This window comes from Mauremys reevesii, linkage group 7, assembly GCF_016161935.1.
Source record: "Mauremys reevesii isolate NIE-2019 linkage group 7, ASM1616193v1, whole genome shotgun sequence".
In the NCBI taxonomy this organism is placed as follows: domain Eukaryota; kingdom Metazoa; phylum Chordata; order Testudines; family Geoemydidae; genus Mauremys; species Mauremys reevesii.
Genome location: NC_052629.1, coordinates 97,899,385 through 98,043,563, shown reverse-complemented (window position 1 = coordinate 98,043,563; position 144,179 = coordinate 97,899,385). Strand labels below are relative to the sequence as shown.

The 144,179-nt window shown below is 43.4% G+C and overlaps 2 protein-coding genes and 1 long non-coding RNA gene across 12 annotated transcripts; all 3 read left to right on the top strand.

Moving 5' to 3' along the window:
* The first annotated feature begins 4,378 nt into the window (after nucleotides 1–4,378).
* Nucleotides 4,379–22,732, top strand: LOC120369308. The gene is made up of 3 exons (XR_005583055.1): nucleotides 4,379–4,924; nucleotides 5,505–5,681; nucleotides 22,446–22,732. It is a non-coding gene; the product is annotated as an uncharacterized LOC120369308 (long non-coding RNA).
* A 2,158-nt stretch (nucleotides 22,733–24,890) lies between these two features.
* Nucleotides 24,891–77,684, top strand: SUSD3 (sushi domain containing 3). 2 transcript variants are annotated; one of them, XM_039547117.1, is made up of 5 exons: nucleotides 24,891–25,317; nucleotides 51,373–51,561; nucleotides 53,084–53,231; nucleotides 56,670–56,834; nucleotides 60,907–61,328. In XM_039547117.1, the coding sequence occupies exons 1-5, from the start codon at nucleotides 25,230–25,232 to the stop codon at nucleotides 60,962–60,964; spliced, it is 648 nt and encodes a 215-aa protein (XP_039403051.1). In that variant the 5' UTR covers nucleotides 24,891–25,229; the 3' UTR covers nucleotides 60,965–61,328. The 2 variants fall into 2 exon arrangements, with proteins under 2 accessions (XP_039403051.1, XP_039403050.1); XM_039547116.1 differs by lacking the exon at nucleotides 60,907–61,328 and adding an exon at nucleotides 77,060–77,684 and having other exon boundaries at nucleotides 24,901–25,317.
* A 6,252-nt stretch (nucleotides 77,685–83,936) lies between these two features.
* On the top strand, nucleotides 83,937–137,490 carry CARD19 (caspase recruitment domain family member 19). 9 transcript variants are annotated; one of them, XM_039547125.1, is made up of 7 exons: nucleotides 83,937–84,182; nucleotides 85,395–85,658; nucleotides 115,323–115,465; nucleotides 117,416–117,569; nucleotides 124,111–124,170; nucleotides 126,211–126,282; nucleotides 129,843–137,490. In XM_039547125.1, exons 3-7 carry the CDS (start codon nucleotides 115,355–115,357, stop codon nucleotides 129,956–129,958), a joined length of 513 nt encoding a protein of 170 aa, XP_039403059.1. In that variant the 5' UTR covers nucleotides 83,937–84,182; nucleotides 85,395–85,658; nucleotides 115,323–115,354; the 3' UTR covers nucleotides 129,959–137,490. The 9 variants fall into 9 exon arrangements, with proteins under 9 accessions (XP_039403059.1, XP_039403057.1, XP_039403062.1 ...); XM_039547123.1 differs by having other exon boundaries at nucleotides 85,383–85,658; XM_039547128.1 differs by lacking the exons at nucleotides 83,937–84,182; nucleotides 85,395–85,658 and adding exons at nucleotides 89,291–89,414; nucleotides 125,510–125,570 and having other exon boundaries at nucleotides 129,843–129,979.
* The last annotated feature ends 6,689 nt before the right edge of the window (nucleotides 137,491–144,179 follow it).

Below are 144,179 nucleotides of genomic sequence, written 5' to 3'. Positions count from 1 at the left end.
TGCTCTTTTAAGACTTCTGCAAATATGCTCTACACCTCATCTCTCTCAGATTTTGGAAGGCACCTCAGATTCTAAAACCTTGGATCAAGTGCTGTAGCTATCTTTAGAAATCTCACATTGGTATCTTCTTTGTGTTTTGTCAAATCTGCAGTGAAAGTGTTCTTAAAACGAACAACGCATGCTGGGTCATTATTCGAGACTGCTATAACATGAAATATATGGCAGAATGCGGGTAGAACACAGAGCAGGAGACATACAATTCTCCCCCAAGGCGTTCAGTCACAAATTTAATTAACACTTTTTTTTAACAAGCATCATCAGCATGAAAATATGTCCTCTGGACTGGTGGTTGAAGCATGAAGGGGCATACGAGCATTTAGCATATCTGGCATGTAAATACCTGCAATGCCAGCTACAAAAGTGCCATGAAAACACCTGTTCTCACTGTCAGGTGACATTGTAAATAAGAAGCTGGAAGCCTTATCTCCCATAAGTGTAAACAAATTTGTTTGTCTTAGCGATTGGCTGAACAAGAAGTAGGACTGAGTGGACTTGTAGGCTCTAAAGTTTTACATTGTTTTGTTTTTGAGAGCAGTTATGTAACAAAAAAATCTACATCTGTAAGTTGCATTTACACGATAAAGAGATTGCACTACAGTACTTGTATGAGGTGAACTGAAAAATATTTCTTTTGTTTGCCATTTTTACAGTGCAAATATTTGTAATAAAAATAATATAAAGTGAGCACTGTTAACTTTGTATACTGTGTTGTAATTGAAATATATTTTAAAATGTAGAAAAACATCAAAAATATGTAATACATTTCAATTGGTATTCTACTGTTTAACAGTGCGATTAAAACTGATTAATTGCTATTACTTTTTTTGAATTAATCGTGTGAGTTAACTGCAATTAATCGATAGCCCTAGTTCTTATGTGTGTTGCCTCCTAACTGCTTCCATGCATTTGTATGTGGTGTACTGAGACTGTAAATGCCTTGAGGCAGGGTCCATATCCTTTCATGGGTCTGAAAAGCCCCTTGCATGCTCTAGGTACTAAACAAATAATACATAATGATCACCACATTCTCCCTCACCTAATAAGTACCCTTTTAGGAGAGAAGACTGGATACTGCCTGCAACCTGGTACTGAATGCTATAAATTTGAAAGACAATAATTATGAGACTTGACATTTAATTTTATACCTTAAACTAATTTCTAGGTGTATCTCTCTTGGGTGGCATCCAATTTCCATCATATTTTGCTGGCTGCTGTGCCAGAGGGGAAAGGACAGTTTCTGGCACAGAAGATGGTGCAGCTCAGGACTCTTGCGGTGAGTTCAACTTGTCCATGCTCCACTTGTTTGAGAACTTCCTGTTCACCCTAAGCCTCCCTCCTGACATGGCCCACTTCCCCTTGTTTCTTTTTCCTGACCCCTCCCCCATCCCGCCCCCAGAGGCCAGGAACCAATAGGGATGATGCAGGTTGAAACGTGGAGCTAGCCAGAGGGAGAGCAGATAGGTGGGGTCAGTGGGGTAAGGAGAAGGTAGGCGGGGGTACATTTTTGATTGTTACATGGGGAGGTTAGAGGAGTAAGAGAAGACTTGTTGGGGGAAGAAAGGGAAAAGAGCAGAAACTGGGAGGAATTGAGTTGTGAAAGAGGGTGAAAGCATACTCCTCCTTTTCAGTCCCTCCTTGCAGAACACTGACCGCTCATTGCATACTCTCCTCCAGCACTCTAAAGTGGGATGCATGTGGCCAAAGCCCTGTGCTGTGTATTTCAGTCTAACCCTCACACACATTTTTATTCTCATACCAGCCTTGTCTGCCAATTACGTTTTATTGCAGTGATTTGGAAATGAGTCCTTTAATACTACATACTCTTAACCGTGTGATGGTAACCTGATTCCACCTTTTACAGCAAAGTCAAGACAAATGATTGCTGCACTGTAATAAATTGTTCTCGTTAACCTGTGAGGATAGGACAAGAAGCAACGGGCTTAAACTGCAGCAAGGCAGGTTTAGGTTGGACATTAGGAAAAACTTAAGCACTGGAATAAATTGTGTAGGGAGGTTGTGAATCTCCATCATTGGAGGTTTTTAAGAACAGATGAGACAAATACCTGTCAGAGATGGTCTAGATAATACTTAGTCCTGCCTTGAGTGTAGAAGACCTGAGGAAGTCCCTTCCATCCTATGATCTATGAATATTGATGAAAAATGGAACGGATCTAATGCTGACCACACACATAGGAAAACCAGCTATCTCAATGGTTGATAGATCACACTGAGCTCCTGGAGAAGATTTCCTGAGTTTAAATAAATGGATAAATGTTAACATGCAGATATCTATGACCAGGATGAAGCCTGATATACAGTAGTAAGAAAAGGTATTGCTTTTGTCCAATAGGAGAAAATGTCCTCATTTATTCATTCCTCCCACTCAGGGGTGGCTCTACCATTTCGCCGCCTCGAGCACGGTGGCATGCCGTGGGGGGCGCTCTGACGGTCGCCAGTCCCGCGGCTCCAGTGGACCTCCCACAGATGTGCCTGCGGAGGGTCCGCTGGTCCCACGGCTCTGGTGGACCTCCCGCGGGCGTGCCTGCAGATGCTCCACCGGAGCCGTGGGACCAGAGGACCCTCCGCAGGGACGCCTGCGGGAGGTCCACCGGAGCCACCTGCCGCCCTCCCGGCGACTGGCAGAGCGCCCCCCGCGGCGTGCCGCCCCAAGCACACGCTTGGCGTGCTGGGGCCTGGAGCCGCCCCTGCTCCCACTTTAACTTAATCTGCTGCAAATTGAAATTCCAGTCTCGGAACTATAGGAAAGTTTCCAGCTAACTATCTAAATGATAGTAGGGGAATAGAGATGAATTTTAAGGAACTGTTAAAAGGTGATAAAATTCTGAGAAAGAAACCTTGTCATTAGCTTCTTCGTCCCAAGCAGCTGGAATTAGCTAAGCACATCTTGATGCTCTTTGGGGGGATTGTTCTCCTTGGTTAGTTATAAGATGTATGCCTTCACCTTCAGATTTCTCTCTATTCTTCCTCATGAATGTACTCTGGCATGTAAGCACCTCTCGATTGTCTGTGTTTTCAGATTCACTAGCTAAAATAAAAACAAGGATGCCTGGCATTGGAATCTCCTCTGTCTAACTCCTTCCGGTGCAATATTCTTTGAGGGATAGGGATGCACTGATTTGACGGACTGGAATGAGAATCCAGTTGTTTGTGTCACATGTTGTCTCTCTTGGAATGAGAGACGTTGCTGCCAATTTTATACAGCTCAGTTTGTGACATGTCACATGACCAGCCATGACAAATCATGGATTTCCCTCGCCCAGTTCCCCTTAACAGTGAGAGTGGTTGTGGGGAGGAAGGACCTTATTCTTTGCACCCCTCAGAAAAGGGAACAAGGACTTGTGGGGAACTAGAGGCAACTTGTAGGTGTATCAATTACTGTGTGGGAGACAGCCTGGGAGTTCATGAAGTGAACCTGGGAGGAAGTTTGCTATGGAGTGGGAGGGACTCTCGGGGATTGCTACCCAGTTGGAAGAGGGTACCTGGAGTAGCTGGGGAGTAGAGGTTGTTCAGCAGTAGGGAATATCTTGGAGGTGGATGTTGTTGGGGCAGTTATGGGACAGTTGAGGAGATTCCCCTGCTCCTCCTCAATCAGCCAGCCATATTCAGCCCCTATCCCCACTTCGGTTGAGTGCCTGGCCCAATGCTGCCTCCCCGTCACTGTCCCTGTCCCCTGATTCAATCCATCTTATCCTGTCCCCTCACTAGCCCTTCCTGTTCTGTCCTCTTGCTAGCTCCAGCTCCTCCCTTCCTTTCATTAGCCCTTTCTCCCCTGTGCCTTGCCACTCCTTCCTTCCTTCTCATCTGTGCCATTTGAGCTGGGGACCAGCAGTGGGAGTGGAGTGCAGAAGAGGGAAGGCCACCTGCTCAGCAGGCACTGCACGCCAAATGTCCACCAGGCTAACTCCCTCCTGTTTCCTGGAGCCCTGCTGACTGCGACATCCAGGCTGTGCTATGGGAATGGATGAGGGGGGCCTGGAGGTGTGAGTGTCACACGAGACACATGACACTTGGCAGGTCTGTGGTTAGGTTAATTTAGGCCAATGGAGGTGCCATGGCCTTTCTACTTTTGGGGACCATTGCTGAGTGGGACTTAACAGATTTTAATATTGGGTCCCATTTCTCACAACATTTCTGAGTCACAGTCTCTAAGGTAAGTGGGGAAACTGAAAGTATAAACCAGGTATTTTGTACTCTATTTACTATTTATACTTCCATAGTGCCAAGAGGTGGTTCAGCATCATAGGCAATATTTCTATGTAAATAAACATTTGCACCGCCTTTTATTTCTAAGCAAGTGCCAGCCTTCCCCTTTTGCTCATCATTCTGGCCTTATAAATGTCACGGTAAAGGTGGGTTTTAAAGAAAGATTTGGAGGAGAGGGGTCCGTTCAGAAAGGGGGAGCCATGCATAAGGGGGCCATGTGGCTGAATGCATGCAGAGGTTTGTATGAGAGTCTGGCAAACAAATGGATGAGGCTGGCGCCACCGGTGGAGCAGAGGAAATGGAGGAAGTGACATGGACCAGACTGTAGAGAGAGGAAAGGTTGTGATGCCCTTTTGAAGGTGAGGGCAAGAAGTCTGAAGCTGATGGAGTGAAACAGATGGAATAATAATATGCAGATGCCAGGCACTGAAGTATCTATGGGACTAGAACCCACTTCTCTTCTGATGTCCGTTGAGCTACTTTAATCATTAAACGGTTCTCTCATGCATGCAAGCTTAATTATGGTCAAGGCTAAATGCAAGATTTGCTGTTGGACCCAGAGGAGAAATCAGACCGGATATCACGATTCTGAAAAACAGACCGCTGCCTGCAGAGAAATTGTTGCATGGAGATTCTAACAGTGAGTACATGGGATTACTCCAGCACCATCTGAAAAATACAGGATTTTGCAGGAAATATTTTGTGCAGGCTTCCCCCATCCTTTTAGCATACAGCAGTGGTTCTCAAACGGTGGGGTCATGACACCATTTTAATGGGGTCTCCAGGGCAAGCATTAGACTTGCTGGGATTCAAGCTCCACCCCCACCCTGGCAGCAGGAATCAGGTTCAGGCCTCTCTCCCCCGACCTGGGGGCAGTGCTCAGGCTCTGGCCCTCCCCCTGGGGTCATGTAGTAACTTTGTTGTCAGAAGGGGGTCATGGTGCATTGAAGTTTGAGAACCTCTGGCATACAGTGTTCTATGGGAATGCCCCCAAGAAATTCTTTCCCGGAAAACGCTTACTGAAGCAAAATCATATTGAGTAAATTCTGTGTTTTTTACCTAAATGGTGGAAATACAAACATTCTGTGGAACCTGCTTTGGTGCACCACAGTGATCTCTTCAGTTTTGTTGCCTCTGAAAAGATAAACTACAATCTGTTGAGCAAGACTCATTGCTTTGTTTGCTTCTCTGCTGAATCTCTTTCTCCTTGCATGCTCCAGATGTGCCATAGTGGAATGCCCAGTGTGACAGATACTGGGCACGTGAGAGCCTCGCCCCAGAGATTCTAAAGAGAGAAATCTGGTTGTCCGATGACTCTGTGCAGACTTTTGAAGGATGTATGATGGCTTGCTAGCAGAATGTTTATTATCTGAAGAGTTGACGTGAAATTATGAAAGGTAATTGCAGAAATGCCATCCAGGAAATAAACCTGTGGGTTCCCCTAGGATGCTTGTCAAGCACCCTATTGCATCCACTTCTTTAGTGTGGAGATGTGGGAGATGTGACAGATGTGGCTATGTCCTGCAATATCTCTGGGAGATCTTACTCTATTAAGCTTCAGTATCATTGTAGGCTAGGGATTGTATGTAATCCCTGAGGGAGAGTGACCACAGCTTCCAGGAACTATGAACGGAGGGGGGTACTCCAGATTGTAACACCTCCAGAGAAGTACTACCCCTTGGAGATGCTCATATATACTGGTGCAGACTGGATTCTCCCGAGACCAACAGACAAAGAAAGGACTTCTGGATAAATATCCTGAGTGTAAACTGACCCAAGGCCTGCTTTCTGATCCAACAAGTGGACAGGACCTTCTGTCCAAGGGGAACCCGATCCTTCCTGGGAAGGGCTGGAAGGATTTTGGCCTACTGAGGGCCTGTAAGATTGATGGGTGACCTCTAGTAAGCTTATTGGCATATGTGTAGATTCTTTTATTGTTTTAATATATTTCCCCTGGGAGCCTAAAGTGGATGCCCTTGGTGGACCTTGGACGGGGGAATGCAGGTGCATTCGCTCTGAACTTTGACACCTGGAACCAGAATGAAAGTGTGGTGAATATGAAAGACTCCTGCAGAACTTATTTTAGTGCTTTTCTCTTTTGCCTGTTTTATTGTATCATATTAGCCAAAAGCAAGCGTGCTCCTCTGGGGTGAACATTCACTTTCTATTGTATCTGGGTTTAAAATGAAAAATTAATTCCATCTCTTTTTTTTTCTCTGCAGCTTATTGTTTATTATAGATGTAGCACAGCATCTTACAGAACGGGCACATTTGCCATATGTTTTAAAAACCCATTGAGCACAAACTGCTGTAATATCCACATTTGACATTTAATAATCTAGACAAAATATGATTCCATTTTCTCAGTTCCCATATCCCATATTTTAGTGGGGAGTGTGGAGGCTATTGCTATAAGTAATAAATTACAAAAAAGAAACTGTATCTGCTTGGGTTAAGGATCTAAATTCATCCTCCAGTCCTAGTGAGATCACTTGCAGGGCATCCAGGGTCAGCCTTGGCAAGTGAGAAGTTTGATTCCTGGCACTGTGGGGTATGTCTACACTATGGGATTATACCGATTTTACAGAAACTGGTTTTTTAAAACAGATTGTGCAAAGTCGAGTGCACGCGGCCACACTAAGCACATTAATTCAGCGGTGTGCCTCCATGTACCGAGGCTGGTGTCGATTTCCAGAGCGATGCACTGTGGGTAGCTATCCCATAGCTATCCCATAGTTCTCGCAGTCTCCCCCGCCCCTTGGAATTCTGGGTTGAGATCCCAGTGCCTGATGGGGCAAAAAAGAACATGGCGGGTGGTTCTGGGTACAGCCTCACCCCTCCCTCTGTGAACGCAGAAGACAACCGTTTCGTGCCTTTTTTCCTGGGTGAACTGTGCAAACACCATAGCACAGCAAGCACGGACCCTGCTCAAGACAGCAATCATGGACATTGTAAACACCTCGCGCATTATCGTACAGTCTGTGCTAAACTAGGACCTGCAAAACCAGGCGAGGAGGAGGCGGATACGGCAGCACGGCGACGAGAGTGATGAGGACATGGACACAGAATTCTCTCAACCCGCGGCCCCCTGCGCTTTGGAGATTCTGCTGGTAATGGGGCAGGTTCTAGCCATTGAACGCCGATTTTGGGCCCGGGAAACAAGCACAGACTGGTGGGACCGCATAGTTTTGCAGGTTTACTTCCCAGACCAGAAAATAACAGTTGGGGATGTTGAAATGCCTGTCGTTATCCTGGGGGACCCAGCCTACCCCTTGATGCCATGGCTCATGAAGCCATACACAGGCAGCCTGGAATCAATTTGGAGTGGGAAAATCTACTGTGGGGGCTGCTGTGATGCAAGTAGCCAAAGCAATCACTAAGCTGCTGCTACGAAAGGTTGTGACTCTGGGAAATGTGCAGGTCATAGTGGATGGCTTTGCTGCAATGGGATTTCCTAACTGTGGTGGGGAGATAGATGGAACCCATATCCCTATCTTGGCACCAGGGCACCCAGTACATAAACTGCAAGGGGTACTTTTCAATGGTGCTACAAGCACTGGTGGATCACAAGGGACGTTTCACCAACATTCGCGTGGGATGGCCAGGAAGGGTTCATGACGCTCGCGTCTTCAGGAACACTACTCTGTTTAAACGGCTGCAGCAAGGGAATTACTTCCCAGACCAGAAAATAACAGTTGGGAATGTTGAAATGCCTGTAGTTATCCTGGGGGACCCAGCCTACCCCTTGATGCCATGGCTCATGAAGCCATACACAGGCAGCCTGGACAGTAGTCAGGAGCTGTTCAACTACAGGCTGAGCAAGTGCAGGGCGATTAGAAGAGCACACCAGGAAGCGGTGCGCATCAGAGAAGCTTTGAAAACGAGTTTCATCACAGGCCAGGGTACGGTGTGACTTCTGTGTTTGTTTCCCCTTGATGAAACCCTCCCCCCCCTTGATTGACTCATTCCCTGTAAGCAACCCACCCTCCCTCTTCGATTACAGCTTGCTTAAGGAAATAAAGTCACTATCGTTTAAAAATCATGTATTCTTTATTAATTCATTATAAAAAGAGGGAGAGAACTGACAAGGTAGCCCGGGTGTGGTTTGGGAGGTAGATAGGAGGGAAGGAAAAGGCCACTAAAAAAATTTCAAAATAATGACAGCCTTCTGGTTGGGCTGTCCACGGGGGTGGAGTGGGTGGGTGCACGGAGCCTCCCCCCACGTGTTCTTACACGTCTGGGTGAGGAGGATGTGGAACATGGTGAGGGGTGAGGGTGGTTATACAGGGGCTGCAGTGGCACTCTGTGATCCTGCTGCTGTTCCTGAAGCTCCACCAGACGCCGGAGCTTGTCAGTTTGATCATGCAGCAGCCCCAGAGTTGCATCCTGCCACCGCTGATCTTCCTGCCGCCACCTCTCATCTCGAGTGTCCCTCCTGTCCTCAAGTTCACTGGCATCTTTCCTGTAATTTGATACCATGTCCTTCCACTCATTCAGATGAGCTCTTTTATTGCAGGTCACTTCCGTGATTTCCGAGAACATTTCATCTCGCATCTTTTTTTTCTGCCGCCTTATCTGAGATAAGCCTCCCTACTCCATCCCGAAGGCTGAAAAATTTGCAGCTGCATGAGGGAGGGAAAAAAGGGAGAGAAGTATTAAAAAGATACATTTTACAGAACAATGCTTATACTCTTTCACGGTGAACAACACTATTCACCTTACATAGCACATGTGATTTCACTACAAGGTCGCATTTTGTATCTTAATATTGAGTGCCTGCGGATCTGGTGTTAGAGATCTCACAGACTCAGGTCCGGGCAGCAGAATTCGGCTTGCATGAGGCCATGGTAAGCCATTGTCTTTCAGCTTCTGCAGCCTTCATATATCCAGCGCCCTCCTTTACCAAATAGCAAGCAAAGCCCGTTCAGTGCTGCTTCTTTCCTGTTAACGTGCAGCAGCAGAAACCACCCCCCCATCCAATTCTCTGGGATGATCGCTTTACCCCTCCCCCCACCACGTGGCTGGTATCATGGAAGATCACTGCTAAACACCCCCCTCCCTCCCTCCCCCACCGCGTGGCTGGTAGCAGGGAAGATCCCTGCTAGCCAAACGCGAAAAAGCTCAGCGCCAATCACCGCCCCCCACTTCCCCCCGCTTGGCTACCTGCAAGGAAGGATTTCTTTTAAGCAACAGGTAAACAGCCCAGTAGGAATGGTCATCTCTGTCCCCTTAATAAAATTCCTGAATTTCAACCAGGTTACCATGAACGATATCACTCTCCTGAGGATAATACAGCGAGAAAAAGAACGGATGTTGCTTGAATGCCAGCAAACACCGGGACCATATGCAGCTAGGCTTTGTCATGCAATGATACCAGATTACTTGCTACATGCATGGCGTGGTCAAGTGTCTTACCATGGAGGACGGAATAAGGCTGCCCTGCCCAGAAACCTTCTGTAAAGGCTTTTGGAGTACCTCCAGGAGAGCTTCATGGAGATGTCCCTGGAGGATTTCCGCTCCATCCCCAGACATGTTAACAGACTTTTCCAGTAACTGTACTGGCCGTGAATGCATCCCAAGTCCTCAGGGCAAATTAATCATTAAAAAACGCTTGCTTTTAAACCATGTTTTATATTTACAAAAGTACACTCACCAGAGGTCCCTTCCATAGCTTCATTGTGTGGGATAGTGGCTTGGGAGGGCTAGGAGGGTAATTCCATCCGGGTGAGAAAAAGCTCCTGGCTGTTGGGGAGAACGGAGTGCTGTGTGCTCTCTGCAAGCTCGTCCTCCTCTTCCTCCTCCTCATCTTCCCTGTTCGCAGAATCCTCAGTCATGGCTGAGATTACCACCCCCACCTCAGAATCCACGTACAGGGGTGGGGTAGTGGTGGCGGACCCCCCTAGAATTGCATGCAGCTCAGCATAGAAGCGGCATGTTTGCGGCCCTGCCCCGGACCTTCCGTTTGCTTCTTTGGTTTTCTGGTAGGCTTGTCTGAGCTCCTTAACTTTCACACGGCACTGTACTGAGTTCCTGGTGTGGCCTCTCTGCATCACGGCCTTGGAAATTTTTTCAAATGTTTTTTCATTTTGTCTTTTGGAACGGAGTTCTGTTAGCAGAATCCTCTCCCCATACAGTGATCAGATCCAGTACCTCCCGTGCGGTCCGTGCTGGAGCTCTTTTTCGATTCTCAGGAGACTGCATTGTTACCTGTGCTGATGAGCTCTGCGTGGTCACCTGTGCTGATCAGCTCTCCACACTGGCCAAACAGGAAATGAAATTCAAAAGTTCGCGGGGCTTTTCCTGTCTACCTGGCCAGTGCATCCGAGTTCAGATGGCTTTCCAGAGCGGTCACAATGGTGCACTGTGGGATACCGCCCGGAGGCCAATACCGTCGAATTGTGGCCACACTAACCCTAATCCGACATGGCAATACCGATTTCAGCGCTACTCCCCTCGTCGGGGAGGAGTGCAGAAATCGGTTTTAAGAGCCCTTTATATCGATATAAAAAGCTTCGTTGTGTGGACGGGTGCAGGGTTAAATCGGTTTAACTCTGCTAAATTCGGTATAAACACGTATTGTAGACCAGGCCTGGGTGACAGGGTAGTTTAGTGAACAAGGAGGAATCGTATTCTATGTTTCATGCTCTTTACAGGGAGAGCCATAAGGTTTGCCTTTGGAATACCTTTTGCTGCATTTAAATTGCAGGCTAGATGCAGCAGAAATTTCACTGTTTCCCCCCTTTGGTTACCTCCACAATGTTACAGTCAGAGGCCAACAGATAGATAAGCTGCTGGCTGGGTGCATTTCAAACATCTTCTTTTCTGCCTTTAGGCAGCCTGAAAATGTTTCAAGTCAATTTCCCACTTGCACTCGGCACTCAAATGTTTACATAATAGTGGGAGGCTGTGTTATCTTGAAGGTTAAACACCTGGACAGCCAATAAAACACACTCATTACCAGAATATATTTACACCCACTGATTTGTCTTTATAATCCGGTCTGATCAGATCCCTGGGGGGTGGCAATGCGTGATAAATGCATGTGCGCAAGTATATGTAAATTGATGTGTGCATGTGTTTTCTTGGGAATATTGCTGGTCCCTTTATAGCTAATTACAGCTGATGATAAATAAGGCGCATGGGGGGGAAGACTTCTTTGACTTCCTTGTAGTGTTTCAGGGCCCATGCTCCAGCTTGAGCCAGAATGTCTGCACTAGTTCTAGCCCCACCAGCCCAAATCAATTGACTCAGGTTCTGGGACTCGTTGCTGTGGATCTTTTATTGGGCATAGACATACTGCTTGTATTACACTGCACACTCTGACACTTCAATTCCACAGGAATTAAGAACTTCAATACTGATTCAGGCAACAACACAACTGTGAGTTGGGTAAACTGAGATGGCTGAATCTTACCTGGGCAGGAACGGAAAGATCTCTTTCAGATGTCTCATTTTATGGGAAAGCAACAGGAAAGGAAATATTCCCCCAGGGGGATAAACACACAAAAGTTTCTTTGATCACATTTACAATACTGGAGGGAGAGATGCATTTGAATTTATCTCTGGACTTTCCCATTTGGTGCAATGCTGCTTTCCCTGAATTTTCTATCTAGTCCAATGTACCCTCAGTTTTCTAGATTGTTTTACTTTCTGCAGATTCCTGGCTTTTCTTTTGCTAAATCTGAAATCTAATTTAAGAGAATGAAGCACCATTAAATACCATTAGAATTCTAGTACGGTGCTGTCAGATAGGGAGGAAATTATTGTGTTGGGCTCTTTGTTTTCTTTAACTTGAATGGCAGCAGCCAGTACTATGTATTTCTGGCTACTTCCTTTTCAGACTTGGCTTATTATTTATTTTAGGTTTATGTTAATTTAGGGAACTCTGATCTTAATTCATCTCCGGCTGAGAGCATTGCACTAGTAGTGCAGTCAGCAATCCCTTTCATGACTGTTATATCTGGGTAACTCAGGACCTAAGGAGGAACCATGTGCTAGCATTAAATAGCACAGACCAGGGGTCGGCAACCTTTCAGAAGTGCTGTGCCAAGTCTTCATTTATTCACCCTAATTTAAGGTTTCGCGTGCCAGTAATACATTTTAACATTTTTAGACAGTCTCTTTCTATAAGTCTATACAAACAACAGTAGTTTAATTATATATTAAAGTAAATAAGATTTTTAAAATGTTTAAGAAGCTTCATTTAAAATTAAATTAAAATGCAGAGCCACCCTGAACCCAACCAGTGTGAGTGCCACTGAAAATCATCTCGCGTGCCACCTTCGGCACCCATGCCATAGGTTGCCTACCCCTGGCACAGACCATGTTGCTAGACAGTACTACGGGGTCTTGATTGTGTAATGGGTGCTGGACCCAGACCTCTTCATGCATGCAACCATTTTGACAAGGAGGGCTGTTTAGCAGACAACATTAGTACTGAAAAGTGCAGGGTATAACCGAAAGCAGAATTTGACCCTACATAGATAGTAAAATCATAAATGGATCAAATAGTCTTAGGAAGAAGGTAAAAAAGAAGAAATGCTAAAAATGCTTTGGGCTTCTAAGGTTTTGTGACCATGATACCATTGGTCCTATACAGCTGCATGTGCTGGTTTGAGTTCCCATTGCCTGCTAATTTGAAATCAATCAAGTTTGTCTTGGCAAGATTTATTATTGCTTTCTAATTTGCTACTCTAGGAGCTAGATTATCGTAGTTATGCATGCACCTGATTTATGTGTGTGAATCCATGTGTGCACACAACTGGTCTGTTTGCAGGCATGCCTGGCCAGCTAAGGTGCACCCTTGTACTCTTTGGACATAATGGCTGAGGCTGTAAATAGACATGCACACGGAGATGTAGGATTAAAAAAAGCCCTGGCCACATTGAATTCAATGGGAGTTTTGCCACTGGCGTCACTGAGACTTGTGAGCTTCTTTTTCAGCTTTGTCATTCACCCATCCACAGAGGAAACATGATGAATGTGCTGCTTCAACTGTACATGTGTTCAAGTGGAAAGTATATTATTTTGACTGGATGTCCTGTAAAGTGTCCAATGCATAGTATTTTTCAGGATGTTTTCACTGCTTACTCAACTGTGAACATACAATATCCAAAAAGATGTGACCAGAGACACAGCGGTTCTATTGCTTTTTCACTTAGTACTGGATAAATATTAAAACAGAACAGTCAACAAAATAAATAGCCATCTTCTATGTGCCTGTGCAGCCCAGTAGGGACCTGGAAGTGTGGCCACATTTAGAAACACTACTTTGGAAACTTGTGTTTCATACTTAGTGAGACCATTTCGCAATCCATTTTACATGTATGCCCATCATTTGCCCCACAGACCAAAGGTAGTATATGGAGCCATCCCTCCCTCATCCTTGTCTCCCACATTCAATAGTAAGCACTACCGGTGGTCAAACTCTTAGTTAATAATGTCTGTTACAAATATAGTCTCTCTTTCAGTCAATGAAATATTCATGACCTGATCTGGATTGTCTGACATTGTATTTGTTTGTGATATTATCTGAACTGGTTGGAAAAATAATTTTCAACCTACCTTTTTTGGCTTTTTGTTTCAACCTTCAGCTATTTGTGTTGTGTGGTTGGTCAGTCTAGTCACATGGTGTAGATTCTGTTCCATGGCTGGATGACTGAGGCACTTCAATCATGAGAATAACAAGCCGTGAATACTACAAATTCTAGGACATGGTTTTGAATGAATAAATCTTTGTACTACAATGTGTGAATTTTTGGGATTCACAAACAACCATCATGAATCCCAGTGGTGGTGTGAAACCTCATTATTTTCCTGAGCATGATGAGTCTTGACAGATGCCCAGGCTCAGTTAGTGATCACTTCAGTTAAAATATAAATATTTCCTGTCTACTGCAAAAAAAAAAAATAACCCAGCAGGTCTGCCAAAACCCTTTGTTTTGACTAACCTCCTCTTAAGTTGCACCTGATTTTATGAAATATTTTATCCCTCACCCACAGGCATCCACTGAATTTTTCAGTTTGGGAAGTATTTTAAGCTGAAGGCTGGAACAGGTTTCTTGTGTGACTGAAGCTGGGAAGACCAAGCTCAGAGAGTCGACTCTTCAAAATGTTGCATCCCTTCAAAAATCTAAAATTAGAAAATCCTGTCTGGGAAAACATCTGTCTTTCATAAAGCTTCCTGCCATACATAGCCTTTTATCTTTCATTCATGCCCTGAAAGCTTTTTTAAAAGTCGCACCTATGACACACAGACCCATTCCTTATATTGCTCTGGCAGTATCATTTACCAGCTTCATTTCTTGGATACTAGAGTGCAGTTTGGTCAACTGTAAGACCAAGAGGAAATGGACTTCATTGATTAACTCAAGGAGTCTCTGAACTGCTAACATAGGATTGAGGTTTCTTCTAATAGACAGCTCATATCTCATAGAGAAGTGCCTCTGCTGAATTTTCTAGTCTGGCACTAGGACACAAAGTTCTCCTCAACTCATTGAAGGAAAACAACTGTTAGTCAAAGAAGAAGTTAGTCCCATGTTAGGATTTGCAGAGACCCGCTGAGCATACTCACCAGAGGGCCCTAATAATCCAGAAAAAGCTCCATGTTTCAAGCTGAGGGTTGGGGCTGCAGAATGCTTAATGTGGATTCTGTGCCTGCTGCAGAGGGGAACTTGTTTTATTTTTGGCCTTGAAATTGCACCTAATGTCTGACATCTGTGCCTGCCTCAGAAGCTATTTATTTGAGAATAGAGCCCTTGGTGAGCTGTAGTCAGAGTACTGCAATTCCTTTGAATAAGCCCAAAGTAAGCTATTAAGATGATTCAGCTTGTACAATTAAATGTGGTTTATACAATATACAGCTGGCAGATTTGCACCAGGAAGATTGCTCTTTCTCTTGATTTTTATTTAAGGAGGTACAACATTTCACAATTAAATCAAATGGACATGAGACAATCTTTCTTAACAGCCCTTGTTAATAGGATTTAAAACACCAAATAATTCTAACAACATTGCACACTGGTAATAGAGCAGGTTTTCACTTCAGGCCAAATATTTAAGTTTTATAGTTTTTCTGTTCACATTAACATGTTGAAAGCCTGACAAATGGCTATTGCAGAAAGCCGCTTGAATGAAGTGCAACTGTATTTTATACAGAGTAATAAACAGAGAGCAACTAGCTTCAACTGAGTTATTTCAGCCACTAGCAAACGTATAGTTTGCACTTTCAGAAGTTGCTGATGTACCTCCTCACAGCTTGGGTCAGGAATATATTTCTTTCTTTGCCTGCACTCATTAAGAATAAGCTCCTGAGTCTTCAAAGTATCAAGGTGCATAAACTGCACGGATACAAAGAAATCAAAAGATACATGCCATAATTAGTATCTTGGCAGGTTTTGGAGTGCTGCCAAATCACACAATGTGTTTTGAATGTCTCCAACTCCGGTGTTTAGCTCGCAGTGGGGAAATTAGCATAAATATCCTAATAATTACTTTTCTTGTGTATTAGATCACATTGACATGTCCCATAGGGGAAAATAACTCACTTAAAGAGACTTTGGGAAAGTGATCATCATTGTGTTTGTTCTTGCTGTTATGAATTTGAACTTTCAAGGGCATGGTGCATCCTTTTCAGTTATTTATTATATAGTGAGGAAAATCCAGAAGAACATCAGAGTCATTTAATAAAAAGCAAAGTTGGTAAATTCGGGTATATATTTTGTTGTCCTTTGGTTAAAATCCATCTCAATGAAAAATATTCTGAAGGATTAAGATATAGAGGGCCAAATGAACCCTGCCATCTGAAGCAACAACTCCCACTGACAATGGAAGTTTCACCAACATACATGAGGGCCAAATTTGGTTCATCCTTTAGAATATTTTTTAGAAGTGAGTAATTTATTAATATGCATCTCCGAAGCCTCTTTTTCTGTGGCCTTTGTTTTGTTTTTAAAATAGTGGGTTTTTAAAAGGAACAGGTATAGATTGTTATGCAGACAAATACGGGGTTTTGTGCCTTGTATATGGTATAGGACTGGGAAACCCATTCAGACAGACCATGTTTCTTTGAAATTCTTCCATCCTAATCTCTCCACATACGCTCACACTTTTTTTAATTGGTGGGTGCACAGTCTAAGCCCTCCATTACAAGTTCTCTAATGCGGCAAGATTTAAAACAGAGAACCTCAGCTCGCACTGGCTACTGATTAAGAGGTGTGCCCTTGCTCAAAGTCATTCTGATTTCCTCTTGTCTATTTGTGCCCACTCCCTGGGGTGGGGGTGGGGGTGGTCATCCTCTGTGAGAAGCAAATCCTCCTGCCTTTTTTCATGGTGAAATCTGCTAACTTGTTGATAATGCTCCGATTCTGAGAATCCTATGAGAAATTCCATTCATGTTTAAAGGCAACAATTCTTAAATCTTTACAAAAGATCTTGTTTCTAGGAGCTATTGGGTCTTCAGTGATATTGCTCAGCACAGCACTATACTTAGCTGAGAGGAATCTCGCTCTCCCTCCCTCCTATTTCTAGCACCATTCTCCTGTTTGTTCATCTACACAATCATTCTACCCAGTGTTGGAGTCTTCTCCTCTGCTGGACTTGCTCTCTAGAACTGGCTTCAGGTGTTTTTGTGGCCACATTTCATTTCAGTTCTCAGCTGTAAAGCATCTTTTCTCCCTCCACTTCTTTCTCCTAGGTCCTTCCTATTCCTCTTGTTAACTCTTTTCCGGCACAAGCACCCCACATTCACTTCCAACCTAGGCCTCTTAAAACCACCACGTGCTGCTGCTTCTTACTGCCTCTTCATGCTCCTGGGGCAATTCTGCACCAAAAAAATAAAAAATGATGCACACAATGTTTTAAATCTCTGCACATTTTATGTGTCAAAATAACACTAATATAATCACACCAGTTTCAATTATTTTGGTATTTTATTTCACAGTACCTGTCAGCAAGTATGTCTGTAACAATACAGACACACAAAAACTTCCCCCAGGTGTAGAGAGTTAAAGAAACGCCCACGACAACCCAGTTCCTGCTTCTCTGTCCCCTCCCAGAGCCCAGCTGTGGGACCCTCCCACCCCCAGCCCAGACTCTCACAGACCCTACCCTTCTAGAGCCCAGGGAGAAACAGCCTGATGCTGGGTCCAGGGCTTGGAAGGAGTTTCTTGTGTGCTGCCGCTGCCTCCTTACTTCAGGGCATGCGGGGAACTGCAGCTGCTGGAAACCCTCCAGTTCCTCTTCCTTCCCCCTCCCCTTCCCCCCCAGCCTTGTCTTCTGTTTGTGAGCTGGGCTCTGCTGGGTCCAGCAGCCCATAGTGGCAGCCAACATTTCTGCAGCCTATTTCTATGGGGGGAAATGGAAATTCTGTGTGCCCAACATTAGTTTCTGCAAAATTCTGCATTGTGCAGTGGCACAGAATTCCCCCAGGCGTATCCTCAGAAGGCTCTCTCCCCTCCCTAGACATCGGGTGGTACAAATGTAACAACTCAGTCTGTGGGCTTCTGGGTCATGTAGTTGTGCAGTACTTCCAGCTGACTAGTGAGTGCCTATCTCCTGCACGAAGGGCCCATAGATGAAAGGGGGTGGCCCTTGTCTGACAAGCCCTCACCAAACTTCACCGCAGGGGGGGGGGGATAGCTATTTAGTATCCTCCCAAGCCTGATGGAGCAGTAGGGGAGAAGTCTCCAGGCCCTCCACCCCAAAGATATCAGTAGGTGTTCAGGGTCCTGGGTGTAAAAGAGGGTGATGAGAGTGCAGGCTGGATGGCTGGGGATCGTGGGGGTTCAGGGACTAGGTGAGAATGAGAGAGCACCATCTTTGGTGTTAGGTCTATGCAGCAAAGCAGGAAAGAGGGAAACATTGGTTTGGGTGACAGTGAGGAAGGAGTCTGCTGCTCTGGACTGTTTTTGCTGTGTGCTTCTATTGTTAATATAGGCAACCTGAGGCGGGTTCGCAATAGGTTCCTATGTGTTTATCAGTAATGGTGAGGGCTGTCCAACTTCATGATGCTTTGCAGTATGCATGTTTGTAACACTGGGATTTGCATGTTTTTAAAAGTTTTCTTTCCCTCCTATTCCTAGAAATGGAGCAAACAAAAGGGGACGAGAATTATTTGTTTGCTATTAAAATTTTCACAAGTGAACTGTGAAAATTTAGCAAGTGACATAGTCCAGATTATCATGGGCACCGAAACCAAAACCAAACATGACTTGGTAAGGCTCTCTCTGCTGAACGGTAACGGTGATATCTCTCTACAAGGCTCTTGCAGGAAAGACACCTTACAAAATAAAGCTGTATTGTATTGGAGACAGAAATGATTGTTTCCAGAATGTTTGTTTTCTCAAGCAAAAATGCATGTATATTAAGAGCAATTGTCCTCTTACACTGTGGTGTTCATCGCTATTCCATGGGGATGAATTTGATCCCTCCTTAAATGAACGTACCGTTTTCAGATTCTGTTCTGATCAGAGATTCTTGGGCACATATTGCTGTATCTCTAGTACAATAAGTCACCACAAGTGCTTTTTATAGCTTCATTTACAAGAAATTCATTGATCTATGCACACACACTGTACCCAAGCCCTTAATAATATTGGATTTTGCCCTGTAAAGAAAGTGTGGGGGTTTTAGATTATAGGAAAATCCCATTTTTGCTATACAGTTTAGGGGTGTTCCCTCGTTATTGCCTGGGCACAGCACAGAGTTCAAGGTGGTGCTTTACCTATTGTGTGTGGGTAGGAGAGGGGTAATGAGTGGGTAGTAAATCAGATTAAGCCCACCGCATACACTTCCCCACAGACAGAAGTAAATCTCAAGCCCCTTGTGTACCCACAATCTTACCTTGCAGGGGCACTGGAACAATTTCTATAGTGGGGGTGCTGAGAGCCATTGAACCCAACAGTAAACCTTGTATATAATGGAAACCACTTCAAGCCTGGGTGTGTGGCAGTACCCCCAGCACCCCTAGTTCCAGCACCTACATACCCTTGAAAGAAGAGTGGGATGCGAGTATAAAAATGACCGTGCCTGAGGAGATGGGAGGTAAGCATGATTGTGGTCTTTGCTCTTATTCCCACAATTGACAGAAGTAGGTGGGTGGCCATGATCGGAGCTCTCCAGAATGCAGGATCGCAGTCCTCAGAGCAGCCTGTTCATTCCTTTTCCCCATGTGTTTTTACATGCAGCACTGCCCACAAGCACTGGGTAGGATCAGGCCTAAGGTAAGAACTGCAGTACAGTGTCGTCATTTCTCTAAATATATATATTCCTATTTTAGCAGCAAAATGTGTCAACTCTTACTGATGAAGACTTTCAGTAAAGATGTACATGCAATATATTCTCTTTTATTAACTGAGGCCTGTGGTTTGAAAGAAACTATCATTTAAAAATATATTCAAAGAATATTAGAGTAATTTATTTATTTTCACAGTATAGTTTGGTGAAGCATAAGATGAACCGAAGGCTTTAGTGGAAGTAATAAAATTGACTGAGTAACTTCTGACTTGTTCATATTATTGCATTTTGGCACCGGACTGTGGTGGGACTTACGAGGCATGTGGTGTTTAGGTTCCTGATTGTGGTAAAGCTTTTGTTTTTCTGTTCTATCAGTGATTCATCTAATTTTGGCTTCCATTTGTCATGTATTTTCTCTTTCACTCTGATGTAAAATTGTGCAATAGCCAGGAAGGTGGCTAACCAGCTGTGCAAACAACAGAATTTTCAGTTCACTGGCTATTCTGAAAAAAAAATTGTTTTAAGTCCAACCAAAAATGAATTTTTTTCAGAATGTTCAGCAAAACAAAAAGTGGGGGAAATAATTTCAGTTTGAACTAAATGTTTTGTTTGAAATGAAATGTTTCATTTTGATTTTGAGCCTTTTAAAAAATGTTTTTAATAAAACTGAAGGGAATTTCAAAATGAAAAGTGATGAGCTGAAAAATCAAAATGTTTGTTTTGAAAATGTCAAAAGGAAATATTTCTATTTTTTTCCAGTTGTTTTCCCTTTCATCTGAAACAATCAGTGAAACCAACACAAATTTTGCAAAACATCTCAGTCATTTTTTCCCACCAAAAATAGTTTTGGCTGAAAAATTTCACCCAGGTCTAATCCACTTGCCTGTTGTTAATCCTCTTTGACCTGAGTGGCTAATCAAAGTTTGGAGCCCTGGGGATGCTCTATATGGGAGTAAAAATAGATGAAAAATCTGGTGATCTCTTTGATGCAATCTTCTTTCTTTACAAGGAATGTACAAAGTCCTGCTTCTCTGAATGCAGGAGGAACCCAAGGCAAAAGGAATAGGTCATGTCTATGCTACAAGGACTATGGTACCCTAGCTGTCCTGGCATAACCCTGTAGCATGGACACAGCCTACAATGACGGAAGGCGTTTTTCCATTCCTGTAGGAATACCACCTCCCCAAGCGATGGTAATTGGGTCAACAGAAGCATTCTTCTGTCAATAGAGCTGCATCTGCACTAGGGGTTAGGTTGGCATAATTACATTGGTCAGGGTGTAGATTTTTCATGCCCTGAGCACCCTAGCTATATTGATCTAAAATTTAAGCATAGAGCAGCCCTCAGCTTACAAGACCAAGCTTCTTTTCAGCCAGCATCCAGAACTTTTCTCTCTAGGTTTCTTTCAGGGTCAAACGGTGTTGCAAGCATTTGCTTGGATTTCTTCAGTCTGTCTGTCTGTCTCTGGTTTTGTGTTTTTTACACACACACTCTCTCTCTCTCAAAACAATAATCAGCATAAATCCCCTCTGCCCACATAGTCCAAAAACTCTTGAGTGTCTCACATAATCCTTTTTGTTTTAGGTAGGGGATTGTGATTAATTTGCCCACACATTTATGTTAATTGGAGTGTGTGTTCACACCCATCAATCTCAATAAGGTTTTAACTCAATCCATCACAAGGTTTCACCCAGCTCCTAACGTTATTTATTGGTAGCACCAAGAGGACTCCATCAAGACTGGGACTCTGTGCTACATGTTTTACAAATACATATTAAGAAGCAATCACAGCCCTGAAGCTTGACTCAAATGTGTACAGTATTATTAGAGAGACAAGGATGAGGTAATATCTTTTATCGGACCAACTTCTGCTGGTGAAAGGGACTATCTCTCAAGCTCCAGAGAGCTCTTCTTCAGAAGTTGGTCCGATAAAAGATATTACCTCACCCACCTTGTCTCTCTAATATGCTGGACTCAACACAGCTTCAACAATACTGCATACAATACTATTAGTCACTTTCAGGACATGTCACTCACAAGGACCCTCTTACACAACACATGCACATTGCCTCCTCTTACAGGTACCTGCTTGTGGATTTGAAATACATTTCCCCTGGTAGCCGCAACAGTCTTAATTTTGTATAATCTTAGCAAACAACTCGGTACCTCACTAAATCACTCAGACAACTGAACCCAAAGGCAATAACTATCCCTTTAGTTTTTGTGTCCAGAGAGTAGTCTATTCTAGGTGCAGTGGGCTTCTCTATAGGCCTGATTCCAAGAATTTCTGGGCATCTGCAGCTTCCAGAAAAGTCAATGGTTTGCCCAATTAAAAAAAAAATCTGTTTCCGAATCCTGGCTTACCCAGTGACCTCTTTAAAGTTGAGCAAATAATTTAACACCTCTGTGCCCAGTTTTCCCATCTGTACATTTGGTTAATACTGACTACGCCTACCTCTTAGAAGGAGTGTGAGGTTTAATCAAATAATATTTGTGAAGCGCTTTGAGATCCTGGATGGAAGTTGCTATGTAACATAAATGCTAATTATGATGATTACAAATGTTTTTATGTAGTGTAGAATCTTGAAAGGTACCAGCCCTTCGTAGCATGTTTGTACTCTGCTTCTGTTGTGTAGCCAAAGGGAGTGGAAAGGAATTTCAGTGCAGTGCATCACAAGCTGTAGTATTTCCCCAAGGTCTGATCTGTCATTCTAACCCACATGAATCTTTTGTTTTAGACATATTTTAGTTATAGATGTGGAAATACTAGGCAGTATTCTTTGTGGACTCACAGTGAAGAATGTCCATATCCAGTAGCATATCATACCTGTAGCTGAGTAGCCATTTCATTTCACTCCATTATATGCTGCCAAAACAATCTTGGCGGTGGAATTTGTTACACTGTTTGTGTGTTTGGTGTTTTGTAGAATCTCACCTCTCCAGTCCATTGCTATGAACTGTGGTTCTGGAACAAAGCTCTGGCTCAAAAATAACGAGACGGTAAATCACCAGAGTGAGAGTTAATGGCCACAGCAATTAGTCTGGGCCCAGCTCCATACGCTCAGCGATATCGACTGATGCTCCCTTCTATTTCTGCTGTTCCTGCTATTACGTCTGCTTCGCCAAACAACACAACCTGCTGAAGTACATCGTTTCCAGATCAGCTGCTGGTGCCAACGTCAGCAAATCAGAGAGATCACCAATTCCCATGCTCGTCCACTGACAGTAATGTGAGTAAGTAAAGAACCATCTGTGATCTTTTATTTAAAAAAAAAGAGCGAGCGAAAGTTGTAGGTGTTATGTGAAAGCTGTGAATGTTATGAGTTGGTGCCCTATTAAATGTGGTGTGCACAGTGGCAAGTCCCATCCAGCTGTAAAGTAAAGTGATCGTGGCACTGTCTGTCCAATAAGTTTAACTTCGTAGCCTAGTAAAATAATGGAACAAACTTCTGTGACCATATGGTGACACATACGGTGTCAGATCTGGATCCTAGAATATAATGGCATGATGAGCAAGAAGCAGAATTGTTTACAATGAACAAACCATGCCAGACAAATTAGATGGCTCTGCACCACATGAGGATCCCCTTGCAATGGGGAAATTTTCCAGTTGTTGGACTTGCTGAATTTATAAACATGTTGTGCTTGCAGATTGATACAAAGTAGTCTCCGCATGGCTGAGAATCTAGGCCAATATGTCTTAATGGGTGGTACTTTATACTAAGAATAACTTCAAGCATCTTACCCTTCCTTCACTGGAAGCTTCTGTAGGGTGCTAGCTTTAAACCTTACATTAAATATATAAAATGTAGCAAACAAAATCATTGTTCTTGGGCCAAAACTTTTGATTTCAGCTTCTATTTGAGAGTATCTTTAGGGAATGAAGGGTCTGATCTACAATCACTAGGAAAACAGAGCTAGTGGAAACAATGACACAGTCTGTAGCAGCAGCACAATAAGGGGTTATTGCTATCGTGATATGGAACAAATGGGAAATCTTGGTTCCTTCTGAAGAGGTCTTTGAAACAATGAGTCAAGCTGCATCCTTAAAAATCCTCCAATATTCTCCGGCAATGGCCCCAAACCCTGTGGTAACACTGTTGTAAGTAGTATAGAGATGGCTGATGTCCCATTAAGTTAGGAAAGATGATCTTGTGGTTAAGGCACTGGACTGGAACTCAGGAGACTAGGGTCTGCACAGGCTCCTTGAGAAATGTGGGACAAGTTACTTAATCTTTGCAACTCAGTTCCCCATGTGTAAAATGTTAACAGTGCTTCCTTCCTCCCACCCTTTGTCCGCCTTATCTGCTTAGATTGAAGTTCTCCAGCTCAGTGGTATAGGGGGCCTCTTGAAACTCAGCTGCTCTCAGTAATGACCAGTGCTGTCAAGTAGTGCAGTATTAGGTGCCTGGATGGTGCCACTCAAGGGAACATTTGCTGAAGTGAAAGACAGCCGCACCTGGTAATATTGCCTGCAAAGTAAAGCCCCCTGCATAGATACACCTACAACCTTTGTGTTGCTGCTGTTCCTTGATCCTGCATTCTCCTTTTTCTTCACCTTCCCTTAGCCTCCCATTTGTTTTTGAGCATGTGAGAGCACACTCCTGAGTCAAGAAATGCCAGTCGCCATATAGCCACCATCTGCCCTCGCTCTCTGGGACGTCCCTCTCCTCATCACTAAGGTATCCTGGGGAAGCAGGTGGCACTTGCCTGCAGCCTCAGCTCAGTTTAGCTTCCTCCAGCCAGTCAGCCAGGCCAGGCCCCGGCAGCCGCGGAGGGGATTATGTTATCAGCGCCAAGGCCAGGGATTAAGAGTGACATCCAGGAAGGGGGAGGGGGCTCGCTCCACCCTTGCCTGCGGATTGTCTGGAGCCCCCTCCTGCCATCCCAGCACTGGCTGGAAGTTCCGCCAGCCATAAACGGGCAGGGCCGCTTGGGGGGGGGTATGGCGGGGAGGCAAGTGGGGCAATTTGCCCCAGGCCCTGCAGAGGCCCCTACGAGAATATAATATTCTATAGTATTGCAACTTTTTTTTTTTAATGGAAGGGGCCCCTGAAATTGCCTTGCCCCAGGCTCCCTGAATCCTCTGGGCAGCCCTGTCAATGGGCAAAAAGCCAAGTCGTGGCGCAAGCTGGCGTCCAAGCCCCTGCAGAGGTGGGTGCCCAGGGCTCTCTAGCAGGTCGGGCTGCGCTGGGGAGCTGCGTCTCCCCTGCCTTTACCCTCCCTCCCCTCTTCAGTGTCAGGCCGGGGCTCGCAGCCTCTGTACTGCCCGCTGCGGAGGAGCCGCTGTCGCGCCTGGCCCGGCTCGATGAGCAGCCGGGGAGCTGGCTGGCTGCAAATCTGTGCCCGCCAAGCGGTCAGGGGTCCCGGAGCGCAAAGGGGCTGGAAGGAGCCGATTCTCCTCCAGGCTGAGCAAGCGGGTAGCTCTGCAGCTCGGGGGCGGGGGGGTCTCCCCCAGGTGCCAGCCCGCCCCGCCGCTGCTGCCGTTCGCAGGCGGTGAGGGGAAGTGAGAGCAGCGAATCTGGGGAAGGAGAAGTGAGCGCGTCTGCCGGGGGCGGGAGGGGCCGAACCCGGCCCGGCTGCGCGCCCGGGGCAGTCGGGACGGAGCCCGCAGCCGCCGCGTGTCCTGCTGGGCGGCGAATCGCTCCGGGAGCTCGAGGCGCCGAGCCCTGCACCTGCGGGAAGCGCTCAGCCGGGCGCCAGCCCCAGCCATGCCAGCGGCCACCGCCTCCGGGCTGGACGTCTCGAGGGCTGGCGGGCCCCGCGAGGGCGGGCGCAATGCCCCGAAGAACGACACAGGTAAGGGAGCCGGAGCTGCAGCCGCCCCGCCGAACCAAGCGGGTGACTCCAGCAATGAAGAGCCCCCCCGCGGGGGGGGCTGAGTGGTTGTGCCCCGTGCAGGGACCCCGGCGGCCGGGGCCGGGCTGGGGGGATGCTGCTGCTGCTGGAGCAAGGAGGCTGCTTTCCCGCTGCTTGTTGCGCTCCCGGGGAAGCGGGGAGGGTCGGAGCGGTGCACGGGGGTATTCACGTTGCTGGGGATTCACCCCACTTGCAGGAAACAGGGAGCAGCCTCCGAGTTCAGCCTTTGGGGGGGTCACCTTTTCCCCAGCCGGGTCAGACTTCAGCTCCAGTGCGGTTTTGAGAGACATCTCAAACTTGCACTCGAAGCTGCGTGGTGGCTCCAAGCCAGAGGAGGAGAGCAGCTCTCTGAATGTCAAACATTGTCGATGCGTCCGGATGCCTTGAAATGGTCTTAACTGGCACTGACTTCCTGACTCTCTGCTGAAGCCATGGCTCAGTTTGCTGGATTTGGGACTCTTAGCTCCAAGGATGCACCCGCATAACACAGTGTTATAAGCACAGGACAATAATGGACCAAGTCGTAAGGCACTGGGTATCCTGGGAATAACGAATTCCTTTATTCTCAGGCGAGGACCACACCATGATGCAGGCTCCTTGGTCTTTTAAGAAGGGGGTTTGCAGTAATCAGCTTTGCTTCCTGTACTTTTTCAGTCAAAGCGAAAGATGAGTTACTGTTTGGGCCAATCTGAGAGGAGAGGCCTGAGTACTCAATTTGAGGGTGCATCTCTGTTTCTGTTGGCATCACCTCCTACACAGAATTCCTTCTTTCTGTGCAGGTAATTATGCTGAGCTTGCACCATTGAACTCAGTGGGCATTTTGCCACTGACTTCAATGGGCGAAGGATTCATTCCTGTAAGAATTGACCTGTCCCTTGTAACCAGCCACCGCCATCTCGAAGTTTTTCAGATAAGTGAAAGAGTTTTAAATTAAAGACAAAGAGTCCTGTGGCACCTTATAGACTAACAGAATGCGCATGCGTCTGACAAAGTGGGTATTCACCCACGAAAGCTCATGCTCCAATACGTCTGTTAGTCTATAAGGTGCCTTAAGACTCTTTGTCGCTTTTTACAGATCCAGACTAACACGGCGACCCCTCTGATACTTAAATTAAAGAGAGTCTCTGCAAATGACTTGGCCCTAATGCAGCTGCAATTCCATGGTAATCATTTCATAATAGCCTTTTAGTGGTAGTGATGGCTGGAAAGGTTCATGTACGTTAGTGTAATTGTATTGAAAAGCTGTCAAGACTCTATTCAGATTAAAAGCTTTGAAAAAGAGAAGGTGGAATATCGACATAATATAGTTAGAAAGAAAAATGTGAGCTGCTTGCTTGGGACTTGTAAAGCATGTTCACTAGCAAGATGTTTTACAGAGCTGAGATGCCATTGACAATAATCCTAGTAATAAACAATGTTGCCTTTAGAGGACAAATTCTATTCCTAAATCTCTCTGCCTGCTATGATAGTTTGCATTTAATATTTGGTATCAACAACCATTGCCTTGGTTTGCATTAAGTTTAACAGCTTGCATACACTAGATCCTATTTTCTGTTATTGGGACCCAAAGCATATCTGAATGTGTTTAACAAAATGCTGAAGCACTAATTAAGGACCTGATCTTGCAGTCCTTACTCAGGCAAAAGGCTCAGTGAGTTCACTTTACTCACTTTGTGATACACTTTTGGTTATTCAATACTGGTATGTTTGATCTGTGCAAGTATTTCAAAGAAACAAACATAACAGGAATGCACCATATTTTTAAGCCAACGCATGCAGGACAAGCTGGCTGCAATTATTAACTTTATTAAGTAGGCTGCTCTGGAAAGAATGTTACTGAACTTTAAATATAATGGAATGGAATTAAATTATGGTAAAAAGTTTGAAGTCAGCTTATTTGTGTGTGTGTAAATAAATATTAGACAAGGTGGTGGAGGGTGTCTAAGAAATGCTTAGATTAATAGACATGTGAAATGAGAGCATCACTTTAAAGGGGAAAAGGAATACATCTTCATTGTACTATCAGAGTCAAAGCTCTGTTATTAAAATGAAATAATCTCCTGACAACTACAGATTGACCTGGCAGAAAATGAAAACATCTCATTTTTCCTTGCACAATGATTTAGTGGAATAGAATACCTACATGTTGAAAAAAGATTTAAGGCACAAATTAAAGCTCCAATTCTGCAATGTAATCTGGCAGCATGGACCCCAGCACCTGTGCAGAGTCCCTTTCGCTTCAGTGAGGCTTGATGCTAGTGGATCCTGATGCAGGATCTGGCCCTAAAATATTTAGGGCATTTTACTTTTAATGGGAGCAGAGTTAGTCAAGTGCTGAGTGCTCTTGAAAATCCCGTCCTTTCTGTTCAGAATTCAGATTTGTCCTCAAGAATGCCATGCTGCACTGATTTAATTTGCTTGGGTGGTTCTAACAGGCTATATTGGTGATCTGATTTTAGCATACAGGTAGAAATGATCAGACACGTTCAGTCCAGCATATTTTGGTAATGCTTTACATTATGTCCACTACATATGTTTAACCATCCATTTGATTTATTAGAACCATTCATTTTAAAAATAACCAAGTTCTAGGAAACATGTATTGAGAATTAAGAGCTATGTGTAAACACAGATTGTATTGCTCTGCTTTTATGCCAATAGTATTAATCATTGACTTTTGTAAAAGTATGTGGTTCGGCTCCCTTCCCCAGGAGTGTCAGGTCAGTTTTGGGGTTTTGCTTTGGGCCCACAAGTGAAACAGGGCTTGTAGGTGGCTTGTCCCATCATGATCCCGCTCAGACCTTCGGCCCGTATGGCCCATGGATGAAATCCTGAACCCTTTGAAATCAATGGTAAAACTCCCATTGACTTCACTGAGCCAGGATTTCACCCCAGAAGTCTGGTTCCGCCAGGGTGAATCTGGCCTTGAATTAATTAATTGCTTGGTAGCGTATAACATTTACCTGTAGGTTATCAAACTGGCCCATCTTATTGCACTTATGGCAGGCCTCAGTAAATGTTTTAAACAACAATTCATAGTTATTAATGTAGAATAACTGTGTTGACAGTAATGCATTTTGTTGCTGTAATTAATATCTGTTTCAGGCTGGCAAACTCTGTGTGTGTGAGTGTGTGTGAACATGCACTCGAATGTGTGTAAAAGTTGGTAAGGTGAAATCTATCCCTGGGCCAGGGTCTGGGGCTACTGAACAGTTCCGTTCCCTTCTCCGCGTGAATGTCATCTTAGTTAAATACCAATTCATTGTCATAAAAATGTTCATTGAATTAGCTGACTCTGACACAGTCTTTAAATCTGCACTAGTGGTTTGGATAGTGAACCAAAAGTTAATTATCATGGACTAGTTGTCATATAATTTAGAATTATATCTTTATTTGAAACACTTAAATAATGGGGTCTCATTTTAAATTATGCAGGGATATTTGTAGGAGAAATGATATATACAGAGTGCTGGTGACAAACTGAGTTCCCCCAGGCCAACTATTGTACTGTGCAAGATCTTTTTTCCTCTTTCATACTACTGGTGATCATTTTTCATACTGAGCAAGTGGTGTGTCTTCACTGTAAACTTCCAGACCACAAATGAGAAGCTGATGATAATGATCTATGCAGACAAACTCCCTCAGGCATCCCTTTTGCAGTCCATGAGAAAAGTGATGCGACATGTCTGTTTGCATTAATATGTTAATGAGAAAAGACTAAAGAAAAGTTAAAAGATGTTCATCTGCACAGTCTAACTTCTTTAAAAAGATTTTTAACTCAAAGGGAGTTACAGCTCCTCAAAATTCCCAATTGTGAAGTTCAAACATGCTCCACTTTCTATGATGCTACCTCCCCAGATTTCTGAGTGTAGGTTTTTCTGGCACATTATCTCACCTTGACCTAAAATAGACTCCAACAGAGGGTGCTATGTTCTCCTTTGTGATAAAATGTTGGGCAGTGGGCTAAGATCCTCAAAAGGGTGCTTTAAACCTGATTTATGTACGTTAGTCTGTATTATACTATTCAGTCACAAGAAAAAATATGTATTACCAGCAGCGGGCATGGCTAGAGCCACACACCAAAGAGATCAAAGTATTGCAGAAACTGTGCTGGGGAAGGTGCAGAGTACTGCACTACTAGACCTATTGGGATGGAAGAGTTGGCAGTAAAGGGCACAGTGCGTGGAAAGATGAGGCAGACTGTTCCAGGTACCTTTGCCAAAGCTGAGATGACGTCTTTCCCTGACCCCAGCACTTGTGTGATTAAACATCCACAAACAAGTTTACCTCTTCCATATCACTGTGGACTTTTGACAGGAACAAGTTAATGCTAGTCAGAGCAGCATAAATTTATTTTTAGCATTTATACTGGTGGGCAGATATTCACTGTCCACCCCTCCAATGCCTCCCCAGTTCCTTTGCACTGCTCTGAAAAAGCATCTGGAATGCTGATGTAATTAGCTACCTGGGGAGCCTCCTAGTGGAAGGAGTCAATGTAACTGACCTGCCCCCAGTTTGTGGTCCCTAATGTGGGTGGCATGTCAGGGTTGGGAAAGGGAGCATGGTCAGAATGCTCCTCTGTTCTGTTGCCCCCTCAGCTGCTTGAATATCCCGTTAAGGTCTTTTGGAGCCAAACACAGCTCAGAGGCTGCTGTAAGTTACACCTTGGGCTGATTGCATAGGTAACAGGGAGGAGGGAGATGTAATGGTGGTTTCTTACGACCTCTGCTGTGCCATGCACAGCACTGATGCAGCTGAGGATCTGGCCCTTTGTTTTTCCAGTGTGGGGTATGCACAGCTGTACGTTGGCTTTGCCCTGACTCCTTGTGGGTTTCACCAGATCATTCCCAGATTTGGAGTTTGTAGCTCTTTTGTGGATCTTCTGCATGGAACCATTTCATGTTGGAGGTTAGTGTAGCAGCATCCCAAGGAAGAGACTTCGGAGCTTTTTGATAGAGTTGCAGGCAGGTGTTGAAGTATGTTGGTACCCTTATCAGTGAAGAAGCCAAGAGAACATGTACACAGAGGTTTTATGATTACTCTTCCTTTGTCCAGGAAGACCAAAGGTAAGCTTGTTCTTCTTCAAAGCCATGAACAACTCTGCTCTGTACAAAGACTGACAAGAGGCTCTTTGCTATTTTCCTGTGATCCCGTGATGCATTTGATTTTGTAGACTTTGGGAGAAAAAGACTCGAGGTTTCTTCTTAACGTCTATTTCCACTGGGCAAAATATGAGACAACTTGGAATATATGGCTGGTAGTGCCTTCCATTTTTTCCCATTGAGATCAAAGTAAAATCTTTGATTATATAAGATAAAGAAGTAAAGATAACAGTATTTCAGCTGATAGGTATGTGGGTTTATCTCCTATGTGACAGAAAGGTAAAATTATTACAATTTTTGTATATGTCATAAAATCCTAGAACAGCATAAAACAGAGGTGGACAAGATTTATTAGGTCATCCAGCCCCATCCCCGCCAATGCAAGATTGTTCCCTGCCATATATTAGCCAGTGCTTTAGTCTGATTTAGTTTTAAATTAATTATTCAGATTATACAGATGAACTACGTCTCAACTTCTGAGTTTCAGATAAGGATGGAGCCAATTGGTTTGGATTGAAACTTTGAGGTTTTAAAAATCTGAAGTCACATAGCTCTACACTTCCTGGTTTTGGTGTCACCAGGAAGATAAAATACAAAAGAACTATTGGTTTTGTTCCCATCATGTCAGAACTGGGAAAGCCCTGAAATCCCAAGAGAGAGCCTGACATCACAAGATTTCTAGCCGAAGAGCTAAATCAAAGAGAACTGGATGCTTTTGGTCAAGTATCTAGTGTTAATTTCTGCTCTCCTTCCTCAGGCAAGACTCCCATTATTTTCTATATAGACTAAGGAGTACAGGATTCACCTCTTAATATTAAGGATACATTATTTCAGTAGTAGCATTCACTCCCATGCTAATTTCAGCATGGAGACTCTAACGTGTTTTTTCTCAATTGCAGTAGCTGATAAGCAACAGTTATTTTACAGCTCAGTATTGACTTTATCAACAGATAAGAGTAATGCTGAAACGATTTACAGCCTTGCTGGAATACTGTCAGACCTTCCATGCTTCTCTTCTTTTGTTTGCTTGTTTTTGTTAGATGACATAGATATTTTTAAATGCATAAGCTACAAAATGCTGAACCATTCACAAAAAGAAAGCAAGGCACATTCACTATTGGGGCAAATAAGCAAAACTCCCGTTGTGCAGACAAATCTCCGATACAAGTCAGTGGTAGTTTTACCAAAGGCCCAGATTTTTAAAGGTATTTTGGTGTTGCTGAGTTTAGCATTGCAATGCCTAACTGATTTAGGAGCTTAAATGTAATTACTAAAAGGGATTTAGGCACTTACCCCAAATCCCATTGGCTATTGATGGGATTTAGGCTCCTACATCAGTGTTGCAATGCTGAGTGCAGCAGTGCCTGAATATCTTTATAAATCTGGGCCTAAGTGAGTAAGGACTGCAGTGTTTGGCTTGTTATGGTCGTTTCCTGGATATGGATTAATACTTGACTGCCATTTTAAAAACAAATGGTAGACTATCCTATTATATTCTTCTGTTTAAACGCACAGACTCGCAGGCCCTTGTATGCCACTCTTAAAGTCAACAATAAATTAATTAAATCATAAGGGGAAGAGCAGTTGGGAGGGGTGCAGGTCTTCAGTTTCTCAAATACATGTTCTGCAAGAAAGGGCAAGGGACAGCTCTGCTTTGGTACAGTAGCTCAGGACACTAGCAGCTTTGTTACAGCTAATCTATAATGGTTCACTTTGCTTTTCCTTTTCATTACAGTAGTAATCAGCAGTAAGCCGCTTTCAATTCCTGTCATCTTTCACTAATCCTCGTGATCAGGGAAGCCAAAACGTGCATTTATTGGATTGTACTGTGCAGCATTTGTGGCTTTTCTTCTCAGATTTGGAGAGATATCTCTTGGGATCCATTAATTTCTATTACAGCATCCAGTCCTGCAAGATGCTTAGCACTTACAACTCCTGCTAAAATCAAAGCTACTCAGCACCTTACAGAATCAAGTCCATAAGCAGATCTTGTAAATATAAAACATTCATCCTGTACGGCTTTTAGCTCAAGTTGCTGTTCGCTTTTAAACTCTTGCACACGGTTGATTCTGTGCCAGTTAACAGTATTATTTTCCTACTAAAACACAACACACACACACACACACACTCTCTCTCTCACCCCATATCTGTATCTATCTATTTATCTATACACCTACATCCACACGCACACCATGAAAAGGATCTGGAATCCTGAAGTCTGACCTCAGCAGTGAAAAAATTTACATAGTCATAAGACTGCAGAGAAGATTGTTAAATCGGGCTATTTTGTTAGGTTCTCAATACATGAGTGATTTCTATCACCATAATAAATTACATATTATTGCTAGCTAACACTGGTTTCTACAGAAAATCAATTATTCACTGCCATTTTTGCTGACAAGTGCAAATGCTAGGTCACAGTTCTTTAGTACACACCTAGCAGTCTAAAACAGAAAACCAGTTAAAGATCAGCCTTCATTGTTCAGAAGCAAAAGGAACCATGCACAGGCCAGTATCCAGTATGGGAGAGAAGATACAGGCAAAATTCTCACCCCTTGAGCCTGCCTCTTTGCACTACTCAGGTGGCTTAAAGCGGACTCGCCTGACTCTAACTGGACATCTGAGAATTACCCTAGTTTAGGGGAGCTATCAGATGGTATGAAGTTAGAGTGACCAGACAGCAAGTGTGAAAAATCAGGACACGGTGGGTGGTAATAGGAGCCCATATAAAGAAAAGCCCCAAATATCGGGAGTGTCCCTATAAAATCGGGACATCTGGTCACCCTATATGAAGTGGTCTAACCAGCTCATGCATCAGCTGCCCCTCCTTCCAGTATAGTGGATGGGAGGGAGCACGTTGGGGGCAGGGTATAGCCTGACTCTGTTAATTCTCAGCTGAGGCCCGGAGCCTGTTAGTGTGTGTTGGCACAGCCCTCAGGCCGTTTTAACTTATGCTGGGGCCGGGGCAGTTGGAGAATTAGGGAGCTGTAGCCAGTTCCCTGAGGTCTCTTCCCACTCCGCTCCACTAGGCAGTTTTTGACCCAGGAGAGAATGTGGGCTGCAGAATTTTCCTTGTAGGGCCCACTGGGCAGGGAACTGTCTGCTTTGTGAGCAAAAGACCGGCAATCCTGAGGTAAAAGGGGAAGGCCACTGTCAGAGGCAGACTAGACATCTGGTTTGATGTGGTGTGTTAATTCCTGTATATATGTATTTTACACACCTACGCTCTATTTAACATACCACACCAGATTGGCTAGACCTGCCCCTCTCTATAGGGCCAAATCCCCAACTGATGTATACTGGTGTCTCTTCATTGAAATCCAATCCAGCTACACTGGTTTATACCAGCTGAGGGTCTGAGTCATAATACGTCAAGTGCAGATTAAAGCTCTGAAGCCAGGTTCTCTACTGTGCTCAGTTCAGTTGTAAGGAAGGGGGTCATCAACTGGGGACTCCCTTTCCCTGCCCCCAACAGGATCCTGCAATTGAGCCTGTTGGGAGTGAGGTCTCGAAGGCAGCTAAGCTGTCTCTGTGCTAGCTGGGAACTCCATTCCCTTTATAAAGGTAACAGAGCAGGCAAGTGAATCTTTCCCCTGATCTATATTTACTACAAAGAATCCCAGTGATTAATAGTCTGTTCTGGGTTTAGGATCAGGCCCTCTTTTCTTCCTCATGAGAGAGCTTTTGCAGGCAGCATTTGAATCCTACCACTTATATTGCAAATTAAATGAACCATTGAAACCAAGGAAAAATGGCAAACATCCTGATATTGCTATAGTAATATATTTTTTATTCATTTCTCCACCACCTGTGCTCAGATAACTGTTTTCTGTTCTTCCACCTCTTCCCCCAGGGCTACTGCACACCTTAAATCCTCAGTCCCTCATACCTGATCGGCTCATCGCTCCCACTGCTTTATCCCTAAAGGCTTGGCAGGGCACATCAATTATATATATATATATATATATATATATATATATATATATATATATATATATATATATATGTGTCTGTGTCTGTGTAATATACACAAGAGTATTATGGATAATATTGTGCTTGGTTTATAATTAAACCCTTTTCTTCTTTCAACCAGACACTTTCTACAGGCAAGGTCTAGTTTATGGGGCTGCGTTATTGTGTTTTGGGCTAACACAGCATAATGTAGTGCACTATAAGGAAGACTGATGAATATAACAGCTTTTTTGAAAAAGTATTTTCTGATCAGATATCTGCTGGACCAACCCAGCTGTGCATATTTAGCAGCTTATCTCAGTAAGCCATGCTGGGTGTGCAACCCTGGGCAATTTATGAAGGCAATCTCTACCTGAAGCAAAAATAGAAAACTACATCTTTCCGACCTTCTTTGGACATACTGTAATGTTTAACCACTGATAGAAACAAATGATTTGTATTAGTACATTGTTCACAGTTTTTAACCATTAAAAGAAAAGGTGGGTGGGACGACTTCCAGATTTGTTTTCAGAGACAATAAAACTGGTCAAAGATTAATTTACGGAGGCATTTAGAGGGATAGCTAAATATGGGTAAAAATTATAGTTTTGTCTTTGCAAAATGTTCATAATGATACTAGAAAGGTTTGCCAATTTTACAGAATTTCATAGAATTTATAAAGCTGCTGTAATGTGGGTGACAATTCACATAAGTAAAACAAAATAAAAATCTGCCTCTGTTATAGGTTCTAATATATATTAATACATCAACTAATCTGCAGCACATTCCTGCTACCATCTCCATTGCCAGCCTGCTCTGTAAATTGCCCCGGTGATCAAGTAAGTGTTAATAAATCTTCACTATCAGGGCTATGTGAAAAATTCTTACCACTGGGTCTAAGGATGGGGAACAGGGAAGGAGATCTCATTTTTACCTGTTTTGCAAAAAAGCCCAAACCTCCTCGCCTTTTCCAACACATCCCCCACCCCTGACCACAAACATTTTGTGGTGCCCCTTTGAGGGTTTAAGTAGCTTTGTAGTGAAGAGCAACGCCTGATAACTTTCACAGCAAACTGGTCTTGGCCCATTGCTGATACTGTATTGTTATTAGAGCTGGCTGGAGAACAATTCCACTTCACAACAGTTTTCGAGGTTTTGGAATTTGAGTTCATTCGGCACTGGAACAAAACCAAAGCCTTTCAGACATTTCCATAAAACAGAATTGTCTTGAAACATCCTGTTTTCAGATTTGAACAGTCAGAATTTAAGTCTGCAGGGGTCTCTCCTCTCTTAGGAACCAGAGTCCACCCTGGGACCGCAGAAAGCTTCCTGTTACAAAGTCATCAAAATTGATATACCGCCACAAAATGTTTTGGCTTCAGCAAAGCAGCATTTTTTAATGAAAAAACCGTTTTGCAAAAATGTTTTGACTAGCTCCAACAATTGTGTTCTGCCACGTGGACTGGCTCCCGAAAGCTTTTTGCCAATCAGTGGTGCATATGCAGTTTTCTGTTTGATGTCTCCCATCTCCATTTTGAGCTCTTGCCTTTTTGTTTCATTTGGTCATCATTTTGGGGTCAGGGACTGCTTTAATTTTTGTGGCTGGTAAAGCACCAAGGAAAGAGTTGATACTTAACAAATAATAAAAAGAATATTCAGGCCTATGCTATTCATGGCCTTCTCCCTTTATAGATCGAGCAATGTGATTTAAAGGTTTTGACCTCATAAAAGACTCTTAGTTCTATTATACCCGAGGCTCTTATATAGGCCTTATGAGAAAGTCACCAAAGACAGAATCACTATAAAGAGCTTTTTTTTCCCCCTCTATGGAGATTTGATCTGTATGTCCGCAAGATGTTAAACTGGAGACTAAAATCTGAATTGTCCTGAAACAATCACAAATGTACTGCTTCTGGTGACAATTTTCATTCAGCTCTTGTGTGATGACCCAAGATGTTTTGAACATTATTCCAAGATAATACATGAACTTTCTTATGGATAAGGGAAAGTTTTAACATTTCGGGTCGTCATTGTTTCAATTAGAAAATATGGCTTCTGGTTAACATATCATTTTGGACTATCTGCAAAAATCCTATGGTTGCCTGCACGTGTTTAATGAATTAAATGTTATTCATGAGCACTGGGAAAAAATAATGATGGAAGCTGAAAATATTTTAGGTATAAAACTAGAGACTTCACCAGCTTTCTGCCTAGTAAATGAAATTGCTGCCAGAGAGGCTATTTCCCAGCCTCACAAAATCTGGTTAAGAAGAGACAGGGTGATCGTGAAGCAATGTTAAAGTGACACAATGCCTTTAGTGTCAGAGTGGATGATGTGAGTGTCAAGATCAGCTGCAGATGACAGGATGCTATGTAGAATATCAAGAGAGCAGTGAGTAATTTGATTACATTTGGTTACCTTTTTATGGCCTGTTTGCTAAGATCTCTGTGCCTTTATTCAGTGGAAAAGATGAAATGATGAACTAGGGGGCCATAGAAAAAGGAACAAAGGGAAGTTGGCCCAGCAGAAGGAATTACCCTTTTTTTTCTCTTCTCCGTTTTCATTATTCCTTGGTGAGAAAGGAAGTTGTATTGAGTGATGTACCTGAGCTGCAAATTTCAGATGCAAACTAGATTTGGTGGTGCCCAGATATAGACCCATAGTTTCGTTGTTTGCGTGAGTGGTTTTGTTTCAGCCTTTTATAAAGATAGATGCCAGCTTGTGAAGCCAGATCCAGAACCTCTCCAAAGTTCACAGGTGTTCAGAACCAGGGAGGTGATTCGGGCCTCTCTTTGGCAGCAGTGGTATTTTAGAAACAGTTATATGTGTTTTTTCTTTTTGTAAACATTGATAATGCTCTTGTCAGTGATACAAAAATCAATCCTGATAGTAACATCTAACACTTGATCCTGCATTACCTAGAAAGGATTGCAGGACTGGCCTTACCTGTCCAGAATGGTTTATTTATTGTGTGCTGGTTTTGTTCTGTTAGGTGGCATGCCTGCCTGCCTGGGCATTGAATGTGCTTTACAGTATTTGATAGACTGAGTTTGTTAAAATTCTGATGATAGAGCCAGTAATACTCCTGTTTTAAAACTCTTAATTTTATCCTGTTTAGGATCTCCATTTTGGAGACTAAGACCCAGATTGTATATTTAGTAGAGCATGTACGTTATTTCTTACCTTATCTCCTTTATAATGGAATGGAGTGATCAGAAATCAGTAACAGGATTAAATGATACCCAGAGGCAAAAGGGGAAGACAGAGTCACTACAGAAATAATTGATCCATTTACTAAATAAGTTAATCGCAAAAACAACAGTTGACATCACTTCCATAAGTAATTTTTATTTGTGAATGGTTTGCTTACAGGCATAATTCTGGTGAATACCATAGCTGATTGTTTATTTTAACAGAGAAATAGCAGTGAAGAGGTAAGTAAATGAATGCTTCTAGGTTGATGAAGCATTTCTGCGCTGGCTAATTAAGTCATACATTTACTTCTCGGGGATATTGTACCTTATGGTTTTAATATGTTGGTAAATGTACTAATAAAATGCAGAAAAAAACCTTTGTATTTACTTTACCAGAGACCTCTTTAAATATTTTGTTTTTCATTTGATTATTTTTATCAATTAGTTCTTTATTAGAAAAAAACACTCAGTATAGCTCTCTTCATTAAATCTGAAAGTGAGATCTATGGACTAGAATAACTTGGCTTTGATGTAAACTGGGGAAAAAAATCAATCGTGGAGTGCTGCACAGTGACCAGAACAAATCCACTTTTAAAAAAGTAATATAAAAGACATGAGGAAGAATCAGCTTACACAGATTTTACATATTCCTCATATTCAAAGTGGGGGGGAATCACATATACATTATTGTTGGTCAAACTCATCCGGCATTTTTCTTGATGTATAGTTTGGACTTCTTGTGGATTAATATACCCTTCAGGCTGTGCAAAAAGGGAGAACTGCAGCATACAGAATCTGTGACATTGCACTCCATATGCTTTATGAAAATATGCTTATGAATGTGAATATGATGTAACTGGAATATGCTTTATGAAAAAGGTTTCTTGTGAGGTATCATTACAAAGCTTATAATCTACTGAGTGTGTTCATCCTATTTGTTTGCATGCGTTATTTCTATGTCTGGAGTTAGAAGAGTAAGATATAAACTTGTATTACTGATGTAAACATATTAAGTGGAAGCCATTAAGGGTGCTTCAGAATCAATGAACTGTAAATGGCTCTGCTTACTTACAAACCTTCCTGTGCACGTGTGGACCAGCCCAGGAAGAGTGGAGGCTGGGGTCTCACAGGAATCCATACTGGAATCCATCTTAAATTTGGTACTTTTCCATTTAGAAGGAGGGATGGGGACCCAGAGAGCCAAAAGATTCCCACCTTGTGCCAAAGCTATAGAAAGGGGTGGAACAGAACAAAGGGGGCTAGCAGTCATGAGAAGACTCCTAGTCACCACCTAAGATGGCTGCTGGAACTAACAAGGTCTGTACCAAGGCAAAGGATTGGGCCCAAACTAGAAAGGAGTCTAGTCTGTGAAATAAGCTTATTGGAACATCTCTGAGGGTGAGATTTACCTGTAATCAGTTTCTTAATGTATTAGGCTTAGGCTTGCGTGTTTTTGCTTTATTTTGCTTGGTAGCTTATTTTGTTCTGTCTCTTATTACTTGGAACCACTTGATCCTACTTTTTATACTTAATAAAATCACTTTTGTTTATTACTGAACCCAGAATAAGTGATTAGTACCTGGTGGAGCAAACAGCTTTGCATATCTCTCTATCAGTGTTATAGAGAGTGGACAATTTATGAGTTTACCCTGTATAAGCTTTATACAGAGTAAAATGGATTTATTTGGGGTTTGGGTCCCATTGGGAGCTGGGTGTCTGGATGCTGGAGTCTGGCTCAACAAGGCAGGGTTCTGGATGTCCCAAGCTGGCAGGGAAAAAGGGCTCAGAGGTAATTTCAGCACATCAGGTGATAGTCCCAAGGGGATCTCTGTGACCGAACCCATCACAGAATCATATAAATGTAGACTGGGAAGGGACATTGAGAGGTCATCTAGTCCAGCTTCCTGTGTTGAGACAGGACCAAGTATACCTAGACCATTCATGACAGGTGTTTGTCTAGCCTGTTCTTAAAAACATCGATGATGAGGATTCTAAAACCTCCCTTGGAAGCCTATTCCAGAGCTTAATTATCCCTCTCGTTAAAAGTTTTTCTTAATATCTAACCTAAATCTCCCTTGCTGCAAATTAAGCCCCTTACAGTTTTTGTACTACCTTCAGTGGATGCAGAGAACAATTGATCACAGTCCTCTTTGTAACAGCCATTAACATATTTGAAAACGCTTATCTGGTCCCCCTCAGTCTTCTTTTCTCAAGACTAAACATGCCCAGTTTTTTTAACCTTTCCTCACAGGTCTGATTTTCTAACCTTTTTATCAATTTGTTGCTCTCCACTGGTCTCTCTCCAAGTTATCCACATCTTTTCTAAAGTGTGGCACCCAGAACCGGACACACACCTCCAACTGAGGCATCATCAATGCCAAGTAAAAAGGGACACTTACCTCTTGGGTCTTACATATGACACTCCTGTTAATACACCTTAGAATATTAGCTTTTTCACAACTGCATCACATTATTAACTCATATTCAATTTGTGATTCACTATAACCCCAGATCTTTTTCAGCAGTACTACCACGTAGCCAGTTATTCCCCATTTTGTAGCTGTGCATTTGATTTTTTTTTCCGGAGTGCAGTATTTTGTACTTTTCTTGAATTTCATCTTGTTGATTTCAGACCAATTCTCCAATTTGTCAAGGTTATTTTGAATTCTAATCCTGTTCTCCAGAGTGCTTGCAACCCCTCCCCACTTGGTGTCATCCATAAATGTTATAAGCATGTTCAGTTAACCAAGTCATTATTTAAAATATTCAATAGAACTGGACAAAGGACAGATCCCATTAGATACATACCCCGGTTTGACAGCAAACCATTGATAACTACTCTTTGAATATGGTTTCTCAGCCAGTTTTGCCACCCACCTTATAGTAATTTCCTCTAGACCTCTGTTTCCTGATTTGTTTCTGAGAATGTCATGTGAGACGGTATCAAAACCCTTACTAAAATCAGGCTATATCAGGACTACAGCTTCCCACCAGTTAACCTTGTCAGTAAGGTATTTGACACGGTTCCACATGTGGAATTATTAGTTGCATTGGAAAAGATGGGGATCAATATGAAAATTGAAAGGTGGATAAGGAACTGGTTAAAGGGGAGACTACAACGGGTCGTACTGAAAGGTGAATTGTCAGGCTGGAAGGAGGTTAATAGTGGAGTTCCTCAGGGATAAGTTTTGGGACCAATCTTATTTAATCTTTTTATTACTGACCTTGGCACAAAAAGCGGGAATGTGCTAATAAAGCTGGGAGGTATTGCTAACACAGAGAAGGACCGGGATATCATATAGGAAGATCTGGATGACCTTGTAAACTGGAGTAATAGTAATAGGATAAAATTTAATAGTGAAAAGTGCAAGGTCATGCATTTAGGGATTAATAACAAGAATTTTAGTTATAAATTGGGGACACATCAGTTGGAAGTAACAGAGGAGGAGAAGGACCTCGGAGTATTGGTTGATCACAGGATGACTATGAGCCGCCAATGTGATATGGCCGTTAAAAAAGCTAATGCAGTGTTAGGATGCATCAGGCGAGGTATTTCCAGCAAAGATAAGGAGGTGTTAGTACTGTTATATAAGGCACTGGTGAGACCTCATCTGGAATACTGTGTGCAGTTCTGGTCTCCCATGTTTAAGAAGGATGAATTCAAACTGGAACAGGTTCAGAGACGGGCTACTAGGATGATCCGAGGAATGGAAAACCTGTCTTATGAAAGGAGACTCAAAGAGCTTGGCTTGTTTAGCCTAACCAAAAGAAGGTTGAGGTGGGATATGATTGCTCTTTATAAATATATCAGAGGGATTCATATTAGGGAGGGAGAGGAATTATTTAAGCTTAGTATCAATGTGGACACAAGAACAAATGGATATAAACTGGACACTAGGAAGTTTAGACTTGAAATTAGACGAAGGTTTCTAACCATTAGAGGAGTGAAGTTCTGGAACAGCCTTCCAAGGGGAGTAGTGGGAGCAAAAGACATATCTGGCTTTAAGACTAAGCTTGATAAGTTTATGGAGGGGATGATATGATGGGATAGCCTAATTTTGGCAATTAATTTGGCAATTAATCTTTGATTATCAGCAGGTAAGTATGCCCAGTGGTCTGTGATGGGATGTTAGATGGGTGGGATCTGAGTTACTACAGAGAATTCTTTCCTGGATGCTGGCTGGTGAGTCTTGCCCACATGCTCAGGGTTTAACTGATCACCATATTTGAGGTCGGAAGGAATTTTCCTCCAGGGCAGATTGGCAGAGGCCCTGGAGGTTTTTCGCCTTTCTCTGCAGCATTGGGCATGGGTCACTTGTTGGAGGATTCTCTGCAGCTTGAGGTCTTCAAACCACAATTTGAGGACTCCAATAACTCAGACATAGGTTAGGGGTTTGTTATAGAAGTGGATGGGTGAGATTCTGTGGCCTGCATTGTGCAGGAGGTCAGACTAGATGATCATAATGGTCCCTTCTGACCTTAAAGTCTATGAGTCTAAGAATGAACTGAGATTTGTTTGGCATGATTTGTTTTTGACAAATCCGTGCTGGTTATTCCTTATAATCTTCTTATCCTCTAGGTGTTTACAAATTGATTGTTAGATAATTTGTTCCAGTATCTTTCCAGGAATCAAAATTAGGCTGACTGGTCTATAGTTCCCCAGGGCCTCTTTGTTCCCCCTTTTAAAGATAGGTACTATGTTTGCATTTCTCCAGTCCTCTGGGATCTCACCCATCCTCCATAAGTTCTCAAAGATCATCACTAATGGTTCCAAGATTGCTTCATCTAATTCCTTAAGTTCCCTAGAGTAAATTTAATCAAGTCTTACCGACTTACTCATCTAAATATTCTTTAACCTGTCCTTTCCCTATTTTGGCTTGTGTTCCTCTCCTCCTCCCTCCCTTCCCCCCCGCCCCGTTGTTGTTAATATTGTGTTAAGATTCTGGTCAAAGTTTACCTTCTAATGAAGACTGAAGCAAAAATAGCTCTTAAACACCTCAACCTTCTTGATGTCATCTGTTATTAGCTCTCCTTCCCCACTAAGTAGAGGACTTACACTTTCCTTCATCTTTCTCCTGCTCCTAATGTATTTAAAGAACCCCTTCTTATTGCCTTTGTGTTCCTTGCGAGGCATAACTCATTTTGTGCCTCAGCCTTTCTGATTTTGTCCCTGTATGCTCGTGATATTCTTTTGTACTCCTCTCTAGTGAATTGTCCACTTTTTGTAGGATTCCTTTTTAAATTTTCAGGTCATTAAAGAGCTACTGATGGAGCCATTCTAGCCAGTTACTATTCTTCCTATCTTTCCTTCTCATTCAGATGGTTTGCAGTTGCACCTTTAGCGTTATCTCTGAAAAGTGTCCTTAGTGTTTAGTCCTAATTTTTACTAGGAATCACTGGGCTGGACAATTAAAAAACTAACTGGATGAGGGTTATTGGAATCTAGGGTTCTCGTTTGGCCTATTATAGAGAGATGGTTCAGATGTAACAGAAGATCCTTGGTCCTGCTATGGCCCTTTATGCTGCTCTAGCAGCACAAAAAGGCCTTTGAAGTCAGCTTATCTCGCTAGCTAAAGACTCCTTCCTAGCATGGGGGAGTCCCCAGGTATCGGAATCAGTTTAGCTGTCTCCAGTACTACGCCCTTGCAGCTATTGGTGTATGGAGTGTGGCTGTATAAAATGGGTCCTAGGCAGCCGAGTGCAGTGACGGCACCTCCAAGGCTGCTGTAAGTTGCACAGGGGACAGAACCAGTCCCTGGTCAGGCCCAGGATCAGGTTACCTCAAAGATGGTGTAACAGCACCTTTGCCACCCCACCCTATGTGGGTCTTGCATCAAGTGGAGCTCAGTCAAACACAAGGATTAGACACATGAAGTTCAGCTCCTAACTTTCCCTGGCTCAGAAGTCTTTGAGTCTGCGGTTTTAGTTTGGCCCACTGAGCTAAGGGCCAGCTGAACAAGGTAATATCTGGATCCAGATCCAGTCTTTCTTATGTTTGGGTGGTGCTTGGGTGTGGGGCTTTGGTTGAAGCCTATCTCTACTTGCAAGCACTTTAGCCTCCACTTAAATTTGGTGGGACTCTCAATTTGCTAAAGCAAAGGTAACCTTTTATATAGCTGTAAAACTTATTCTAAATGGGGAGTGTTGCCAACTGAAGCACAGTATGAAAGTTTGTATTTCATCATAAATGCTGCATTCTAAAACCAAATATTCATGTTATGTTAATTGCTCAGATTGTATCCAAACGTAGATGTGGAGTGACTTAAATATCTTTCCTAAGGATAAGGTGATTTGTCAAGATTAAAAAAAGCCTTGTTTTTAATGCAGACAATGGATGCAATTGTTTGTACACAACCTCCCATTTTGACCGTGTGCTTTATTTGCTTTCCCGGGGCGCATTTATAAGCAGAATTTCTCTCCTGTTAACGTGCAGCCTTCACTGCTCTTTTCTCTCAAGGTTGCTTTGCAGCTTGCTTTTGTCTGATTGTGACTTCTGCACACGCTCGATCCTGGCTGAATTCAAACCAGAGAAACACCTGACACAAAAGGGCATGAAGCAGCTGAGCAGTGTAGAGATGTGTCTGTTTTATTGGGTGTAGCTAGTTTAAAACAACCTCTGGAAACCCCAGAACTATTGTACATGTCTACAGATAACGGGAAGCATCATTTCTTGAAGACTGGCAGATGCTTCCCAGTTGTGATGAAAGCAGCTCCATGGACACTTGGGCATCCGTCACAGAGGAGTGTTGCAGAAGCACTGTGTTATTGCTAATTATTTGGCAAGCAATTTATTGATACAAAACTAATGCATTTTTACCTACAAAGCAGACTGTAGAAAAGCGCTAAAGACCCTCAAGACAGCCTAAGTTTAAACTTTCCTGTGTGGTCCCAAAGCTCAAAGCCCAGTCCTGCCACGCTATAGATTGGAGCTGGAAGAACAGTCAGAGGATTGATATACCAATGAAGCGAGTAATCTTTTTTTTTAATTTTATTTTTAATGGCACTTTCCTCAAATGCCTTTTCTTTTTACATTTAAAAACTGTTTTCAATGATAGGGCACATTTTAAAGGTGGGATTTTCAAGAGTGCTCAAAGTTGGCCTAACAATTAGAGCTGGTTGGAAAATGGACTTTTTTTCCGGCAAACAATTGCAGCTTTTGAAAACGAAAATATTTAGTCCAGAAACTGAAATATTTTGGTTTGGAAATGTTGCCATGGTGCCTAGTGGGAGTTGTAGTTCAGGTGCGTCATGCTCCTATTCTCCTCTATAGGCTGGGCTCCCTGGTTTGACATCTCTCATAATGCACCACAGTCTCCCCTCCTAATGAGGAGAAGCCTGGCCATGGTGCACCATGGGAGATGTAGTCTGACTGGGGAGCCTGGCCTATAGAATCTGCAGCTTACATGTTACAGGATCAGGGCTAATATAGACAAGACAAAGGGTGGTAGGAATGGAGTCACTGAGAGATGAAGTGACTTGCCTAAGGTCACACAGCTGGTCAGTGTCAAGGCCAGGCATGGAACCCAGGTGTCCTGACTATCCTTTCAGTGCCCCATTCCCTGGACTGCTCTGCTTCTCTGTCATGTAAACCTGTGCATATTACAGCATTTTCTTAAAATCAGAACGTGTTAGTGCCATTGAATGTAGAGCTCAAGCTGACTTATAAGCTAAGGAAACGATTTCACAAATACTTGTGTAGTATTGTTGGCTCTGAGCCATTACCAACCCTTGCCCACTCTATTGAATGCACCACAACTTTTTTTTTTATTGCTTTTCAGGTACTTAGTTTTAAACATGACATGTACAAAGCCATATAATAGACAAGAAATGCCAGGCCATTCAGCTGTCGAGATTGCTGACGTGCTTTTATTAGAAACTGCTGGAGCAAGTCATTATTATATAATTAAGCCATAACAAGACTTGACAGGCAACACGCTTCTAGATGGCTATAGCACAGCTCAGAAGCTCGTAAAATGCTCTCCATTGGTGCAAGTCCTGAATGGCCGAACTTGCCTGTTAATTTGATAGCTTTGTAGGTGTCACGTTTAACACTGATTTCCTGAAAATCTGTATAAATGCCTGAATTAGAACGTAAGCTCTTGAGAGCAGGGACTGAGTTCCCATGTATGGATGCAGTGCCCAATGCAGTTTGGACCCCAACCCTCATGGGGGGTCTTTGGTTGCTATCATGATGTAAAGTGAAAATATTGTCATGAGTGCTGCCTACATGTGGGATATCACAGCTCTCTTCTTATGTGAGGTCTTCATGGAGGGTCAGCAGGTGTTTGTGACTTAGGGACATACATTTTCAGAACGCATTTTGGTGAAACGTTTGCCTGCAGTAATAGAATCAGCCTATTTACTGGTGTAATGGTTTAGCAAGCCAGGAGTTCTAGTTCTTACTGGCATCATGAAAAGCCAAGCAATAAGAAATGGCACAGCTAGGTTTACGTGAGTAATGGGGATAATGAGAGAACGCCAAGGATCTTCCTACTTCTGAATCACTGGCGAGCAGTGATCAACTTGCGCCTTTCCAACAGCTTTTTGTCTGGTGTTTCTTCTGTTTTTCTGTGTAATACAAGAAGAAGGTGCCCAAGAAATGTTTTCTAGGCAAATGTTCTCAGGGTGCCATTTCATGTTTGTTCTCTTATCAGCAAAATATAAATCCAAAGTGTGCTTGGTAACTGTTTCTGACAAATTGATACTGCTATGCAGATAATCTTACCTGGCCATGGGAGGAAATGTTTGTATGATTTTATCTTAGATTTTTTCCTTTTAACCATTACATATTATTTATTTTTTCAGTGTCTGGAAATTATATGCTTGTCTACTTCAGAAAACCCCCTGGTTTGAGTAAATTAAAGTTTACATATTATGCCACATTTAAATAGCTTTCATTCTGGGATGTTGATCTGTTGATCATGTGAAGTGATCTGTTTATTTATTGTGGATAATGCCATTCTTTTGTACTATTGAACAAGTTTAATGGCCCCATACCTAAACCAAAATGCAAGATCTGAACACCCTGAGATTGCTCTGAATGTGAATTCAAACTGAGAAATTAATGTTTGTAAGTGACCTTTCGCTCTGCAAAGAGCTGACAACAAAATTCCAAATGTTGTGAACGTTAGGGCATTCAAAATTCAAACCTGGATCTAAATTTTGTGGCTTGAGGCTGCTTCTAAAATTGCGTGATTATTGCTACTATTTTTGAAAGATGAGAGCTGATACCATATGCTAGAACCATACACAGTGTAGGCAGGTGTTATGCAAGATTAGTCAAGCAGTTTGGTTAATCCCCCTTACTAAATCAAACAAACAAAATTGCATTTGAATTTTTAAAAAGAACTTGTGTCCACTCTGCTTGCTTCACCACAAATATTTGTAGTAAACTAATATTTGAATATGTAAATAGTGAATTTTGAACTCATATTTGTAATGGTAACCAGATTCTAAAAGTTGCACTCACCAGCTAAGGGAGTAGCAATAATACCTTGTGACCAGTCAAAGCTAACCAAAACATCATGAATTTTGAGTACTCACAATGACCTGCTTACAAATGATTCAGACCACAAATTAATCTCGAATTCCTCACAGGACTGAGCCCTAGTTGACAAGGAGTTGCATGTTTGGAAGATGCAAAGACATGAAAGGAGCATGAACAACGTTTGTTTTGTTTTAGCTCATATTTTCTAGATATAAACACATGCCAAAAGCCTGGATCTAGACACTCACATATCCAGAAATTTTAGGTCCAGATGCAACTTTGCTATCACAAATGTTTATCCAGCAATTATGTTTTACTTCAGGAGGCACTTTAGCAGCAAATATTCTACACGTAAAACTAACTTCCTAATTATAATGGATCTAGTCAGATGAACGTGCCTGGGGAGTATACAAAGGATAAAGCCATAGAACATCTGCTTATCTAAATAGAAGGGCAGGAAACTTACAGCAATGATCATCTTTCTAGAAACAGAAGAGTAAGGTTAAAATGGCAGGAAAGTCACTGCAAGAAATGGCTGTAAAAAGATTACATGTTGTTAATATCAGCAGGTATTAGATCCACATAAGAGAGAAAAAAACATATTGGAGAGGAGGAGAAAATAAGGATGAGTGGAATAGTTCAGATAGAATTGGAGATGAGTCTGAGTCACAAAGCTCTGCTTTGAACCTGGACTTCCCTCACTGTTCAAGGATGTTCTGATCCAGGGTTTTGCTTTTGGTCCATCTCTCGATAAAAGAAGAACTGACCTGATGTTATCTCCAAATTCAAATTGGAACAAACCCAGACCCATCTGTGCATTTGGATAATGCTCTGGAAAAAAACCCCGAAAGAAGCAACAAAACAAAAACCTAGCCCTGCTCTGCTTTTCCTGAATTCAGCATTCTGAAATCCCAGGAGAGAGGGTGCCTGGGCAAAATAAAGATGTGTTTTTGCCAAGAGCTGATCTGACAAGATTTCTAGCCCAGTTTTCAGACCACAGAGATTTGAATAATTTAAATTTCAGATTCGCTCTGAACTTTAGGATGATTGTTTAAACTCAACCACTGAACCTTTTAAGCTTTGCCCTTTACTAGCCACTGTCCAGAGAAGCCATTTTCATAAGTACACTCTGTCCAGGAATACTCCCTAAGGAGATGGCATAATGCTACTACGACCCAGGGGCACACCAGGGAAATACACACGGCTTAGTGGCACATCAGATGATGAGAAAGACTTAGACACTCTTAAAGGCTCAAGTGAAGGGAATGTTTGAAAATACACAGCTCAAGAAGGAATGCCAGCAAGGTAATTGGAGCTCAGAAGTTTTCATTACTCTACATCAGTGGTTCCCAAACTTGTTCCACCACTTGTGCAGGGAAAGCCCCTGGCGGGCCGGGCCGGTTTGTGTACCTGCCGCGTCCACAGGTTTGGCCAATCGCAGCTCCGAGTGGCCAAGGTTCACTGCTCCAGGACAATGGGAGCTGCTGGAAGTGGCGGCCAGTATGTCCCTTGGCCCGTGCTGCTTCCAGCAGCTCCCATTGGCCTGGAGCAGCGAACCGCGGCCACTGGGAGCCACGATCGGCCGAACCTGCGGATATGGCAGGTAAACAAACCGGCCCGGCCCGCCAGGGGCTTTCCCTGAACAAGCCTGGTCTACGTATATCATTATGGGACAGGAATTGGTGCTTAATTTGTGCCAGGGCTGGGCCCTGGTGCCTCTACACTTGGCAGTGCCTAGCCCTGGCACCTCTGGGCTTGCTGCATCTGGTATGAATGTAAAAAAATTGCTTGATTCCCAGCACCTCTTTCATTACAAATTAAGCATTGGACAGAAAGAGCAAGGAGTAATTTAACTAGTAATTTAACTGGAGTATTAATGTTTCAGAGAAGGTCAACAGATTATTTTAAATGTATCTTGAAGGAAAGAATCAAATGGCAAGTTATCTGTTCTTTGGAGAGTGGTTATTGGATGAAGATGCTAGAGCTTTCAGGCCAATAGACAAGTGTACTAAGGGATTCTAATGAAGGCTAGTTTATGCTGCTTGAGAGAGATACACCTCTACCTCGATATAACACTGTTCTTGGGAGCCAAAAAATCTTACCGTGTTATAGGTGAAACCGTGTTATATTGAACTTGCTTTGATCCACCGGAGTGAGCAGGCTCCCCCCCCCCCTCCCCCCCGGAGCTCTGCTTTACCGTGTTATATCCAAATTCGTGTTATATCGGGTGGCGTTGTATCGAGGTAGCGGTGTACTATGTGCCAAATTTTGCTCAAAGTTACACTGTGCACTTTCCACTGTTATCAGTGTCAACTCCGATCACTTTATTGGCTAGTACATACTCTATGTTCTGGCATTTTAAAAAATGAAATCATGAAACTCGAAACTATCTGAAGCAGATATTTATATTTTTGCAGGTGTGACAACTGCTTTTCAGGAGAAGACTCTCAACCCATTTTCAAAAAATCACAGTAGTCCCTTTAAATAAAAAGAGAGGGTGCACAATTCACACATCAGGCAGGCACTAATGATCAGGTATTTGGGGCAGGGGAGGGTAGGATCAAGGGGAAATCTCACTAGGAAATATTTGCTCTTATTGATACTAATTATTGCAACAAGGTACAAGTTTGAAAGAGCTAACACAGCAAACAGAAAGAACCATGCACAGGTTTCAAGTGTCGTGTTTTTAAAATCAAGTCCTTAATACATATTTGCATAATAGATTGGAACAGTGATTGTCACTGTGGCTTTTGTTAGTTTTGTTTTTTAAGGGCCTACATTGAGGGCAGGTAGTTATATCTAACTTTGAACAACCTTTTGTTTTTATATCAGAAGCTCAACATTAATTAAACACAGGGCCAAGTTCTTCATAGGATGCATGTATATGTTCCTATAGAATTCAAGCTTTGGCACCTGCTATTTAATTACATCGTAGTCTGTTGCTGAATGCTGGACCTTAAGAAAAAGCTTCAAAGTAAGCCAAAAAAGAATCAGGTCCCAAGAAGGGCCCTGTCCTGGTCCCCTTGAAATCAATGACAAAACTCTTATTGAGTTTAATAAGACTAGGATTTTGCTCTAACTCTGTGTGTGTGTGTGTGTGTTTAAAAAATAAAAATAAAACAGATGTGATATGAACATGTAAACCTGCTAAAAGTTCCTAAACAGTTATAAAAAGAAGAAAGTTCTTGGTAATTGTAAACCTCTGCTCTCTTATAAACAGTTCAAGAGCAACTCCCCACCTCCTTTATTATTTTTATTATAATAGTTAAAACCCCTGTGTTGCAACCGGTGGTGCAGCTGCCGCTGAGTGTGTATGGATGCCCACTGAAGTCTCTGGGAGAATCAATGGAAGGATCAGAGTCTCAGATGTTAAAATGCTGAAAAAGAGAAACACTGGTGTTTATTAAACATGAATGAAAGGATGCATACAATGATATCAGGGTTATGTTAGTCCAAACATATGAGACTAGAAAAATCACTCCATTTTGTTGTCTTTTAGCTGTATCAGAATGCTGTATATTTTCTTAATGACTGAGCAATTAAATCGTATTAAAAAACGAGTAGGACAGTAAATGCTAAATGAAGCATTTCATGGCAGTAACAATCAGTATATAGAGAGAACTGCCAAAACAGGTCACAAAACACCTACCACTCAGCTATTCCAGAGAGAACAATATGAACTAAAGATTTTAGTACAAGGAGAAAAGTGAGGGGGAAGGGAGAGGTTACTACAGAGAACAGAGTTAAAGAGAAATGTTTTTAAAAAGCAGAGATAATCAACTCTAGCATTAAACTCTGAGGTACTAAGATCTTTCTTGACACGCAAATAAAACAAAATTGACACTAGTAAGGCCTCAAAAGAAAATTTGAATGCAAGCAATTTGATAGCACGGCATAATACATTCAAAAATCTATTTTGTACTATAGCATCCTTAATAGAGAACCTCACGAAAGATGTAGAATGAAATTCACCCTTGTTTGAGGAGCCAACACAGTCTATGCACCACCTACCTCCATCCCACTTCAGCTATCAGTGCATTGTAGGGTTTAAGTGAGACTCAGCCCATTGGTTGGTGCTCGGCTGAGAGTGAATTTCACTTTTAAAGAAGTCTCTGCGTTTGTTTGCTTATTGACCATTTCCTCATACTGGGTGAAAACATGATCCTCTTAAAGTAAAAATTAAAACTCCCCTTAACTTCAGTGGACCTGGGATTTGGCCCTAACATTTCATTGTTTTGTTCTGTTCTTTTAAATCTGCAGGGCAGTGTAGCCAAATCTTCCCCCCTCAGCTTGGCACGCTACAGATAATTCATGGCGATGGCACCGCTGTCGGAACGGTGATAACATTCCAGTGCTCCGCTCAGCACCTGCTTGTGGGACAGGGACTCGTAACCTGCATATGGAAGGGAGACAGTACACAGTGGACTGCCGGAGTTCCCTCATGCAAACGTAAGGATTCTTCTTCCAGAATTACTCAACACCTCTTCTGCGTTACCCTCTTGTCGTTTGCCCTGGGTAACCTATGAAGCTTTGGCATGACATGAGGATTAATTCCAGAGTTCTGTGGAAAGAAGAGGGCATGTTGAATTTCATTCATCGCTGTTGCCACTGGCTATAATGGCACTCCAGGCACATTCAGACATCATGAATTACTACACTGGAAAGACTTTTAGCCAGATTTGTGCCTGGTCTAATATCAGTGACCTCAGTAGAGTTAGACCAGGGATAAATTTGTCTCTATAGCTGCAAAATGTGCTGCTGTTTGTCAGGAAAATGTATAGATATGATCAATGAGACTGTACCTGTATATTGCATTATTTAATTCCATTGTTTTCAGGAGGAATCATGCGGCAAAGAACATGGAGATATTTGTAAAGTACAATTACCCTGTTGCCTGTGGGTAGTAGAATGGAGCAGCTATCATATTGAAAAATAGGGCTTGAATGGCAACAATATTAGCTGCCTTTCACTCTGCGCTGTTCCTTATTTATTACACGCACAACAATAATTTAACTAGAAATGGGCCCAAAGCAAAACTCTGGATCACAATGCCTGTGAACTTCTGTGTGTTTGAAATTCAGAATAGACCTCAAGTTTGAAGCTTGGGACCTTGTCTCACATTAACATTATAGGTAGACGAATAACTTTGCCATGCACCTGGAATTCCTGCTTCAGTTGAGCCATACTTACATCTGATTTAGGAGGCTTCCATTATAGTACGTACATTAGAACATTCAGTTTTAAAGATTGTAAAAGCATAACACTATCTATGGAATTCAACAGAAACAATTCTAAACCTTGCAGTCAGGGTAATGTAAGAAGTAGGAGTAGCTTTAACAAGACAATATCAGTGCTCAGACTCGACTGGCATAGGTTGTTATACCCTACCCATGCTTCTTCATTACTTTGGATAATTTCTTTCTCACCCCTACAACATCCCCAACGTCCAACCCTACACGTTTACTGCTGCTTCCATGATCTGTCCCATTCTCAGTCCTAAGATATCATTGTACAGAGCTATTGTTCCCCTAAGCAGGGCTAATTTAAATCGTTCCTTTCCTTTCCAGTATTTGTTTTTGCAGCTCTAGTCCTTGTTAAAATTTGATTTCAGAAAACCTCCGGTACATCATTTGCATTTGAGATACTGACAAAGTTGTGCTTTTTTTGTTATTGCAATGCTGGCAGCATCGTGTTTGATTAATTGCACTGGCAAAGTTACTTGTGAACAATTAATTAGTAACTTATAAATAAGAGATTTTTTAATAGTCCACCTTTGAGACATTCTTAGCTTTGAAATGAAGCCAAATGTCTTTGAGTGTCTTAGGGCATACTAACGTGAAAGTTTTCATTGCATTATTATTAGCAAGAGTGTGAAGCAGGTAGACTTCAGCACAGTGTAATGGAAATGAGAGAGCTAAATTTAATAAGGTGTTCATTTTGGAAACCTGTTTCTGTATTTGCTTTGCTGCAGCCATATCGAAATATGAGGCTTTTGGATTTAAAGTAGCAGTGATTGCCTCCATTGTGAGCTGTGCCATCATCCTGCTGATGTCTATGGCTTTTTTGACCTGTTGTCTCATCAAGTGCGTTAAGAAAAACGAAAGGAGGAGAACTGAAAGGTACGTCTCATTCCACAATGAAAGCCTTGTGAAACTGACAAAGATACCCATCAGAGAAGGAAGAGCCACGTATCTTACTCACACGGCCCCCATAGTCATAATATTTGAGAACCACTTCCTCTTTTTAAACATATTCATCCTAACACCACCCCTGGAAAGTAGTAGTAGTAGTATCCTTATTTTATAGACTGAGGATCTGAGCCACAGAGACCTGCCCAGGGTCACGCAGGAGGTTGTGATGGAGGAATGAGTGGAACCCAAGTCCTAGCCACTGGGCCATACTCCCTCTCCTTGGATTCTGATGGGATGGACTGTATTATTCCCTCTCCTTTTCTCTATCTATCGGTGTCCCTTTGCTCTAACTTTACTTCTGAGTACAGTCTGCTGGGAGAATTAACCTCACAGTGGGTCAGCCACCAAAATGCCCGCCGTCTGTAAAGTTGACCTAAAATGGGGACCCAGGTGTGATGCACAGGAGTGCTGGTGAGAGAGAGGACTCTGCTTCCTGACTCAAGCTGGGCAAATAATTGACTTTTCCAGCTTGGCCAGCAAACCGAAAAAATACTTGGCTTGGTTCTGCAACTCTTTGGAATTTGTGCACAAATCAGAAAAGTCTGTTTCAGGCTGGCAAACTGTGTCTGTATCTGTGTCTTTATAGCCTTCAGCCAAGTGGTTGGGGGTTGTGCCTGGGAGGGGAGACCCAGTTTTGGATCCTCACTCTGGAGCAAGGATTTGAACTCCTATTTCCCTAGCTGAACATCTTAACCCCTAGGCTATAGGCTATTCTAGTCTCAGTCTTCCCTACTAAAGCTGTTGCACTTTGGTCTGAAAAATATTTAAGTGTTTACACAGACTGAGAGAGTGACTCTAGAGGCTGGTGATTAAAGCACTCACCTGGGCTTAAGGAACTCACCACTCAAATCCCTCCTCTGAATCAGGCAGAGATTTGAATCCACTTCTCCTACCTCCCAGGGTGTGAAAAGCGCTTGAATGATCAAGTAGAGCCTTATGAGCTATCTGATTTCCTGTTGTTCTTGGGAGGATACAGCTCTAGCTCATTACATATCTCACCTTCTGCCAAAAGCAAAGATTTACATGCACTAACGCTCCCCAGGATAGTGAGCATGTTGGCATCTGTGCCACTGCTGACATCATGATGGTGTCCCCTTTTTCTGTCTCTCATACATTCCACTCCCACACCTGCATTCATCTTCAGTGGTACTCAGGCCTGAAGCCTCTCGACTCCTTCACACCTGCCCAGAACCCAGCTTCCTATCCACCAAGTCCCATTGTGGTACCTGCTCTGCACTGTCTCCGCCGCTGTTCCTGCTGCTCACGTTGCTGGATTCAAACCCAGAAGGAGCAATATGGGGCAGATGGGGCCAGCTCTGGCTCCAGCCTCCTCCATGTACAGTTGCATCTAGAGCTGTTTTGGAACTGGAATTTCCATTCCGTGGGAAGTTAGACAGTGTTGCAATTTGGTTTTGTTTGAAATCAGAACAAAAGCAAATAATTTTTTGAAATTTTCCACTAAACAAAATTTTTTGGGGAAAATAATTGGGGTCAGTCAAGTTATTTTGTTTTGATTTTGATTTTTTTTTACCTTTTTTTATTATATCATCATTTTATACTACAATGTTGAAATAAAGTTCTAAGCCAAAAGTCCTTTAAATGAAACATCAAAACTTTTTGTTGTGAGAAGTTTGATGTTATCAAAATGTTTGTTTTCAATTTTTTTCCAAACACACTTTCATAATCGATGTGTTCCCATGGAATGTTTCATTTTCAACAAATAGGCATTTTCTGATGGAAAAACATTTCACTGGAAAATTTTCAACCAACTCTAGCTACATCATCACAATATAAGATGATTCCCTTTTCTTGGATCCTCTGTTTGTTGCCACCATATCTCCATCCATTGCCTACCTACTCCCCTTGTAGCCACCCCTTTCTCCTAGCCATACGTCTAGCTGCTCTCCTGCATTTGACTGTTTTTAACCCATATAACCAAAAATGTGTGTAAACTGAATTCAGGCTGGTCCAATGACTTTCTGTTGTGCTGCCACAAGGGGGCTCTTGGTTCAGGTCCTGAGCTCATCCTCTGCTCCAGTGGCTGGAGGGAGCTGGGAACACTGGGTAAATTGTGTGGCTTAGCCCCATAGTGGGGAGAGCAGCTGGTGGCACATGATAGAAACCTCCCTCTCTCTGATCTTGGAGTGGCAATGACACGTCCTGGAGAGAGTGGCCGCTAGGATGCTCAGAGGGAATACAAGTTAGCACAGTGAGGTTGGGGATTGTTGGGGGAGAGGAAATAAAGGCCAAAGATCCCAGAAAATTCTAGCATCCTTATGATAATTTAGCTCCCTTACACTCCTATTCCCACAGAAGTCAATGGGCAGCACTCCCATTTTCTTCAGTCGGTTCCAGCAGGATTACATCCTGAAAAAAACAAGGGCCAAGCAAAACAAAATCAGAATTGCCAACTCTCAAAATTCTATCACAAGTCTTGTGATATGTGGTGTTTTCCTTAAAGCCTCAGCATCTGGAGTCATGTGATGTTGTAAGAATCTTATGTTTCCTTTAAAACCAAGATAAGTCCATTTCTAACCCTCGTGGTTGTGGAGAAAAACTTGAAAATGTGACGTGAGTGGTATTCTAAGGGGTCAGACAACAGAGGGTAAATAAAACAAGCCCCAAATGTGTTTGTTTTAATCTCATGAAATCAATTTTAAAATAATGATTTTTGAGGTTTAATTTATTGTTTGAATGCATGAAATTGACAGTACTGCAGATTTTTTTCAGAGTAAAACAGTTTTCATTTTTCCATAAGGTGCCAGCAATTTTTTAACAGTGACTCTCTTTGATGTCAATGAGCGTTTCTCTGTGAAGGGGCACAGGATCCTACCCTATGTGGCTTTTACTAGAAGTTAAACTTTAGGGAAATATCTAATGGACCCAGGAGGGAAAGCATGGGTTGCTGTCATACCCAAACTGAACAGGCCTAGGAAGCACTTCATTCCTCATGGGAACGTCCTCTGGAATTTAATAGGGATTAAATCAATAGGACTCTGAAAATTATTCTAAAAATCTATAGATTTGAATAAAAATAACCCTTCTACAGGTTTCTTTGAACCATTCTAAGTGCCCCATAAGGGATTGCCCAGAATTGTATGCTTTTTTACAGTAAGTACAAAACTTTGGGTTAAATTTTCAAGCATAAGATTTATCCTATCTTGAGCCGCAGTTGAAGAAAGCATCCCTCTTCAGGAAGGCATATACTTGCATCTGGTTATAGGTGCATACTTAAAGTTAAGCATGTGCTTTAGCGCTTTCCTCAGGCAGGATGATTTTAAGCTCATGTGTTCCTAAATCATAGGCACTAAACTACTGTACAAATGTCTGCCCTGACTGTAGATTTTAACCGAGCTGTGTTTACAGGGATATGCAACTGTGGTACCAGCTCAGAAGTGAAGAACTGGAAAACATGCAAGCTGCTTATTTTGGTTTTAAAGGCAGAAATAACAACAATAATAAACACTTCAGGAATAAACCAGTATTTGATGATGGGACTAACCTGGCATATGACAATGAAGGCTTCGGCAGGTGAGATGATTAAAATGCAATACGCTGTATTTCTGAATGTGTTTGCCTGAGTAGATCTGAGAAGAAAGAGAATTAGTGAAAAGTTGTCTCAGAAGAAAAAAAAAAGTTGTAAGTGTATTGTCTGGTTACAGGTAACACCGATCTCCAGCCAAACACGACAAGCTGGTCTAAGTTCATGGTGTTTGCAGTTTGTGTTCCAAGCTGTGTGTGCTCCATCCTGCAAGATGCTGGGCACACCTCGGAGGTGCTGTGCATGCTGGGAGGGTGCTGCACGCCCTCCGCTTGCATTATAATCAGTGGGAGCTGAGGGTGCTTGACACCTTGCAGCATCAAGACCTAAAGGTTTCATGTTATTGGTTGTTTTCTGTGGCAATTAATAATGTCACAAAGACAAGATTTTGAGACAGTATGAAAACCAGCATGACCTTGAGCCCTTATAGCCGTTCTCTGTCCCGTCCTCAATGCCTTTGGGTTAGGCCTGGTCTACACACAACGCTGCACCAGGTTAATTAAAAGTTTTAGTGAAACTGGTGCTGAGGCCTGTGTGGATGCACTTACGGGTTTAAACCTGGCTTGAGCCTGCGTCAGTACCTTTCCAGGCACGAGCTCAGTCGATATAACCAGTTGGAATCTGGTATAAGCCTGTCCATACAGGGCTTGGCACTAGTTCAACGACATTGGTTTAAAAACATACCTTTAGTTAAACCAGGGCAAACTGTGTACCTTATGGCTTCCTGGGCTTCGGGCCAGAGGAGACTCAGTCAACCACTGTACGTGGCATGCTCCCCTCCCAGACTGTCAGTATTCTCGGCCGATGTGTGCGGAAGATAGTGCGTCTCTGGGCAGCATTCAATGGTTTCTGGCAGGGCAGCGGAGGAGTCAAAGCTACTTGTTGTTTAATGGGTGTCAATCTGAGGGCCAGACTGCATTAGTACCACAAGTCAATAGAGCCAATAGAATACCACTCAGTGTGCATCAGCAACGTCACAACCTATCCCTCAATAATGATGCAAGCTCTTTGGGGCAGGGAATATCTTTTTATTGTACAGGTGCTTAGCACAGTGGGGCCCTGATCCTCTGGGTGCTACTGCAGTACAAACACCATCAATAATTGTGAGTGAAATCCTGGCCACATTGAAGTCAGAGGAAGTTTTGCCATTAACTTCAGTGAGGCAAGGATTTCATCCAATGTATATAAGGGACTATACAGACTGTCTCAAGATGGACCACACAGGCTGAGGGGGCTGAGAGGTGGTGAAAATTACACCACTTTCAACTCACCTCTGAATTTGTCCAGATGTGTTACACCGATATTACTGGTATAAACTAAAGAGCAGAGCCACGTGAAGGAAAATGATAATACCGTATGTCAGATTCTAATCTCAGTTTCACCAGTGCCACCCACATCATTCTCTGTCTCATTTCACTGAACTATCCTTTTGCTATTGCTTAGCACTAATATGCAATATACAGTATATTACAGTTCCTGTTTACTGTTAATTCGCTGCTCACTTTACAGACTTTGCTTATAGCAGTATCTATGATTTGTAATGGTTACCTGTAGAAAGCAATTTTATACAGCTTATAAAACACCTTCCATTCCACAGCTAGACATTATTTTAAAGTGGTGCATGTAAACAGAAGTCTGATGGCTGTTTAATCAATTTTTAGATTTGGTGGGTTTTAGAAAGACTCCTAAAGCTAATTATAATGGTGACTGTACTCTTAAACCAGCTCTTCAAAAGGATTAAGAACTAATTTGTAATTTTGAACAGCTACATGTGATGGAGTGTAAACACAGGGTAAAAACACAATCTGCTTTTAGAATGTTTTAAAATAAAATGTATAATCCAGCAGTTCCTAAATTTAAAGGTTATTGCTCCATTAGAGCTACCAGCACCTTAGAAATTCTTATCTAAGCTATTGTATGGAGAAAAATCTTTCATTCTGTTTACAAAATACTGCACCTCCGTCCTTAACTGAATATAACAGGGAATATACAAGTCAACTGGATATGCAAAGGTTCAAATAAACAGCATTTATAAGGTCTGAAAATGAGTTTGTTAGTTCATTAAGAAAGTGGAGAGTTTATAAACTTTGCAGAAGAAAACAAAGGGCTGGGAGGGCTTATGAACTCTGCAACCTTTCCACATAGTAAACTTACTGTGCTCAAAGCAAATACTGGCAGATGTATCCTACCTTTGGATGACAGAGTGCTGGTTAATCAGGATTCAGATAATCAAATTTCCACTGTATTTCAATGATGCAGAGACAACGTGCATCCAGCATGTGAGGACTAGTTATTCAGATATAACAAAAAATCAACTAGATTTCAATTGTTTCCAGATCTCCAGGTTTGAACTAAAAGCCTGGTTGTTGCAAATGACCACTCATGTTCAGAAAGGCTGTTTCTTCTAAATGGAACTGGAAAGCATTTGACTGAGTTTGGGCAGTTATGAACATTGCCTAAGATTCTATCCTGGAGTTACTGCAGGGATGAGCATGACCTTTTAACAATGCAAACCAAACAAACTTTTCCATAAGTACTTACAGTGGTACATTTATATTCTCCGTTCCATAAAATGTTATTAAAGCTATAGATTTTTACAGTTTAATGCTAGTAAATGGATCTGTGTGCATTGGATGAGATGTGGGAATTGTCTAATGCATTATGTGGCAAATGAACCTTGAATATGACAAATGATATGCCAGCTTTATGTGTCACTTTGAAGGTTTATTTGTTGTATAATGGATTAGACAGAGCCACATCTTATCATCCTAACCACAGCTTACTGTTAACAGCCAGGCAGTATCAAAGGATGGCTAGGTAAGTGCAAACGGAAGCTGGCTGATGTATTATAGGATGGGTGAACATTAAAGACCCCAAATGAGGTACTAGCATTCCCCATTGTTTCCTTTCTGTATATAATGCAAATACACACGTGGGCAACTTTCATTTTGGGGTATTTCCTGCCAGTGCATCAGTCGCCAGGGGCGTTCAACCCTAAGTGCAGGAAATTGCTAAGCTCAGGGACAAAGTAAAAGCAAATCCAACCAAAGTCACTATTACCTTTTTGGGATCATTGGCATAATTGACTTTATTCCCTGAGAAAACATCCGCTTCTTGGCAAAATCTGGCCTTTGATTGTAAATCAGAATTTCCCATTGTTTCTAGTGAGGAATTATGCTTTAAAAACAGGGCTCATTGTTTGGGTTTTCCCTGCTCTTCTTAATGCCCAAGACACACAACACATAGACCCTCAATGGATCACAAGTTGCATGAATTTTCCCCCCTCCTGCAGAATGTTTGTGTGTGGTTTTTTATGTGAGATAACAAAGGGAAGTGGTTCCCTCTTGTAACTTAACCAGAGAAGCTGAGAGATGAGGCATGTGTTTATCTGAGGGAAGAGTATTGGAGCCTGGGAGATTTATACAAGTTTTATGATAAGAATTCTTTTCCCCAAAGAAAGTCAATTCTATCACAGCAGTTGCTCCTTTGCATGATACTTAAAGTATCATAGGGTATATCTACATAGCAGTTAAACACCACTGGCTGGCCCAGGTCAGCTGACTCGGGGCCCAGGCTGCAAAATTGCTGTGTAAATGTTTGGACTCAGGCAAGTGTCCCAGATTTCTGGGCTTCAGACTGAGCCCAAACATCTACACAGCTAGTTTTAGCCCTGCAGCCTGAGTCAGCTGAGGTGGGCCAGCCATAGCTGTCCCATGGGTCTTTTATTCCAGCGTAGATACAGCCTTTGAGAGACAAGGCTGAGGTAACATGTTCTATTGGACCAACAGACGTTGGTGTCTCTCTCACGTTGGCCTAATAAAACATGTTACCTCAGCCGCGTCTCTCTAAACAGTGGGACCAATATGGCTCCAAGACCACTGCAAACAACTGAAGTAGCTGGGAGATAGAAAGCACCTTCTTTAAGACACCTTCCCCACCTTTTGAGTATATCTTTAGCCTATTTCTGGCTAGTAAAAGCATTCTTACTGGACAATGGTGCAGTACACAGGTTTTTCTGTCTTTGTTGAAATTTCTTTGAAAGATTGTTTGTTCTATATTTAGATCTGGGAACAAAAATAGTTTCAGAAAAAAAAGAAGAAACCCCCACATTGCTATTTGACAGAACAGACCTTTTTGATGGTTCATGAAATAACTTTGAGCAAGGCAGCATCAAGCTTTTTCTCAGAGTGATCCTGCAATTTTCACCTATGCTTAGAATAGGAAATCAGTGTGACAACTATATAGTGTGGGTTGGCAGCTGTTGCCTTTAATGGAAGGAGCCACATTCTGACCTTGGATACACGTGAACAAGTCACACGGAAGTGATGGGAGAGATGCACATACGTACGTGAGATCAGCATGTGAGTCAATGTGAGGTGCATGTTAGCAATTGCCATCTGTGCCATCCAGCTGCTGTTTGGAAGATAGCAACAGTATGGTGGTTACTAATACTTATTTTAATAAAGCCACGTGCCTCTAAGATCCATATGTTGGCAACATGCCCAGTCTCTTGTAATATTCCGATGGCTGACTAGTACCTGAATAATTTACAGCCACTTACAGGGAGGATGTGCCACATAAGAAGGGACTGAAAAGTTTGTTTTCTCAGGATTTGATGGTAGGGGATGGAGGAAGGAGAGAGTGTGTGTTAATGGTGTATAGCAGGGGGCACAATGAAAAGGGAGTTGGGATACTTTACCTTGGATGAAGACATGGGGGCCGGAGTGTGGCCCTGGGCCATGCACACAGCCCAAAGCAATGTGAGTGAACCTCAGCTGCACCTACAGAGAGGCGTACAAGGTCATCAGTCCAGGAGGAGCCCAGTCCAAGGAGAGGAGAGATGCCCATACAAACAGCAAAAGGTGTGTGCACCTGTGATGCAAGGGCAGTAGCAGAGGTAGTTAGGGGTTGTCTGCACAGGGAAATTGACCAAAATAGCTGTTCCAGAGTTAGTCTTCACTCGTGGTGTTATTCTGGAATAGATATTCCACTTTAAATTCACACTCTACCTTACTCCAGAATAACAGCCCCGGGGAGATAACACCCTTACACCAACATTCCCCCTTCATCCACAGCCAGGATCCCTGCTGGCTGTTTAACAGATGCTAGAAAAGTATGACTCTGCAGGTGAGCCAAGCAAGCTACACACCACACGTGGACAGGCACAAGCCTGAATATTAGCAAAGGGAAGTTTAATAAAAGCTGGCAGTCTCCACTGCAGGGTGCCAAAGATATCTGAGAGATTAAAGTGAGTGTCAGTGAGAGATCATATTAAAGTAATGGGAACCAAAAGGAAAAATGAAACCACTTCCCTCCGCCCAAGCATAGCTGTATGGCCACCTATAAAGGAGCAGTCAATTACAGATGTTGTGCAGCTGAATACAAACTAGACATGGGACAAGGCAAATTATTTTGGCCTTGGATTCACAGCTTGTAGGAACAGGGAGAAGTTTCCTTGGCTCATTTGTGATTGCTAAACGGAAACAACACTCTCCTTCACCCCTTTTCAATGATTCCAGCCATTCTTCTAGGGATTTCAAGAAGAATCAACTAATAAACATGCATAACCTGGCACTACAATAGGAAACTCGCTACAGTAGCTAGGGTACACAGTAAACCATCCTCCCTGTGCATATGAAAATATCCAGTAAACTCAGAACACCCTGCTGCGTGTGTCTTGCCACCACCAAACCTGGAGTGTGCCATCCACTAGCCCCACCACTGGAAAAACAGATACAGTTGGCAGTAGGAGAGCCTGCACTAGGTGGGAATTCAGTTTGTAGTAACATCCAGATTATGGTATGAAATAACCAAACTACAGGAAGCCTCCATTTCCCTCAGTCTCAGCACATGTCCCCTCATTTTATCCCCTGGGATAGCCCCTTCCTTGACAAGGAAAGAGCTGTGGCTTTGGCTGGTGGCCTGCTTTCTCCCTCTTTAGGGATTTTTTGAAGATCACAGCAGACCAGCTGCCTTCTATCACCTTTAAGAAACATATCTGCTGTCTCTCTCCTTCAGGCTTGAGCAGAGAAGCCCAGATAGCTTCTGCTCACCCTTTGGGATTAGGCTCAGCTAATCAGCCCACCTGAAGGAGTGTCATGTGACAAAATCCAGTCCACCCAGTTCAGTAATGCATCCCAAGGAGCTGCAAATAAATATGATGATTTTTTTTTCTAACATGAACATTTTTGGAGGAAATGCTGCATTTATGTAGAAACATTGACAACAACCCAAAAACTCAAACCAGGAAATTTGGAGGGTTTGGAGTTTGAGGTGGATTCTTTTTTACAGCTCTCTTGCTTGTTTTCAGATGTACTGTTGTCACCAGTTAGCTGAACTGACTGCAGGAGTGTGTCAAGTGAAATGGAAAAGCCCATGTCTGTGACTACACTTGAAAGTCCTCCTATTAGACACCCACTGCAGCTGGTACATATTACCAAGCCAACATCTCTGCAGCTGGGCAACAGATTGATGTACACCCACAGAAGTTATTTTTAGTGTGTGTCTCTGAAAGATCATGAAATTCGATCCTGGGTCCTTTCCAACTACAGGGTGTCAGTCAGTCCACATTATCAGTGTAATAAGCAAAAAGCAGATAAGGAATATCCAATAAAAAGATGTTCAAGAGAAATGACTGCAGAAAAACAAGATGTGCTTGGGAATTTGAAGCAAAAGTGTATAAGCGATGATTGCTAAACGGAAACAACACTCTCCTTCACCCCTTTTCAATGATTCCAGCCATTCTTCTAGGGATTTCAAGAAGAATCAACTAATAAACATGCATAACCTGGCACTACAATAGGAAACTCGCTACAGTAGCTAGGGTACACAGTAAACCATCCTCCCTGTGCATATGAAAATATCCAGTAAACTCAGAACACCCTGTTGCGTGTGTCTTGCCACCACCAAACCTGGAGTGTGCCATCCACTAGCCCCACCACTGGAAAAACAGATACAGTTGGCAGTAGGAGAGCCTGCACTAGGTGGGAATTCAGTTTGTAGTAACATCCAGATTATGGTATGAAATAACCAAACTACAGGAAGCCTCCATTTCCCTCAGTCTCAGCACATGTCCCCTCATTTTATCCCCTGGGATAGCCCCTTCCTTGACAAGGAAAGAGCTGTGGCTTTGGCTGGTGGCCTGCTTTCTCCCTCTTTAGGGATTTTTTGAAGATCACAGCAGACCAGCTGCCTTCTATCACCTTTAAGAAACATATCTGCTGTCTCTCTCCTTCAGGCTTGAGCAGAGAAGCCCAGATAGCTTCTGCTCACCCTTTGGGATTAGGCTCAGCTAATCAGCCCACCTGAAGGAGTGTCATGTGACAAAATCCAGTCCACCCAGTTCAGTAATGCATCCCAAGGAGCTGCAAATAAATATGATGATTTTTTTTTCTAACATGAACATTTTTGGAGGAAATGCTGCATTTATGTAGAAACATTGACAACAACCCAAAAACTCAAACCAGGAAATTTGGAGGGTTTGGAGTTTGAGGTGGATTCTTTTTTACAGCTCTCTTGCTTGTTTTCAGATGTACTGTTGTCACCAGTTAGCTGAACTGACTGCAGGAGTGTGTCAAGTGAAATGGAAAAGCCCATGTCTGTGACTACACTTGAAAGTCCTCCTATTAGACACCCACTGCAGCTGGTACATATTACCAAGCCAACATCTCTGCAGCTGGGCAACAGATTGATGTACACCCACAGAAGTTATTTTTAGTGTGTGTCTCTGAAAGATCATGAAATTCGATCCTGGGTCCTTCCAACTACAGGGTGTCAGTCAGTCCACATTATCAGTGTAGTAAGCAAAAAGCAGATAAGGAATATCCAATAAAAAGATGTTCAAGAGAAATGACTGCAGAAAAACAAGATGTGCTTGGGAATTTGAAGCAAATGTGTATAAGCGATGATTGCTAAACGGAAACAACACTCTCCTTCACCCCTTTTCAATGATTCCAGCCATTCTTCTAGGGATTTCAAGAAGAATCAACTAATAAACATGCATAACCTGGCACTACAATAGGAAACTCGCTACAGTAGCTAGGGTACACAGTAAACCATCCTCCCTGTGCATATGAAAATATCCAGTAAACTCAGAACACCCTGCTGCGTGTGTCTTGCCACCACCAAACCTGGAGTGTGCCATCCACTAGCCCCACCACTGGAAAAACAGATACAGTTGGCAGTAGGAGAGCCTGCACTAGGTGGGAATTCAGTTTGTAGTAACATCCAGATTATGGTATGAAATAACCAAACTACAGGAAGCCTCCATTTCCCTCAGTCTCAGCACATGTCCCCTCATTTTATCCCCTGGGATAGCCCCTTCCTTGACAAGGAAAGAGCTGTGGCTTTGGCTGGTGGCCTGCTTTCTCCCTCTTTAGGGATTTTTTGAAGATCACAGCAGACCAGCTGCCTTCTATCACCTTTAAGAAACATATCTGCTGTCTCTCTCCTTCAGGCTTGAGCAGAGAAGCCCAGATAGCTTCTGCTCACCCTTTGGGATTAGGCTCAGCTAATCAGCCCACCTGAAGGAGTGTCATGTGACAAAATCCAGTCCACCCAGTTCAGTAATGCATCCCAAGGAGCTGCAAATAAATATGATGATTTTTTTTTCTAACATGAACATTTTTGGAGGAAATGCTGCATTTATGTAGAAACATTGACAACAACCCAAAAACTCAAACCAGGAAATTTGGAGGGTTTGGAGTTTGAGGTGGATTCTTTTTTACAGCTCTCTTGCTTGTTTTCAGATGTACTGTTGTCACCAGTTAGCTGAACTGACTGCAGGAGTGTGTCAAGTGAAATGGAAAAGCCCATGTCTGTGACTACACTTGAAAGTCCTCCTATTAGACACCCACTGCAGCTGGTACATATTACCAAGCCAACATCTCTGCAGCTGGGCAACAGATTGATGTACACCCACAGAAGTTATTTTTAGTGTGTGTCTCTGAAAGATCATGAAATTTGATCCTGGGTCCTTTCCAACTACAGGGTGTCAGTCAGTCCACATTATCAGTGTAGTAAGCAAAAAGCAGATAAGGAATATCCAATAAAAAGATGTTCAAGAGAAATGACTGCAGAAAAACAAGATGTGCTTGGGAATTTGAAGCAAATGTGTATAAGCGATGAAGCAAAATCAGTGAAATAAACACCCAACATTTGTCCACACAGAAATCCCAGCTGTGCTCTCTCTTCCACTTAAATCTGGAGTCTGTAAAGGGCCAGGTTCTCTACTGCCCTGTGTCTTGTGTAAAGGGTTGGAGGAAAGGCACATATTTAGGCCAGGAAATTAGAAGGCGAGAGGACAGAATGCTAAGGTAAAGGGCAGCATGGCTGAGAGATCTTTACAGAAGCAGGAAGCATGGTGCTGCAGATTTACCCCAGCGAGAGAAGAGAAGGTGTTTCTTCCTGTGCGAGGAGCTAAGCTCATATAAAGTTTTGATAGTAGGGGAAAAAATAAGCAGAGCATAACAAAAGACACAAAACGAGGCTAAAAACAGCAGAAAGCTATCAAGATGGAAGGTCTATTGATGGAAAAATCAAATGGGGCAAAATGCTGTACAGTTAGTAGCAATTTACCACCAGACTGCAAGAGATCCCTGAAGGCCCATCTGCCCTGAGGAGATTCCAGCAATGGCAGGAAGTGCTGCTGGAGTTAACACTGTGTCTGTGTTTTCATTAATACGTCCCCTTGCTTTTACCCTACCTGGCTTAGTGTCACCCCCCCTGTCCTGCCGCCTCCACATAGGTGATATATTGGGGTGTGGCCTGAATGCTGCTACTCTAAGTTCTGCCAGGAGCTGGACCGGCCTCCAGTTGCCCCCAAGATTGGGTGAGCAGAAAGGGTCCTACTGCCACCGCTGCCCTCCTACCTCAGCTCACCTGAGAATGCAGCCCTTTGTGTGGGGGCAGAATCGGGCCCCTCTTCTCAGGCTCTGCTTTTATATCATTTGGTCTGAAATGTCTCTCCATGGTGAGTTCAAGGGTGGCTTATTTGGGGGAGCCTGAAGGAGTCCAGCCCTTTCCCCCCATTATCTGAAAATACAGTGTTTTTCCACATGAACAGGCTTGTCCGGATGCTGTTTTGCATTCAGATAATACACTGGCGATTTTACACCCACAAAAGCTTAAAGTAATTATCAGCCAAATCAGCTGGAGGGAAGAATTTAATCCGAAAAATGTGAATAATTGGGAATCATTTAAGAATATCTTACTAGATGTCCAGAAAGCCACAATCCCACAATTGAGGAAGAAGGCTATACTTGTTAAAAAAAAGAACTGGTTTGTAGGGGAAGTAAAGGCAACTATAAAAAAATTAAAACATAAAAATATAACAAAGAGAAGAAAGCGTAATTTGGTACTGATGAATATAAATCAGTAGAAAGGAACTGTAGAAATGTGATAAGGGAAGCCAAGGAACACCAGGCGAAATCTATGGCCAACAGAGTTAAGGACAATAAGGAGGGGTTTTAAAATATATATATTAGGAATAAAAAGAATGCTGACAATTATATTGATCCATTATTAGGTGGAAAGGGCAGAATTATCAATAATAATGCTGAAAAGACAGAAGTGTTCAATAAATATTTCTGTTCTGTATTTGGGGAAAAAGCAGATGATATGTCATCAAATTGTGATAACATTCTTTTTCTATTCCATTAGTATCTTTGGAGGACATTAAACAGAAGCTACTAAAGTAAGAAATTTTTTAAATCAGCAGGTTCAGATAACCTGCAACCAAGAGTCTTAAAAGAACTGGCTGCTGAGCTTGCTAGACCGTTAATGCTGATTTTCCATAAGTCTTGGAACACTGGGGAAGTTCTGAAAGAAAGCTAATGGGCCAATTTTTAAAAAGAATAAATGGGATGACCTGGGTAATTATAGATCCATCAGGCTGACATCGATCCTGGGCAAGATAATGAAGCAGCTGATATGGGACTCAGTAAAGGCTTAAAGAAGGATAATGTAATTCATGCAAATCAAGATAGGTATATGGAAAACCGATCCATCCAAACTAACTTGATTATTTTTCTGAGATTGCAAGTTTGCTTGGAAAAGATGATCGTGTTGGTGTAATATACTTAGACTTCTCTAAGGCGTTTGACTTGGTACTGCACAGCATTTTGATTTAAAAAAAAACTAGAACCATATAAAGTTAACATGGCACATATTAAATGGATTACAAACTGTCTCATAATGTAACTGTAAACAGGGTATCACTATCAAACAGTGTATTTCCAGTGGAGTCCCACAGGGATCAGTTCTTGGGCCTTTGCTATTTAACAATTTTATCAATGGCCTGGAAGAAAAGATAAAATCATCATGGATAAAGTGTGCAAATGACACAAAAATTGGAGGAGTGGTAAATAATGAACAGGACAAGTCACTGAGTCAGAGAGGTATGGATTGCATGGTAAATTGGCTACAAGCAAAGTGGCTAAATGTAAATATATACCTCTGGGAACAAAGAATCTAGGCCATACCTACAGAATGGGGGACTGTATCCTGGGAAGCAGTGAGTCTGAAAAGGATTTTGGGGTCATGGTGGATAATCAGCTGAACATGAGTTCCTAGTGTGACGCTGTGACCAAAAGAGCTGATGCGATCCTGGGATATATAAACAGGGGAATTTTGAGTAGGAGTGGAGAGGTTATTTTACATCTTTATTTGGCACTAATGTGGCCGCTGCTGGAATCCTGTGTCCAGTTCTGGTCCCCACAATACAAGAAGGATGTTGATAAATTGGTGGAGAGGGTTCATAGAAGAATCATGAGACTGAATAAAGGACTAGAGAACATGCCTTGTAAGGATAAACTGAAGGAGCTCAATCTATTTAGCTTAACAAAGAAAGGGGTGACTTGAATACAGTCTGTAAGTAGCTACATGGAGAACAAATATTTAATAATGGGCTCTTCAATCTAGCAGAGAAAAGTACAACATGATCTAATGGCTGGAAGTTGGAGCTAGACAAATTCAGATTGGAAATAAGGTGTAAATTTTTAACAGTGAGAGTAATTAACCATTGAAACACTTTACCAAGTGTCATGGTGGATTCTCCATTATGGACAATTTTAAAATCAAGATTGGATGTCTTTCTAAAAGATCTCTAGGAATTATTTTGAGGAAGCCCTATGGCCTGTGTTCTACAAGAGGTCAGATTAGATTATCACAATGGTCCCTCCTGGCCTTGGAATCTATGAAAGTCAGGACGTTCCAGGTTATGCTTCCCACAGCACTCAGAACTTGACCATATTTCACTTCTATTAAGGCATAAATGTCAATTCAAAGGGTTTGGTCCTGCAGATCTGTAGTCACTTTGAGAGGGTGATGCAGCCGCTAGATGCCATTTGCACAATGCTGGGACCACTGGATCATGTAAATGCAAATTACATGTCTGCCCACAGCTATCTTCTCTTGCCTAGTTGCAAGGCAGTACTTAAGTGACAGGGAGGCCATCACACATGGCTGTGTGAAGAGATGCACAATTGGATGCAATGCTAATAAAACAAAACAAGTGATGGTGTCACCTTATGTGCTTAATATTGTATTACAGGGAGTGTGCAGTGAAATGGCTACAAGTAGCACATTACTAGTTTGATACCACTGCCTGTAACTCAGGGCAAGTCTACATTTAACACGCTGCAGAGGTGCAGTTGCGCTGTTGTGGTGCTTTAGTGAAGATATAAATATGCCAATGGAAGAGCTTCTCCCATCGGCGTAGTTAATCCACCTCCGCGAGAGGCAGAAGCTACGTCAACAGGAGAAGCCCTCCTGTCGACATAGTGATGTCTGCACTGGATGGATTTTTCATACCCCTGAGCTACATAGTTATATCGATGTAAGTTTATAGTGTAGGCCTGGCCTAGGAGAGTTATGTAAATATGTGAAGTGACAGGGGAACTTCCCGCGATATCTATGGGAGACCGTATTGTATTAAGTATAAGAATAGTTTATGTATCATTGTAGGCCAGGGATTGTATGCACTTCCCAGGGAGAGAGCTACCACAGCTCCTCCAGGAAGTAAAAACAGTAGGAGATGGTTAAGGCAAATCACTCGGGTTGTAACTTCTTGAGTGAGGTACTGCCTGTGATACTGCACCACATATTCTTCACGGTGGTATTATGATATGATTATGACAATTATGATGTATTTTATGCAAGATAAGTCACGTGAGATTGTCATTGGAAAAGTTAGGATTTGCTGAATATGATTATCCTATTTGTATGCATGTATCATTTTTGTATCTGAAGTTATGCATATTGACTATGTATCTGTATTTCAAATATAGTTACACCTGGGTAGCACGCACTAGACAAGATGCTTTCAGTCTAGATAGTGGGTGGGGAAGGGCCTAGTCAGGGTAACGGGCCTTTAGGAAAAACAATAGGCCTTAGGAGAAGCTTATCTCCCACCTAGGGAGCCTTCCTACGAATGCTCCAGACAGCCTCCAAGTAATGGCTGCTATGACTCTACAAGGACATTTGATGAGACCACATGTCTCTAGACTCCATCTTGGAATGTCAGTATTTTTCCACAGACTGATCTGGGAGCCAAGCTGTGTGAACAAAGAGCTTCCTCCATATGCAAAGGCAATATAAGGCAGGGAGTGACATCACCTGAGGTCCTTCACTCCCCTCACAAGAAGGTTCCTGGAAACACCTGAGGAGCAAAGACTGAACTGGGGGAAGTGCTGGACCCAGGCTAAAGGGTTTCCTAGCCTGTGAATTAAACACCTGGGGAGTCCAAGCTGTAAAGCAAGTGCAGTTTGCCCCTTAAGAATCTGCAGCCTGCTTGTATCAGCTCTTAGGATGGGTCTGCTATTCATATCCAATCGATTTAGCTTAGTTTGTGTTTTTTGTTTGTTTGCTAGGTAATCTGCTTTGACCTGTTTGCTATCACCTATAATCACTCACAGTCCATCTTTTGTAGTTAATAAACTTGTTTTTGCTTTATCTAAACCAGTGAGTTGGAGTGAAGTGTGTGGAAATCATAACTCAGGGGCAAAGGCTGTTGCATATTCCTCTCCACATTTGGGAGGGAGCGAATTTTATGAGCTTACACTGTATGGTTCCCTGGGCAGCACAAGACGGTATAATTTTGGGTTGATACTCCAGAGGGGGTGTGTGCCTGAGGAGCTGGGAGTTGCCTTAGCTGTAGCCTTCCTATGCAGCGGCTGGTCAGAGAGCCTGCATGTAACTGCGGTTGGGTGTGTCCCTACCTGTATGTGTGCTGGTGAAAGTGCAGGCTGGAGGGCTCCGCAGCTTGTCACAGCAGCACAGTGTGAGAGGGAGCCCAGACTGGTGGGTCAGGGGGCTCAGTGGTACCCCAGTCCCAGACTGCACCCCAGGGGTGACAACCCATCACACCGCCTCCTGGGAAGGCTCACATATTCTGGTTCAAACTGGACTCTTCAGAGACCAACAGACAAAGAAAGGTCTTTTAAACTGACTCAGAGTCTTCAATCTGGTTCCTGATTTTAAAGACTGATAAGAACGTGTAAGAACAGGGAAAACCCACTTGTGGGGTTTGAAGGACTGACCCCCTACCAGAACCCCATGTTGGAGTTGGGGGTGACCTCGGGTAAGCTTTCTAATATGAGTGTAGGTTCTTTTATTGTCTTTATATACTTTCTCTGTCATGCTTTTACCTTAGGAGAAGCTGTGTGGTAACGTGCTGCTGGCAATACACTACCATAGCCCTTGGAGAGAAAGCAAAGCACAGGTGCTCGCTTGCTGGAGGTATTGCAATGCAGATCAGGGAGCTGTGCAGCCTTAAAAACCCTGGTTGGAAAGGAGTGAGACGCAGGTCTTCTCTCAGGAGAGGTGACATCTGAGAGTTGGAAACCTTTAAGTGGGTGACCATGGAGGGGGAACACTGTGCAGTTACTCTGAAACTGTGACACATGATACTGGGCTGAACATTTCTTTTAAAAAGTCAAGGACACTTGCACAACTAAAATGACCTCTTAGAGCTTGGAGTGTAACTTAACTGGCCTTCACTTTAGAAATCTGTGGCCCTCCTTTTGCAACTGGTGCGCGTGATCAATACACCCCTTGAAGCCAGTGAAAGCTGCTTCCCTGCAGCAGATGTTGATTCAGATCCACTGATGCTAAGAGAAAGAGGAAATTGGCAGCTGAGAATTTAAGCTCCAGTAGAGAGGCAGGGTAGTGATGCTCTCTTAATGGTATGCATGTTAATATTATGCATATTACTATGGATCGGGACATCCTGAAGTCTAGAGCTGGATGAATACCACCCCCACCCCCTGCGCCCCCCACACTGAACCAGCCATAGCAGGATTTAATCATGAGAGTTTTAGTATTGAGGCAAAGATTAGATTGTCTCTGGCCCTTGCACAGGTAAGTAGGGCGAGGAAGCAAAGTGGGTGCAAGATCTACAGACAATAGCAGTCTGGGGAGTGCAGGGATGGCTTTCTTGCCCCAAATGATCACAAAAAGGAGGAGGCAGACCTATGTCCCCTCTTTTCTTCATTACCATCCTATAGACTTGGCCAGGAACATTGGGGGGAGTAGGCTGCAGCATCCCAGACAGTGTTCCCACCTTGGGGTGATACAGTTCTGCACCACTCCACACCCAATGTGGGTCAGTGGCTAAATCCCACAATATGGCCCCAAATGGGGCACTTCAGATCAATCATATCCAATCCAATCATGGTCTTGGGACGACTGGGCAAAGGGGAGTGTGATTTTTAGCTCAAATCTGGGAATGCCCCAAAATATATACTATTCTTGTCCCCTCTCCCTTTCCGTCCCCCAGTGTGGCTATGCCTTCAGAGAGAGGCATGGGCTAGTCAGGGTTTGAACATGGACCTAGGAATCAGGGTCTTCAGAGTTCTAGTTATGGCTTTGACAATGACGCCCTGTCTGATCGTGGGCAACTCACTCACCCTTCCTGCCTCCGTTTTCCAGCTGTAAAAGGGAGAAGATAACATTCCCTACCTTGTAACAATGGTAAAGCACTTGCCTTGTGAAAAGTGCTAGATATATATTTGCTAAATTATATTAATTTTCTTCCTTGCCTTAATATACTGTTGCAACTAATGCTGCGTATGTGTGTATTTGTATTTCAGAAAAGGTTCCATTATTGCTTTCATAATGGCTCCATTATTATCAGTGCAAAGTCACCTGACATAGAACAAGAGAAAAGTTCCACCCACCCCCATTAGAAATCACTCTGTTGCCAACAACAGACAGGAAATACAAAATGTACTTATGATGTCCCAGTGTGCTGGAGTTCTCTCATTGCAAGGAGGTCCTATTAGCTTACTCATCCCCTGCAGCTAGGAACAATTCTCAACTCTCACAAAAGAGAATTCATTCAATTAATCTAATAGCCATTGAGGCACAGTTCTGTATATTACTCTTTTCTACTGGTATAGGCTGTGTCTATATCTCCATACCCCTCCTCCCCTCCGCCCATTACACCAGCCCCGTGGACTGTATAATCTTGTTTTTTCTAATATTGTTCAGGAGCTGTAGCATGTGCTGCCTGTTTATTTTATATGATACTAGAAATAGATTTGAAAAGAGAATGCAAACAACAGCAACAACAACAAAAACCCCAGCCAAATGAACCCTCTGCATCTGTCCTTTCCAAATTTAAAGTCAAACATGGCCATGTGAGAACATCAGTATCCCGTGTTACTGTGTTTGGTGTTATTTTCAAGTAAGCGCTAAGATGAGCAGGTGTTATGAGCCCAAGTCATTCACTAAGAGTATATCTATGTTCCAATTAAAAACCTGTGGCTGGACCATGCCAGCTGACATGCGCTTGTGGGGTTCATGCTGAGGGGCTGTTTAATTGTGGTGTAGACATTCGTGATTGACCTCTAGGACCCTGCGAGGTGGGAGGGTCCAGAGCTCGGGCCGAGCCAGAACATCTACACCGCAATTGAACAGCTCCTTAGCGTGAGCCCCACAAGCCCGAGTCAGCTGGCACAGGCCGCCCTGGTGTCTAATTGCAGTGTAGACACACCCTAAAAGGCTTTGGAATATTCCAGCTGGAGACTGGAATGAAGGACTGTTAAAGTACAAAAGGGGGTCACACATGTTATGCTGCTTTTACACAATGGAGGGAGCACCAGTGAACAACAGTACAAAGTGACACTCGTGTTTCATAGATCAGTATAAATTCACAGGATCCACCCGATGCACATGCCTGTAACTCTTGTTAACGCTGGGCCCAGTCCTGCCGCTTCTGCTCAGTACTAACGCAGGCAAAATGCCCACTGACTTCACTGATCCCACTGGCTTTTGCAAGGACTTTTAGTCCAATGTACTACGAGTGTTTTCCTTCAGGACATGTGCATTTGTACATTTTTAACATTAGTAGGACACCCCTAGAGAGGCAGCGGCTAATGCTCCGGTGTGTGGTTGCACTCCACTTTTCCACCCAAAGCATCTCCTAGTGGAGAATGACTACATAATCATCGAAGGCCAATTCCTAGTCTGGCTAAAGTCAATGGGAGTTTGCTACTGAGTGAAATGGGCTCAGGTGTTGTCCCTATAGAATAACCAGGTGGTGCACAGTGATGATCCAACTACAGTCTTCGGGGAAATTGTTTAAAATCGCAGGGCTTTAGTGGTGCAGCTCCCAACGACCTCCATGGGAGGCAGGCTGCAGCTGCTAAATCCCCACACAAAGCTTTATAGAATGGCTTCACAATAGGATCAGCTGCAAAAGTAAGCTCTACATTAAATGCACAAAGGCCAAAAATAGCTTGTTTTGAAAGCTCTTTGCTGCAGTGTTAACATGGTCCCTTGACAGGTCTTGCAAATGCAAGCATTCTGTACTCCATGCAACAACTTGCAGACAAAGGTACATTTTACAGAGTTCCTCTCCTCTTCTCCCATCCCAAACTCTGTTAGTTTCTTCCTTCTCCCTCTGGCCTTTCTCCTCCTCCTCCTCTGTACTTGCTGTTTTGATGAGATTGTTTTCCCTTATAACTACTTCCTATCACCTCAAGAGCATTGAGTGGAGTTGCTGGCACTAAAAAAAGCATTTGTCCTTGGCAACATAAGGTGCCAAATTGTGATGCTGCCAGTAACTGCTTTTTTTCGTGGGCATTTCTAGCACTTGATTAGAAAATCTTCACAATTTTATGCTCTGCATCAGCATGCAGTATCAGCATTTGAATCTTGTATTTTTGTAGCACTTCGTTCTTGCACGGGTAAGTAATCTCCACACCCCAGCCATACTTCCTGCCAGTGAAACACTTATTTCCTCTCTTGATACACACACTTAACTCAGCGGAAGGGTGGCGGTGCTTTCAGAGCAACGGCTCCAACTGTGATGTGCTTCAGAAAGATTTTCTGAAGTGCTTGCCCTGGTTTACATGAGGTAAAGGAAAGTCACTGATGCTTGAAAATCAGGATGGGATCTTTCATGTCAATAAGCAGAACCTTTTTGTCATTTCTATATGCATGGTTTTGAAAAATAAATAGGGTGAAAAATAACTCCTGCCTTTCAAATGTGTGGGGGAGATGGAATTTACAAGGGGTAGTTAGCCCTCTGGGACAAGGGAATCCATGCAGAGGTGGGGCAAGAGGGTTTGGTCTGCTCATGTGCTGAGGGAACACTATCGCTAGGGCCATACCAAATTCACGGTCCATTTTGGTCAATTTCACAGTCATCGGATTTTAAAAATCATAAATTTCATGGTTTCAGATATTTAAATCTGAAATTTCACAGTGTTGTAATCGTGGGGGATCTTAACCCAAAACAGTGTCTTGGGGGCGGGGCGTGTCACAAGGCTATTGTGTGGGGGGATCATAGTATTACCACCCTTATTTCTCTGCTGCTGCCTTCAGAGCTGGGTGGCCGGAGGGCAGCTGCTTGTCAGGCACGCCCTGCTCTGAAGGCAGTGCCACTGCCAGCAGCCGCACAGAAGTAAGGGTGGCAATGCCATACCATGCTGCCCTCACTTCTGCGCTGCTGCTGGCGGCAGCGCTGCCTTCAGAGCTGGGTTCTCGGACTGCAGTCGACTCTCTCCAGCTGCCCAACTCTGTGAAATCTGGTCTCCCCTACAATAGACAGATTTCATGGGGGAGATCAGATTTCAGGGTCCGCAATGCATTTTTCACAGCTGTGAATTTGGTAGGGCCCTGCCTATGGCGGTTCAACTCCCACTGCCTGCATAGAGAGGGGGAATGCTATCTCCTTGGCACCATTCCTAGCCACAAGCTTCAGAAAAGCCCTTCTGCATGATCTGCATCTGGAAGGGGGTTGATGATGTATTAGAGGCAGGGTGTGAGCTAGAGGTTAGTGGAGCAAGCAAAGCTGTTGTGCTCCAGGGCAGTCTCCTCCTTTGCCCATGAGCGGGTATCCAAGCAGGTGTCCTAGCCGGAGCTGCTATGGGCAGCATTAACCTGTGCAGATTCCCTTTTGTGGCGGCCACTGAACAGCCACCAGGGGACTCCGGTGCATGTATCAGTGTGCAAGCAGAGAGAGGGCCTTACAGTCTGTCTGCATGTGAAACTTGTACAACCCGGCCCCCTCCGTGTAGATACAGTTATACTAGTAGAACAGCCCTGATACCAGAATAGCTTATTCCCATATGGGAAGGAGACTAAACTACACCAGTGTATGGCACCTTTGCACCAGTATAACTGCACCCATGCTGGGGCTGGTACCAGTCTAACTAGATCAGTAAAAAATGCCCCCTCCCCCCAACTGAAATAGGGAGACTGGTACAACTTCCTCGTGCAAGCCAGCCCTTGTGCTCATTTACCCTGAGGTCCCTTTGCGCTGCTGTGTGAGCGGAAAGGGCCAGTGAGTGAGTGTAACTGTAATTTATGCCCATTTTAAGGCTACTTCATGTTCCCAGAACAGTGTAAAGGGACTTGAGGGTACCTGAGAATCAATCCCACAGTGTAAACAGCTGCCGTGATTTGTCAGTAGGGCAGTTAACAAAACTGCAACAAAATTCAAAAAGAGATTCCCCCACCCCATTGCACCGGCAGGTACCACTTGTCTTCAAGCTGTGTCGCCTTCACAATTATGCAACTCTCCCTGCGTCAGCTGAGAGACAATTATTTGCCCCATCACGGCCCACTGTTTTAATGCTAGAGCAAGCAGTCCATGGAGCACAGCACAAATTGTTTGGTAAATGCTTGATGTGCAAATAAAATGGAATTGAAAGATCTGACTCTGCTAAAGCAAGTGAAACCCAACTAACTTTCGCCGCCTTATTTGCAGATTCCACCAAGAACAGACTAGGGAAATTGCAGCTTCTGCCTGTGGCAGAGAAAATGACTGTCAGCCCAAGTTCAACACAAGCGATAGTGCACCTATTGAACTGCCAGAACATAACGTTCCAATAAATACAGTGAGTACGATACATGTTGAGGTCTATAGACACGACAAGGATATTTATAAGAAACCCATCTCTCGTATCCCTGGATAGTCAATGTCAGAAACAAATAATTTGCTGTTTTGGACCAAAATGAAATCTGGTTAGAAATATGTGCCTTAAAGACTGCATAGAAAACTACTTAATTATTCTTATGAATCTGAAAATTTTATACATCAAGATTATTTTAAAATGCTTCCAGATTTAACTTAAATAAAATAATGAATGTTGATGCTTATGTAGCCATTCTCTACAAAGTGCTAAATATCATGGCAAGAATATAATATTCTCCTGTACATACTATAAAGAGAAATGATAACCATTTGTATATTTGCTTCATGTAAAGTCTCTGACAACAATGACACATTCATATGACTGCAAACTTCTTTTAACCTGCGTTCTTTTTGTAACCATGCCAGAAAAAAAAACGTATTTTTGCACACACATCTGAAAATTACAATAAAATTTCTTTTTAATGAAAAAGCACTGTCATTTTATTTGAGAATGCCATTACTAGTTAACTCATCCATTCTAGGTATATACAGGACCTCCTTGTTCATATTAGAATATATGTGTTCTTGTTTTTCAAGGTTGGATCATTAAGGAACTGCTCTGGCTCTTATTCCGTAGTAACAATATAATTGTTCTCCATGTTCAAATAGAGTTCTTATTTGTTCTCTCATCAGAAAAATAAGAGGAATTGGTGCCACTTTCCAGCCCTTATAAAATAGGATTGTAAGGCGAGCCCTGACAATAGACTTAATTGTGTGACCTTATTATGAAGAATTCAGATGTTTCACTACATCCTTTTTTTCTCCCCACCAAATTTTGAAAGACTTTTTAGTTATTTTCATCAGCTCAGATTGTTGCAGTTTGCCGAAGAATCAAGAAAAACCCTACTTCATTTTGGCCCCAAATCAGAAAAGCACTTAAGCATGTGCTTAACTTTAAACACACTCTTAAGTCCCACTGAACGATGTTAAGCACATGCTTATGTGCTTTGTTACATCGCGCCTTTTGGTGGCCGTGATGACTCTAGGAATCCTGCAGCTGAGTGGGCCTGGGGCATGCCTGTTTGTGGTCTGATCAGTGCTCTCTGAGTATTGCACAGCACACTCCATTCCCATTGACTTTATTGGGAGAGACAAACACTCAGTCTCCTGCGGGAAGTTCTCAGTGCCTTGTTGGATATAGCCCTTGTCATTTCACCCATAATGCTCCTCCAGCTCTCAGCTGTTTCATCATATTGTTAGTGGGTAAGAGGCCCAAAAGCGCCAAAGTCCCTGTGACAAAGTGGGAATTTTCCTAATGTTTTGTATGAATACGGTGTGTGCCTCGGTTTCCCCAATGCACGGTTAACTGGGTGGTGGGAAAAGGTGGTTTATTCTTTGTAGTGATCCAGGTGTGACTGATGACTGGCTATCTGGGATCCCATGACAAACCCAGAGGACAATGGCTTGGACATTTGGTGCTTAGCAACTAACGACCCAGGACTGCTGGTGCCCTCTCCAGGAAGCTAGCTAGTTTTGGCCAGTGGGAGAACAAAGAACTGAGATGGATGGCCAGGTGACCTGTTCTGCCTGGGAATCAGAACCCAGGATGGAGGAGGGGCCCTTGGGCATGGTTAGTGTGGGCTGCTGGAAACAGGACACATGCTTCTGCACTGGGTCTCAAGGGAGGGTGAGACAGAGAGCTCAGGGCTGACCCCGATGGACTTTGCTGTAACTTTCTATTCTCAATGCTAACTAAGAACTTTCTACACCGTGTTCCAGACATCTAATAAACCCTTCCGTCTGAGAGTCACTCCAGTCTGAAGAGGTCGGGGGTGCATTGCTCCCTTTGCATGTGCGAGTCTTCCCCAGGAGTCCAAGTCGAGTGGACTCACTGAGGGGAGCTTATGGAGTCAGCAGAGGTGCTGAAGGCTCCAAGGTTCAGCCCCAGGAGGTGGTGAAGCCAAGGGGCTTACCTCAGCCAGTGTGTGGGATCCATGCCAGTCCCATTTTCAAAAGTGACTGAAGCTCTTAGGGCCAGATTTTTAAAGGTATGTAGGTGCCTAACTCCCACTGAAATTCTCACATAAATACCTTTGGGATCTGCGCCTTAGGTTCTTAAGTCACTTAAGTATTTTAGGAAATGTTACTGAGTGTGTAATTTCTAGGAATACAACAAAAGATTTATTGATGAGTTTTAAGTTTTTTATGAATGTATACAGCTTCCTTTTGTTGGCCTTCCAAGTTAGAATAGTGCAAGGTTTTCCCCCCTTCAGCCCTCCCTGCTAGAGTCACGGGCTGTAAGCTGTAATGTTCTCCTTAACCTCAGAGGATAGGACAAGAAGCAATGGGCTTAAATTGAAGCAAGGGAGGTTTAGTTGGACATTAGGAAAAACTTCCTAACTGTCAGTGGTTAAGCACTGGAATAAATTGCCTAGGGAGGCTGTGGAATCTCCATCATTGGAGATTTTTAAGAGTAGGTGTCAAGGTTCCTCCCCCACGCTGAACTTGAGGGTACAGATGTGGAGACCTGCATGGACACTTCTAAGCTTAATTACTAGCTTAGATCTGGTAACACTGCCACCATCCAGAAATTTCAGTGTCTGGATCACTTTCTGTCCCCCCAAAACCTTCCCCTCCCTGGGCAGCCTTGAGAGGCTTTTTCACCAAGTTCCTGGTGAACACCGATCCAACCCCTTGGATCTTAACACAAGGAGAATTTAACCATCCCCCCTCCCTTCCCCCACCAATTCCTGGTGAGTCCAGATCCAATCCCCTTGGATCTTAACACAAGGACAAAATCAATCAGGTTCTTAAAAAGAAAGCTTTTAATTAATTAAAGAAAGAAAGGTAAAAATTATCTCTGTAAAATCAGGATGGAAAATACTTTACAGGGTAATCAGATTCATATAACCCAGAGGAACCCCCCTCTAGCCTTAGGTTCAAAGTTACAGCAAACAGAGGTAAAAATCCTCTCAGCAAAAAGGAACATTTACAAGTTGAGAAAACAAAAATAAGACTAACACGCCTTGCCTGGCTATTACTTACAAGTTTGAAACATGAGAGACTGATGCAGAAAGATTTGGAGAGCCTGGATTGATGTCTGGTCCCTCTTAGTCCCAAGAGCGAACAACCCCCAAGCAAAGAGCACAAACAAAAGACTTCCCTCCACCAAGATTTGAAAGTATCTTGTCCCCTTATTGGTCCTCTGGTCAGGTGTCAGCCAGGTTTACTGAGCTTCTTAACTCTTTACAGGTAAAAGAGACCTTAACCCGTAACTATCTGTTTATGACAGTAGGTTAGATATACACCTGTCAGGGATGGTCTAGATAATACTTAGTTCTGCCATGAGCATAGGGGAATGGACTAGATGTCCTCTCGAGGTCCCTTCCAGTCCTACACGTCTATGAATGGACTCAGCCATGAGTGTTTGTTTCACTGGGCTGTAATGTTTATGGGCAGACTCCTGCCATCCTCATTAAATCCAATTTCCTGTTCATGCACTGTGTAGGGATTTCAGGATTTAGCTCACTGTAGTTTTAACTTTACCCACATGACTTTTAGATGCTTTAATATGATTTAGAGCCAACCAGGGGAAAACCACATTCACTTGTTTGTGACACCAATGCACAGCACAAGAAGGGAGCTCAATCACTAGGTTTGTCAAATCAGGCCAGTCTGAGTAATGTTTGCTACAGAAAGTAAAAACCCTGCAGGTGAAAGCCATTGATAGCCATGAGAGACAACAGAGCAGCCAGGTAGATTTACTATCTCAGTGCTGGAGCATTTGATTACTATCATTTGTTTAAGCAATCTAGTGCAATAGGCAGCAAAGTTATAACAAGACAAAGGAACAACACCCATAGCGTTTTATGAGAATTGTGGTTCTGTTACCCCTGGGAATGTGTTTAGTTTATGATAATGATGCCCCCTGGAGTTGGCTTTATTGCTCGTGTAAAAATTATTTATCATCAGAAGGAAAAGGAGTGCTCTGCAGGAAGAAGATGAAAGCAGTTGAGAATATTAAGCAGACATTTAAAAAATCATGTTTATTAAATTAACTCCTTAGAATTTTTACGAGCTAATGAGTTTAAATAGATTCATACTCTCATCTCTGTGCTATAGAACAACTCCCAAGGGGTCTTTCACATTGACTTGTATATTTTTAATGAACTGGCAGCTTATGCTTAAAAAAGCTAAATGCCTCCAACATATAAAAGAACCCCCATGGACGTATACTTATGAATTGTTTAATTGCTATACGTGACGATAAGGTAGGATAATTCTAAATGGCACATGAATACCAGTGAACTTTCTTACTTGTTGTATTCCTTCACCGAGAATGGTTTAAAACTGCTTTCCTAATGCAAGCCAATGTACTGAGACAGCCCAAGTCACACTGTTCGATTGCTGAGCTTAGGCTGCCTACAGAAAGCCAAAAGGATGGTTTTAAGATCTTCCAGTAAATAGCAAGAGGTGGTGTTGTCTAAGCCAGCTGGTATAACTCTTGCCATGGGAATCAAGAAAGCTGGTTCTCTGAGATAAATGGAAGAGGAATCATTTGCCATGCTAGAAACATGAAGAACCTGAACCTGTGAAGTGCTGAGAGCCAGTCAAGAGCACACAACCACCCGCAGGATCATGCTCCTAGCAAGTACTTGCCTGTTGCCAAAGGGACTGTCCAGATTCATTTGGGGAGGCAAAGACAGCAGTGTTGCCAACTCTTGTGATCTGATTGTGAATCTCACAATACTTAGTGGGTGGTTGTGGGTTTTTTTGGTGGAGCCAGGCGAATCCAAGGGAATCTTGCCTTTCATTTAAAAATGAAGTGGGTTTTGAGCCCTCATAGTTGCAGAGAAAAAACCCTGAAAACAGGAGTCCTAAGGGGTCTACTGCTAGAAGGCAAATAGAAAGAACCCCAAATGTATTCTTTTTCAATCTCATGATTTGGCAGGGGTGCAGGGGGCTGACTGACATTTTTGTACACTTGGGGTTGCCAATCCTATGTGTGTGTTTGAAGACTATACTGGGGGGGGTGTGGGATTTTTCTCAAGGTAGCCTACACCCAATTGAAGAAGTGAAGTGTTTAAATAAACATTAGCGTATTAGCAAAAAGAAGGAGGAGTACTTGTGGCACCTTAGAGACTAACATCGTGATTATCATTGCAAAAGGTTTTTATTTCCTGCTGATAATAGCCCATCTTAATCAATTAGTCTCGTTATAGTGGGTATGGCAACACCCATTTTTTCATGTTCTCTGTGTGTGTGTGTGTGTATATATATATATATATATATATATATATATATATATATATAATCTTCTTACTGTATTTTCCACTGCTTGAATGTGATGAAGTGGGCTTTAGCCCACGAAAGCTTATGCTCAAATACATTTGTTAGTCTCTAAGGTGCCACAAGTACTCCTCCTTTTTGCTGATACAAAGTAACACAGCTGCCCCTCTGAAACCTGTCATTAGAATATTGACTATCGTGCAAGCATTTCCTCCATAGAGCTTTGTAAATGAATATTTGGAAGGCCTGCTGAATGACTTGTTCTTGTGCTTTCTTTTGGAGGAATTAAATGATACCATTTTCCACTGTGTGCTTTGTCGCTCTGAAACAATGAAGAATACTCCCTGTTATGCAGTACGATAATTAAAAATTTATTTGGGACATGATGTATCTGAGAGAGAGAGAGGCCTTTGCAGGACACAGAAAAGAGAAAGGGCTGCAAAACCAAGAAAGAGGAAACATACAATGCATGGCTGAACTTTAAGTAAGAGAAGACAGGCCTGGGAAGGCAGGGAGAGATCAGAGCACCCATGCATTTACAGAAAATACTGAATATCTGCTTCTGTGCACGAGACTTTTCATTTTTGCATGACTCGAGTGATTTTGCTTCTGGAATGTCTCAGGCATCAATGACTTGCGGGAAGCAGAATGAGCTGCTTCTGTTACAATCAGATGTAAACAGCTTGCACAACTTTTCTTTTTACATTGACGTGCAGCACACGTTTGTAATAACTTTAATTGAGAGGTAGACTTAATTGACTCTCTACTTGAAGAAAGTGAAGTCGTTCTGGCATCATGCCACCTGGTAGCTCCAAGGTGGGCTTACCAGTCACATTGCATAAGGTTGATAAACGACCGAGAAGTGGTTGATTTAGCTGTGTTTTATTGAGAGACTTCTTACCTGTTCAATAGCAGATCTAGGAATTCACCTCCATGCCCTTTGAGGTTCAGCAATACCTGCAGGGCCTAAGCTTTAATTTGAGAGAAAGAGAGAGAATGTGATCTTGCAGCAGGGAGACCATGGCTGTATCAGAATGTTCTGTTTTACAGGGTCAGTACCTCAGTGTCTCATCCTTGTTCTGAACCATGTTTGTAAACACACCGTGGGGAATTTGAACCAAATTTCAGTCACTAATTAACATGTGAGTGGAATGATTTCCTGTGTGTATTTTGGATTTCTATATTGTTGGTGTGGTTTTTTTGTTTGTTTTTGGGTTGGGTTTTTTTTGTTTTTGTTTTTTAAAGTTATGAAAACCAGAACACTGGAAAAGCCTGATTCCCACACTGAACCCATTTGCTGCCCCTTGCCGCTGCCTGAGCAGACATCAGAGATAATCAGCCACTCATCATTGACTGTCTCCAATTCATTTGCATACCTGGAGAGCATCACAATTGCCCAGAATGTCACGGCAATGACTGCCTGGGATGCAGGGGTGTTGGAACTGCTGGGGGTGCAGCAGCACCCCCTGGCTTGAAGCGGTTTCCATCATATACAGGATTTACAGTTTGGTTCAATGGCTCTCAGCACCCCCACAATATAAATTGTTCCAATGTCACTGCCTGGATGACTAGTTTGCCTCAGATTACTGTAACATTACAAAGAGAAGTCCTAGGTCCAGGAGGAGCTGTAATGAAAGCACATGGCCGTTGTATAAACTCCAAAGTGATCCTTTGGATTTGTACTGGGGTAAGTTACACTCTTTGTTTCCAAAGGTCATTGTTTGTTATGTTCTTCTCAAAGGGCTACATGAAAATCCCAGCTCCGTTACAAGTAGATTGTTGCTTCTTAACAAACTGGGGGCTATGGCTTTCTGGATATGTACCTTTTTTGCAAAAGTGGGAAATTATAGATAACCCCTCACTCAGTTTTCTGTTACACGATTTAAAAAAACATGAGTTTTACTGCAACTTCTAAATTATCTATTGTTTCCCAACACTGTGAAATCTGTATATTTCAAATACATTTTTTAAACTTTTCATGACATTAAAACTTTCCCTTAAAATCCAGGGAGATATTCAATTCATGCTGACTTGTTTACATATGTTGACATTCTATTAACAATACTGCTGCAATTTAAATAACTGTGTTATAGAAAGCAGCGCTATTACTGTATACATAGTTTTATGACACATGCACATTTTTTCTTTCTATTAAGAAAAGGAAATTCTCAAACAAAAATTTGTATTTAATATTAGTTAAGGTTTCCCTCCGTAGTAAACTAAACCATAAAAAATTAAGAAATACACAATACACATTGTGTATTTAAGGGTTAAAAAGCTGCCATCGAACACTCCCAAATTAGGATATGCAAGAATGAACATTGCCCATGAAACCTTAATTCAGCCATCCTGTTCATATGCACTACGATACAGCTTTTAACTACCACCGCCCTGGAGACTGCCTCTGCCTTCAAGTTCCTATGTGTTGCTCAGCAAGTCACTTGCATCAGACTTTTCACGGGTAGTCACTTCTACGTGTAATTAAAGACTGTGCAAGAAGGCCAAATTAAGGTTGCATTGCATGGGCAACATTAATTCTGGAGTTTCCTAACTTGTGTGTGTTTGACTTTGCAGCATTTTAATCCTTCATTTTGTATTTCCAAATTTTTTATGGTTTCGTTTATTGATGAGAGCCACCTTAACTAATATTAACAAGAGGGTTTTTCTCCCCGATATATATATATATATAGTTTCTAGCCCTAATGATTACAAAGAAACTCTTCTGAATGTGAACAGAGCACAATCCAATGTTGTGGTGAGAATCTGCAGGAGACGGGGTCTGTGGTAATAGTTGTAAGAGAGATCTGAACTCCCCTCATTTATCTTAATGGGGTGCTCACTGAAAACTGTGTTTAGAGGACAATGCAAATCTCGCCATTGTTCACAGTTTATTTTACAGGCATGAGGTGTTGGAGGAATTCTGAGCCTCTTCATATCCTGGGGAGATGAGAACAGGAAATCCCAGGTAAGCAGAGACCCAGAAAATCTACTACAGTGTTTCTGCAATAGACTGTTTCATCTCAATTTGGTCTCAGCTACCCATCTGACTGTGTATTGCAAGGCACAAAAATACCCAAAAGAGAACAGATGGACCAGAGGACTGCAAGCAAGTTACTCCACAGATGAGAGCCAAAAGACAGTGATTGACAAGGGAAAAAGTCAGGTCTCTCTGAAAAGTTTCTTTTTTAAAATTTAACTTTTCAAAGTCTTTTTTTAATGTATTATCTTCTTTCCTCCTTTTAAAAACACGTTTAGAAATCTTTTGGAGATAAATTAATGTATTTTTATTTGGATCTGCCACCGGGCTACCCTTCTGCCCCAATGCAGTGACCAGGAAAGAGAAACTCAGGAAGGGAAGAAGCAGGACCAGGGAAAGGATCTAGAGGTGATAAGAGAAGGTTGGAGGGAAGAGACACTAGGAGTGGGAGTGAAAGCAGAAGGCTCCAGAATGGCAGAGAGAGGAAGCAGCCAGGTCCCAGGCTGTGGAGATGGGGGGATGGTTTTGTGGCGTGAGGAAAGTTGTTGGCCCCAGAGGGAAGCAGCAAGCTCCAGAAAGGGGAGTAGGTTCAAAGATTCCAGGAAGGAGAGGGAAGCAAAAAACCAAGGGCTGGTGGGTTGGGGTTCAGGTGTTGGCAGGGGTGGGGGGTACTAAAAGCTCTAGGTGCAATATAGTTTTTTTTACTATGCGGCAGAATTGCATCTTCTATCTTTAGGGTCAGATTCTGCCTGGATTATACCCTATGCAACGTCAATGGTTTTATGCAAACTATTTTGGCCAAGTCCTAGTTCCCTTTGTTATGCAAATAGCTTCATTTGCTTCTCATTGTACTCACATGAAGAGGTTGGCTTTGTATTCTGTAATAGAGCCTTGTTATGGAGAGAGATGATTTACAGAAGCTGTTGTTGGAAACTCCTTGTGTCATTATTTCACTGCCTTTGGTCATTTCTAAGGTCGTTTGCTAAGTGGTAGGTGTGTATCTGAACTGGTGGGAACCTATCCATGCAATTCCCACACTGCTGCCTGCTTGGAAACCATTCCAGAAACCTGATTCTCCACTGCCTTACACCAGTTTATGCTAATGTAATTATGGAATTGCACCAGCATAAAATCTCTGAAAGAGTGCACAATCAGGCTCTGAAAGTACATCTACTACAGAATTCAGCTGTCCACTGAAGTCTTGATCCTGCAAAGACTTAAGCACATGCGTAATAGGGGACTGCTCATTAAGGTTGAGGATGTATGGAAGTGTTTGCAGGATTGGGACCTTGCTTAGTGTTTCCCACAGAAAGCACTTTGCCTCAATGCTCCAGAATCTGCAGTGGCTTCCAATCCATTTCCACGTTCTGGGTTTAATTTAAAAGTCTTTTGTGGTTGGCATTCTGGCTGCATCTCCCCTTCATCCTTCCCTGACAGTGGAGATCAGCTGAGGCACTTAAGCTAACAGTCCAAATATTTCCATACAAGTGTAACCCTTCTGCCGGTCCGAAACGATAGCAGCAAGGGCCGGGTTCAATACCTAGGGGTCCCTTCCCCACAACATAATGCAAAACCAGCTCGAGCCCCCACCCAGTGACCTGGGAAAATCTTACACTCACCCCTGGGCACCTCGAAGAGGCAATACTTCCCCTCTCGCAAGCACAGAGTCTTGGTGTAGCAGAAAAGGTTTAATACATGATAAACAACAAGCATTAAATTGGGAAAATACCTCAGCTAGAGTTCATAGGTCAAACCGTGAGCAAAGACCCACCCCAGCAAATTGGGCCATGTCCTTCTCTCGGGGCCCTTGAGTCCAGCAACCCCCAAATCACCCAGAGTCCCAAAAGTCCCACAATCCAAAAGTCTCTGTCCTGGGTCAGTGCAGCCCCAGAGTTCAAGAGTCTCTCTGCAGAGGTCCCCCTCCCCAGCCTGGGTAGAAAGGGGCACCTTACGTGGTTTCGGGGCCAACTGCCCTGCCTCTTCGTGGGGTTCTGCTTCCGCTAGTCATCTCCGCAAACAGCTCAGCTCGCTCTGTGGGCTGCTCCGCTCTGCCAGCTGCTCTGGTCCACCAGCTGTCCTGTGAGCCACTCCAGCCATCCTCACGAGCTGCTTGGCTCCACTCTGCTCTGCCAGCTGCTCTGCTCCATGGTATGGCTTCAGGCTCCCCCGCTCATTAGCACAGTACTCAGTGCTCTCAGCTCAGCAAGTCCAGCTCTTCAGTGATTTCAGCTCTTAGTAGGGGAGCCCCAGTACCAGTGAATTCAGCTCAGTAACCTGCATTTAGACTCTTAAGGGAATCAAACAATTAACTCTGACATTCCACAGTGGAGAGAGGCACAGGTGGAACTGGTGCTTCTGGTTCACACAAAGAGCCTGCACCACCAAGTACAGATCTCTGTCCCCAGCCTCTCTCTTTTCAAGGGGGTTTGGAACCCATGTGCCCCATCTAGCAAGCGCTATCCAGCTGACAATGAAACCCCCCATCACAAGACAATTTTGTAGTTCCCCATTTACCCAATCAGGGTGACAACATTTCATTCCTTCTGCCCCAATAACAACGAAATTGGGGCTCCCACAGCTGCGAAAATAACCATCCCATGCTGCTTTGCGGTATGCTAAGTGGGGTGGGAGTGCCCATGCAAATAACCGAAATACCAATGCAACACTTTCCGCACTCCCCATAATTTACCACCAGATGTCAGGGTGGGGCTCATCCTGACTCTGCTTACACAAGGAGTCTGGGAAAGAAAAGCCTTCAAATGTGGATTTTTTCCCCTCCACTCTGGTGGAGTCTGAGTTTGTGACCTTTTGGGGGCTTTCAGCAAGTCTAATTTATTTACACATGTTAGGGGTGGAGATTTGAGGCTTGTGAGGTGAGAGGAGGGTTGTTTGTTTTTTGGTGTGGGGATTTCTTTGAATCAGCACCGTCAATTAGTTCATTTTGCGTGATCGTGCATTGTTAGAATTTGACATGGGCTGAGACATTGTGGCAAGTGTATTTTCAAACTCTGAACATATGCATGTACATATATGCCTCTGGGAGTTCCTTATCGCATACACTCTCAACTGAACAAACATGGTAATGCTTGTTATAACATCTATCCAGCTGATTGATGACTTTCCCCTAAGGCTTACACATGTTGAATTTCCCAGCACACCCAAAACAGGACACGCTCCAGTTTTCCATTGTTGATGTCCTATCATCATTTTGTTTTAGTGTAGGGAATGGACTGTCAAGGGACAATGTTGTCATTGAGCAGAATCGGGGTATTTTGATTCCTGGATGTGTGTAACAACACATGGAGGTGAGCCTGAGTGGTTCAGTGTTCAGGTCCAGATTCAAGCATCCCTGAAGTTTGAGGCGTTCACATCTAGCAATTTAGTTTGACCTGTAACAGAGAAAGGGTCAAGTCCCAAAGTTTGCAACTGGCACAGAACTCCCCCCAAAATCCAGAGGTGTTTCGATTCAGGGGTTTACTTTGGCTGACCTCCCTCCAGCTAATAAACAAACCGTAAGGCTAATGATGATGAGCCCTTAATCTATTCCACATACAAGCCCATCCTACCTAGTCATAACAGTCAAGAATCCTGCGATTTTCTGTAAAACCTGGATTTCTTCAGTTCTGAGCCCCCTCATTCACCCATTAAAATCAGCGGCAAAGCTCCCATTGGTGTTAATGAGAGTGGGATCTGGCCCACTGAACATTTCTCCCCTCACAGTAGTTTCCCTTACTGGCTTTTTCTTCTCTTCTAAGCACACAAGGGAGGCCTCTGCTGGTCGCAAAAAGCCTTACGTGGCTCTCAGTGACTTTAGTTTCATTTTATTTACTAGTCAGTGACCTCTCTGTTCATCGAAGCAGGGAGACAACTTTTTCTCAGTTTTACATATTTCAGACATAACAGGAAAGCCGTGAAACCCATGGACAATGCCCTACAGGACATGTAAGTGACCAACATTTTTATATGGAATGTTTTCAGCAGAATAAATGGTTTGACTTTCAAAGTCAGATGAAGCAAAACAACAGATCATGAAGAACAGAGCGAGGAGGGGTGAGGGATTGGGCAGAGGAGTGGCTGGTAGTTTGATGAATGCTGAGATTTTTCCTTTTTGGATTCTGTTTTGCAAATCGTCCACTAACACTTGTTGCTGGGAGTTTAGTGGGTAATCTGATCCTTGAAAAATTGTCAGCGATCATTTTATTTTCTTAACACAGACAGAGATTTCTTTAGACGCACTTCCTGCACTGCCCTATCCATCTGGGAAAAAAAGAAATCTTACTTTGCATAACTGATAGTATCATGTATTTTCTCATTCTGATTCGAGGTGACAATGGCAACAATTAAGAAATAAAATAATTAAATTAAATAAAACAAGTATTTCTGCTTAGCAGAGGGAAAAAATCAGTACTCTCCAATGAGATTAGCTAATCAGGAAGTAGGAATGCTTGTCCTTTAAACTCTTACTGTGGAAAATAAAACACATTGGCTGGCAGGTCATTTATACTGTTTGCTGAATTAGGAGATAAAAATCAAAGCTGAATCTCCGCTTAGGAAAATAATTGGCCTCCACTGACATAGCATGTCTGCCTTCGGCAGGGAGCAAGGGAGCTGGAAATTGCAGCTCTTAGACATAGCAGTTTTTAAATGAGCATTATTCTACTCCTAGGCTGTAATGGTTTTTAAGTGGCATTAAGCTTACAGTGGGATACTTATATTAATATTGAAAATGCACACATCATATCCAGTTAGGCTCTTAGACTATCACGGATCTGGCTCTGGGTGGGTTTTCCATTGTGATGCTCCTGCCCAGTATGTGCTACATCATAGTTATGCTTATGCATATGTTTGGTTGTCTGTAGCAGCTGGGCATACTTGTCATTGTCTTAACACGCTGCATATGTTTGGTTGTCCATACTTGAGTGTTTTTCTGATTGGCCAATCCAGATAGGGTCCCCAGAAGAATTCTCTTTACCAGTAAATAACATAATTGTGATTAGTCTTACAAAAGTCATACCCATTCATATGCTGAGATTGCATCTACACTGGATTGGAACTCTTCTGTCTTTCTGAAGGGTATGTCATGCCAGAAGGATATTAAACTCTAAGCTGAGAGAGAAAAACAAGCTGGGAGCTAGAGCCCTGGAAACAAGAATCAGGGAATTAAAGCGATCCTGAAGACAACTCTTGATTCAGGGCCCAATCTATCTCCCTTTGCTCAAATCTTGCCTCCAGCACACAACATAAGCAGTTGGACTGTGCACTGGGGATCTCTCTAGGATACGGGTAGTCAACAGATGGACCAGGGGCCAAATCCAGACCGCCAGACACTTTTGAACAGACCCCCAAACCTTTTCATTTACTTATTACAATTATTGTTGTTACTATTATTATTTATGATTACTATTTATTATTATTTTCTCTGGAGGCTGGACCATAACTATACCTTTAACCAAGAAATGTGGACCTTGACAAAAATAATTGACTACCCCTGCTCTAGGAGCTGGGTGGGGGTGATGAGAAGTAATTCTTCCTCCACAAGACCACGGAGTGGCAGCAGAGCCATTCTGCAGCTAGTTCTCCATTCTCAGCCTGAGAACAGACTTTATGGTGCCTGCACTCCACACCATAAAGGGGGAAAACTGGTAGATTCACAGAAGGGCTTGTGGTTTTGCCTCACCCAGCCTCTGTATGGCAGCATAAACGCTGGGCACAGAATAGGCCTGACCCAAAGCCATTGTGTTCAATGGGATTCTATCCACTTACTACAGCACGCTTTGGATCACGCCCAAAGAGCTTTAAACTCCCAACAGCAAAATAGAGGCCTGCCGGTGGTAGAGTTTGCAGTCAGTTCCTGATGGCCATATAACCATGTACATACAAAGAGGGTGAGGTGTCCTTAAATCCATCAGCCGGGATGGTCATACAAAATACAGCCAATCAACCTCTACGTTCTCCAGGATGGGGTCAGGGAAATAAATATGGCTAGAAGTTCAAAGGAAAAATACCAAAGTGATTCCTCGCCGGGTCTCTCTCAATGGGCATGCATAAACGTCAGGTCCCAAGACAGCTGTCGGGTCAGAATCTCTAAGAGTATGTGAGGGCATGTTTTATGATGTCTGTTTTTATCTGATAGCAAAATTGTTTGGAGTCAAGTGATCCATTTGCCTTTCACCCTTCAGATACTGTAGGATTTCTGCCTTGAAAATAGTGTTAATCCACGCTTAAAGTCTCTTTACACCTATTGAAGGCTGTCTTCTTACAGTATCTCTTGGAGGCATGGGATGTAAGCAAGCCAGTCCATTCTGGAGCTGGATGTTATTAAACCATTATCTGGAAAGACAGTAGAGTGTTTGACAAACAGAGCTCAGAGCCCAGCGAGATGCTAGGGGGACAATATCTCTTATGTGACTCAGAGGGTGTTCCTTCAGATCTACAAAGAATGGTCACACATTGACAAGGTGCTGGACTGAAGTGTCTGGGGTAGAACACACTGGCCGACTTATTGCCCTGGTTTTAACCCCTTTATGATGATTGGAAAATCTGTGTTCCTCTTGAGTATAAATATTTCCTTTTGTCTTTTTGATGCAAGTCATAATTACAAAATGTCTTCCTTCTCCTTGGTATAACATCTTAGAAGTATACCTCTTCCAAAATGCTTTAGTTTAATGAAATAATTTCCTTTACCTAGATTGTGCAGTTATTAGAAATCCACAGTAATAAATAATGTATCTAGTTCTTTATTGATTGCAGCATGCAGACTTGGAGGCTCAGCTTTCTTACTCTGACAAAGCTTGTCTGCTAGGGTGTCAGCCTCTTGTCTGCACCTGGCTGAGTAACTGAATGTTTAGGGAATTTTGTGCTACAGTGAGTTTTTAAATGACACAGATCTCTTCATGCTTTCTGCCTCATAAAGCTAATATATCCATATTTAATTAGAAGCTTCATTTGAAGCTCTTTCTTCAGCTGAGGGAAGTTTATTCTTTTTTCTTAGGTTTGAAAATCCAGCTGTCAACTTTGGTTTACCTTTCCTAGTTAAGCATAAATAAATGAGTCCACTTTTCTAATTGTCCAATTAAGACAAATTGTGCCTGGAAGCAGAAACTGCACGTGCAAATTAGAAAAATGCAAAAAATGTTTGTGGGACACTTAAATTATATATGGATAAGTAAATCATTGTTACAAATTGTACAATTAATGAATTGCTTCAAAATTGGCAATTAATTCCTAAATTTATATTCCCAGTTCAAACTGCAAGCAAGTTAAAATGTATTTATTATGTATCAATTTAAATATTTTACCTTTTGGTACAATAATGAGAATGGAAAAGAGGCATCAAAACTGTATCTGGTGCAGAGAGAAAATCCTACCTAAATAATTAATTACTTTGTAAGTTAACCTTTTATATGTCACGCCTCCTGATCTAGTCAAAGTTCTGCCTCCAAAGGCTTGCCCGTTCTCTCTGATGGAGCAGCAAGTCATAAAATTTACTTTCCTGACCATGGTCAGTGCTGCTTTGAAACATTATGCAATACTGGCTAGTACCTCAAAAAATTCACAGACAGGTAGAACAGTGATATCAGAAATACAGCATAGTATGATGTAATGAATGGCTCCACAGCCAGACAGGACTTCAGGTTTGTAAGCATGGGTGGAATTCCAATCTCCTTGCTCCTAAAGCCCAGGCCACAACTATTGGAAGTAAAGAAGAAACACCTGTAACTATAGTCATAGTAAGGCTATTTTGTAACATGCATTTGCGGAGGGCTGAGGTTCCATCCAATAGGGGGGTAACATATATATTAGCTAATTCTGTATTTGTACTTCCTTTCCTCTTCGAATAGTGAGCTTGTGACATCAGAGTAAAATGATGGATTGTGACATCACAAATGGTTCAGCAGGGAGTGGGGATTAGGTGAGTGAGTTGGGGGGAAGGACTCAAGAAAGCTATCAGCACATAGATATCCATAATAAATATTAGAATCTTGCCATCCTCACTGAGACCAAAACGGTCATTGATTTCATAGACTACAGGAACAAGGCCATGACAACTAATGCCAAGTCTTTTATAACAGCTTATTCTAGCTATTTCTAGCTTATTCTCCTCCTAGCTAAAACCAACACCAGTTCTCCCCATCGCTTGTGAAGACAATGAATGTTTTGTATCTGCCATATGCACACACCAAGGAAATGGATCTTTGTTTTGTGTTTCAAAACTTAAAAATTCATAAGCAAATCTGCTTCCAGTGCAGGATGGCCTTGGTTGTGGCTAGCAACAAAATAAATCTCAGTATTCCTTAAAGTGAAACAGCAGTATTGGTATCCTCTTTCCATGCCAGCAGTACAGTACACAAATGATAAAAATTGTAGATTAACTTCTATAGAAATTCCCTTTTGCTTCTGCTGATGTAATATACTAGCAGAATATGTTAACCTTTATACCTATAGATCAAGAAATCTGTATGTGTTAAACTGAGTTAGTACCGCATAGACATTATAATGTCATTCAAGACTCTTGGGGTAAAGACAAGTGCTACTGAAGTGCAAAACAAAAAAGATTGATACTATGTTGCCAGAAATAGGTTGCAAAATCATTGTCCTGTCAATTAACAGGTTTCCAGGTAGGCTAGCTGTCTGTTTAAGCTTATATGAGTGACCAAGTTCATTGGGGCAATTCATGTGTGAAAGGGACAGATGTTCAAAAGAGCTGAGCATGTTGAATATGAGCTCTTTTGAAAATCTGCTCATCAGTGTCACAATGGGAGCTGCTAGGTGCTCAGTGCTTTCAAAAATCTGGCCCTCCATGTTTGCAGATCTGGTGACTTAGATCCTGAATTTGGTCTAGGTCAATGGTTTTCAACCTTTTTTCATTTGCGGACCTCTAAAAATTTTCAAATGGAGGTGTGAGACCCCTATGGAAGTCTAGTCTGTGGACCCCCAATGTTCTTCAGACCATAGGTTGAAAACCACTGTTCCAGGGTAATGACCACCTTTCATGGACCCCTTAGACCAGCATTTCTCAAATGCGGCTACCGTGGCCCCATGCAGCCACCAGGGGCTTTTCTCGCGGTCACAGCCTCTGGGTGCTGATTGTGGGGGGAAGAAGGGAGGAAGCAGCGGAGCCACAAAGCCAGAGGAACAGGCAGCCAGTGTGTGTTCCCCACCTTCCCAGGGATGGTGGGGTTCAGGCTTCTGGCTTCAGCTCTGGGGTGGTGGGCTCTTCTGGCCACACAGCAGTAGGCTCTATCCTATGGCTGCAGGGCTTCGGGCTCTGGCCCCAGTCCCAGGCTAGCCACCCCTTTGCCCCTAGACTCTGCTGCCTCCACTGGTCTCCCCACTGCCTCCCTACCCACCTCCCCATCCAGGGCTGGCTTACCAGGGCTGAGTAAGTCTGTTGTGGAAAGTGGTATTTGTATGTTTGTTAATGTCACTTTTCACTGCCTTCTAGCTATCAAGTCTGCTGATGTGAAAGGAGATATTAGCAAACATACAAATATCACTAGCTAGCAAGTCATAAAACCCCCACCAAAAACCAAAACAACAACAACAACAACAAAAGACAAGAACATGCAAAACACCTTATTTGTGTCTCTATTCTGTTTAGATCCAGTAAAGAATACAGACAACTTTACATTATTTTTGTTATTAGGTCTGCAAAAAATCCTACATAAATCAATTAGATTGATTTGGACCTGTATATATACATATTTATTTGTTTTTCCTAAAGTTAATTCAGTATTTTAGGAAAAATTGTCAGAAGCGGCCACCAGCAAGAGTTGGTGGCCACACTCTGAGGCCACCAAAATTTTTGTTGTGAGAACCCCTGCCTTAGACATAGTCCACAGGTTGAAAACCAGTGGTCTAAGTGACTTTCTGTGAATAAATCATCTGCCTCCGTGAGTCAGCAGAATCCATTTAATCCTCCACCCTGCTCGCAGGGTGAGGTGTTTATTATAGTAATCAAAGACAAAAGGGGGAACCTTTTAAGCCCTTGTACAGTTTCATTGGCGATGCTGAGTGAAATGCAAAAGGTAAACAAGCAGAAAAAATCTCTAAAAACATTAGATTTTTAAAATTCTGATTTACTAGAATCAATTCTTTGTAGGGATCCCCCTGACTTCTGGTTTTGTCCACTGGGGCTTCCTCCAGGGAAGATTCTTTACAGATGTAGGTCTGTGCATCTTTCCTACATCTGTAAAGAATCTCCCCTTGAGCCAGCTCTCTGGGGTGTTGCCACGGGAGGGGCCCTTTATGCTCTCCAAAGATGGAGCTGCACTTTGCTCTGCAGCACACTCCCTTTGGCTTTTACTTGCACTGAGGGCTGCCTCAAGTAAAGGGGATGACGCCACCTCTCCCTGCCCTACAGCCACATTGCTACTTTCTGCTGATAGGAGCACAGAGGTTTCTTCCCCAATCCCTTTGCTGCCTCCCCCTTCTCAGAGTTTACCTCTGGGAACTCAGAGACACACTTCTTTTTGCTACGGGTCCCAATGCTAACAGCTTTGGGCAGTGATACGATGTCATTTCCAGCCAACATATCAGCTGGTAAATGCTTAAGACCTCCACATTCAAAGTACCCCTTAAACCTTCCCACTCTAACTCAATGCAGGCTAAAAACACTATGGTTTTAAACTGCCCCAAGGCCAGGCGTTTTACCTCCTCCCCTGGGATTAGATCAGCCTCCTTAAGCACATCTCCCCTGACTAGAGAAATAGGTGCTTCAATGGCTCTCCATCCCTGGCACACTCCACCATTTACCTTGGTCTGCTTAAGAAACTCTTTGTCTACCTCCCAGAGGTCAGACCTGACAAAAATTAACTAGAACTCCTGCTGCCAGCACTGAGGTCTCTGACTCATAAGAACATAAAAATGGCCATATTAGGCCAGACCAATGGTCTATCTAGTCCAGTATCCTGTCTCTGACTGTTAGGATGACCAGACGGCAAGTGTGAAAAATAGGGACAGGCGGTGGGGGTAATAGGAGCCTATATAAGAAAAAGACCCAAAAATCGGGACTGTCCCTTTAAAATCGGGACATCTGATCACCCTACTGACAGTGGCTGGTGCCAGATGTTTCAGAGGGAATGAACGGAACAGGGCAATTTCAAGTGATCCATCCCCTGTCAACCAGTGCCAGCTTCTGGCAGTCAAAGGTTTATGGCAGGAGCATGAGGTTCTTTTTTGAACCCATTTATACTTTTGGCCTTCACAACATCCCAGGGCAGTGAATTCAACAGGTTGACGGTGTGTTGTGAGAAGTACTCATTTATGTTTGTTTTAAACCTGTTGCCTATCAATTTCATCAGAGGACCCCCTAATTCTTGTGTTATGTGAAATGGTACATAACATTCCCTGTTCACTTTCTGCACGCCGTTCATGATGTTATAAATCTCTATCGTCTCTTAATCATCTCTTTTCTAAGATGAATAGTCCCAGTCTTTTTAATCTCTCTCCATATGGCAGCTGTTCCATACCCCTAACCATTTTCATTGCCCACCAGCCTCTGGCAACCTAAGCCCTGCCTTACAGGCCTCCGCAGGCCCTGCTGTCTCTTTACAGGTTAACAACAGCCACACTCTAACTTCCGAGTCCTTCGAGTGTCTCCCTGGCATACCTAGCCCCTGATCCACTGGACACTCCCAGAATTCCCAGAGGAATAAACCACCCCTTACTGGTTACACCATAGGACATAGCTCCGCTTCACATGCAGCATTTAGATGTGTTTCTAGAGAAAGCAAACATAAGTTTATTTAACAAAGCACAGAGAGTCGATTAATAGCAAGGAGAAATATTGGAAACAAAGGGTAACATAAACAATTCAAATCAGAACATGCACACTAGAGCAGTGGTTTTCAAACTTTTTTTCTGGGGACCAGTTGAAGAAAAGTGTTGATGCCCGTGACCCAACAGAGCTGGGGATGAGGGGTTTAGGGTGTGGGAGAGGCTCAGGGCTGAGGCAGAGGGTTGGGTTGTGGGGGTCAGGGCTGTGCGGTGGGGCCGGGAATGAGGGGTTCAGGGTGTGGGAGGGGGCTCTGGGCTGGGTCAGGGGATTAGGGTGCAGAAGGGGGTCAGTGCTCTGGGTTGGGGGTGCAGGCTCTGAGGTGGGGCTGGGGATTAGGGGTTTGGGGTGCCTTACATGCCGTGACCCATTACTGGGTTGCGACCCGAACTTTGAAAAATGCTGGACTAGAGCCTAATCTTAACTACCAAGCCATTGTCATGTCATGTAGACCAAAAGCTCACCCCAAATCCTTCCAGCATACTACAGCTAGGCGTGGCTGTGAACTTCTGTTCATAGGACGAGTCACTCAGTCTTCTCGCCTCCTCTGTGGAAAGATGCAGAGTGTGTCTCTGTCCCTACAGTAATAGTCCACAAATCTATTGCTTTCACTTGCAAACAGGATAATCGCTGCTGCTTGTGTTTTCCTGTCTGGAGTCTTCGCTAGAGAGTTTGCAATCACTTGTTTATCATTTTGCTCCGATTGTAAATAGGCATTCATTGTGAAGTGTACAACATTCAGTTTATATGTAGACCAATGAATAGATAAACATCTTCTTCCTGAAAGAAACTTGTTTATCTACTTCTGGTGACTGACCACAACTCACAGACCTTAAGAACATAAGTTCCAGCGTAGATACATAACTCCTTCATATTATCCATACATGAAGTGCCTGCTGGCACTACGGGTATGTCTACATTGGAATAAAAGACCCACAGCATGGCCACAGCTGGCCTGAGTCAGCTGACTTGGCCACATGGGGCTAAAAATTGCAATGTAGACATTTGGGCTCAGGCTGGAGCCTCGAGGCCAGACTCCAGGAGCCTCCCCTCCCTTGCAGGATCTCAAAGCTCAGGCTCCAGCTTGAGTCCAAACGTCTATACTGAATTTTACAGGCCTGAACTCAACAAGCCTGAGCTGAGTCAGCTAACCTGGGCTATTTGCGGGGTGTTTAATTGCTGTTTAGACGTACCCTAAGAGGTCCCTGGGTCACACTAGAGCATCACCAAATCCTGTCCTGACTGGTGAGAAATAGGGAGCTGTTTCTCTGTCACAGGGATCTTGCTAGGGCACAGGGATGCACAGCACATGGTGCTCCATGCACTTTACTGGTCATCTGATCTGAGACCTTACTCTGTAATCTCTATTTACACCGGTAGCATTTAATCAAGCCAGTAGTCCCCTGGACTTCAGCAGGACTACTCAAGTAAGTAAGTGCTTACCCTCCCATCACACCCTCCCATCTCAGGGCAGCTCTGAGCCCCCACGGCTATTACATGCTAGTGTTGTGCACAAACTAAATAGAAACTTTGTGTTGTGCATAAACAAAATAGAAAATCCATCCAGCTGGAGGCTTTGGAAATCTGGATGGAATGTTATGGCTTGAGCCCATGTCTAGTAAATACCTAGTGTGCATGAAAGACCGCTTTCACTGCCCACCAACTGAGGGCATTGCGCTCTTGCATATGTGACCTCTGAATACCCTGCCAGTGGCCCCTTCTTGGGCACTGAAGAGCTGACTTCCCTCGCTGTCTGGAACGCGCTTGCTTTGTGCTGAAACAACCACCCCCTGCCTTGCTCCTCCCGTTCCATTTCCACCCTACAGACCAAGAAAAGGAATGGCTAAAGGAGGCCAGTTCCGTGCCGGGGGGGCTGCGGCTGAGCCCTGTAGCTGGGAGCCAAGGCTCAGAACAGCCAGAGCTCATTTGATCTCCAGGCTTGATTCTTTCTGGGTCATCAGAGTCGGTGCCTTGTTCCAGGAGTTAACGGGCCCCCATCACCGCCCGGCACACAGCCTGCAGCCGACATCTGCCAGTTCCGGGGAGGGAGCGAGGAGAAGGAGCCCTGGGGCCACCTTCACTGCTGAGAGCTGGGCGGGCTGCGGCTGCTTTTGACGTGCAGCTGGGCGGGTGGATGATGTTGGAGAGCCTGGTGGAGGGAGGCATCAGGCTGTAACCGGAGCCCCAGCCGCTGGGGCTCCCTGCAGCCGCCGCCTGCCAGCCGGAGGAGGACGGGCCTGTCAGCGTACGGAGGGGAGGGACTGGCAGCTGCGGCTGCAAAACAAGGAAGTCTCCACGCACTGCCCCGGCCGGGATCCCCAAGCTGCCGCCATCATGCCAGGTCAGTGAGCGCCCGTCACCTCCAAACGGGCAGCTGCTGGGGACGGGCTGAGAGGGGGCAGGCGCTCTGGCTGCGCTCGCAGCGCGTCTCTCGGGCAGCGCAGCTCCGGCTGGAGAGAGCGCGCAGAGCGCGTCCGGTGGCTGTGGGTGACTCTGGCTGCAGGGGGCGCACAGAGCTGGGGGTGGCTGGAGAGAGCGCGCAGAGCGCGTCTGGTGGGTGTGGGTGACTCTGGCTGCAGGAAGCGCATGGAGCCGGGGGTGGCTGGAAGGAGCGTGCAGAGCGTGTCTGGTGGCTGTGGGTGACTCTGGCTGAAGGGGGTGCACAGAGCTGGGAGTGGCTGGAGAGGGTGCACAGAGTGCGTGTGGTGGCTATGGGTGACTGTCTGCAGGGGGTGTGCAGAGCTGGGGGTGCCTGGAGAGAGAGCACAGAGCATGTCCGGTGGGTGTGGGTGACTCTGGCTGCAGGGGGCGCATGGAACTGGGGGTGGCTGGAGAGAGCGCGCAGAGCGCGTCCGGTGGGTGTGGGTGACTCTGGCTGAAGGGGGTGCACGGAGCTGGGGGTGGCTGGAGAGAGCGCACAGAGCGCGTCTGGTGGCTGTGGGTGACTCTGGCTGCAGGGGGCGCACAGAGCTGGGGGTGGCTGGAGAAGGCGCGCAGAGCGTGTCCGGTGGCTGTGGGTGACTCTGGCTGCAGGGAGTGCGCAGAGCTGGGAGTGGAAGTTGGAGCAGTGGCTGGAAGCATTTAGGAGTATTCTCTGCAATGAGTTTGTCAGGCCTCAGCAAGGAAGAGCAAGCCAGTCATCTGGAAATAGTTTCCGCTGTGTCTGGGCAATGCTGTGTCCTGATCAATACTTGTCTGGAAAACTTGGCTTGTAAGCACAGCGTTGACTTTTGGAAGCAGAAATTCTCCCCCTCAAGAGGAAACAACCCCTTTGCATTCCTACAGTCCAAAACTCAGTCTGTTTTTTTCTTCAAATAGCCCTTTAAAATGTACTGTGGGGGTGAGAGCTTCCCTATGACAACCTTCAGCTTGTGTATCCCAGCGATGTAAGGACTGGCAAACCAGGCCGATTTTAATGGAATCCAGGACAGTCTGCAGCCTGACAGACCAGAGACTTCACTGGCCTCCGCACCATGCTAATGGTCACACAGCACATTGTGTGGTACCCTAGTGCTGTGTCTGTGTATGGTGAAAACCCAGTTGTGCTGTTAACTTGCAGGACAATAATTTTCTGCCATAAACCTTAACTCCAGCCAATAATATACCCTTTGGCGTGTCTTTGCTCTTGGGTTACACGTACTCAGCTGATTTATGGTAGTAAATACCATGTCCCCCCAGTTGACACAGGATCAGTAGTTCACATCGGGCAGTAACAGTCCGCTTATCCTCCTCATGCAAGTTCTGAGCTCAAATTAGGAGTCCCGGTCATGGACAAAGGCCCATTGCGCTAGGTGCAAACACAGAACAAAAAGATGGTGCCTCACATCCCCACACAGTGGTTCTCAAGTTCACAACCAGCTCTAATGCAAATGCAGAGCGTGACTAAAATGAACTAGCTGGCTGGTTTCAAGAGCTGTGGGGCAAGATAGACTGATTTGGGTTTGAGATTTTGTGTAGTTTTTCATTTTCTTTCTTCCTGGCAAACATTGCAGTAACTTGACTGCTGCGTCTACCCAGGCGGGCCTGCTTTTAACTGCTGTGGAGAAGTGCTCTAGCTGCCACAGCAAAGGGCCCTTTATAAATGCAGAACATAATAATCAGATCTATTACGATTGCTACCAGGTAAATATGAACTGCTGGCTCATGGCTTGAATTTGGGAGTAATGATTTGTTTGTTTCTAAACAAACACAAAAAGCATCTATTTAAATAGCCTGAGGTGGCTGATGTGTGTAGGTATGAGATACCTTCTCTCCTCCATAGCTGGCTGTGGGCCTAATCCTGTAGCCTCCCCGTGAATGACTCTCCCATTGAAGGCAATGGGAGTTCCAGGCAGGAGGCATTTAATTCCTGCTTTCTTATTTAGCATTTAGCCTTGGATGATACATCTAAAATGACTGTGATGTGGAGAATCAAATTTCAAAGCTGATGACTTTCAGCTTGATCAGTGTACTTGGAGCTATGAAAAATGTCGAGAAGAAAAAACAATTTAAGACACTGGGCTCCTGGATTTTTTTATTTTGTTTTACTTTTTTAATCCTAAAGTTAATTTAGGACCTAATCCTGCAGCTCTTCCACATGAGTAATCCCTAGTAGTGAAGACGGAAGTTTTGCATTTAAAACAACAGCAGGGCTGGTTTCTTAACGGCTCTGCATAATGAGAGATTTTTAACTTCAAGATAATTATGGTGAGAGTAATTGCCATCAATTTGTGCACAGCAGAGTTACTTGGTTTACAAGTCTGATATTTTAATTTCACGGGTCAGTAGAAGGTTTTCATTCATTTACTAGAGCTATTCACTTCTGATCTGATATCATAACAACTTTGAAGCTCTTAGCAACTGCATTTTCAAAACAGCCAGGCCACCATAAGCGCTGAAGCTGTAAAGATGGGACTAATTATGATGTGAGTCATACTTTACCCGTTGAGTCATGAATTTTTGATATATAGAGCCAATATTTATGTGGAGTTTGTAAGTAGTAGTACTGTATCACTCAAAATATTTGGAAAGGATCTATTGAATACTATTTGGAAAAGCTTTATTCAGTCCTAAAATCCAATTCCAAAATCTTGTTCCAATTCTGAACAGTACAACACAATGAAACCGTGCAATCAAACATGCTATCATGGATCCCTGTGCCTGTGTACAGCCCATTAGGTTCACAAGGTTACACAGAGCAATACATTCTAAGGCTCCAATTCTGCAGATACCTAGACACATGTTTAAACCTAAGCATGTGCATTGCTCCACTGAAGTCAATAGGCTAGATATGTGCTTACATTTGGGCACATGAATAGGTGTATTCAGGATTGGGGTCTGCATACAGTTCTGAGGGAGCGAGCTTTGGGCTCTGTGTCTTAGCTCATTTACGTAACTGGGTACTGTAATGGATACGGACAGAAGACACCAGCAAGTCTGTTGCTGCTACATGTTAAATTTCATAGCTTAGCATACTGAGAGCAAAATACTGTGATCTTTTAACATTTTAATGAAAATCATATATATCACCAGTATAATATACCCAATATCTATCCAGCCCTTTCAAAAACATCTATGTCATTTATATCGAATTGGAGTCCTCTATGCATCAAGATTCTATTTCAGTATATACAGTACAAACACTTCCTGGTTACATTATAGAGGAAAATGTGACCTTCATGTAAAGGTTAGAGAACTGATAACAAGCGTGAGGCAATTGACACCATATTTAGTGATCAAATGCTTTGTAATTTTTTGTGCTTGATGAATTTAATATGTTAACTGTTGTTTAAAGTAAAGATGGGTTACTAATGTTGCTACAGAACATTTTTCTGAGTGCAGGCACTAGAAACTTTCCATGAGCACTAGGCACTGTGTGACTCAGGGGACTGGCAGTGCAATACAGAGCCTTTCACGTCTAGGTCATCACTTTGAATCCAGCACAGATCAGTAGAGACCAAAAATCATTATCACCTGCCAGCTGTTCAGTGACAGATGTGATTTGATAATCTTAGACCACTTCTCTGTGGCCACATCTGTTTAAGAAAAGAAAGGAAAATAAGAAGCAGGCCTTTTTTGGAAATCTGAGCAGAGAGGCCAAGAACAGAAGGAGCAGAGAAAACTAACCTTTCATCCCTAAAGAGGGTTCCTCCAGCTTAGTCCTAAGGCACACTGGTGGGGAGCTTGCATTGCCCTGTACCTATCATGTGCCTTCAAATTCCAACTCTGTCAATTTCACTCTAACAGGATTATGAAAAGGACCAACCACCTTTTTAGAGTAATAATTGGAGGAGACGTGCAACAAGTGTTCTGGAGAATCCTCACCTACAGTGGCCACCATTACAACCTGTAGAATTGTTATCTGTGTATTATTAATGTTATTATGGTGTGGAGAATAAGGGAGATAGCTGCATTTTTTTTTATGAATAACATATGCAGCTCAATGTACCTGCTTGATACTAGCCTACCTATCTTCATGGAGCTAAATCAAAGGAAGCTGTCAGGGGGAAACAAGAAGGAAATGAAACCGTGACAAATATAAGGTATCGCCAGGATGAATACCAAGGATCCTTAGGGAAACAATGGGGAAGCTATTAATTGGGAAATTAATTGCCTGGCTCCAACCAGACTATCCAGGTTTATTCTTCCCAGCTCTGAGCCTAGGATCAAAGGAGTTACTAAAGGGTTAAAGAACCTGGCCTGGAGAGGAAGCAGGTAGCAGCAGGTGAAGATGGATCTTTGACAGAGACACCGAGAATGCTCCAGGGCTCTCTGTCTCTCCCAGGCCGGGAGTAAGGGATATGAGCTGGATGGAACCTACCTAGAACTTGCAAGGAAAGAATAAAGGCTGGGTGAGACCCAGACAGATATGCCTTTTGTTGTTTTATCCTTTCCCCCTTCTTCCTATGGGTGACTTGTAAATTGCCGCGTACACGCAGAGGCGAAAGAAAATGCAGGCCTGTTATTTACCAGGCTGCACGTGGCAATAGACTATATTGGTAAGGGATGCAAGGAGAGTATGGGTCACGATGCAAACTGCAGACACACACACGCAACTAAAATTAATCAATTTAAAGTTTTATTGGGGATAATTACAAGGGGTAAGGGAGCAACGTATGATTAGCTAATAGAGTTAATGAAACTTAAAACACACAATGACTAAAATATCTACTAACAATATTTATAAACAAAGATGCCGCATTTAGTAATAACTGATACTTACAAATACAAACCAATGCATAACGACCGGCAAACATAGAAACTCTGTTTGAAACACGTGAGCTGAGAGAGAGGCTTCGAGGTGATCAGGCTCGGTTACGGGTGTACACAGGATACACAGGATTAGTTTTTCTTTCTCCTCTCCCTGCCTGCACATGGCAGGCAGGCTATAAAGTACCAACTATGACATCATAGAAGCGTCATAGGGGACGGGGCCCAAAACCTGTTTGTGTTCGTTTCTGATTGGCACAAGCAAAGTTTACACCAAGTAGGGGAGCAGGTGCCTTAAAGTCTGGCTTCGCCCCCAAAAGGTGAGGAAATGCATATTGTTTTAGAATGCGTTCAACACTGAATGACAAAAGAAGAGGCCAGGGCAATACCGGTATGGGCAAGTTTTACAGGATGCAGACAGACCCCTTCTTCCTATGGGTGACTAAATAATCATTTGTTTTGAAGAAGCTGTTTTTGAGTCGCTTTAATCAGCTGCCGGTCAGAGGCTCCCAGCGGAAAAGGGCTCACGGGTGCCAATCACAGTTGGGCCTGTCTTGTGAACACGGCTGGTAAACAGGGAGGCTGCTGCCCTGAGATCTGGTCTAAGAGTGGTAGGACTGCGTGATTCCACCCAGAGAGGGCTGAAGGTAATAAAACCAGTCCCCAGAGGTGCCCTCAAGAGGGAGTAATGGGTTCTAGAGCACAGCTCACTCTGTGGCCGTGACATACGGCATTCCCTGTCCTGTTACTGTGCTACTATATACAACCATGCGTGCACTATGCCAGTATATCCTCTGCTATAAGTATGGGGACTATCGCAGTGAAGTTAATTAGGCAAAAGGACAAATTATAAAGGTGTTTATGGTGACCACTGTAGTTTGATATTATGGCTAGGTCTACACTACCGCAGTAAATTGATCTAAGTTACACAGTTACGTGAATAATGTAACTGAAGTCAACATAGATAGATCCACTTACCTCAGTGTCTACACTGCACTGTGTCAACAGGAGATGCTCTCCTGCTGAATTCCCTTATGCTTCTCAGGGAGGTGGAGTACACGAGTTGATGGGAGAGTGCTCTCCCATTGACTTAGCGTTTCTTCACCAGACCTGCTAAAGCACAGCCGTGCCGATCTACCGGTAAGTGTAGACATGGCCTTAGTCTTGTTCTTGTTATAATTTGTATTTTGCTGGTCTGATGACACCAATCAAGGATCAGGACCCCATTGAACTAAGCATTGTACAAACAAGAAACAAAAAGATAGTTCCTGCCCCAGAAGCTTACATCCTGCAAAAAGAACTACGTGCACTCAGCTTCTCAGATACCATTGACTTTAGTGTGAATTGGAGGTGCAGGCATCTCAAAGGAGGTTCTCAACATCTTGCAGTATTGCAAACAGTGGGGGAAGGGGACTTCCCTAGTGCCAGGGCGTGTAGCCCTGATTCCCTGCCAGTCCCCTCGGATCTTCATGTTCTGGGGCCAAAAACTCCGGTTGGTCCTGGAGTGAGCAAACCCTGCTCCCCTAATAGAACAATTTGGGTGAGACATTTGAGAGAGGAACTTTGGAATTCTCCCCTTCCCCACTGTGACCCTTTTCCTGCAGGCTTATGGAAGAGGACAATCTAGCGGCCTGTATTGTTTGCAGAGTCTCGTCGAGGGCTGACTGTGCCTTGTTGCCTCCAAGCCCAGAATATATCATACCCATTTTCAAACACCAGTAGTTACTATAATGACCTAGTCTTTCAGCAGCTATTGTCAAAAATATAATTGCCTGTTTTGTAAGAAGAAGAGATATGTGTCATTTTATGAAAGGTTATAATGGAAATGATGTTCTGCCTGAAGGCTAAAAATGAGGAGCATATTGCTTTGTTACCATCCCTTGCTTCTTGGAGCATTTATAACATTGAATTATGTATTTTGTTCCATATCTGAGGATCTAGTGGCAGCAAATAACTGATGATAGCACATTTCTCTCTGATATAAGTCTTGATTACATTTTGGAAACATACTTTTCTTCCTTTTTGTTCCTTTCTGAGGCCAGGTGCCAGCTCGAAATGTAAACTTGACGTGCATCCAGTATGTTCCTGTGACCTTTCAGGATTTAGGTGGGGGGGGGGGGGAAGTGTCAGGGCACATCTGAAGCGTGCTGAGTATGCACTGTGTATGAGTCAACATGTAATGATTAGGCTTTGTTTACATCTCTGTTGCTTCGAACTCCTAGTGACAATTCCTGATCCTCCTCTCCAGTTCCTTTAGAAATGCTTCCGTTTCCTATAAATAAGAAAATTATTGGTCTTTGTTTAAACTTCCTCTCAGTCACTGAAATAGCAGCTAGTCTAAGAGCCATCTTCTACATCTGTGTTCATAGCCCAGTCAGGGCTGGTTCTAGGTTTTTTGCCACCCCAAGCAAAAAAAAAAGAAGGGAGGGGGTGGCCGGAATGCTGCCCATGCGAAAAGGAAAAAACAAAAAAGAATGGCTGGAATGCCGCCCTTGGAATTGTGCGCCCCAAGCACGTGCTGCTTTGCTGGTGCCTAGAGCCGGTCCTGAGCCCAGTACAGTGATGATATCCAGACTGGGGCTGACTTCAGTTCGCTAGTTCCATGTTTACCGTCTCCTTACAGCAGTTCCATGACTGAATGAAGCTAGGGCTGGATTAAAAATCACTTAGGTTAATGTTGGTAGAGGAAGAGCCGTTGTGCAATCTGATGAGTGTCCGCCTCACGGGACCCCTATGCAAGCAGGGCTGACTCTGCAGGGCCGTGCCTCTGTTTTCCCCTTCTTCAGGGTTTGTTAAACAAAATCCACAGAGTCTCTCTTCCAGTCACAGCCCTGCTTGGAGGCTGGGTGGGTTTTTTTGTTTTTTTAAATAGCTTAAAGTTCAAAACTAAACACCAAAGTCTATCCTCCTGCCTTAGCGGACTAGTCCCAGCCCTTCCTAGCTGAAGCAATTCCTCTGGTCTCAGAGTCTTCCCTGCAGGAGCCTCTCTCATTCGCTGTAGTCTCACTGCAGCTATCTTCTCTTCTTTATAGGAAATGGTCTGATTCTCCTCAGATGGGACTCATTCTGTTCTCAGGGTTGGCTTGGCCCCAGGCTTTCCAGCCCAAGGGCAAGCCACCCTGTCACACTGAGGAAAATGTAATTAACGGTGGTGACAGGAAACTATTATTTTAAAATTAAATACTGTCTTTCCCTGGTCTGCTGATTGTCTTTCCTACGTGGAGGCATGGAATTGCAGTACTTTGCTATCCCTCCACATGATACAGCACCTGGCGCAATGGGGCGCTAATCCTGATCAGAGTCTAAGGACCCTACTGTAATATAACACAGCGGGTGGAAAGCTTGTAAGGATGTATTCAAAATGTAGCTGGTTGCAGAATTGTTTTAATGAACAGGAAATACACAAATATGGGGTTCAATGCCCCAAACATTTACTCACTCAAGTAGTTCCGTTGATTTCAATAGGGCTACTCAGATGAATAAAGAGTTTACAGGATCTGGTCCATCACCTGTCATAAAAAAGGGATAATCTTTCTCTCTGTCTCTCTACAGTATTTAAGGCATATTCTGTTCAAAACACAGAAGCCTCCACGCACAGTAAGTGATGAAAGTGTGTTGTAATTAGTCTATTAAAATAACTGGGGCAGTGCCAAGATGGTGCTGTAACCTAAATCCGCAATCTCGTTGTGCTGCTGGCCTCGTTTCTGAACTTTTTAGGCAAGGATTAAGGGACAGAGAGATAAATCCTTCTAATAGCAAGATAATGCGGTTTTTTAAAAAAAAGATCTTTGCATACACCAACATGAATGTTTTGAATTTCTCTTGCCGTAGTTGCTGCTTCTTTGATGTAATGTCTTGCAAGTTAGAAATGCAGAACAAATCCCAATTTCTATTGCTTGAAAATATATCAATAATCTTTCTCCTGCATGTGTGAACTCCTTTTTATTCTATTTTTAATGCATTATTAGAATGTTGATAATCGGTTTGCACAAGATAGAAGGACTCTGCTCCAAGGAGTTTAAATCAGGTTTCTCAAATTGAGAAACTGGACAAATTGGCGCAAGTCCAGAGAAGAGCAACAAAAATGATTAAAGGTCTAGAAAATGTGACCTATGGGGGGAGATTGAAAAAAATTGGGTTTGTTTAGTCTGGAGAAGAGAAGACTGAGAGGGGACATGATAACGGTTTTCAAGTATATAAAAGGTTGTTACAAAGGAGGGAGAAAAATTGTTTTTTAACCTCTGAGGATAGGACAAGAAGCAATGGGCTTAAATTGCAGCAAGGGTGGTTTAGGTTGGACATTAGGAAAAACTTCCTAACTGTCAGAGTGGTTAAGCACTGGAATAAATTGCGTAGGGAGGTTGTGGAATCTTCATCATTGGGGATTTTTAAGAGCAGGTTGGACAAACACCTGTCAGGGATGGTCTAGATCAGTGGTTGCCAAACTTGTTCCGCTGCTTGTGCAGGGAAAGTCCCTGGTGGGCGAGGCCGGTTTGTTTACCTGCCACATCCACAGGTTTGGCTGATCATGGCTCCCAGTGGCTGCGGTTCGCTGCTCCAGGCCAGTGGGAGTTGCTGGAAGCAGCAGCCAGTACATCCCTCGGACCGCGCCACTTCCAGCAGCTCCCATTGGACTGGAGCAGCGAACTGCGGCCACTGGAAGCCACGATCAGCCGAAACTGTGGACGCAGCAGGTAAACAAACCAGCCTCGCCCACCAGGGGCTTTCCTTGAACAAGCGGCAGAACAAGTTTGGGAACCACTGGTCTAGATAATACTTAGTCCTGCCCTGAGTGCAGGGGACTGGACTAGATGACCTCTCGAGGTCCCTTCCAGTCCTATGATTCTATGATTCTCAACCTCTTATGATTTTAAAACTTTGTTTGCACATTGCACATGGGCTTAGATCAGGGGTGAAAGTAACTTAAAGGACTTACCGGTATGCCGGAGTCCTGAGCAGGGGGCGTGGCCTCAACCGGAAGAGGCGGGCCTTTTAAATCGCTGGGCCCTTTAAATCAAGATTTAAAGGGCCCGGGGCTTGGGCAGCAGTAGCAGTGGCTGGGAGCCCCAGGCCCTTTAAATCACCCCTGGAGCTACCAGCTGCAGAGGTGGCTGGGAGTCCCGGGGCTAGGGGGCAATTTAAAGGGCTCGGGGCTCCAGCTGCCAGTACTGCAGTGGAGCCCCAGACCCTTTAAATTGCCAACGGAGCCCTGGCTTCCGCCGCTACCCCAGGGCTCTGGCAGCGGGGCTCAGGCGGCGATTTAAAGGGCCAGTGGCTCCCGACCCCTGCTACCACAGCGGAACCCCGGGCCCTTTAAATCTCTTCCAGAACCCTGACCCCCAGGGTACCAGTGGCAGCCGGGAGTCCCCAGGGCTCCGTCGGCAATTTAAAGGGCCTGGGGCGCCACTGCAGTAGTGGCGACCGGGAGCCCTAGGCCCTTTAAATCACCCAGCTGCCGCCAGTACCCCGGGGGCTGCAGCAACAGGGCTCCCGTGGCAATTTAAAAGACCCAGGGCTCCCCACTGTGGCCGGAGCCCTGGGCCCTTTAAATCGCCACCTGAGCCCAGCTGCTGGAGCCCCTGGGGTAGTGGCGGCAGCTGGGGGCTCCGGAGGTGATTTAAAGGGCCCTTTGAATCACTGCCTGAGCTGCCTCCACCACCCAGGGGCTCTGGCAGCAGGACTCTGGTGGCAATTTAAAGGGCTCGGGGCTCCAGCCACTGCTGGGAGCCCCAGGCCCTTTAAATCACTGGCCTGGGGAAGCCAGTCGGTCCGGCACAGCAGACCCGACTGGACCGGCTTACTTTCACCTCTGGCTTAGATTTAAAATAAATGACTGAGGTCCCATGACTGCCATTAAAAAATGAATAATTACCACACCACAGTGCATTAGGGCTGCCTTGTGCCAGTTTTCCAGAATAAAGCTGGCTTAGCTAGCCAGGCGTATAGAATATGAGGGTACGTCCATACTACCCGCCGGGTCGGCGGGTAGCAATCGACTTCTCGGAGTTCGATATATCGCGTCTCATCTAGACGTGATATATCGAACTCCGAATGCGCTCCCGTCGACTCTGGAACTCCACCACCGCGAACGGTGGTGGCGGAGTCGACGGGGGAGCCGCGGACTTCGATCCCGCGCCGCGAGGACAGGTAAGTAGTTCGAACTAAGGTAGTTCGACTTCAGCTACGCTATTCACGTAGCTGAAGTTGCGTACCTTAGTTAGACTCCCCCCCCCAGTGTAGACCAGGCCTGAGTGGCATTTCAAAGCCACTACAATGGCTCCGCGAGCCCCTTTCTTCCAGCTGGCATAGTGATTCTCAAGCAGGGGTGCACCTTGGGGTAGCAGAGGTCTTCCAGGGGGTACATCAATTCACCTAGATATTTGCCTACTTTTACAACAGGCTACATAAAAAGCACTAGTGAAGTCAGTATAAACTAAAATTTCATACAGACAATGACTTGTTGATACTGCTCTATATACTATACACTGAAATGTAAGTACAATAGTTATATTCCAATTGATTTATTTTATAATCGTATAGTAAAAAGGAGAAAGTTGGGGATACGCAAGACAAATCAGACTCCTGAAAGGGGTACAGTAATCTGAAAAGGCTGAGAACCCCTGCTTTAGAGAAAAGGGTCTGGGCTTCCCAGAACCCATTGGGGCTATTGGCAAGCTTAGAGGAGACTGCAGAATCAGACATTTGCAAGGCAGTCCCAGGAGCAGTGTATCACATTGTGGCTGAAAGCCACCTTGAAGTGTGCATATGTACCCGCCAGATTTGCACTTAATGCTCTTCTTGGACCCTGAGATCCAGCCCATAATTTAAAAATAAAAGAAGTAAATTGAGTTGCTGAAGCACAGTGGATTCCGCGGCCCTGGAATACTTGGGGCCTGAGTGGAGACATTTTCTCCTGGGGTTTGTGTGGACCTTTCACACAGCAACAGGGGAGAGACGAACACGTGAAGGGCTCAGGTGTGCTAGCTGATATTACCTCACTATCAGAGGGGTCGCCGTGTTAGTCTGGATCTGTAAAAGCAGCAAAGAGCCTTGTGGCACCTTATAGACTAACAGACGTTTTGGAGCATGAGCTTTCGTGGGTGAATACCCACTTCGTCGGATGCATGCTTTCGTGGGTGAATACCCACTTCGTCGGATGCATGAGATGCATCCGACGAAGTGGGTATTCACCCACGAAAGCTCATGCTCCAAAACGTCTGTTAGTCTATAAGGTGCCACAAGACTCTTTGCTGCTATTACCTCACTACTATCTCTATTAATTGACTAGAATCCCTTTAAGATATTCTGACAATTTACCCAAATCCAAATTCTGAAGCTATTGGGTACATTCCACAGGCAAAAAACAAAATAATTTCTCCTCATAAATAACTGTCTTTGAGCCAGGGATCAAATTAATCCCTGGGATGGACAGTTCAGCAGTATCCAGGGAGAGGCCTGAACTCTCAGACGAAGGAAACTACAACCACTGTCTGAACCCTTCTCTCCTGCCAGCTTTGGCATAGAGGGGAAAAAAGCAGAGCCATCCCTGAGAACCTAGATGCTTCCACCAGACAATATAATCCACTCTTCACCAAATGCAAGATTTTCAAATGCCAGCATAAAGCTCCAGTGGCAATTGCTTAGTGACCATATAATTGTCAAGGGCTGTGGGTGCAGGGAGCGTTCCAGTCTGTGCAGAATGTGCTCTTAACGTAAATGTAAACTTCAGTTGATGTAATCTCACTTTGACCAGCGTAATTGCTGTTAATACACTGTGGTATGTTGTCTGTTTGGCAGATAGGAAAAACTTGGAGGGCAGCAAAAAAAATGAGGGGAAAGTCAGCTGGTGTTTTCGCCTCTTAATTTTTTATTTGGTTTCGCATATTTGTTCTAGAATTTCCTGGTGGTGCTTTTAGCACTTGCATTCATTTAAATTTACTTGAGCCTTGAGGTGCCATAATTGTTCAGGTGTTTATAACTCCTCTGTTTTTCTTCCTGCATTATGGTCTCGTATGGAAGAACTCATGCAAGGTGCAGAAGTAGGTGTGACACTCAGGCTTCAGCTCAGAGTCTGTAATAAATTATATGGTTGGAGAGGAGGGGGACAGAGTTTTGTGTCCACACAGGCAGAGCAGGGAACATGGCTGTCTCACCCTGAAGAAGTCCTACATGCTGTGATGAAATCCCTTAGCTTCTGAGCCATCTATGTAGGGCTGGGGTATTTGCATGGAGAGTCAGCATCTCTACACCCACGCTGCCAGTGCCTCTCTGATTCAGCTTGAGCCTGGCATGCATTCAGCTGAGTTAGTCTGAAGGTATGAAGAGGGGAAAGTCCAATTTCTGCTCTGACTCATGTACCATGAAGCTGCTTTGAAACAAAAGGGACTTGCATGGCATTTGAGTCAGGGTAGCAGTTGGTCCTAACAGCTCAATACATACTGCTTAAAGCACGTAATTTGGAAAGTAAGAATTAGAAACACATGGAAAACATACAGGGTTGGTAAAAGTATTTACTACACTGGATAAATAGTAACAGTCTAACTGAAATCCAATTGTGCCTATGGAATTGCAAGCCCTCTCCAGTATCAATAGACCATGTCTTTATTTTAGTGGGAGTGACTGGCCCTCTGACTGTATTATGGTCACTCTGGGAGGTTTTAATGAAGCCTTTCCTGGTTGTTTTCAATGCTGCACAGCTGTAGAAAAGGAAATGTAATACTAAACCTCTGATACGTAAATGTCAGGGGCTGCATTTGCACTGAGAGTAGCCCGTCAAGGTTCTGTGCTCAGGCTGTCCCGTCATCGTTTAGTTCACCATGTCTAGCTAGTGAAGCACGGAGGCTAGGCAGGGTCACGTACTGTCTAGTTGCCCAAAATACCAATGAAACTTGTTCATATAGTTTAATGATACCTATATACCCCGGGATATACTACATGTTTCTTTTCCTACACTAGTCAGATCTATTTGCGCTACCTCTGATGTCTAGAATGAATGCTTCAGTATCTAGAAGGCAGTAATAGAACCATGCATTTTTAACACCTACTTCAAATATAGTTCTGAATAAAGACCTCTTTCAAAGTCTAGCTAAGGAACAATAATTTGTGAAATCTGCATGGATCTGTATTTGAAAATTTGGAACACAAATAGCCATACAGCAAGCCAAACTATTTTTAGTTGAATGTTGTGCTCTAAAGAGAAAGCTCCTGCCAAAGCAATTACTGGAAAATTGGAAGTGATGCCTACAACAATGCAGGAAACCAGGAATCTTGAATTTACTGAGGATTACAAAGGACTTAATTTACACGACACATTTTATTTTGAAGTTCTGTTTATTTTCTACCTGTATTTTATGCACTTTCATTGAAGGGATTTATTGCTACTGGAAGTTCCTCTTTTCCCAAATGGAGTGTAAAGCTGCATATTATTCCCTTTAAGGAATAACACACTTAAAATATTTTGTACTGCCCAGGAGAGGGCTGAGAAGTACAGGACACTTCTGGAGCAAATTCTAAGACTGGGGGTGTGTTGGGGTCACCTTACGGTATAACCCAGGCTGGTGAGAGCCAGAGTGTAACCCAGGTGTGGCTGACACACAGACACTCAGGGTGTGGCTTGCATGCTGGAAGGCTGCTTGTGAGTGGCCCATTGGAGGATACTACAGCAAGGCATAGTGAGGCACCTAAGAATGCAGGGCAGGGGGCAACACAGCTGCTCATTTGTCTGGACTGTACCCTGGTATGTCACATAAAAGCTATAAAGAACTCCCTGGCACTTTAGCAGAGATGTTATTCTTAATGCCCTGGCTGCATTTCAGTTTTGGGAATATACCTTGTGGCAAGTCTTGTTCAGACACAACTGGCAGTAAGTCAATGGGAACTTTGCCTGGGTGTCAGCACAGAGTCAGGACTGCAGAATTCCTTCATTCAATCTAACTAAATTCCCCCAGCAGTTCTGACTGGCTATGGTAGACATCTTCCTTTCCTGCCCTAAACTATTGTGTACAGTTGCCATATGCGGGACGGCTGCATTTCCAGTGGGGGAAGAAGAGAATAATGTACGTGCAATATTTCAGCGATGTGCCTTTTTACCATTCGAAGTGATAGTGGGTATCACTGCGAGATAAAGAAGATTTTATATTAAATAATGAGTTTTTAAAATAGTTTAAAACATTACAACTTGATTTAATATTTATAAAAGGTAGGAAATGTATTTTCTACCCCATCCCTTCAGCAGTGTTACATCTTTCTGACAAGTGGATGCAATGGTGATATTTGATACATCCATTAGTGCCTTGATAGTATATAAATATCTTAGGTCAGCATTTCCCAAAGTATAGAGTGCATTCCTCTGGGTGAGTGCAAAAGATTTGCTGAGGGGAAAGAGGTGGAGGAGGTGCAGAAGATGTATAATTGCAGATGGATGGTCCCTTGACAACATATGGAGCATATGGTGAGGTTGAACGGGGGCAACAATTTATTGCATTTTCTTGAAAGCCGGCTTAGCTTGCAAAAGCCTGGGAAGCACTCCTATTAATTAGTTATACTATTAATAATTTCCCAGCCATTATGGAGCTTTGAACACAGCTCCACCTTGGTCCCTGCTATTCTCTGCACATAATAGTCTAGTCTCCCGTGGTCTGTGATATTTTCATCTACTTTCAGCTGTTGGATTTCATGTGCAGGTGCTGGGTGGGTTGGTGGCCTGTGATGTGCAGGAGGTCAAACTAAGTAATCTAGTGGTCCCTTCTAGCTTTAAACTTTAGGACTATGAAACAAAGTTGGTTTACATGTGTTACCTTCCTCATGAAAGAGGCAATTTATGGAAATTACGAATAGTTTTGCCATCAAATAATAGTGGTTCTTTGTGTGTGCTCTTTGGTTCATAGATCCATCTTACTGTGATCGGCTGAGGCAGGACATGTACTTTCTCACGAGAAATGGCAGACTGAGCGAGCACCTGGTTGATAAAATTATTCTTCAGCTAAACAGAGTTTATCCCCAAATTCTCACCAATAAAGAAGCAGAAAAGGTAAGTGACTAGATATTCCTGCAGTATTTCCGGATGTAGCTTTATTTTCTGGCTGTCCTGAATCTAGGTTAGAACACCAACTGGTGAAGGTGCCCATGCCAACCTAGAAGACAAATCCCTAAACCTCTGCATGGTTGCCCCTTTGCTTTTGTACTGTCTACAAAATGTAGACAGTACGAAAATGATTTATGCTCAGCACTCATCACTGTAGTATTTGAGAGCATACAAATGATTTATGTCAGCACTCAGCACTGTAGTATTTGAGAGCCTCACAGCTATTAAGGAATCTCTCCTTACCACATCTCTGTGTGATAGGAAAATGTTATCTGGAAAATGGAGGTCATGAGGAACTGAGGCCTTGTCTTTATTACAAGGTTGCACCAATTTAATGAATGGTGTGTTTTTAAAGCAAATCCCCGTGCTAAATCAATACGAGCCAGGTTTAAATTGATTTAAGTGTGTCCAGACAAGGGTTTAACTAAACTGATTTAAAAATGCACCTTTAGTTAAACTGGGGCAATTTGGAATATAGATCAGGCCTGAGGCAGAAAAGCCAGCAAAGCCAACCTTTTCAAAGTGGTCCCTGCTTTTGGGTGCAAAATGATTTATGTCAGTACAAAGCGAGTGCAAAGTGGGTATAAAATGCCAGCACATCAGAATAGTAATAGTTTGCACTTGCTCTGTATGCAAGATGCAGAGGGCAATGGTGAATCAGACCTTTAGAGTTCAAAATAATGGTCTGGATCCTGTTTTGCGCCAGTTTCAATTCGATCAGCCACCACTGAAACGAGTGGAGTTATTGCAGTGTAAGATGGTGTCTGTCAGACCAGAATCCGAACCATTCTATCTGCATAGTTAGTGGAAGAGGCCTGACTTAGATGATGTCAGGTGTAAACAGTTTAAGAAAGGCTCGTTCCTTTAGGATTCACAGTAAATTTAAGTCCTGGTGTTATGAAAGCTGGATGCCACTCTTACACTCAGACTGAAACTGAACACTTTCCCCTGAGCTTGTGCACATTTGTTCTCTTCTTTATTTACAAATCTTATCATTCCCATGATACACATTAGACTCCATCTTGCACACCTTGCACTGCTGGCCTCTCAGGGCTTCAGTGGGAATTTTGCCTGAGTAAGGAGCATACAAAGGCATTCCTCTCCCTCTAGATAAGGAATTGATCCTTAGTGTAATGTTCTCTCTCTCTACCCTACTGGTCCTAAGTGTAATGCTTTCATATTGATTTGCCAGAGATATTTTTGGAGACTTTCCAGATGCACACATGTCTAAATGATTTCAGCTAAGGCTAGGTGTAACATTTTCACCCTCACTGTAAGGTTTACTACTGTTCAGCGCTTTGTCAGACCATGGGGAAGATCAGCTCTTCCTCTGTAGCAACATGGATAGGAAGACAGGATGAACACAAAGAGTGACGCAATAGGGCTGTCATGATGGCTAGAACATGTCCTGGCCAAATTCCAGAAAACCGTGGAAAATCTCTTCACATGTTTATCCCAGTTCTGAGATGTGCATTTTTAATGAGACTAAATAAGAAGTAGAGAACTTTTTATTAGCCAATGGCATCAAAAGTATTTCTATTAGTGTTACATTTACAATAAATTGGTTCCTTGCTAACTCAAACTCTTGGGAAATGATAAGCATCAGTTACCTCTCCTATTGTGTGGGCTACACTGCAGCTGATCAGATGTTAAAACAATGCTTGATCAAACTAAGTTACGCAGCTGGTTCATACTGTGGATGTTGACATTTCAGGTCTGAATCATTATTTTTATTTCCTATCCTACAATGTTCATGTACTGACAGATACTTTTAGCAAAATAAACATAACTCTGTATTTTCACTCTTTCATAATGTAAATGTAGGGTAGGAACTAATTCAGCACTGTATCATTGCTTTTGTAGGCTTTGTTCTAATGACTGCTTTTTCTCTTATAGTTCAGAAATCCAAAGGCATTGCTTCATATTCGGTTGTCAGATCTTATAAGCCACCTACAAAAGAAAGGAGACAAACACTGTCAAGAATTTTACAGGGCTTTACAGATCAATGCCGAACAACTGTATAATGACTTGCCAAGCAGGAAAATCCTGAGTAAGTTGGGAGACTTGTGGCTTCCCTGAGTTAATGTATTACAGAATTTGCCTTTGCTGGCATCCCAGCTTATTTTGAGGAATTAAATGCTCTTTTCCCATGCACTACTTTCTACAGACTGGAGACTTTAGAAGCCACCTAGTGGATTTGGCTGCACCATTAATTTTGATTGGAATTGGATGTCCAAATCTCCTTACCAGCTTTGAAATTGCAGCCCCTGTATTTAAGATACAATTTATGCCCAACATGTAAAATGCAGAAAAATAACCCAATTCAAACTTTCTTTCTTTTAATAACTGCCCCTTTCCCTTTTATGCATTTTGTTTATTTATTTGTCAAGCCTTTATTCTGACTTGTAGTAAATAAAAGAGCCATGTTTTAAAATAACAAGTGTGTGAAACAAAGTAACAAAATCAAGGCGGCTCAGAGACTTGTCTTCCACTCAATTCTTAAATCACCCAGCTGTGCTTCATTAACGCCACACACATCAGATGTCAGATCATGCTTGTTTCACAAATACTTGCAATGGCAAACCACACTGTTAGTTACCTGGACCCTGATCCTGCAAAACACATAGGCATGAGTAGTCACACTGAGTCTATGGGCCTTATTACATGCATACGTGTTTGCAGGATTAGCTGTTTCCATTTTTTATACCGTAAAGCCGACCTTTTTCTAAAAGGAGAGAGATGTGGTCCAGCTTACCGTGCTGGGAAAATAATGCTTGCTATGTATGACTCATTCTGTCCAGTAACCTGGAGAAAGAAAAAATGCTCAAAGAGGAAGTGAAATACATTCAGCACATTGAAACAATTTGAGTAGCATGAGGAAGGGCTGTTGCAATTAGGTTAATGAAGCTGCAAAAGGGGCTGCATGCTATGAAGTCCCTACAAACTGTCTAATAGCACTGATGCTGCACCATTCAACCCTCTGGTGGTTTTGAGTACATTCCAGCAGAGTTTTTGGTCATGCGGTCAAACCCCTATGATTGACAGCGTAAAGTCAAAAACAGGCCAGGCCAAAAATGCGAACATCTGTCTTTAATTAATATGTAACAAATAATTTTTTGCAGAACAATTGACCTGGAAAATAGTTGCTTTATTTCAAAACACTGGGCCTCCTGCCTTCATCTAGCATCTCACTATGCAAGTAAAGCTGTTGTACTAGAAACCCCTACTGATTTGGAGATAGCATCCTCTTCATACCACACGCATGCCATCTCCTGGATAATATGCAGACTCCAAAGTTAGCCCAAACTTCCCTCCCAGTTGGAGGATGTTTGCATGTGGGCTTTGATTTGGGTCCATTTCTGCATCAGAAATCCACATTAGTAATTACCACAGCAGCATTAAGTCCGGCCCTTTGATTTGATGTGCGCCTCGCAGAAGCCATTCCTGCTGAGGCTATGTGGAAACTTGGATCAAACACGCTAGCATCTCAAAGACATGCATCTGACGAAGTGGGTATTCACCCACGAAAGTTTATGCTCCAATACATCTGTTAGTCTTAAAGGTGCCACAGGACTCTCTGTTGCTTTTTCAAAGAAATCTGTCACTTTAGCTGAAGGAGTCAGGAATAGAAGCGCAGAGTTACCCTTCCAGGCTGAGTAGCCGACAGTCATTACTTAGTAAGGGCTTGATTCTGCAGCCTTTGCTCATCCAAATACTCCCGCTGAAGTCACAGAGGGTAACATTTTCAAAAGCACATTAATGACTTAGGAGCCTAATTCCCATTAATTTTTTTAATCAGATGTTAAGTTTTTAAGAGCCCAAGTCCCTTTGAAAATGGGACTTAAGCACTTCTGAAAATTGTGCCCTGAGCCTACTCCAGGGAGTAGATATATCAGGGTTTGGCCCTCACAGATTAAGAATAGCAACTAGACGTGTAGCGTGAAGTAAAGCATAGAGGTGTTACTGCGTCTGGGGGGTAAATGAGACAGCACTTTGCACATTGAATAATATTCAAAGCAGTCCCACGACTGCTTTTGCCTCACTTGTGTGGTACAACCACAAAGCAGCATTACATTCTCTCTTCCTTAGCAGACTCTCCTATGTCATAGACATGAGTGGTATCACTAAGATCTCTGTGCTAAAACACATACTGTAACTATATTGTCATAGACTGCAGCTTCCTTAGTCTCACATAATAAGAAAATAAATTATGTATTCTGAGAGCAGTATAAATATTTGCATATTAGAGGTTAGATAGCTAAACTGGTTGATCCTCAGTCTGGATTAATTTGCTAATGTTTGTGAAAATGTGAAGCGCTACACAGCTGATGTGTCTTATTATTACTAATGTATGAACTAACAGCCCATGAAAAGTAACTTTCTTAAAAACACAGCCCCTTTCTGTGGGGGAGGGATGGATAGCTCAGTAGTTTGAGCATTGGCTTGCTAAGCCCACAGTTGTGAGTTCAATCTTTGAGGGAGCCATTTAGGGATCTGGGGCAAAAATGTGTCTGGGGATTAGTCCTGTTTTGAGCAGAGGGTTGGACTAGATGACCTCCTGAGGTCCCTTCCAACCCTGATATTCTAAACCAGAAGAAAGGAAGCCTATTATTTTTACTTCTCACTCAGGTAAACTTGAATTGTTTAAATACTGAGGTCCTGATCCTTCAAGCCATTAAGCACATGCATAACTTTACTTGCATGAGTAATTGTCCTGTTGTTGAGTAAAGTTAAGCATGTGCTAAGGATTTGCAGATTTGGGCCCTGACATTGTAAATATGAAGAACGAAATGACATCTTCAAGCTGAGATCTTTATTTGGTTTCAGCCTAATCTTTATTTAGAGCAAAGTTATGAACACCTAAAAAGAGTTTGTAGTGGGATTTGTCAAAAACAAATCATGCCAAACCAGCCTAATTTCCTTCTTTATTAGGGTTACTCACCTAGCAGATGAGTGGGGAGAAGTAGATTTGATATATCTTGATGTTTTTAGTAAGGCTTTTGATACAGTTCCACATGACATTCTCATAAACAAACCAGGGACATTTGGTCATAGATGAAATTACTCTAAAGTGGGTGCACAACTGGCTGAAAGTCCATACTCAAAGAGTAGTTATCAGTGGTTTGCTGTCACTTGGATAATGGTTTACTTGTGACTTGGATAATGGAGTGGAGAGTGTGCTTATGAAATATACAGATGGCACCAAACTGGGAGGGATTGCAAGTACTTTGGAGGACAGGATTAGAATTCAAAATGACCATGACAAATTGGACAATTGGTCTGAAATTAACAAGATAAAATTCAATAAAGGCAAGTGCAAAGGACACCCTTGAAAAGGAAAAATCAAATTCACAGCTACACAATGGGAAATAACTGGCTAGGTGGTAGCACTGGTGAAAATAATCTGAGGGTATAGTGAACCACAATCTGAATATGAGTCAACAGTGTGATGCAGTTGCAAAAAAGCCTAATGTCTTTCTGGGCTGTATTAACAGAAGGGTCGTAGGTAAGACTCGGGAGGTAATTGTCCTGCTCTACTCTGCCTCAGCTGGAGTATGGTGTCCAGTTGTCCAGTTCTGGGCACCACACTTTTGAAAAGATGTGGACAAACTGGAGAATGTACAGAGGAGAGCAGCAAAAAATGATAAAAGATTAAGAAAACCTGACCTATGAGGAAAGATTTAAAAAAAACTGGGCTTATTTAGTCATGAGAAGAGACTGTGTGGGGGGGACTCGATAACCGTCTTCCAAATATGTGAAGGACTGTTATAAAGGGGATCAATTGTTATAAAGGGGATCAATTGTTCTCTGTGCCCACTGAAGATAGGACAAAAATGAATGGCTCAATCTGCAGCAAGGGAGATTTAGGTGAGATATTAGGAAAAACTTTCTCACTGTCAGGGTGATTAAGCTCTGGAACAGGCTTCCAAGGGGGTTGTGGACTCCCCGTCATTGGAGGTTTTTAAGAACAGGTTAGACAAATACCTGTCAGGGATGGTCTAGATTCCCTTGGTCCTGCCTCAGTGCAGGGGTCTGAGCTAGCTGACCTCCCAAGGTCCTACAACTCGATAACATATAGTACAAACACGATTTGGGGTGTGGGGAAATATTTTCTCCAAATCGCCTTTTTAAAGAAAAACTATTGTAAATTTCAAAGTTATTTCACAATTTTAAAAGACAACAAAAATTCTTCCCTTCTCATTAAATATAGAGCTTGAAGATAAATGTCCAGTCGCGTTGCAAGAGTCCCGCTGGGGCGGGGCGGGGACAGAGGCGAGATACCTGATACTGACCGTTTCTGATGTATTCTGAAGCTCTGAATCAATTCTCATTCTCTGATACTGATTGAAGTTCATTTCTCATTTCTCTTTATACTGACAGAGAACAGAATGATAAAGGGCTAGACCATCCCCCCCACAGGGCTACCCTGGTCAGGGGCTGGGAACTCGGCAGGGTCTCTCTCCTAGGGTGCTCCTGGCATTGTCCTTGTGGGTGGTTCTCATGCAGCAGGCAAGCAGGCCATCCCTCGAAACCAGCCCATCAAGCATCATAGGTTTTGAGGACTCCATGGAGGCTTTGGAGAGGGGCTTTTTTCTCCTGACCCTCGCCAACCTCTTGGCAGAAAGGTTCAGCGGTATCTGTGCAGCCCGAGGCTTCCCACTTCAGTGAGTGCTTCTGTAACGCCACTCAGAGGGATGTCAGAGCACGGGAGAAGAGAGCTCCCAAGCTAATGCTGGCTAAGGCCGAACTAACCCAGGCAGTTTTGCTACGTTGGATTGGTGTGGTGGGGACAATGTGTAGCAAGGGGTCATGCGTCTCCACAACCCACTTGTGGATCCAGAGCCTGGAGGGGTTTCTGCAGTGAAGCGGAAATGATGCTGAGAAGGTGCCATTTGCCCCATTCTGCACCACCCTCGGGGAGGGGAGTCTGTCATGCTTTTGTTCCAATTGCCCAGAGAGCTGGATGGGCTGATCAGACACAAAGGTATCAGAAAAATCACTAAAATAAAAGGTCTCAAATTGCTGCAATGCAATGCAAATTTGGAATTCACACAAACTGTAGATTGTTTTTATTTGAAAAATTAACCAGCCTCCCATAACTAAATTCTTCTGACTGAAAAGCTCCTTCCACGAATCAGACAGTGTTTCAGTGGAACAATTTTGTAATATGAATTAAACACTAGGAGCAATATTAATCGGTCCTGGTGTTTCCACAGTAAGGAGCCTGCCAGACCTACGCCAGGCTGAGCTCCACATTCTCAGAGGCCTAGGTGTCTCTTGAAGGAGAATCCCCTCCTGCCCAGGGCAGTGGTGCTGAAACTAGGGGAGTTGGTGCTGCTGCACCCCCCTGGCTTGAAGTAGTAATAACCCAAATGCATGGTTTCCATCATCAGCACCTCCACTATAAAAATTGTTCCAGCAGCCTGGCCCAGGGTAAGAGTTGCAGACTCTGCCCTGTCTGGGCTTTGGTAATAACATAGGCCCACTCATTTGCCATCATTTAGGGTAACCAAATGTCCCAATACTGGGGGACAGTCCCAGGATCCTGGCTAAAACCTACCCAGGGGATTGGCTGCCTGGTTACTATCACTATTCACCAGTGGACAGACAGTGTAATAAACCGTGATAACATGCGTCAAGCAATGCTAGATATACACACCTGAGACATGCATGTTTAGTTCCCTGAATGAGGACAGAGGGTTGTTTTCACGATATAGCAAACTGATAAGCTCGGTCAAATTAAATAAATGACTTCTCCAGCTGTGATTGCTAACAGTGGAAAACCTTGTTGGCAGGCTGGATTCCCCTTCTGTTTGATTTTACAGAAAAGTACCAATCTCAGGTCTGAGCACGCAGAACCCATTGATGTCAATGGGAGTTGCATATGTTTGTATCTGAAAGCAGAATTCGGTTTCAGATGTTGGCTCTCCGAGTCCATCGCCATGTAGGTTGTTTTCATGGCACAAACACAGTACCGTGACTTGGTTGTAGGACAATGAGGAGAACATCGATGGCTATGGGAATAAAACCCTTGTTGAAATCCTGATATTTTCGTAGCTATCCGTTTTTGTAGTGACTGGTGATTTAAACTTTGTCCCAGTATGAAAACCTCTCTCTGATGTATTGTATTACCAACCTTCCTCCAACTCTCTGGGCATTCACATATCTGACAGGAGAAATGTACAGAACAATCTGACTGTTTGAGGCCTCAGTCTAGCAAGGCTCTTAGTCATAGGAGTGATTTTACGCATGTGAGTACTTTCACTGGTTGCCCACCAGATCCTAGTGGGACTACTGGCATGCTTAAAGTTATGCATGTGATTAAGTGCTTTGCTGGACCAGGACTATAAAACCTCAACGCCTTCCACCGGTGTTGAAATGATGAATTCCCTATTTCTTTAATAAACACAGGCCCTGATTTAACTGCAGCGGTGACATGTCCTTAGGAGGGGTGAAATATTTCACATAAAGATTGACTCTCTCTCTGAAAAGTGGTAATACAGACTTTCCCTCCGTTTTGCATGAATTGATACAGAAGTGTGTTGGCTTGAGCTCAATACTAACTCTTGGTGTGTTGCTTTTATTTCTAGAAACCTCAGCTTCCACAGGGATAGACACAGACAAGGAGAACTATATTCTAACTGACAGGGGTAAATAACATGCATACAGTACCATTGGACAGAATGATGCTTTCAGATGAAGATGCAGTTTATTTTACAACTTAATTTACATTTATGGAGCAAATCATTTGTTCTCTTATGTCTTTATTGCAGCTATTTAAATACGTTTAACTTGTATTAAAGGAAAACTTATTCAGCCTGCAACTGAGAAATCTGGTCTCATAGAATTCAAGAGATTATAGAGCTTTAGGCAACATTTACATTGGCATTATTTTTAAATTTGGCCTATTTTTAACTAGAGTTTAATTTCCTATGCCAGTCTAATGCTTTCGCAATAAAGGGTTTTACGACGACTGTTGTGCTTTTACAGAAGAACCTTGCTACATCACTTTTGCAGATTAGTGAGTAAACAAAAAGCAACCGAACGAATAAGAGAAAACCAACAGCAATAACAAAAAGCCCCGATAACAATGGTGAACTAAATATACTTTGTCCATTAAGGGAAAATTGTGTCTCTTCCCTTGCCCCACTCAGTGCTATGTTGGGGTCCTGACAGCAAGGAGGGGAGGGTAAGCCTTTTAGGAAGCTGTGCAAAAGGTCAGCGCACCTTTGTGCTCCATCATGCTGAGTAAGGGGCTGTGGATTGGAGACTACTCATATCCGCTGGCCATTTTCCCTAGGCAGCCACACCAAACTAATCCACTGAGGAGCCTGAAGTAGCAACTGCAGAATGATGGCACTGCTGGAAAGTTTCTACTTCCTGCTCCTCCTGTGTCTGTGAGCAAGCCCAGCACGTAGTCCATTTGGCTAGATCTGGTATTTGCCCCTAAAAGGATAAATGCAGTTTAGGTGTATTCATGATAGCATTCCCCAGTAAATATACGCTAGCATGAGATGTAATAGGGAAGAAGTGGTGGTAATCTGAGGCCTCCCTACAGAACTCAGCTATTAAACATTGGCCAATTTTTGTCTGGCTGAGTGAAGTGTGGATTAGCAAGGTTCTATCGTACTTCAATATAAATACCATATTTAATTTCGGTTGGAAATGTTAAAATGGTTTCCAGTCAGGGATTTGAATTAAATATACAAATAGCTTTGCATCTCCGTTGCATTCAGAACCATGAACAGCAACAGAAAACATTTTTACTATTGTATTCATTACTTTGCAGTGCACATCTAAATGCAATCACACACAATACTCTTCCCGGTTCATTTTATATAAGTAAGAATATACATCTCTATATTGATAGCTGTCATTTAAATAAATGAGATGTATATCCACTCAGAAATGTGAAAATCTTGGGGGCTAATTACATACAGAATGGTTGATGACTGGCCTTTTTCCTTTTCTTTTTCCTTGTGGCCGTAGTTTATTTCATGAGGTCTGATCCTGCAGTCCTCGCTCAGAGAAAATTCTCTAGAAAGTCAAGGTAACTGAAGTCAGGAGTTTTGAGCATGGACTGAAGAACTGGACCCATAAAGAGCAGTAATTCTTCCTGGTGGAGAGCCAGGAGAAGGGAAGGATGAAGAATACAAAGTATAAAAAAGAACCATTATGAAAAACTGCTTATTTGGGGCCACATTTCAACACCGTCACTCTCAGTGAATAGTACCTTACTCTACAAGCAGTTCACTGACATCCGTGCGATGACTTGGAGAGTTAGGTGCTCCTCAGTGTGAGTGAGGGTATCAAAATCTGACCCTTAGTTTGCCATTTTTGTTTAAACAAAAAAAGGAGATGTGGTTTTTTTACACAAACTAGACATTTTTATGTAAATCTAAGACCTTTTCCATGTGCAGTGTAATTAGGCCTCACATTCTGAGTTCTTATTAGAACAAGAGAGGCTAACACTGTCAGCGTAATTATAATACAAAATACTTACAATCAAGTGATTGTATTTTATAGTACAGTAAGCACAGAATATACCTAATTATGATTATGCAAACTTCATGAGAACAATCTTAGCCATGCATATTAATAATAACTGAGGTTAGCGAATCATCAGATAAACTAAACTTTCACTCTTCTGTGGTCTTTTACTAAATTCACTTTTCCTTTTTCGTCCTTAGGTCCCATGTTCTTCCTTGCTTGCTTTAGTGTTGCTGCAGGATTAGCATTGTTCATGTACTGCTGGAACCCAGGTAATCCACTCTGGAATTGTTTTAAAGGGAAATTTTTATTCTCAGTCACCTTAAGGTAAAACACATTTGAGGGGTTCCCTGTATATCTTAAGAACATAAGAATGGCCATACTGGGTCAGACCAAAGGTCCATCTAGCCCAGTCTTCGGTCTTCCGACAGTGGCCAATGCCAGGTGCCCCAGAGGGAATGAACAAAACGGGTAATTATCAAGTGATCCATCCCCTGTCACCCATTCCCAGCTTCTGGCAAACAGAGGCTAGGGACACCATCCCTACCCATCCTGGCTAATAGCCATTGATGGACCTTATCCTCCATGAATTTATCTAGTTCTTTTTTGAAATAATATGTTGAATAAAAGCTGCTTCTACACTAGAGCTAATGGAAGATGTCATCATTCATTAATGAAGTTAGGATGCAACCTGTGCCCCAGAAGTGTCAGGAGATAATTAATAAAAAGCTCACAAATGAGAAGAGTCACTTTTTAAAGATCTAAACCATAGTATTGTGAACTCCCATTGCTACAGCAGACAGGGAGGATTCATGCTTCCAAATTAGAAAACTTATTTAAGTAGTTAATTGAAGTCTAATCAGTGCCTGCACTCTCAGTTACTTAATCACAAGGAGGGAATTCTTTTTTATTTCTGTCTGGACCTTCAGCATATGATCAGTACAAATACCTGACTTACATAGAAAAAATCATTTTTATTCTTGTGATCTGTACCATTTGCATGCAGAGTAGTTTTCCTAGATGTCCTCCCTAATGGCATGCACCTTTTAATGGCTCATGAATAAACACTGCCCGCCCACCCCCTCCACCCTGTTCAAGTCCCCTTCAGTAAATCAGTAGGCCTGCTTGTTATGAGAATTAAGGACTTGTGCATTGCCCAGGGCCCTGTTCTTCAGCACTTACTCAAGATGACTAAGGCTAATGTGAGTAATCCATTGGCTTCAAGTGGTGTGAATGAGTCCTACACGGCATGGGAAGGGTTGGAGAACTGGGCACCTGTTCGATAGCTGATTTAATCCTTTTTCCCCCGCAGTATAAAAGATTCCCAACAATATGACATCTAAAGAAATAGGTATTTTGGGAAATTTGGTACATTGATATTTGACAAGGTTCTCTGTAAAGTATGTTGAAAAATCAATTGTAAATAAGGTGTATATAAATATTTGTCAATTTATGACCTAATACAACACCCATCACCTGGTATCTAAGCACCTAACGATCAAAAAATAAATACTGGCAGATTCTCCTGACACTGGAGCTCTGCTCCATGCAGGGCTATATGTGTGTGGATGCTGGCAGGAGGTGGAATTAAGGGGCTGGTAACAATGCCCTGATTCTGAGGGCCCACCCCAACACCACTTAGAGCTGTTACATTAATGGACCCTATGCCAGTGGACGATTGGTGTAATGGATCTGAGACTGGATTATGGCCTCTTTCTGCCACCTGAGTGGGGCTAAGGGGCCATGACAGGGTGTGTGAATCCCACCCTTAAAGTATTTCAACTTTATTCAGAGTGGTAGCCGTGTTAGTCTGCATTAGCAAAAACAAAAAGGAATCCTTGTGGCACCTTAGAGACTAACAAATTTGTTTGGGCATAAGCTTTTGTGGGTTAAAACACACTTCATCAGATGCATGGAGTGGAACATACAGTAGGGAGGTATAAATACGCAGCATATGAAAAGTGGGTTTTAGCCCACGGAAGCTTATGCCCAAATAAATTTGTTAGTCTCTAAGGTGCCACAAAGACTCTTTGTTGTTTCAACTTTATTTGCTTCTCCTGAGGAAGATACTGCTTGGGCCATAATGATCTTGGCAAATTAAGTCATAACTTGAGCTTTGTGTATTTACCATGAGGATGTTCATCTTTTTCTTTTGGAGGAAATTCTTTGGTTTTTTGGTTAACACTGCTCATTACAGTGGGCAAATGCTGGTTGCCTGCCACAGCACCAGAGTGCACGTATAACAATTTGAATATGAGTCATCAATGTGATTCAGTTGCAAAGAAGCCTGCTGTCATTCTGGGACGTATTAAGAGGAGTGCTGGATGTAAGCCACAGAAGGTAATTGTCCCACTCCACTCAGCATTGGGGAGGCCTCAGCTGAAGTATTGTGTTTAATTCTGGGTGCCACTCTAGGAAACATGTGGACATACTGGAGAGAGTCCAGAGGAGAGCAACAAAAATGAGAAAAGGTTTAGCAAACCTGACCTATGAGTAGGGCCGGTGCAAGGATGTTTCGCGCCCTAGGCAAAACTTCCACCTTGCGCCCCTCTCCGCACCCGTGCCCTGAGGTGCCCCCCCCACGGCAGCTCCCCCACTCTGCCCTGAGGCGCGCACCCCCCACGGCAGCTCCCCACCCCCCACCCCAGCTCCACGTACAAGCACCCCGAGCACGCCATCGCTGTTTCACTTCTCCCGCCTACCAGACTTGCGGCGCCTAAGCTGATTGGCGCCACAAGCCTGGGAGGCGGGAGAAGTGAAGTAGCCACGGCATGCTCAGGGAGGAGGCGGGGCAGGGATGAGCTGGGGCGGGAAGTTACCCTGCATGCCGCCCTCCCCCCTTACTTGCTGCAGGCAGCCCTCCCCGTGCTCCCCTGCCCCAGCTCCCTCCACCTAAATGCCGGAGGCAACCGGGGCAGTCGAAGATCCGGCCATTGCGGTTGTTGCCGAGGAAAATGGCGCCCCCCAAATCCCAGCTCCCTAGGTCGCCTAAATGGTTGCACCGGCCCTGCCTATGAGGAAAGGTTAAAAAAACTGGGCATGGTTAGTCTTGAGAAAAGAAGATTGAGGTGGGGACTTGATAACAGTCTTCCAGTATGTTAAGGGCTGTTAGAAAGAGGACTGTGACCAATTGTTCTCCATGTCCACTGAAGGTAGGACAAAAAGCAATGGGCTTAATCAGCAGCAAAGGAGATTGAGGTCAGATATTAGGAAAAACTTGCTAACTAAAAGGGTAGTTCAGCTCTGGAACAGTCTTCCGAGGGAGGTTGTAAAATCCCCATCATTGGAGGTTTTTAAGAACAGTTTGGTTTTTGGACAAACACCTGTGAGGGATGGTGTTTACTAGGTTTACTAGGTTTACTTGGTCCTGCCTCAGTGCAGGGGATTGGATCTGAATACCTTTCAAGGTCCTTTCCAGCCCTAGATTTCTATGATTCTGCTTCCTTGAATCCCTCCCATTCTAGCTTCAGTTGAACACAGTGTTCTTTATTCCTTCCTCAGAGCTCTAGAGCTGTTGACAAACACCAGCTCATGGACAACTTAAGCCAAAGAAATCATTGTGATAAATATTGAACGTGTGTCAAAAGTGATCCATACATATTTTTTTTTAATTTGAGATTCTGAACTACTCCCTGTTAAATTGCTTCTGCAAATCAAAGGTCCCCTAGCTAGGCTTTCAGTTCCGTTAATTTACAAAGTACTTAAAGGAACAACTTTCCCCCAGAAGCATTTTTGTAAAGAATCTTTGCAAAACACTGTTTATTAAAACTGTACTTATCAATTGATTAGTTCACTTTCTTTTTTCACTCCTACCTTTTTGTTTTTGTTTTAGATCCAAAAGTTATAGGAGGAGCCAAGAAAATATTGGGATTTTCTCCTATTATCATAGGAAGACATGTTAGAAATATTTGCATGGTATACATGGAAGATACATCAAGGAAAAATTAAGGAAAAGCTGCTTCTTCAGTCTTCTGTTCTGTATACCTGCCAATGGAAAAACAAATATATATACAGACACTTTATATTATACCAAAGATTTAGTTAACGGCTTTAGCAGTAAATATGCTGCTTCAAGGTGCTTTCAAATGGTCAACTCTATATGAACTTATGGAAATGGATCATTTATTTTTGTAAATGCTTCTTTTAAAATATTTATCATTTGGGTATGAATGTTTTTAATACACACCTTAAAAGGATATCCTAAGCAATTATAGCTCTTAAGCCATGTTTGTGTATTTGTGTTTTATATTGGTGTAGAGGAACACAGCAGTTTAAAGGATGTAATTCTATCTCTTTTTACTGGTTCATTTAATAATGACACTTAAAAAAACCAAAGCCTTACTAAGAAATGGACCTGATCTTTTGTGTCAGGATTGTCCATTCCCATCTGTATTCTTTATACTACATGAGTACATGGGCACTGTCCCTACAAGGCTCATCACTAGCTGGTTCAGTTTGTGTGTATTCAAAACCTTGCAAGGTTTCCTGACTGCCATGCTCTGGAAACTGTCTGTTATCATTGTTATATTGAGCAAGGGTAGGCTTCAAACAATGACCCTTTGACTCTGTGGGATGGCAGAACTATCAAGCTTTTGAAGTACCAAGTAGGTTTTTCAGATTTACATAATTCTTTCCTTTCCAGGGAAGTTTGTTTAGTTTTGGTATAGCCAGGGAAACTTAAATAGTCCAGCATATTTGACAGGGACTTCAGAAATAATAATCAAAGCTGCATGACGTGTTTTTGTTTATGGCTGAAAATATGTATTTTAACATGAAGTACTGTAAGATTTTCTAAGGTGGCTTGATCACATATTGTTTCTTCTGTGGGTAAAATCTTGAAAAACTTGCGCAAGTCTTTCTTAACACATCAAGAGTTGGTGTCAGGCTAAAGCATGTGTGGGAAGTACAGGGAGACAGGACTGAAAATAAGATTTGAGGGGGAGGTTGTTTGTTTGTTTTTGCATTTTGGGCCCAATCCTGCACTCATTGATGTCAGTAGGAGTCTTCTTTCCTCCTGCTCCTTCTTCCCGCCTGGGGTCTTTCTGTTCCTGAACCTGGCTACAAGTAGTGACGGCTACAGTGGGTGGGTTCTCTTATGACCTACTCCAGAGTACAAAAGAAACTGGGGAGATCCTTCCCCAAACTGCTTGGTAGGGCGATCTCTTCACTGGCTCCACCTTCACGGGAATGTTTTGCCCATCAATTTTAACTTAATAGCCATTCCTTGATATTCCTTTGTATCCCCAATGGACACAGTTAATCATAGTAACAGGTATTGGCTTTGTGTGTTTCTGATTCTAGAGTCTTTCAAGGTTCACTCTCAAGTACCCCAGTCTTAGGGCTTTCTAAGGAAAGTTATACCAATATAAGCTAAGGTGTGGATTTAAATCACTATAGTTATGCCTGTATAACTCCCTGGGTGGAATAAGAGTGGGATTTTTGGGTTTATGGGATCTTATGTCCCGTTAGAAAGGGATGAAGCTAATCTAATATTTTTTTAAAAAGCCTCTCATTCTGAAATAAGTCTCCCCAGGGGGAATTGTACTGGTATAACTATGGCGGTTTAACTATACTGGTATAATTATACCAATATAATTGGTAAAAGGTCCTGTGTAGACAAACCCCTAACTGTGAAATTTCCCACCCCCAGAGAACAGATTTCTAGGACTACCCCTGAACTATGGTTGCATCTTAGGGCAAAACCTATATGCACGTCCTGTTTCACCACATTTAGAGCAGTCTCTGCCCAGTCCCATCTTTCTGAAAAATGGGACAAGTCTCAGAACCCCCTGCCCTTATGGCCACCCATATGGTGGGGCCCATTCTTTCCAATGTGGTAATATAAGGTTCTGTATTGTCTCCTGGCATCAGGTGTGTCATCTCAGGGCCTTTCCACACTGGAATCTGCTAGGACTCCATCTCTTTAAGAGTCTTGAACATTGCAGCCCTTTCTTCATGTGGCTGGGCCCTCCCTGTTCTGTTGATCTTCCTGAAATCTCTGGAACTTGTCAGCCTGTGGAGTGTCATCTGTCCGATGCCTCCCTTCTGTCCCAGCCCACTGAGCAGCAAGCCACTTTAGTATTGCCCTTGGTCAGGTGGGTCACCGAACAATCTTGTCTCTGGTTTAGCAGCTGCCCCTAGAGGATTCAGGGTTTATACTTCATCCCAATCCTTAACTTCTGCTCTGTACCTAAGGGTGGATAGACAAGATCCGTGGTCAAGCTCCTCCAGCACCCCCAGCAAGCATCTCTTCTGACATCTTGATGGGTAGATGTCCCCACCACCACCCAAAGAGTAGTAAGAAGTTGTACAAAGGTCCTGGGCTGTTTAGTTTTTGACAGTAATCTCCAATGCTTTGATTATACCTTCCCCTTATCTAATGCAAAGTGGACTTTTTCCCATTTAGAAACTAAGTGACATCCCATGCATGACCCCCTATGGCAAAGGGCCTGGATGAATGGGTTGGCTTATATAACACTAGTGTTCCAGTCAATCAGCTTGGGAGGGGAAAAAGGCTGGAGCAGCAATAACCAACTAACTAACCAGTCAAAACACATCCCAGGGGTTGTCGACATTAACAGTTTGATTATGCAGGTCTTAGTTAGCACCTACTGCTAGTTCTTCACCACCCCACCACCCCCGCCCCACCTCCTTACTGACTGTGTGATCTCCTCTTCCTACTATTTGAACAGTTTCCTGTGGCCTTACTGGGCTCACTTGGTGCAGTCCTTAGTGTCCTCTTGTAAACAATACCTGGTTCCCTGGTGTGTGGGTATTTGGGCTGTAATCTCCCAAACCTATAAACTAAACCCTGAAGGAAGAGGGGGAAAAAGTCACCCAGTAGAAACCTGGCAGCCTCTTCAGGTATTTGACTATCCTGTCACATACACCAGTCAATATTCATGGGCCCTGCGTGCCCACCAATGGCTATGGCCCTGATCCAGCAAGGGCTGTAAGCATGGGCCTAGCCTTAATCATGGGAGTAGTTCCATTGATGCCAATGAGATTACTCCTGTGTTTAAGTGCCTTCCTGAGTTGGGGCTTTTACCAGAAAATCTGTAATTTTTTCCCAGTATCTGAGTTTCAGAGCCCCCTAAGAAGGTAGTAACAACAGGATAGTTTATACCTAAGAATTCATCGGACTCTTCAGTCTGATCATCTTACTCCAAAGAGAACAGCCTGCATTATCCTCTTAGAAACAACTGATCTTGTAATACATTGTTTGCTTCCGAGACAAATTTCACGAGAGGCAATAGCGGGCCTGGGGAGGAGAGGGGGACACAGAACCAGATTTCTGAATAACAGACCCCCTTTGGCACCCTCAAAATATTTGTGACCAATTGAGGAAGGGCTGAAATAGGGCCCAAAGGGACCCCATTTCTCCCCCTACTGATGTCAGTCGGAGTTTTTCCATTGCAGTGGATGGGAGCAGAAGCCAGCCCTAACTAGACAGCATTGTTTGTCTATTACATTTCAAAAACTCTGTGTTTTCAGTGGTGTAACTACCTTAACTTCACCAGAGGAGCTCCTCATTTACATACACATACAGCAAGGTCCGGAGTGGATCACAGGTCTATTTAAATATATAACATAAGATGGACATGAATAAAGATTCTGTGTAAATGAAATAACATCATTTGCCCTTACCCGGCAGAGCAGTATGTTTAGATGTTTTTTCTTCCATCTGCCCCATCGTCTCTCATGTCTATTTTGATCTAATAGCCACAAGGTCAGGAAATCTTATTATAGGAAAAACTGTGTGAGTGTTTGCAGCATTTCCTGTAGAATTGCCATGATAATGTCGTCAGTGAGCACAACCCACAGTTCTGCTGCCAGAGCTGCACACTGATCCAGCATTGTGCCTACCTCCAAGTTGGAAAGTGCTTTAATTATATTCTGTTCTTCCTGTGTCTTGCCCTGTAGTTAACGTCAGAGCGATTTTTTTCCCAGCACACCATCTCTAATTTATAACCAAATGTGACTCTCCATGTGCTGCTTAAATCCAGCAGTGGCTCCTCTCTAAGGAAACTGAAATAAAATGCTTCTGAAATGCAAAAGGGTTTTAAATCTTCATGCCAAAACTGGATTGGAAACCTCATTAGAGTGAGATGATTTCTGTTTATAGCAAAAGCACTATACAAAATAGGGTCCTCTCCGACAGCCACATCTCATTTTAATGCAAATACAACAGCCTCGTTACTAGTAAGCAGCTTCTCTGTGTCTAGATTATCCAACCTAGTGTTCCCTGGACAAAAAAATTTAAATTGGGATTTGGTATGAGTTATTGTTGAAATCCTACAGAAAGAATTAGCATCTCATATGCTTTGAAGGCCAGATTCTGCCACACTGGTAGAGTACTCTACCAGCAATCCCGCTGAAATACCCATGGAGTACTCAATGTAAGCATGGCAGAATCTGCTCCTGATAGGGGATAGGGCCTAGAACCTCAAAGCTATTTAGGTGCCTAACTTCCATTGAAATCAGTGGGATGTAGGTGCCTAAATAGCGTTGAGGATTGGGGCTTGCGTTCTTTAAAGAAAATGGCTTTGATCATCCTTTGCAATCATGAGGGATTGGCATATTTACTAATGGCTAAGGTTGTATTCTTCCCTTTTTGAGATCTACTGAGATGAGGTTACTATCACAAATAAAATCTCCTGGGAAGGACAACCATCAGATTCCCAGCTACTAGGTCTGGAGACGTGCACCCTGGAGCAGGATTTGGCTGTAAATCTTAACACACAAGGTAAAATTTTTCTTATGCTTCTGTTTTCAGGACAAACTTATTTTTGGTCCGATATGGTCAGTTGAAGAACCCCAAGAGTAAATTACTTGTTCTGTGTCTGCTGTTTCTTGCATTACTTGTAAATGGAAACTGATGGTTACTTTGTATGGATAAATGTAATTTTTACACAGTGCATTGCACAATTACTGTATGCAGTGTCGTAGCGAGACAAGGTGGCTGAGGTAATATCTTTTACTGAACCAACTTCTGTTGGAAGTTTGTCTCGCTCCCCAACAGGTGTAGGTCCAATGAAAGTTATTACCTCACCCACCTTGTCTCTCTTGCACAATTACTGTAGTAGGTTTTCTCCCACCACCGCCACCCCACCTTTCTGCTTCCCATAAAGAGGGTTTGAGGAAACAGAAGGTTCCACGTAATTTTGTAACTTTATAGGGATGGAGTCCTTTTCTTAAACAGTTCTTCATTCAAGAATGGATACCAAGCGATAGCTCACTTCTTTGTGCAATGTGCTTGTATAGCAAACACACAGCATATATTGGTTTTTCCATGCCCGGAGCCATAGGAAGTGGATAGGCTAGCCCTTTGGAAGTCATGAATTCTGTGGTGTCCTTCCACAGAAGGGAAATTTAGGTTGGATATTAGGAAAAACTTTGCAACTAGAACTTTCTAACAGTAAGGATAGTTAAGTACTGAAACAGATTAATAGTGGAGGTGTGGAATCCCCGTAATTGGAGGTTCTTAAGAACTGGTTAGACAAACACCAGTAAGGGCTGATCTATGTATTCTTAATCCTGCCTCAGTGTGGAGTGATGCACTAGATCTGTGGTTCTCAAATTTATTTGATTGCTCCTCCATTCTTTGTGTCTGTAGTGTATGCCTCCCCTACAGGGTGCTTGGCCAGCAGTCACCACTCTCCTGCAGCCCAGCTCCAAAGGCAGAGCAGAGAGCAGCGGCTGCTGGCCGGACTCCCAGCTCTGCCAGCAGCAGAGAAGTAAGTGTGGCATGGGATGGCACTGCCACCCTTACTTCCGTGCTGCTCCTGCTGATGGCGCTGCTCTCAGCAGCCACCACTCTCCAGCCACCCAGCTCTAAATGGGCACAGTAAGTTTTTTTTTCCCCTAAAGCATCTCATGCTCCCCAGAATCCATTCTGCCCCCGCCCACAGGAGTGCATCCCCCAGTTTGAGAACCTCTCGACCAGATGACCTCTTGAGCCCTACATTTCTATAATTCTATTATTATTGTTTTACTTGACATCAATAAAGTTATGTTTTGGATCACTCCATCTATTTGGAGAGTGCCAAATCCCCCTTCAAACCCAGAATAAACTGCCTGCCATTAATGACTCAAACTGACATATTTAGGCCCTATTCCTGCAAGGATTTGCACACATGCTTAACATTCTGCATAAGGGGGATAGTCCCACCTGTGTAAATTTAAGCAGTGGTTAAGTGCTCGCTGGATCAAAGCTTACTTTCTAAATTATAGTGGGTTATTACATTGTGAAAATTGTTCCTGTGTGTCTGCTAAAGATTGATTATAGCTCAGCCGTGTTTTCAGCATCCTCCAAACTAGTCAAAGTAAACTGACTATGCATAGGACTGTTTAGAGAAGGAAGAAATCTGCTGTCCCTTCATGCCTGAAGCCTTAGCCTCATGTTACAGTAGCATTGTGGAATGGGGGGACATTGCCCAGCATATTAAATCACTGATTTAGTGGTGGCACAATACACCCCTCCAAAAACAAACAAACCCTCTGCATTGTCGTGGTCTTAGCAGCCTTGCAGAGCACAGCTTTGCAAAACGACACCTTTTCTGTTGCTTTTAGATTTGTGTGGGTGCAGCCGAGGGGAAATAAGGCAGGTTTGCCCCCCAAAGTGCATGCAGTCCCATCCAAATGATTGCTGACACTCTGGGGAACTTCTTTTTTCCTCTGATTTCTGTCATGAATGGGCTATATGATTTAGATCAAAACTGAACTGCCTCCAATTGCCTCAGTCGTGATGTCAAACATACCCAGATTCAAGGAAAAGAGGTAGGCAATAGCCTGATCTTTAATCCTCTAAATAAAGCAAGCGAGCAGACTGCATGTAAATAGTTAAACCAGGCTGACTGGGCCATCTGTAGCCACAGGGAATGGAAAACAAAACGACACATCCCACAGTAGGTTTGCACAACTCCCTTTGAAGGGAATCACTGCACTATTTAAAGCATGACATGTCTGCAAGCGAGAACGATATTAAAGTGATCATTCACTCAGGAACGTACTGGGTTACCTTACACCTTTAGCTGGGCTTCTCAAAGCCACGTAGGAGATTTGGCTACTCAATTCCCATTGAAAAGTTCAGCTTTTGTGTCATTTTTGTAATACTGTATGTAAATATCACTTGTGGCTTTGTTTTGGAGTTTTGTGTACAGTAATAGCAAAGTAATCATAAAATATTAATAAGGAATCTTGCAATCTTAATTTTTTTAATTGGGGAATTGTATAGACAGCCATTAGTCCAGGAAATTCATGGAATTCTTGAAAAGTCTGGCCAGTGTTACTGTTCCACTAAGAAATGCAAGCTACCTAGTATACTGCATGGGTTCGATATTTTATGGTCAAATATCCTTGTTCATATCTTCTGGTGGTAACGTTTATAATGTATATGTCATGTGAGCTAAAGGAAAGTTGTTATAAAGTAAAAACATTAAACAAAGTTGTTTATTCAAATTAAATTTTAAGAATTTAAACAATCTATGTGTTGGGAGGACTATAGTGTTGTGTTTTTTCATGTATTTTAGGCTTTGCATTGAAGTCAAGAAGTGCCCTACAATATGTTATGTTGCCCCCTAGTGACTGCTGCCTCCAGGGGCTATACCAGGGATTGGCAACCTTTGGCACGCAGCCCGTCAGGGAAATCTGCTGACGGGCCGGGACGGTTTGTTTACCTTCAGCATGCGCAGGTTTGGCCGATCGCAGCTCCCACTGGCCGCGGTTCACCCTTCCAGGCCATTGGGGGCTGCAGGAAGCGACGGCCAGCACATCCCTCAGCCCGCGCCGCTTCCCGCAGCCCCCATTGGCCTGGAACAGAGAACCGCAGCCAGTGGGAGCTGCAATCTGCCAAACCTACAGACGCTGCAGGTAAACAAACTGTTCCAGCCTGCCAGTGGATTTCCCTGACGGGTCACGTGCCAAAGGTTGCCGATCCAGCTATACTATACTACACAAAGGTGAATGTTTTGAGTGGGACAACTAATTATCACAAGTTATTTTAACTTCATCATTTCTATTTCTGATGTATTTACAGTATTCCTTGTTAATCTGTTCACCAGTCTTAAACATGAAATACTGGTTCATAAGAGGGTCTTTGTTAGAGACTGCCTTTACACGTGTTTGTTGACTGTTTCATTTTAAACACCTTCACTCAGACTTAGAGTAAGATAAAACCTGAAGGATCAGGTATGAAAAACTCTTCCTGATGTAAAATAACTTCCTTAAAATAATGGCCTCAGAATTTGATTTAAACCTGCCACAAAGAGGTTCAGAGCAAGGTACAAGTGCAATGTGTGACCTGCCCCAACCTTTCACATATAGCTCTGTTGGGTGAACTGTCCCATGCATTTTAATGGGGTGTTAAAGGATCCACTGCTCTGTCAGATCCCACCAACACCACTCAGCAGAAGAGTGCCACTGGGGTTGGTAAAATGAGGGTGGGGGGTGAAGGAGAGAGGAGACCTCTGCTGCTCCCAGTAGAGAAAGAAATGAAGGCCCCAGACTACTGCGCCTGCTTCTCTGGATGGAGGGGGGGAGGAGCATCTCTGCTACCCAAAGTGAGGGGAGGGGCCACAGTGGAGGACTGGAGCCATGGTATGGAACCCTCATAAGTTCCTGTGTGTCTATGTCCCCAAATTACCTTAATCCTTCCCTAAAAGCCAGAGCTATCAGTGCCGTGCTTTCACTATCTCTAATAATCACTTGTGTTGCAGGTGTGTCATTTCGTATACGTGCCAGCTGCTGAAATATAACTATGTAGATAAAGTATGTATGAAAGTACCATGACTGCAGGAGCTTTGCTTTTGCAGTGTGCTCTGAGGAACCCTGTTTGCAAACATTAAGCTGGAGCTAACTGCTTAAAGATATTTCCTTGTTTTCCAAGCCATGCCCTGATCCCTGCTATTTTCCATCCCCTTTGGCGCCCTCCCTTTGTGAGCTGACCATCCTTCCACCCAGTAGGGTTTAAGGGATCTTCCTGAACGAATGAGCCGGCATGTTTTGAGCGTTGGAACGGTAATTATGTAAATCAGCTCAAAGCTATTTGAAAAATTGCAAGTTGGAAAGGAGGTCAGCTGGGAACTGGCAAACTCTTCCCTTGACCAACCTGAGTGGTCCTGTTTGATCTCAGTGAGGCTGCACAGGTTTAAATGAGTTCAGATTTCGTCCCACCACTTCACGTAACACTAGCCTGAGAAGTTTTGACCATACGCACAGGAATGTTTACACATTAGGCTCCTGAGCAGGACGTCTAATGAATCATCAATTTACTCCCACTGAAAGAGTGCTGGAGAATATGCTCCTTCAACCCAGATTAAATTTGGCCGATTCCTTGATGCCTGATAGGTCAGATCATTCCAAGCCTGGTGTTGTTGGAGTAAAAGGGTAATTCCAGTGTCATTTTCAAAGAGGAGCTATGCATGCCTTTAAATAGGGGACTGAGCAAAAGCAGACCGGGGTTCCCAAAGACCAGTGGTTAATCTACTAGGAATGTGCTGCTCCAAAGTTCAGTAATGCTGCTAAATGATCAGGTCTTTTTGCTAGGTGGGCAGTTAGCATTAAGTTTTACCCACTGTACAAGAAAACAACATTTGAAAAAGGCAGTCTGCACATCTTGTTTTCATTAAATTAATGGGGGAGAAAAATGCATTGAGGGCCATCTTTTCTAAAGGGTCTAACCCAGGGTCTAAATTCATGGGTCCAGTTATGCAAAGGCAGCCTCTGTTCACTACCCCGCTCTCCTATCCCACACCCGCCACTTTAGATAAGCAGTCTTGGCATGTGATATTTGTGCTGCTAGGTGAGCTGTCTACTGGGCTGCAGCATTCGTATGTTGTTTACCTGCGAACATGGGCAGCTGTAAATTTAGAGGCCATTAAAAAAAAAACTTTCAATGTGTCTTTCCATTGTTAAGTGAAAAATAATCAAGGCAGTATCTTCCAATGGTTAGAGCATGGGACAAGGCGCAATGAGTTCTAGTTGCCATCTTCATTTCTTTCACTAACTCACTCATTCAATTTTCAAACGTTCCTAAATATCATTAGTTCCTAAAGACCTAGATAATTTTGAACATTTTATGCAGAAGCACTTTGTGCCTCAGTTTCCCCATCTATAAAATGGAGTCAGCATTGTCTATTCGAGAGGGAGGGTTGTACGGCTGGCTGGCTGGCTTGCTTGCAAAGTGTTTTGAAATGCTGGATGAAAGGTGGTGGTGTTAATTGTTAATAGTTCAGGGCAGCACACCCAGAGAGAAACTTTCAACCACCGTGTTTCTCACTAAACAGGCGACCTGTTTGCATTGTCATTCTATAATCTTGTACATCCTCTGTCCTACCCAACCCCCGGGGGCTTCTTTGGCTGCCATGTTAGAACCAAAGATTCTCCCTTTCATGTCCCTAGAAGTAGTTCCATTTTGAGAGGGAGATGATGGTGGGGATGTGCCACACCGCAGAGTGAGAAAGCACCTATATTAATGCTGATAAGCATACTGTAAATGTCTAAGATACTTGGCAAATATAGCACAGGAATCTGGAATAGAGTCTAGTAGGGAGGGTGAAGGAGCAGTGCTGAGCTACTTTTTGATGAAGGGCGCCAAGATTTTCAAGGATCTGGATGTGGGAGGACAATAGAGCTGCATCTCAAAGCCTATTAAAGCAGCACCAGCACTGAAAGGCAAAAAGTCAGTCAGTTTCACTCTGCCCCAGAAGAAATCAGTAGTGCCACCAGGCATGGCAAGGAGGAATTCTGTAGCAGCTGTGGCAGTTACTACACTGTCTCTAAAAACATCCAACAAGCCATCTGCAATCTCTGATTGGTAAGTGTTTGGCCAAAGAAGAAAGACTGAATAACATGAGGGCGTTTGTGTCAAGCTGTAACATAGATGGGGGAAAGACAGCTGGAGTGAGTAGAGAGGGGTTGGGGGGGAAGATGCCTTATAGAAATGGGGGTAGAGAAGATGCAGTGAAGAGAATAACTTCATATAATACACATAGTTTGGTCTTTAAGGCCACCCCAAGTTTTTCTTCAATCTTGATTACAAGATCGGTACTGCCTCATTTCCCACCTGTTTTCATTCCTCCAAGTGGCTACAAAATGGTATGTGTCTGCATTTTTTTCAACTTGCCAGTGTAGGTAGCAAAATGTAAGCTAGAAAGAAAACAATAGCCAGGCACGCTACTGTTATCAGGAAGGATCCTCAGGTGGTGCAAATCAGTATCACTCTTTGAATTCAATTCGCCAATTTACTCCAGCTGTGGATCTGCTCTTCGTCTGAAAAAGAGACATATATCCTGAATCACCCAATCAATCTGTTTTGGAAGAAGAACACTGCAAGCTGTGTATGTGAGAAAAGGCTTCCTTAGATTGTAATTTTGCAATATCTTTAATTAACATTATGTCTAGCAAAACTCATTCTAGAATATGCCTTTGAGGCTCATCTCTTTGATAGCTGTTACCAGTGGAAGTCAGGTGCGATCGGAGTAGGAAAATGTAATGCACAGTAGTCTAGAGCTTGGACTAGCTGCTTTAGTAAGTAGAAATAAATAGTCGTCGAGCTGCACGCGGTAGATGTTGATGACTGGTAAACGTCACTGAGACTGTACTTTGGCTGTGACTGTTCACTGAAGCCCAGCTCCTCAAAGGAATTTAAGCCCCCAACTGCCATGGAAAGCAACGAGACTGAGGGGCCTAAATACATTTGAAGCTCTGGACCTTACGGGATTATATGGTGCATTTCATGCACTGATCTCAGTGCTTTACAACCTGTGACTGGAAATAAAGGATAGGAAAATGTGTCGCCGTTAGAGACTCCAGCTGTTTAATTTAGCTCAATCTAGTTAACTTAACAAAGAGACGGTTCAGGGGTCACTTGATCACAGTCCATGGCTATGTCTACACTAGGAGCTGGGGGTGTGACTCCCCGTTCATGTACAAATACGCTAGCAGGATGAGAATGAGTGAGGGTAAATAGCCTCGGGAGCGTGGGCAGTGGCAATGGAGGCACAGCTAATCCATGCCTCCGCAGCCACTACTCATGCTGCTGCAGCTGTGCTACTGTTTATATTCACACTAGCTCTCATCCAGCTAGCGCGAGTGTGTGTACATGGACTGGGAGTCACACCCCTAGCTCTTGGTGTAGACGTAGCCTTGGCGCACCTACCTGTGTGCAAAAAATGTACAATGGGCTCGTCAGTCTAGCAGAGAAAGGTCTAACAAGATCTAATGGCTGGATATTGAAGCTGGACAAATTCAGACAGGAAATAAGGTGCTCATTTTTAACTGCGAGGGGAATTAACCATTGAAACAACTTCCCAAGGGCTGTGGTGCATTCTCCATCACTGGCAATTTTTAATCATGTTTGGGATGTTTTTTTAAAAGATCTGCTGTATTTGAACAGGACTCCAGTCCGGGAAGGCCTCTGGCCCGTGTTATACAGGCGGTCACTGGATGAACACAGCACTCCCTTCTGGCTTTATAACCGATTACATTAGTTTAGCAGTCCGAGTTTCAGAGCATCAGCACAAACCCAGAGGAAATAATCAGCCTCTATAGATATTCACTGAGTACAATGCTGCCCCACCGTATATGGAGAACTGGGATTTAGGGCCCCATCCAATTCTCACTGAGATGTGGGGAGGAGGGGGTAGCAAAACACACTAGGGTGTCATTTGGGGTCAGGGAGAGAGGGTCCGAGAGAGACAGAGTGGGAAATGTCTGCTCTGCCCAGAAAAGAAATCTTGACTTCTGCCATGTGAGGCATTTGCCTTGGCTGGGCCTAGCAGATGAAATGATGGCTGAGGCCCCAAGGCCTACCGATAAATTGGTGTTTATTTTATATTCATTTATCCAAAGAATACGTGTAGGTTGCTGCAAACATTGTCCCTTATTCTAACTATGCTACAGTACCTTGCGTAACTCAGATTTGTGGGGCAGGAATCTCGAGAGAGGCTAGCTGGATAATCATCGTGGAAAACACACCCTCTTGTGTTAGAACAGCTGTGTCAATAGACCTGGGGCTCTGCTGCTGCACAAACACTAGCTCGTTGTGTTTTCGAAGATGATCAGTGACACCTAGTGGATGTTTTGTATCCATCCATCCTCATATATGGTTTCTTCTGATCTGGGCAAATGACTTTATGTTGAAATAATACCTTGTTTCTGGGGTTCCCTTAGTTTCCGTAATAGAGCCTATACATAATTTCCAAACTGTTAAATGGAGCAATTTTCATTATTAACGAAAAGAGACTGATTTGAGTGTCTTCTCACACGCTGCTTTGGGATAATCCAGTTTAGCACATAGTAGCAGAGCTAGAATGGGTTGTGTGAAGGGTGTCTGGGCCTCTTAATTATTATTCCTCTTTTTCTGCTGAAATTACCTTTTTATTTGGGGGGCAACAGGAGAGGAGGGCTGTGCCAATGTACCCAAATCCTGCCTTCCATGATCACATCACTATGCACAGAGCCAGTGAGGAAAGTTTTTGGGAGGACTAATGAGATGATTTTTTGGGCTAGCCCCCAAATCTAACTGAATGTTTTACATTTAAAATAATGTGTATTGCAATGGGTGGGATCCTTAGACCTCCCCACTGCCTCTGGCCGCAAGAGTCGAGTGCAGCTGCTTGTGGGGGTGAGATGGGAGGGGTCCTGCGTGTAGCTGAAAACATTTAAAATAAAATCATCTGGGAAAGGGAATCTTTGGACCCCGCCTGCTCCCTGCCACTGGAAGGTTCTTTATTCATTTTGGTAAATGTAAGCATGTAGAGTACTCAGCAAACACAGTATTTAATGGTCACAGCCAGGGGTGAAAGTAACTTACAGGACTTACTGGTACTGCCGGAGTCCTGAGGGGGCGTGGCTTCATCCAGAAGAGGCGTGGCCTCTCAAAATTTAAAGGCCCTGGGGAACCAGCTGTGGCTGGGAGACCCAGAGCCTTTAAATCAACCAGGGGCTCCCAGCTGCAGAGGTGGCTGGGAGCCCCCCGGGGCTCAGGGACAAATTAAAGGGACCAGGGCTCTGGCCGCCAGGAGGAACCCCGAGCTTTGCGGGGCTGGGGCTGGGGCAGGGATTTAAAGGGCCCAGAGCTCCTGCCGCTGAGGGGAGCCCGGAGCCCTTTAAATCCTGGCCCCAGCCCAGCTGTGGCCGGGATTCAAAGGGCTCTGGGCTGCCTGCA

Bases quoted from the DNA above. Each gene is read 5' to 3' on its own strand.
- CARD19 (XM_039547120.1), top strand. The intron at 117,570-124,110 runs GTAAGTTGGGAG...TTTTATTTCTAG, and splicing joins GCCAAGCAGGAAAATCCTGA to AAACCTCAGCTTCCACAGGG. The intron at 126,283-129,842 runs GTAATCCACTCT...TTTTTGTTTTAG, and splicing joins CATGTACTGCTGGAACCCAG to ATCCAAAAGTTATAGGAGGA.
- SUSD3 (XM_039547116.1), top strand. From the start codon at position 25,230: ATGCCAGCGGCCACCGCCTCCGGGCTGGACGTCTCGAGGGCTGGCGGG. The intron at 25,318-51,372 runs GTAAGGGAGCCG...TTAAATCTGCAG, and splicing joins TGCCCCGAAGAACGACACAG to GGCAGTGTAGCCAAATCTTC. The intron at 53,232-56,669 runs GTACGTCTCATT...CTGTGTTTACAG, and splicing joins GAAAGGAGGAGAACTGAAAG to GGATATGCAACTGTGGTACC.